Source organism: Ochotona princeps, chromosome 4, assembly GCF_030435755.1.
Source record: "Ochotona princeps isolate mOchPri1 chromosome 4, mOchPri1.hap1, whole genome shotgun sequence".
Lineage (NCBI taxonomy): Eukaryota > Metazoa > Chordata > Mammalia > Lagomorpha > Ochotonidae > Ochotona > Ochotona princeps.
The window spans coordinates 60,797,672-60,927,248 of NC_080835.1; the positions used below are offsets into that span (position 1 = coordinate 60,797,672).

The following is a 129,577-nucleotide window of genomic DNA, read 5'->3' on the forward strand; positions in this document are numbered from 1 at the left end:
GTCTTTGACCATAATTGGTGTGGAAAGCAGTTACTTCATTTTTCTTAGACCCATGATCTTCCTTTGTAAAATGAAGATAATGGGGTTAGCATTGTGGTGTAACAAGTAAAGCTGCTGCTGCGATGCTAGCATCCTATATAGGTACCAATTCCAATCCAGCTCCATGCTAATGGGAAAGCAGCAGAAAGTGACCCAAGTGCTTTGGCTCCTGAACCAATGTGGGAGACTCAGAAGTTCCTGACTCCTGGCTTCCAACCAAAGCCCAGCTCTGCCATTGCAGCCATCTGGAAATTGAACCAAACGATGGAGGATCTATGTCTTTATCTGTCTCTTTGTAATGATGCCTTTCAAGTAAATAGAAAAATAAATATCTAACCCCCAAAATGGAGGCAATGTCTTTCCTCTCACCTAGAGTTGTTGAAGGGCTTAAATGATAAATGGGAGTCAAATATTATGAGATCTGAAGAGTTTGATATAAGAGTTAAATGGAAAGATATCTCAGGTTTTGACGCCCATAATGACAGAACCTAGATATGGTTCTTCTTTTTATAACAACATGATTGGTGCCTAACAATTGGCATATGATTGCTACTATTTTTTTAAAGATTTATTTATTTTTATTGCAAATTAGATATACACAGAGGAGGAGAGACAGAGAGGAAGATCTCCCATCCAATGATTCACTCCCCAAGTGACCGCAACAGCCAGTGCTGCACTGATCTGAAGTCAGGAGCCAGGAACCTCCTCCAGGTCTCCCATGTGGGTGCAGGGTCCCAAGGCTTTGGGCCATCCTTTCCTGCTTTCCCAGGCCACAAGCAGGGAGCTGGATGGGAAGTGGAACTGCCAGGATTAGAACCGGCAATCCAAGGATCCCAGTGCGTGCACGGCAAGGACTTTAGCCACTAGGCCACTGTGCCCGGCCTGATTGCTATTTTTCAATGAAAAATGCTTTTACTAGCTTTTTCTACCCATCCTACAAACTCCAGTCCCAGTTTAACTTTTTTTTTTTTAAAGATTTATTTACTTTATTACAAAGTCAGATATACAGAGAGGAGGAGAGACAGAGAGGAAGATCCTCCGCCCGATGATTCACTCCCCAAGTGAGCCGCAACGGCCGGTGCGCGCCGATCCGAAGCCAGGATATTAAATTTTAGACTGTAGGATATCCACTCTATACATTGTAATAATGTGCTCTTTACAAGGTAAAGTGCAAATCTATTCCAAGGAACTAAATGAATTGCTTTTCATTTCCTTTCCAAGGTGAAAACCCAGGAAAAGACATTAAATTAAAATGGAGAAGATTGAGGTTGAACTCATTTAATACTAACATTATTGCTGTATGGGACCTCATCTTCCTTTCAGGGGTGCTATGGCTTGGATGTGGTTTACCCCATAGCAGTTGATATGTTAGAGGTTTGGTCCCCCATGCAGCAGCACTGGAACTTTCAAAGGGTGGGGTCTAGCACAAGGTAATAGGAGCACCACCTCCAAAGGGATTAATGTACGTCTCAAGGTATCTCAATTCATTCTTTGATAACTTGGTCCCTGAACCATTGTCACTTTCTGTCATGCCATGTGATCTCTCACTCTTGACCATGTTCTCCTCCTAATGTCACTTACTAGGTTGTGACAGTCAAGGGAGCCCTCACTGAAGGCTTAGTGGACACAGGCACCCAATCTTGGAAACTCTGTTAAGATGAGCTAAATAATATTATTTATTTAGCTTTTTTATTTGAAAATGATTGTTTCAGATATGAAATTAAAATAACAGAAAGCAGGCTTTCCTGTGTTGTAAGATAGTTTAACAGCATCCTTAGTTTGTAGTTACGACTACCAGAAGAGTCTGCAATATTGTCAAATGTCTCCAGGGAGGCAAAGTGCCCTCAGCACCACTGATCTAGCCTTAGACAGCAAACTTCTGCAGGCTTTTGTAGCATAAGAAAAAGAAACAAGAAATGGTAGACTTTTTAACCACATCTCTCTTAAAGATAAGGTAAATGAATATTTACTAGTAGATTCCATCACCTACCTTTCAAAGGTAGGTGGATTCAGCAGATTTTGGCACCATAGTAAAGTGAAATGTCAACTCTAAATGATATTCTGAAATAAGAATAATCTGATAGCGTTCTGATAAAGAGAGGAAGTCATTTATCAAATCTGTTGGATTTTCCAGACACAGAAAAACAAATACCACATGACCTCTCCCACATGTAGGAGCTAAAACAAAACACACACACACAAAACCAGCCTGCCAAGATGGCTCAGTGACTAAATATTCGCCTTGCATGTGCTGGGATCCCATATGGACACCAATTTGTGTTCTGGATGCTCCACTTCCCATCCAGCTCCCTGCTTGTGGTCTGGGAAAGCAGGAAAGGATGGACCCTGCACCAATGTGGAAGAAGCCCCTGGCTCCTGGCTTCTGACTGGCTCGGCTCCAGCTATTGTGGCCATTTGCGGATGAACCAGCAGACTAAAGATCTTTCTGTCTCTTTTTCTCTCTGTAAACCTGCCTTTCCAGTAAAAAATAAATAAATCTTAAAAAAAATCTGAACAGTGATTATTAAAGACTTGGAGAGGCAACAGGAATAGAGTTTGGATAATGGGTATACTAAATCTGAGTTTAATAGAAAGCATTAGTTTCTCTCATTATATGGCACAGTGGGCAACAATAGACCACAATAATCAATTTTTTCTTTTTTTCCAAAGATTCATTTTTTTTTTATTGGAAAAGCAGACCTAAAGGAAGAGTAACAGAGAGAGACCTTGACTTACTACTAAACATTCCCCCCTCCTATTCAGTCATCTACAGAGCACAGACACCTACCTGGAAAAAATGTTGGCTGAGAATGGCTTTATAAATGTTGTAAACTCTGCTTCTATATTAAGCCAATTTCCTTAGCTTTAGTAAAGTTATGACTTTCATCTACATCAAGGAGTATATAAGATGAATTCGATGAGATTTTTTGCAATATGTGTAGAGGAAACGAAACTTGTCGTATTACTCCCCCCCTTCTCAGGTTGTTCCTAGAAAATCCTGTGTGAGCTTTTCTGGACTGTTTGGTCCAGTTTTATCATCTACATAGTGTGAACCATTTGATTCACTATTTCTGCTAAAAGTTAAAAGCCAAATTTTCTTGGCCTCATCTTGCAGAAAAACACAAAACTCCATGGCAGCATTTTCCAGTAATCGTTTGGCAGAGCACTAGTTCCAGAAATCCTGGAAAAAGAGCTTAGGATCAAATAAGTGTGGAAATTATTACGATTTTTTAAAGAGTTAATTCACTTCAAAAGCAGAGTATTTTTTTCTCACTCTGTCACAACAGTCAGGACTGGGCCAAGCTGAAGTCAGGACCCAGTTTTACATCCCATGCAGGTAGTAGGTGCCCAGATACTTGGATCATCACCTGCTGCTTTCCATGCATATTAGCAGGTAGCTACATCCGAAGCAGAGCAGCTTGGACTTGATCTGACACTTTGACATGGAATGCTGGTATTGCAAGTGGCAGCTTAACTAACTTTGCCACAGCGCCAACCCCAAATGTTTCAGTCTTGTTGATTCACAATGAGAAATTTTGTAGTAAAGATAACCTAAGTTGTTAAAACTATACCCAAACACTTAAAATTTTTGTTTAATTGAAAAGCAGAGAGAAATAAGCAGAGATTGTACATCTACTGGTTTATGCCCTAAATGGCTGCAATAGCCTGAGACAGGCTGAAGCCCCGTGAGTGCAGGAGACCCACATACATGGGCTACTTCAGCTACCTTCCAATGTGCACATTAGCAGGAAACTGGAGTCAGAGCTGAGACTCGGAGTCAGAACTGAGCCGTGGATGTCCAAAGCAGCATCTTAACTACTGTGCCAAACATTTGCTTCTCAAATATTTCTTAACTCCTACTAGTGATTACATAACATCTGCTTCTATTTGGCCTTACTGGCATTCTGTGGAACTTATTTGATAAATACTATTTTATAGTTTGAATTCCTTCCACTTGTGCCATATTTAATGTATACTGCTAGATTACCTACATTTCAGAGCTAGAGGTAAAGGAATAATAATAAACATGTTGGACTGAATGAACTAGAAGAACCTTCCACACTAGGCCTGAATCTGAATTCTTGTTAAAAGTGTTAGCCATATTCACATGTTAACACATCCAGAGTTTTAGCACCCCAAGACCGCTTTCCAGCTGTGCTCTTGTCAACTTCTATCCTTTTACTGTTTTTTTAAAGATGTATTTATTTATTTATTTGAAACACTGAGTCACAGAGGTAAGAAAGATCTTCTTTCTCTAGAAGAGAAAGATCTTCCATCTACTGGTTCACTCCCTAGATGGCCTCAACGGCTAGAAATGAGATTATCTGAAATAGGAGCCAGGAGGTTCTTCTGGGTCTCCCATGTGGGGGCAGGGACCCAAGCACTTGGGCTATCTTCCACTGCTTTCCCAGTTCATTAGTATGGAGCTGAATTGGAAGTGGAGCACCCCGGACTCAAATAAGAGCCCCCATAGGTGTCCAGATGGTCACAACAGATAGAGGCTTAACGTACTATCCCTGGGTGATGGTCCTATCCTTCTATTTTAAAATTAGCAGTATCTGTTGGCACAAGTCCTTTCATGACCCCTTGGATGGCTGTTTTTTAGCCAGAATACCAAGCTAATCAAGCAGAAGACAGAGTTAAGTGCACTTACAGTTGAAGGTAAATCAAAAAGTCCAAGCTCCAGAGGTTGTGAGTATGAGGTGATACCCTTTTCCAAACTCCAAAGAAGGCAGATGACAAGAGATCCCAGGAGTGCACCAGAGCTGTGAATGATGCCTTGCTTTACAAACAGATCAGTAAAATTCAAGGCCTGTCTACCCAGAAATGTATTTATTCAATATGAATGTACAGAGAGCCTAGAGAGACCTGGCTGCAAGGACCCATGTCAGGTGCTTATTACTAGAAGAAATAAAGCATAGTCCTTGTCCCCTGAGAGGTCAGCTTTCCTAAAAAGAAGGTGAAAACATTCAAAATACTGTTTAGGGTCTGGGCGATGTATACCAAATTAGAGGTGGTCAGCATGTTTAAGGTCATGTTGCTGAAAACAGATAATCCCCAGGACATTGTAGCCAACCTGGTTCTATGAAAGATTTCTTTTAGGAAAGGTACTATTTCACAGGGAAGTCAAGCAGATTGATGCAGGTTTTAAAAGATGCTACAAAGCTTTCAAGTGAAAAAATATTGGAGGATGGTGTGAGGGATAAAATTTAGGCAGATGAATTCACATCTTAGAATGGTAAGAAGCTTGGCTTGGTTGAAGGGCAGGGTATAAGGAAAAGGAAAGGCAGTGTTAAAAATAAGAAATAAATTCAAAGGAGTAGATCCCAATTTAACCAAAGGCTATGTCAAGGCTAAAGTAGTGGGTTCGATCAGGGGAGATTTTTTTAGAAAAAGCCATGGAGGGGAATATATAATATCTACTCCTGTAGTATATTCTTCAAAGAATCATCACTCCCCAGACCATACTTTAATTATTGCTTAGCATGACTCTGCAGCCCAAATGGAGTTAGATACCATTATATCTAGCTGACAGCTGACTCCACTTGATTAATTCAAAAGTGTATAAACTCATCACGACAAAGCTGAACTAGTTATCAATCTTCCTGCCAAACTTCTCTTGTGAATGGTACCACCATCAACGCACCATCCAAGTGCACAAACCAGAAATCACCATCCATGACAGCAGTCCAACTCATGTCTCATCACCAAACTCTATTCTTATATTAGTACATCTTCTCAAACTCATGCATTTCTTCATTTCAACCACTGTAGTCAAAGCTTGTCTTACCTGGATCACAGCAACAGAAGTCTTTAACATTAATTTCTTCCCCCTGCAGTACACACTCCAATCTGTTGCCAAAGAGATCCTTATAAATGAATACCTGTTCATGTCACTCCCCTATTAAGGTCTATTAACAGTTTTCCATTCCTGATAATGATTCCTTATCATGCCCACTAGTCACATCTGCATGTTTATCTTCTATCATTTTATCTATGGTTCCCTGTCTCTCTCCCATTAATGCAATATTTTTTCTCAGTTCCATTCAATTCCCCTCTCCCTAGGATAGCTGCCATTCAACCACCATGTAGATCAAAAGCTAAAATGTCACATCTAAAAACAGCATCCTCGGAACTAGTATTGTGGATAAATGGATTAAGCTGCCATGATGCTAGTATCCCAGAAGGGTGTCTGATTGAGATTCAGCTGCTCCACTTCTGATTCTGTTAATGTACCTGGGAAAGCAGTGGAAGATGGCCCAACTGCTTGGATCTCTGCACCCACATGGAAAACCCATCAGAAGCTCTAGGATCCTGGCTTCATGCTAGAACAGCCCCTGCCATTGTGGCCATCTAGGGAGTGATCTCCTTCTCTCTCCCTGTCCCTCCCTCCAGCTCTGAAACTATGACTTTCAAATAAATAAAAATATATTTTTTTTAAAAAATAGCATTCTCTTATTCTCTCAAACTAACTCAGTTTCTAAGACTTAAAAATGTCTTAATCTAATAGCCCCAACTCCTCATAGTACTTATAATTGCACTAATTTACTACATAATTTGGCACTTCTTCCACTAGAATGCAAATCTTACAGCAACTGATACTGTGCTTACTTTTTTTTTCAGGCTATAGAACAATACCTTATGCCTAATAGATGCACTGTTAAATAAAAGTTCCATTCTCCAGTGTCATTTTGAACTGAGACAATGCATATTGACAGATAGCATCAAAAACAACAATTTACTTTTATCCTATACTATGTAAGTTGTTGACATTTAGCTGGACACCTATATTCTAAGAAATACTGTATGGCAGATATTGTGTGTTAAATTTCCCAGATTTCTCTCCTTCCATGCTAAGAACTGACTCTCTGTAACCATGTTTTTTAGTCCTGCTCTCCTCAAGCCAACTGACAGGTGTGGGCATGTAAGGCAGAGTGGCCTTGGGGGCTGAGGACACCATCCTGGAAAGTCATCATGGGCTCTTTAAGAGTGGAGAGGAGGAAGAAGGTCCTCAGTGACAGAATGAAGCAAATGGGCAGCAAAGCCTCAGGAACCATACTCAGATGGGCCAGGCAAGATAACAAGAGTAAGTTGAACTGAAGCAATAGATCCTATCTGAAGAATTTAAGTTCTGAATTCTTTCAACAAGTAGTTCTTAAAGTGTGATGTGCCAACATCAGCTGGGAACTTTTGTTTGAAATGCAACTTCCTAAGATCTACCCTGTGTTGCATTAGAAACGTTGGGGCTCAGCAAGCCTATTTCCACAAGCCCTCTGGGTAACTCACTGTAGATTTCTGGTCAAACTACCACATCTGACCTACAGAATTCAGCAGATTGGACTTTTTAATGACTTTCCAGATCCTAGTTCCATCCCCTCGTGATTCTTGGTTACTCGAGTTCTCAAGCTATTCTTGCCTGGTTTCAATACAATGCCTTTTGCTAACACTAGTTTTGTGGGACTTGCTGCTTGAATCCAAACAAAGGTAAAGCTACATCAGATTACCCAAAATGCTTGTTAAAGACAGCAAACAGAAATTCTGGATCCAAATCCAATTTCTCCTAAAACAAATTTGTTGAGCTCTCAACAAATTCTGTCTCTCTGGTCCACAAGCCACTACCTACCAAAGGATAATATCTGGCAGGATATCCGAGACTTCACCCTCTAATAATAAACTGGTTCAGACACTGCTGCATTCTTCTGGATAACTTTTTGGCTCCCCAGGTCCTCAACGAAAGTTCTTCACATTTCCTTGGTTCTACCCATTGACACAAGGCAGTGAAGGAACAAAATCAGAAAACAAAAGAGTTCAATTCCCTGTCTCTTTTCCCCAGTTAAACACACAGCGTATTCATTAGATATTTTACATATAAGACTCATTTAATATTCTAATTCTTTTTTAATTCAAAATTAAAGGTTAGCCTATCATAATTACATTAATTTCTATTGAGGTTGCTGTCTGTATAAAAGATACATTGAAAAAGGATGAAATTATACTTGCCCAAAACACTTTTGCTTGACAAATGGTTTCTTCAGCAAAATGAGATTTGTCCAAATAATCAACACGAATAAGTGTTTTAGAGATTTTAAGCAAGAAAACAAGCTTTCATGAAATATCCTAAAATAAGTAGCAAGAATACTAAACCTACAAACTTTGTCATTTTGTCATTTAATTGCCCAAATTAAAAACTAGTATTGTTTTGACCTTTAAATTTCCACCCCACTATAATGTTCTGTGATGTTGATGTGAAAATAGTGCCAAATGATTTGACAGATAACTCACTACAATAGTGACTTAAAGTCTCCAAAACATGAGCAACATTTTCTTGTGCCTTTCAGATGCCCGGGAAAGTCAAGGAAGGACTGTAGTCTCCCATCCAAGAAAGAATTTTATATGCACTTTAAAAAAAATACACGTGCTCTGGAATTGATTGAGTTCAACGTAGCTTTTACAAAGCAGAAAAAGTTCCCAAGGCAAAGTGAGCAGAAAACAAAATATATTGAGAGAAAATAAAAACAACAAAGCAGAAATCTTTCAAAAGAGTAGAAAGTGCTCGTCTCTCTGTGTGTGTCCCTGAAAGGTTTTGATCCTACTCTGTTTGTTATCCTAGCAAAGTTCCTCTGAAGAAAGGTCTCAGTGTAAGCTCTGCTTGAAAGAAGCCAACCCCCTTGGAAATGGGGACAGCTCAGCCATTTATTAATGTCAAATATGCAGCCTGCATGAATTAGTCAGCTTGTCTTTTGGAAGCCATACAGAAAGGTCCTCCTGCACCTGCCTCTTCTGAGTATCCTGACACTTCTGGCTTGAACAACAGCAGTAATTGCCATCAGAAAGTTAAAAAAAAAAAAAAAAAAAAGAAGAAGAAGAAGAAGAAGAAGAAAAGATAACCACATTCTACTTTCTAAATAGCTGAGCCATGAATCTTTAGAAAATGCTTACTAAAGTCTCACCAGTGATCACAAGCATTAAGCTTGTTTAGAAGTGAAAGGCAAAACAGAGTCATTTTTCCCAAATTGGCAGAATCTAATCAAATTACTACAAAACTCACCTTGGAAACAAAGGAAAATGGAGCAGAAGAAGGCCGGATTTCTTACTGGCAGTACCACAGTGGCAAATATACCAGAATAAGAAAAGCTGCCAAGTGGAAGACAGAAAATGAAAGAACTTTCTAAAAACAGCAAAGTTCAGTGCAGATGAATTCCCAACTGCGAGGGTGAGCTTCGTAACTATCACACTGGTATAAGGCCCAGCCTTTTTCTTTATTTATAGCACAATTCAAGATCAGTAAATTACATGAAAAAGAAATGGCACTCATTTCTGGGATTGGCATCAGACATCCTTCCTACCAGCTGCGATGACATCATTTCAATCTATCTTTTACTTTTCCTATTCATAGGACAGGGGTTGGGCACTTGCAGACAGGCAAAAGAGGTTTCAGCCTCAAATTCAAGGGGACATCCCTGCTCGTGGAGAAACAAAGTGGGCCCCTCCCACTTAGGAAAGGCTGTCAGGAAATCATCTCCATTGCGAAGGTCACTGGTGGTGTGGGGGAGGGCAGTCACAGAGGTCCTTCCTGGAGATGCCGCAAAAACAGTGGGGGCCTGGGAAATCGGTCTCTTCTATTGCAGCCCACTAAATCTAATGATAAAGAAGGGGCAGTAATTATACGTAGAAAACCAAAAATGAACAGGAATGTGGATGGAAGTGAACATACAAGCAAAAAACTGAAAATGATCAGACGTTGCTCAGTGTTGTCTTTGCAAACTGCCATAGAACTCTCGAATCCATCGCTTCATGTATTTAACTTCCGAGGTGCGGGCTAACAGGACAGACTTGGGATCGAATGCGTTGTTGGCTCGGAGATCTAGATGATGGGCTCCATTCAAGATGGTGATCGCAATCAGGGTGTCTGTGATGTCTTTGGTGACTCCACCTCCTGACCAGGGGTCTAGGTCACCATTGCTGCAAGTAAGGATAAGACAAAAAATTAAGGTTGCTAGTTTTTCATATCTACACTCAAATCAGATAGCAGAAGCAAACTACAGGCATAATACCTTAACTTATAAACTTATAACAAAGGGGATTCGATCTCAGGATGTGTCATATGGCAAGCATATGTCATATGCTTCAAACAGTTTTTATAATATTTCTGCAAAGAATATCTATCTATCTATCTATCTATCTATCTATCTATCTATCTATCTATCTATCTAACATCTATGCAAAGAAGACTGAAGTTGGTCCTCACCCCCCATGAATTAACCTAGACAGTACTTGGACTCGAAATTCAAAAGCCTGAAGTACCACCCAGCTTCATCACCCAAAAGCAAGTTATCTGACTCAGTTTCCTTACCTGTAAAATGAGATAACACTCTATATGATTGAATAACGACTACACTGTGGTGTATGTGAAAGAATTTCATTAACAAAGTGCCAGACACATGGAAGTCCCTTATTAATGCTGGCTTCCTTATTCCTAGGACCTAACTACCCAAAGCACTAAGGAAAAAAAAAGGAAACTCAGATTTTTGTTGTTGTTGTTCAATATGGTACAGGACTTTGGGAAACAGTGATGCAGAACTGAAAGACTATTCCTGGAATCTGGAATCAGATAATGTGGACATTATTAAAAAAAAAATCTTCATTTTACCTTAGCTTTAAAGTTAAGGTTATTAGCTTTGGCTGGTTCATATAACACATTTCAGAATAACAGGCTCAGTCACCGAAACAGATTATTTAATTTAGATGAGTTTTAAAAGGTGTAATCACAAGCAGCATCCATTTTTAACAGTTTTGTTGAGATAAAATGCACCCATTTAAAATGCACAACTTGGGGGGCTGACGCAACGGCTCAACTGGCTAGTCCCCCACCTCCAAATGCTGCATCCCATATGGGTGCCGGTTTGTGCCCCAGATGCTCCATTCCCTGTTTGTGGCCTAGGAAAGCACTCAAGGATAGCCCAAACCCTTGGGAACCTGCATCCGCATGGGAGACCCAGAAGAAGCTCCTGCCTCTTGCCTTCGGATCGGCTCAGCTTTGGCTGTTGTGGACATCCAACCAGTGGCATCATTTTCTTCAAGAAGGTTCTTGATTTTCATTTCTTCAGCTACACGTTAGTCAGTTAGTAGCATGTTATTTAACTTCGTGGTATTGTTAATTTCTTTTTTCTCCCTGATGTTGATTTTGTTTTGTGGTTCTTCATTTAAGGGGATGTATAGTAGCTGTGTAATGGAGACTGTCATATCTAGTAACATGTCATTTAACTTCATGGCATTGTAAATTTCCTCTTTTCTATTGTTGATTTTGTATAATGACTTTTCGTTTAAGGGGATGTACAGTAGCTGTGAAATGAGACTAACATCCAGATGTGAGGATGCAGTAGTATGCATTTCTGCTTCCAGACAAAGATGGACTTACAATGAGACTGTTCACTGTATCTTGACAATAGGATTCTGGACTCTCTGCCATTGTCCATGCCTGCAATGATGGACATACTGTGTATGAAGAACTATATGTTAGTAATGATACAGAGGAACTAGGTGGGGGGAGGGTATTGGGGAGGGGATAAGGGTATATGGAACTATAACATAAAATGATAATAATAATAATAAAATGTTAAAAAAATAAAATTAAAAAAATATATATATAGTTGATATTTTGACAGGGACTGCATTGCATCTATAGATCAGTCAGTTTGAGTAGTTCCACCTGTGGTGAATACTTACAATATTACGGTGCCTCTGCATCCAATTAAAGTCCATTTTAAGTTGGATTTTCTCACATTAACAAATGGGGTTCAATTACTCTTAGCAATTTCCAGCTTTATGCACCACTTTCCCAACCTTCCTCAAAGCTGTTGATCAAGACCCGGGCTTCTGCAACTGCTTCATAGTGACCATTTCTGCATGGCTCATCTAGATGCAGCTGCTTAACTGGCTCCTCCAAACATCACATACTGTAACAACTGTGCAGATAAGGCACAGTGAAAGCACAGATCAGTCATGGCAGGATCTCTTAGAACTGAGGCCTAAAGTGTTAATCCCACCAATTACATCTCTCTGCAGGAAACTTGAGTTGATGACATTCTATATCCAGTGAAGTCACAGAGTCACAAATTTCTCCATTTTCTTCTTCTGTCTGTACTTCCAGAGCTTTTGTATGTGGAGCATAAGTACTAAAAACTCTCACATGTTCACTTTGTGGTTGTGTTACTAAAGATTGGCCCACAATCTGATCCCTGATGACAAACCCACCTTAAAGGAATCCATGCCGGTGGATCCCCTATTGGTACTCTTCCATCTGGGTCTTTGTGGCTAATAGGGACAGTAACTATCAGCCAAGCTGAGAGAGACACTCAAAAGAGCTGAATTTCAAACACCATCTTTTGTTTATTATCTTTCCCAACACACGATCATGAGACATCTTTCCATTTAAAGAAGAGATTTTTTAATTTCTACCCACAATGTTTTATAGTTCTTAGTGAACAACTTGTATTTCTTTAGTTAAATTGATTCCCAAGTACTTTATTCTTGATGTTCCTTTATGCCAAATGTGTCCTTGTATTATTCAGTCTACACATGTATACAGTAGTGTATAGTCTATAATGCCTTTCACAGTTGGTCATTATTACAATTCTTTTATAGAGAAGAAAGCTAATGCCCAAAGAAGTTGTAAAAATGAGATGCATCTGAGATCCCAAGTCAGGCCTTACATCCTAGGCCAGTGTTTGATTTTATTATACTCAAGGGTACATGACTGGAAATCAACAGCAACACCCCCTTTAATGCATGTGTTCAGAGGAAGAACATCATGAGGTTTGAGGTTAGATACAGCTGGCTTCCAGGCCCAGGTTTACCTGTCCTCATGAAAAACTAAGATTTCTAAGAATAAAACTGGCATCAAAATGCCTGTCTGTAAATACATGGCTCATGACAAGAATCAGATTCTGTTTGTACATATGTGCCCATCACTTGGCAGATATGCACATGCCACTTGAAACTATTTACAGAATGTTTTTATGTGTGCTGACATTTATTTAATATGAAATCCACTTTTCCAGCATTATTTAGAAAATATTAGAAATAAATAAATCCTGAAATAAAAAGGTTACACTAACAGATATATGAAATTATTCTCATAATCTACATAATCAAGATAAATTCTCAGCTATACATATAATACAGATGACCACTAAATAATATTTTTAACCAGAACCTTTCCTCTGCACTTCAGAACCAAAATTCAACTCTTTACTAGACCCTTTTACTTGGAAGTCTCACGAGACATCTCAAACTCAGCAGGTCCAAAACTGAACCCCTGATAGTCCCTACTTTCCAACCAGCCCCTACCCTCCCATCATCTTCTCCATCTCTGTTAATGGCAAATTTATCCTTCTAGTGCCCATACAGAAAAGCTTGATGCTACTCCTCAATCTTCTCTCTGTTTAACACAATTTCACCTGACAAATCCTATCAACTGTATCTTCAAATATACCCAGAATCTGATCATTCTCACCACATCTGCTGCCATCACCCTGCTCCAACTCACCATTTTCTCTAACCCAAAATGCTGTAAGACCCTTTCAACTGAACTTTCTGGTTCTAGCCTAAGGTTAAATCTAGGAATAAAAGTACAGCCAAATGACCCTGTTAAAGTCTCAGTCAGACGTAATTTTTCCATTGAAAACACTATAAGGCTTTCCATCCCATTCAAAGCAATAAACGAAGTCCTGATTAGAACATGCAGGTCTGGGCCCTCTGTTGTCTCTGAGGTTTTAGCGCCTGTGATTCCCTCCCTCACTCAGTACTAGCCACACTAAACTCTTTATCTACCTGCGGAACATGCGGGGGACACTTAATCCTTCAAAACTTTTCCCTTGCCTGTCCACTTGCGGAGTACTCTTCCCCTTCTAGCCTCACGACTAGCTCCTTTACTTCTCCAGATCACTTTTCTTTAAAAAAAATATTATTTTTATTCAAAAGGCAAAGTTATACAGAGAGGAGAGAGAAAGGAAAAGAAAGAGAGAAATATACAGAGAAAGACTTGGTTCACTCCCCTTCTGGGCCAGGTGGAAGCCAGGAGCCAGGAGATCTTCCAAGTCTCCCACATGGGATCATGTGCCTTGAGTTATCCTCCAACACTTTCCCAGGCCATAAGGAGGGATCTGGATCAGAAGTGGAGCACCTGGGACATGAATTGGTGCCCATATGGAATACTGGCACTTGCACATGGAACATTAGTCAACTGAGCCATCATACTGAACTACCACCCCACCCCGTCCCAGATCACTTTTCAACAGACCTTAGTAGGATCTGTCTTGATCAATCTAAACATCAAACCCTCATCCCTCCTCTGGACACTTCCCAGCCCCTTTGCCAGGTTATCTTTTTCTCCTTAACATGTGTATACAAGTTAATAGGTGGTATTACATATTTCTCAAACTGGAACTCCACCAAGGGAAAGATATTCATTTTATTTCTTACTAAATCCTCAATTCTTACAACAAACATTTATTGAAAGAATGAATACAAAAAAAATGAATGCATACAAAATGTTAAGTCTCTAGTTGTCTATGACCTTATACTGGATCCCCAGCATAGAGATCTATAAATACATGTATGCAAGTTCATGGACATTGTACATGGAAAAGCAGAGCTGATACAAGTGACAAATTTAAGCACTAACTTATAATGACCTTCAGCTGTGTATAGTAATGAATGAACAATAAACCAAATCAGCATCTCTTTTAAGTTTTATATCCTTACTAAGTTGTACAATTCTGGGTAAAACATCTATGAGCCTTAACTTTCATGTATATTACAGGGGAAAAAAAGCATTTTCAAAAGAAAAATAATGCCCCTTCAGTGATATTGTGAGAGTCAAACTAAGTAATATACCTGGAAGTAAAGTATAAATTATAAAATATTGCACAAATAACAGAATTACAATTATTATTCTGTGAGCATGAGAAGTGTTGATACCTCTTAGAGGTAAATCAATCATGAAAACAGATGTGAAAGCATTTTCAAAAAAACTGGCCAGAATATAAATTTAATCAGAATTTTCCACATAAACTACCTGAATAAATCCAAACAATAAGTATGCATTTGAAATACAATATTAGAGGGCTGGCTTTGTGGTGCAGCTGGTTAAACTCTCAGTCTAACTATTCACTTTAACCCGCTGCATCACAACACAATCGCTTTTCACTTTTCTTTTATTGCCTTTTGAAGATTTATTTTATTTTTATTTGAAAGGCAGAAGTACAGAAAGGAGAGACAGAGAGCTCTTTCATCTGCTGGTTCACTCCCCAAAACTGGAGCTTGATGCAAAAGCCAGGAGCTTCATCCAGCTCTCCTAGATGGGTCCACAGACCCAAGCACTTGAGCCATCCTCTGCCTCTTTTCCCAGGCCATACGCAGAGAGCCGGATCAAAAGTAGAGCAGTCAGCGGCGATTGTCATATCTAGTAACATGTCATTTAACTTCAGGCATTGTAAATTTCTATTTGTTGATTTTGTATCACGACTTTTCATTTAAAGGGATGTAGAGTAGTTGTGTAATGGAGACTATCATATCTAGTAACATGTCATTTAACTTCATGGCATTGTAAATTTCCTCTTTTCTTTCTATTGTTGATTTTGAAACATGACTTTTCATTTAAGGGATGTACAGTAGCTGTGAAATGGAGACTAACATTCAGATGTGAGGATGTAGTGTGGTATGCATTTCTGCTTCCAGACAAAGATGGACTTACAATGAAACTGTTTACTATTTCTTGACAATAGGATTCTGGACTCTCTGCCATTGTCCAGGCCCGCAATGATGGACATATGACTGAGTATGAAGAACTATATGTTAGTAATGATATAGAGGAACTGGGGGGGAGGGAACTGGCGAGGGGATAAGGGAATACGAAACTGTACTATAAAACAATAATAATAATAATAAAATGAATTTAAAAAAAAAGAGCAGTCAGGTTATGAACCTTCACCCATCTGGGATGCCAGTGCCACAGGCAGGGGCTTAGTTCACCAGCCAAGGTGCCAGCTCCAAGAAATACAATTCTAAATTCTTTTCCATTATCACCATACTTCTCTTAAAAAAAAAAAAAAACAAAATCAATAGGGGAGCCAGTGTTGTGGCATAACTGATTAAGCCACTGTCTGCAGTTGCTGGCATTCTATATGGGAGCTGGTTCCAGTACAAGGTGCTGCACTTTGATCCAGCTTCCTCCTGATGCATCTGGGAAAGAAGTAGAAAATGGCCAGAGTGTTTGGACCCCATAAGAGTGACTCATATGAGGCTTCAGGCTCCTGCCTTTGGCCTGGCCCAGTCCCGGTTGTTGTGGCCATTTGTGTAGTGAACCAGCCATCAGGTGAAATATCCCTTTCTATCTTTCGCTCTCTCTCTCTGTAACTGACTTTTAAATAGATAAAACTTTTAAAAAATCAATTCAATTACAGTCAACCAACCACCTCAGCTATATGTTGGCAGTGAAAGACTGGGCAAACAGAGACTCTATGATCGACTATGTCAATCAGTGGATTCTGCAACGACCTCATCGTGCTTGGAGTGGCGAGATTGGCAGTGATTCATAACTGCTGAACTATCAAAACCACTTGAGTGAGACCTTTTGAGCATGCCCCACATCGGGGACCTGGGGTGGGTGGGAGACTGGGTGGGGCTTCTCCCTTAAAGTCTCCCTTTGCCTCAGATATATGAAGGAAACAATATGGAAATAATAGTCTTATCCATTTTCCTGTAGCCCTTGAAACTTTTTACCCTAATTAACTATGAAAGATTGTCAAAAATATAATGAAAACTGGGGAAAAATCAATTCAATTACAACTTAAGAACATAATTCTTTTAAAACACTATAAAGAGGTACTTTTTAAAAATATAATTAAGAACAAAAGGGATACTTTCCCTGCAAAGCATGAATGTTAGTTTGCAACTACCAGATAAATTTTTAAAGTAAGCTACACAAGGAAATAGATTTCCTTAAGTGAACAAACAGCCTTTATCGCTGTTAGAATTCAACAAGCCTGGTCCAGATAGAAAACTCTCCATTATTTGCAAAACAAAAAGGCTACCCCAACAGCCACATAATAAGCAAACTGCATTTGATTTAAAAGGTCATCTGAAACTTTCTAGTGACTTAGCAACAGTGTTTGGAGTTGCTGAGAGACCCAGGATGCACATGGCCTTGATTTTCTTGGTCCTGAACATGTGAAAACTAAACCAAGCATTGAGGAATCAACAAAACAACCCCCTCCCCCCAAAAAAAACTGGCTTTCCTGAGAGGTTCTTGATTCTTGAGTAAAATTCCCACCTTGCAGTCTCATTTATTCACTGACAATAATTAATCCTTCTAAGGAATTATGTTAAACTAATCAGTTCCACAGGGAATCCTTTTTGGACTTATATAGAAATAACTGAGATGACTGCTGGTAAAACAACATCTATACACAGGAGGAGGGGATAAAAGAACCAACAAACTCTGTAGGATTTCAAAAATAGGAGAAATGAGACTCTAACAGCTACTATTTATTAAAATTTGATCCATTCATCAGATGTTCACTAGAAACCTCCTCTGTGCTTGGCACTGAGGTCGACCCAGGGGATTCAGCAATGAATAAGATGAACAAAAACTTCTGCTTGTAAGGTGCTAATTTCCACGGGAATTTACTCCTTGAAATAAGCTTCTTGGTCATTATTTCTAAGTCAGATGAATTGACAATCTGCCAAAGACTACCCAGCTATTTTGGTGAAGAGGTAGGACAGTCCAAAGTTTATCTGACATCAGAGTTGAAGGTCTTCACTGGCAAAGCTCCAACAATTACAGATTGGATTTTACCAGAAAAGCACATTAGTGTAAGGCAACCTGAACAACAAGTTTCTATCTGGATGCCTGGACATTTTCTGGCACATCAACCAGAAATATTTTACAGTTGGTAACCACTGAGCACACAAAGCAGAAATACCCAAGGATATTCCTTTATTTTAGGCATGCGCTTTCTTCGTTAAAGGAGGATAATTTTGAATTTTTAAATATATTAAAATTGTTTATATTGCATTTTTCATATCTAGCAGTCTTCAAAAAAATCTCTTGCTGAGATCTTGGGGAAATTATAGTAATTATTTGCTCTCTTATCAGCTGACAATCCCAACGTTCAAGTCAAAACATGAAAATTTCAAAGTCATAGTCAGATACAATAGAAAATCTAGTTAGTGAACTCTGATGCAAACCAGGATCAAATCTGTAATTTCCTAAGAAGTAGCATAACAAAGAAAAACAAACAGGGGCTTTTTGTTCAGACAGGCCAAGGTTTTAATCATTAAAACAAAGTTGCATAGGCTTTGGCAAGGGACTGAATACAGCAACCTGTAATTTCCTCCTCGGTAATAAAGGAACTATTACCACTACTTCACAGGGTTGTTGTCAGGATTCAACTAAATAACTTATTTACAGCACATTCTGCAGTACTTATGGTAAAACAAAGCAAACACTCCACAAGTTCTGTACGAACACTGAAAATGTTTAATTATCATTAATAATCACAGTTAACAATAATAATACAAGTTGAGAACAAGACATAATGCTTAATGTTTGTACTGGTAAATGTTTTTAAAAATATTTTAATTTTATTGCTGTTGCGATTATAAGCCTCTAAGTACAACAATAACAGAGTATCATCCCAGTCAATTAAAAGCTCCAACATACCATCAGCAAAAATTTACATCATTATGGATTCAATTGACATAGTAATGAGTAACCAATATGTTAAAAGTAAATGCGAGTTCCTAGCCACCTTCTGTGACCACCTCATTGACATTTCAATTTTAGTTTATACACAACATATAATGATGTAAATTTTTGTTGATGGTATGTTGGAGCTTTTAATTGACTGGGAATGATACTCTGCTGGCTCTGTCTTCAGACCAGAAAGGGTATACCTAAGAAGCCATTGAACTTGACTGGACAATAAGATGCTGGACTCTATGTTTGGTATACGTTTGCAATGGGGGAATCTCAACTGAACTTGAGCTGTGGTTATGCAACAAGGTGGAGGAATCCACCATGGTGGGAGGGTTTGGGGAAGGGTGGGGAGAACCCAAATACCTATGAAACTGTGTCACATAATACAATGTAATTAATGAGTTAAAAATAATAAATAATTAAAAAAAAAGAAAATATATTTAACATACACCCAAATACAGTCAACTTGAACCAGTGCCAAAAAAAAAAAAAAGAATAATAGAGCATATAAAATTCTCTCATTTCAGCATCCTTTGTCTTTTACAAAGAATGGGAAACTATGACGGGTTATTACTGTTATTGTTCTGTTTTTGTTTTGAAAGGAAAGGAGACAAAAGAAACCTCCCATCCATTGTTTCACTCCCAAAATTGCTTGTACCAGCTAGGCCTGGGCCAAGCTGGAACCAGGAGCCTGGAATGCAGTCCAAGACTCCCAGGTGGGTGGCGGGGCCCTAATTATTTGAGCCATCACCACAGCCTCTGATTAGCTGAACGCTGGAATTGGAAACAGAGGTAGTGCTTGAACCCAGGCACTCTCATGTGTAATGCAGGTATTTCAACCAACCCCTACAGTGTATTCTATATTGTTTCACCGTCCAGTATTTTCCTGGTTGTGTTTTCTAAGGTAGTGAACAAATGTATGCATTGCATAGTTTCTCTTGGATCAGCAAAGACTCACCTAAAAATTATATTTGAGTGTGAACTGATGTTTTTGCCTCCATACAAGGTAGTGATCCAGGAGGGCCTTGGTCTCACACCCCATTGTTTAAAACATTCATCAGAAAACTCTTCCAAGTTCCACAAATGAAGTTCAAACATGTCATCAATACCATTAGTACAAAAGGGCATGACCATTTCTGTACAGGCCTAAAAAGAAAACCAAGAAAGGATCCAAAAAAAAAAAGTCACAAAGAGATTAAATAGTTTACCCAAGGTTATACAGCTAATTAATAGCAAAACGAGGGTTTTAATTCAAGCAATTTAGTTTCAGAACTACTTTAATACCACATAATTTTTTGTCACCTACCCATACAAAGGATTCACTGAAAAGTCACAGAAATTAGGACTATCTGGTTTTCTTTGTAAACTTCTTTATTTTATAGCATCACATTTAACCCTTACAACAACTCTGGAATATATTACTATTAGCCCCATTATATGAATGAAGGAACAGAAGCATAGAGGACCAAGTTAAACACTCCTTCTTGTATATATATTCCAATCAGAAAGCTTCCTTTATAAGATCGGTAAGTATCTAAACACTCCTTCTGATTTGTTTCCGCAAAAATGTTTCTTTTGTAAGACTTACCAAGATCTATTACAATATTAATTTAACTAGTTATCTTTCTCATCAGTGTATATTTGCAAATATACACTGTAAAAAATACACTGTAAAAAAAAAGATCACCTTTTATTTATTATTGATTGTATCTTTGAAGCCAAGAAAAGTGTCAGCCACATAGTGGGCACTCAAAATATATGAATGTATGTCAAAAAGTTTGTGGAAAAATGAAATTAAAAGATATTTGGTGTTGACTAAATACACAAGAGAAGATATAAAGAAATCTGTTTGGGTTCTTGCCATGTAAAATAACAGAGCCCAGAATTCTCTTCAGTGAAAGTGAGTAAAATCTTGGTTACTATCTATTACAGAACAATTTTTATCAGCGGAAAAAAACTTCACTTGGAGAAATTATAGATTCACACTTACCTGATAGCTCCAGCCCAGGGATCCGAGATTGCTGGTTGCTGTCTCTGAAATATTCAGGCATTTTGCCTGTCCTGAATAATTGTGATATACATTCAGAGCTTGGAAAATATTCTGTAGCAGCCGTGAATCGGATACATTGGGATCTTTCAAATACTGGCACACTACCTTTCATTTTTAAGAGATAAACAAAGAATCAGAATATAAATATGCAAGTGCTGTTTAATAACACAAAAAATGTTTTTGATCATTAAACACTTAAGCTTTTAAGTGTATCACGTAATAATTACTTCCCAGGTTACAGAAATAAATCAAAGTCACTTGTGTGGAATGCAAAGGCCCTTCCATCTACCATTCCAGGCTTCTCTTTGAAGCCTTTACTCCAGCCTGGTAAAGCCATTCCCTGCCAGACCAAGCACTTCCCTTCCACTTTACCCCTGGAATGCTTTCCCCATTCTCACTCTGCACCAATGCCTGGAAAAACCAATACTCGGTTCAAATATCATTCTCTTTTCTGAGGCCATTCTTGCCTGTTATCTCAAGTCAGGAAGAGCCAAATCACTCTCAACTTAAAGCCCCATTGTATTCTTCCTGTATCTGTTTATCCAAGTTCCTTGAATGCTCTGCTGTAGCATTTGCCTCCAGAACACTTCCCTTAGCACTCAGCAAGAATATCTAGGAACTAACTACTAAATGAATTAATAAAATTGTGTGAAGACACAAAATTTGAAAATCTTATGGAAAAACCATAAACTCAAAGGTCTGTGGTATGATAGGAAGCAGAACTCCCATCTATTTCTATCACTAGCATATAATCAGGACTTGGAAGTCTAGCTCTAAAAATCGCAGCAACACTTAGGGGTTATGAATGAAGGCTAAGACTAACTAAACAGGAGCACGGAACTTTATGAAGAAGAGAAATACTGTGTATCTTCATAAGGTCTGGGCTATATAGTAAATGGTATAATGTATGCATTTCACTGTAGAGTTTACCTCTACAAAAGAAGAATCAAATAAATGCTGAATTCTAGTTATTACATTAAAACAAATATATGAGTACAGGATGTCTGCAACATACTTTGGAATGTATTACAAATCTAATATTGCTTGCAGCACCGGCAACCCATATGAGCAGTGGTTCAAGTCCTAGTCACCTGATGGATTTCTAATCCCAGTCCCTGATAATGCGCCTTGGAAAACAAAAGATGCCCCCAAGTATGTGGGTCCCTACACTCTCCTGTGAGACCCAGATGAAGCTCCCGCCTCCTGGCTTCTAGTTTTGGCCTGGCCCAGCCCTTGCCATTGCTGCCATTCAGAAAATAAACTTGTGAACTCAAGATCTCTCTCTACCTCTGCCCTTCCCTCTCTCTGTGTATTTCTGATTTTCTAAATAATGAATGGATTAATTAAAATCTAAGATGGATTTAAGGATGGATAGAAGGATTGATAGATGAATGGATGCATGATAAGTTAAAATAGCAAAATATTATTTATAGAAGCTAGGTAGCAAATAAATTTTTTTTAAAAAAGAAGCTAGGTAGCTAGATTTTTATTATTCACTCTGCCTATTTTAACTTTTTCATAGGTTTATAATTTTTAATAACACAATACTTGGAGAAAAAAAAATCACAGGAAGAGGAACCAAAACTGATAAAGACAATAATGGCCATAGATTATTAAGCACTGGATTTACAACCTTAACATAATCTAAACTTCAAAAATTCCACTATATTGTCCACTATATTACAAAAGAAACTAGTTCTTAGGCTAAATCATTTTAGTCAGGTTACCTAGCAAGTAACTGGTAGAATACAGATTTTGTCTGCAGGTGTCTCTGGCTATGAGATACTCATCTTAATCATTATGTTAAAACGCATGGTATGCTAGTGGCAAAGAAAATAACACTAAGACTGCCTCCCAGTCAAGGCTTTGACATGAATCTAATGATCTTTTCCCTTCCCGTTTCATCGGAGGGGGGGAGGAACCAATATATATAAACACACATGATGTGAGTTCTGACCAAAATGAGAGAAACAAGTTCAGAGAAGCAGCCAGAGAAGAGGGACCCAGTTACCCCAGTTCTGTAAGAATTCTGAGCAGCAGCAATAACAAGACCTGGACCAGGGACATGCTCCCAGTCAAGAATGGAGGGCAAGGAGAAAGCAGCTAAGAAAGATGCCATAAGCAAACCAGCCCCATCACGGTTCTGCTTTGGGTCAGCTCTTAGCAACACATCCTTGGGAGAGGAAAGAGGAAACTTGAAGAAGCAAGAGGAAATTATTTACAGGGAAATTTCTATGATTCTCCTCAATTATATTTTTTACAACATTTTTATGGAATGTTAACTGGTACTTGTCAAGTAATTTTTAATAAGTGTTATGTTAGTAAACATGAGTAATTCTCTTGATGTCAAGACTTGTCTAAGTCTTTAACAAGTCCACCAGCAAAGTGACTCTCCAAAAGGAATACAGAGTGTACATCACTTCCCCAAGTTCTTAGAAATGCTAATTGCAAGAAAAAATTAAAAATTAAGATGTCCATATAATGGTATATGATTTGAAAATATGTGAAGTTATAAAAATAAAGTACAACAGGCTGTGTGACAGAAATGAAGAAGCAAAACCGGGCTACACAGAGAGCTTTACAAATTTGTCATGTGTAAAGCAATAAGGAAATGCAAGTTGAAGAAACTTAACAACCATACAGGGCTTTACTTATTTTGACAGCGCTTGATTACTCATGGTAAATTAAAAAAAAAAAAAAAACTACCATTTGCATTGCAGTTTTCTCAGAAAATTTCCCTAAGAAATACAGAATTCAGAGATCCTCAAGATAATACAGAAATCAAGAACAAGTCATGGTATCTATTAATATAATGTATCACTAGCACTTGGTGGGTATTCTTTCCTAACTCCAGACACCAACAGGTGACTCAGTTTTCTCAAAAGGCAGCACAAAACTATAGTAGATACACAAAAGGCAGAGATACATTCAAGCCCAGCATGGTAGATGAGGCAGGGTGACAATGCAAGCTGGGCAGGGGGCAGGGGAGGGGGAAGAACTGATGTGTAGTAAGTGGCCACAGACTCAGAAAGGAACACCAGCTAGCAAGTAAGTGTGACTCACATGCTGGCATCAGATCCCCTCTTACAGCTAGAACACTGGGCCTCTGTCAGCCAAAGAAAAGGAGTCCCCATGTATAGCCATCTCCGCAAAGAGCAGTTACTGTCACTCCTTGAAAGACACAAGCATGGCTGGAGACCGGCACCAGCTGACAGTGTTTGGATTTTGCCAGTCCCAGTTACACAAAAAGAACATCGTGATCAGAAATTTGCCCTGTGCGGTAGAAATTCCATGTCCAGATTCAAGCCATCTTCACTGTCCTCTGTAAGGTCAGATCACCTGTAGAGTCCACAGTCCAATTCTGAGCTCCACACCTTAAGAAGGTTGCTGATGCACATCAGAAAATCCAAAGGGAGCAATCCAGGTGGGGATATGGGACACTGAAGAACAATGGAAGCAGCCCTAAAGTTGGTCATTTATTTCATTCCCAACTTTTCACAAAAAGCTACAATGAATATCTTACAGTCAGATCTTTACAGACAGAGGTATTTCACAAAGTTTGTCCAAAAATGGAACTAAAAGGGAAGCTTATTTTTGGTGTAGTTTTGCTTGTTTTTTGTTTTGGAAGGCAGGAGAGCCAGAAAGACCTCTTATCCACTGGTTGATTCGCCCAAGTGCCTGTAACAACAGCAAGGGTGAGTCAGGGTGAAACTAGGAGGTGGCAACGACATCCAGGTCTCCTGTGTGGATGACAGGGACCCATTACTTGAGTCATTACCTGTTGACTCCCAGGATGCAGGAATCCAAGGGGATCAGGACTCAAGCCCTGGTCCGCAGATACAGGATTTGGCATCATAAGGGGTGTCCTAACTGGTGTGCTAAACACCTGTCCCAGATAAGTTTATTTCTCGGCAAGAAAAAATTTTTTAAATCGATGTATAGTTCTTTCATAACACATATTTTCACTGAATTTTTTGAAGAGCTATTTTATAACCTTAACTGTTTACTTGGGAGAAATTCAGAGAGATTACTGATTCAAAGGAAATAAATATCAAATTGCCTTATGGTAAAGAAGTACCTGTTTATAATTCACTAGTATGTCTAACAGGAGGCGTGAAAAATATCATTGGAATTTTTTTTAAAACATTTGCAAACTTATAATGGGAAAATTTTTTGAGTGGTTATAAAGTTCCTTTCTGAATCAAGATTCTGTAAGTTCAAATATCATCCTGCAGCCTATCAATTTGTATGTACTTCCCTAACAGTTTTGGTAATTACTGAATAAAACTAGCAAGACCTCAGCACTACTCCCATGCTTCTTCCAAAGCTTTAGGAGACATCTACACACTTTTATCAAAGATGTAGATACATAAAATATGTAAAAATTGAGCTCAATCATTATGAATTTACCATATTTACAAGTCAAACATAGTCAAATACTGGCAAATTTGGTTCAATCTGTGGTAATATTTCAACTCTGATAATCTGCAGATCTTGTTGAGGCAAAGCACTTGGCTTGTTGATTATTGTCACCCAAGACTGTGAACCAGTCAGATAAGGAAACAGTCCCTGAAAACCACCTCCATTCAAAACAGTCAACATCCAGGAACAGGATGGATAGGAATAGGATGGAGTTCATGGTTCCTGCCTTCAGCCTGGCCGGTATTAGCTGTTGTGACTAGAGAGTAAACCAGCAGACTGGAGTTCTCTCTCATTGTCTCTTCCTATTACTCTGCCTTTCAAATAAATACATAAATCCTCAAAATACGTATTACCCAGGAAGTCCTGTACCATTAGTTTCTACTTATTTTGGTGGACACTGGCAAACAGCTTCTTCTGAACACTTTCTACACAAGGACTATCATTCCTACTTATGCCATAAGTGCACTGGAATGAGAACCACTGGGACTGCTAGGGTCAACACAACTGAAATTCCTTGAGGCCAGGTATCTGCCCTATGATGGCCCAGGGAGCAATACGGAAGGACCATTTCCATTTCAGGGAGGAGAAAGCAAGCTCAGAGAACTCTGACTATAGATAACACATCAGAAAACTGTATAGAGATGCTAAACTCAGATTTTAACCATAGATTTCTGGCATAAAACATTGCAATGTAGTAGGCAAAGCCACCATCTGTGGCACCAGCATGAGAGTCCTGGCTACTCCACTTTCAATCCAGTTTCCTGCTAACGTGCCTGGGAACACAGTCCAAGTCCTTGGACATCTGTACCCACAGGAGAGACCCAAAGGAAGCTCGTGGCAGCTGGCTTCGGACAGGCCCAGCTCTAGCGTTTATAGATACTTGGTGAATGAACCAGTGGATGGAAGATAGCTGTGTCTCTCTGTTTCTCTACCTTTCAAAAAAATTTTTTTAAGTTTTTTAAAGTTTTCCTTCTCTTTCTTTTTCAAGATTTATTTTTTTTTAAAGATTTATTCATTTTATTACAGCCAGATATACAGAGAGGAGGAGAGACAGAGAGGAAGATCTTCCATCCGATGATTCACTCCCCAAGTGAGCTGCAAAGGCCGGCGCACGCCGATCCAAAGCCAGGAACCTGGAACCTCTTCCGGGTCTCCCACGTGGGTGCAGTGTCCCAATGCATTGGGCCGTCCTCAACTGCTTTCCCAGGCCACAAGCAGGGAGCTGGATGGGAAGTGGAGCTGCCGGGATGAGAACCGGTGCCCATATGGGATCCCGGGGCTTTCAAGGCGAGGACTTTAGCCGCTAGGCCACGCTGCCGGGCCCTGAGATTTATTTATTTTTATTGGTAATTCAGATATAGAGAGGAGGAGAGACAGAAAGGAAGATCTTGTGTCCACTGATTCACCCCGCAAGCAGCCACAATGGCCAGAGCCGCGTCAATCCAAAGCCAGGAGCCAGGGGCCAGGAGGCTCTTCCAGGTCTCCCACATGAGTGCAGGGTCCCAAGGCTTTGGGCCATCCTCGACTGCTTTCCCAGGCCACAAGCAGGGAGCTGGATGGGAAGAGGGACCACTGGGATGTGAATCAGTACCCACATGGGATACCGGCACATGCAAGACGAGGACCCTAACCACTAGGCTACTGCATTGGGCCCACGTTTTTCCTTCTCTCATAACATTATTATATTGTTATCTAACTAGTACCAATTTAGTGCTAACTATACATAAGAGCCTGTGAAATATAACAGTACTAATAAGCATTGTAACTGTTATCATCCCCATTTTGCAAATGAAGAAACAGCACAGAGAGGTTATGAAACTTGTCCAAAGTTACACGCCAAGCAGGTGGCACAGCTGAGATTCTAATGCAGCTTCCACTTAAAACACTACACTACATATTCTCAATGTTGAAAGCTAATGTGCAAGAAAAATTACAACACAAGCTGCCTAAGTATATCTGTCATCTTATGCTCATTCACTTTTTAAATAAATGTTCTGATTCTTACAATATCTTCCTATTTTTCTGTTTGTGTTAGGTAAAAAGTAAAAAGGTTTTGCAGCAATATAAAATCATAAAACATTTTTAAAATTGTATTTAAAAATTTATTTTATGTTTGTATTTTAAAACTATTTAAACTTTTGACTAACAAATAATATGTGCACATTTTTAGGGGTTATAGTGCAACATTTTAACACATATACACACAGCATATACTGGTCATACCAGGCCATTTATTTTTCTATTTCCTTATCTTTTCTTTGTGTTTGGAGTCAGTTGGAGTCTACCAAGCTCCATATGCAACAGTAAAAACAAAACAGTCAAGTAGCAGAGTAAATGAGGTTCAAGTATCAGTACTTGAAATGGACAGGCATAATTCGCTGTTTCTTTCAATAAAGGTAAACTTTCAGGAAACACTTAAAAAGAGCGTTAGAAAGTCTACTTCAGTAATTCTGGTTTAAAGGGAATTGAAACAGTGGAGACGGTGCAACATTCAGGCAACTTCAGTAACAATCTCATCAGATCTACACCCAAATATTTAGGCTCTGCCCTCTGACCCCAACATATATAAAAAAAACTAAAGACAATGATTTGTTTGAAAGTTTTAAGTGTTCCAACCTATGAGGATAAGCTTTTGAATAAAAGAAAGAAAAGTGGGAGGCAAGGAAAAAAGTTTTTTAAAAGATAGGTTAAAAAAAAAAGATCAATCTCCTTTCAGAGAGCATAGTCCATCCACATTAGAGAAAGGATTAAGCAGATACATTCAGCTTTTCTAACAGATTCTCTTTCTCTAAGACTTCAATACCCCTCTCACACTCACTCAGATAATCACATTAGTTTTGTCAGTAAAAGCTCCCTTTCATAGAATGCACCTAAACCGCTTAAACCACCCAGAGAGGTCGCATACATTATTAAACACCAAGACAAACGGAAGAGCTTTTCCAACTTATGTCTTACTATTTCACTCTAAACTTTCCGCATGCTCAGAAGGCTAAGCTAAAATATTTGATGGATGCTCAACTAAAAATAATGACTGCAAACTTAACAAACTACAGTATCCTTTACAACTGTTCTTTAAGCTGAAAGAGATGTAGCTGGGACAGTCAAATGACGAGTTTGCTTTCTCTTTTCTCGCCTTCCTTATATTTTACCAGCCAAGTCCATGATTATTTCTGCATGAATGTTGCAGCCTCTGTTAACAGTAAACAAAAGCAAATAGAGTCTGAGGGTGAAAAGCCCAAAGACAAATTAAAAAGAATGATACTTGAATTGACACGGAAAATGGCATTTAGTCGCTACCCATGGATCCTTCAGAACTGTATAAGATCCAGGCAGAATTGGAAATCACCTGCTTTTCTTCATAACCCAACTGTTACATATTATCTTACCATCCTAAGCCTGAGTTAGGGACGCAGCAAAGGACGGCTGTTTGTCAGCCCTTTAAAATGGAGGAAGTGTATCAGAGGGAGGAGGAATTTTGGGTAAATGGAACTATCCAAGTGAAAGAGTGATCCCCAACTGGGTAGTGTTCTAGGGATTAGGGGGTTGGGAGAACAGAGAGGGGGGTCAAGAAAGGAGACTCAGAAAGAAAGAACAGTGAAAGAAAGTGATCCAAAGCTAAAAGTTTGGGAGGGAAACACGTAGCAGAAAAATTCCGAAAATCAGATGGGACGAAATTGGGAACAGAGGTAAAGGAAGTTCCTCACTGAAGGGACAAGAGACAACAATGTTTGATTGAGTGAAAGCAGGAAACGGGATCACAGATACATTATACATAATCAAGAACTCCATAATATACTTTTATCATGAGAAAGGAGAACTTTGGTAATAAATAACTGAAAAAGGAACAACAAGAACTAATTCTGGGCAAAAGACAGAAACGGTAGGAGAAAGAGGCAGCTATCTTCCCTGAAAAATAAACTAATATTACATAAATATATATGCATAAAGACTAAAAGAAGAGTTGTGCTGATTCAAAAATAGAGAACACATTATCTGAATACTGGTCCAAATGCTTAGCAGAGCAAAGAAAAATTTTTTTTATTTACATGGAAGACTCAACAGCAATATCTCAAAAGGAATATTAAAGAAGTGGGGAGAAAATCAAAGTCAGCTGTCCTTCTCAATGTTCCAAATTTTGGTGGATCAAAAAGCTGAATTTCTGTGGTTCATTTTCTCAATCAGTCATCAAACTATAGCCCTCCGGCCAAATGCAGCCCACTGTCTACCTGCTTTTATAAATGAGGTATTATTGTACACAAACATCCTCGTTTGTTTATGTATCATCTATTATTATTTTCACACTGCAGCTGCATGGCTGAACAATTGTGACAGAGCCCATATGGACTACTAAACCTAAAACACAGCCCTTTACATGTATCATTTGCCAATCTCTGTTCTAAATAATGAGGGAATTCCCCATATGTTTTTATCATCTGACAACTCATCTGTTCTTCAAGTGGGAACGAAGATGCAAATGTAATCTCACTTTGGACAGAGTTAAATCCAACAGCTTTTTTTTTTTTTTGATAGTTGTTACACTGAGCAGTGATCCACTCAAATATTCAAACCAGTGTCCTCCTAATCCACCACAATGTGGCAGATCACAGGCTCTGAAGAAGGGTACACCCAAGTCCAAATCCCACTTCCACCACTTCTTAGCTGAGCTTTACATCCTTCTACATATACATGGCATTATACCACGTTTTCCCAAAGTGCTTTTCTGAGGATCAAATGAGATCACACATAACACAGTACTTTGTAGGAGCCAGCACAGTGGTGTAGTATGCTATTCCTTGGCCTGTTACACCAGCATCCCATATGGGGGCTGATCTAAGCCCTGTTGGCTCCATTTCTGATCCAGCCCCCTGTCTGTGCTATGGGAAAGCAGTGGAGGCTCACCCAAGTCCTTGAGCCCCTTCGCCCATGTGGGAGACCTGGAAGAAATTCCTGGTTCCTGGCTTCAAAGCCCAGTTTTGGCTGATGGAAGACCTCTCTGTGCCTTTCCATCTCCCTCTATAACTCTGCTTTTCCAATAAAAATAAATAAATCTTTAAAAAAAGAGAGAGTACTTAGTAAATAGTAAAACAATACCAAAGGACAAGGAAGTATTAGCACACAGACATTTATGGAAACTTATTTACATTTAACTTTTTCCTTATTATACTTGTCCCTCAGGATCCTGGACCCTCCATGGATATCAACATTCAAGGATACTCAAATTTATTATATAAGACAGCTTGCCCTTGGTATATATCCTGTGCATACTTTAGCATATATCCTTCACATAATTTGGTCTCCAGAATACTTTATAACACCTAATTTACATACGATGTAAATTTACATACATACTATGTAAACAAGAAACAAGAGAAGTCTGTATGTTTAGCATAGATTCTTTTTATTTTTTTTTTCAAATATTTTTTTGACCCCTGGCTAACTGAATCCATAGAGGTAGAGCCTACGTGGGACTGATGACATTTTGATTCACATTTTATTATGAGAGACGTACACTTTTTAAGAACTCTGTGTTGTCAAAAGTCCAAGTTAAATCAACGCATGCTTACTTACATCCTAAGGGCAAGACTGTCAATGGTTATTCTATCTTTACATGAAGACAAATAACTCTAGCGGAAAATATATTTGTTCCAATTTTGTTATTAAGGCTTTTTTTAGTATTCATTTATTTTTATGTGGAAGGCAGATTCACATGGAGGAAGAGAGACAGAGATCTTTCATCTGTTGCTTCATTCCCCAAGAGGCTGCAATGGCCGGAGCTAAGTCGATCTGCAGCCACAAGCCAGAAGCTTCTTCCAGATCTGTCACATGGGCACAGTGGCCCAAGTACTTGAGCCATCATTCACAGCTTTTCCAGGCCATTAGTAGGGAGCAGAATTAGAATGGAGCAGACAGGACATGAATAGGCACACATAGGAGCAGCGGCTTAACGTGCTATGCCATGATGCTGGCCCCTAGTTGCTGGTCTTAAGCAAAATGTCTATTTAATCATGTTCAGTACCTATTCTAGCTAGAGAATTAATTTTAGTCTTGATCTAACCATCAAGTTGGCCAACTTTTGCTTTTAAAACTAAGAGGAAAATTCCTTTTTTTTTAAGACTTTTTTTTTTTTGCATCATAGGACCAGGATAATGGCTGCTCAAAGATCTAGACTACACACACACACACACACACACACACACACACATACACACATATATATGAAAAAGTTAGATAATATGCTCAAGGTCAAACGACCAGAAATCAGCAGAACCCAGGGCTGCAGGGTAGATTTGATTAACTCCATAGATTTTCCCTGTATATCTGGGGTTTTCTCTTGATGCTGGAAGTCAGAGAATGCTACGAAAACAACAGAAGTGTGTTATTTAAAATGATGAGATAACATTCTCCTGTTACCTTGATGGGCCATGCGGGCAAAGGCTGTAAAAAGTCAGATGCATAAGGATAATCCACCATTGCCAGATTCACCCAGGATTCAGAAATCCATTCTTTCAAATGTGGGATGTCTTGATAAGTTAATGGACCACATAAGTGAAGGGCTTTGGTAAGCCACTGCAAACCATGGCCTGGAAACAGAATCACAACATTGACATATAGAAGGTGTTAGTCTAAAGAAGGTTTTACAGATATTTATTGCTTACTTAGCATTACAGAAAACTCAGTTTTCTATACCACTCCTCCAAGAATGTATTTACAACATTCAATAATATATTTTCAGAGCAAATGGATAACCCCATGATAGACAAGTTGCCTTTCTTCATTGAGCATGTCAGGATTAGTACTCTGGAATTTCCTCCTTTCTAAATACTACTGAAATAAATAAACGTGAACACTACAGAATGAGAATGCATAAACAATAGCTAAACAAAAGAAATGATGCATCTAACAACATAAAGCGACAGCTAGAAAACACATTTTATGCAATTTGAGCTACTGAAACATTCAAAACAAGCAGAACCAATCTCTTGTTCTAGAATTAAGGATAGTGGTTAGCTGAGGAGGTGTAGGTGTAGGTATAGCGACAGAAAGGGATGAGAGGGAATTTTAAGATGCTGATGGCATTGATGTGGGTCTCACTTGGCACTCACTTTGAAAATGCACCAAGCTATATGTTTTGATTTATGTGCTTTTCTGCATAAGCTAACCTGTAAAATACAAGTGTATCAATTTTTACACTTAAAATGAAAGGTTAGAATTCACACAATTCCATTTTCTTAATTAAAGCTTACTTGTGTTTGAGATGCGATCAATGACACCCCAAGACCTGCGGATGCTCTCTGGACAACCTGGGTTACTTTTCCGAAAATCTGTAGTTACGATCTTCATAAATTCCCCACAAGACACCAAATCCTCAAACTGCCAGATAGGGGCAGAAGCTGCAAGAGCTCTGGACAGGTAGAGGAAATAAGAAATAAAAACATATAACTCATCTAATTCCAGTTTTTTGTTTGTTTTTAAAGATTTATTTCACTTTTTTATTGAAAAGTCAGATACACAGAGAGAAGGAGAGACAGAGAGGATCTTCCATTCGTTAAATCACTCCCCAAGTGGCCTCACGGGCCGGAGCTGAACCAATCCAAAGCCAGGAGGCTGGAGTCTCTTCCGGGTCTCCCACATGGGTGCAGGGGCCCAAGTGCTGGAAAAGGCCACAAACAGGGAGCTGGATGGGAAGCAGGGCTGCTGGGATTAGAACTGGAGCCCATATGGCATCCCGGCATGTTCAAGGCGAGTACTTTAGTCACTAGACCACTGCGCTGGGCCCTAATTCTAGTTTTAACACAGCTGTTAATAGGACAGGAACTAGCAACCTTAGTACAATAAATAGGAGTAAAACAAACCTCTAAGTTTGCCTTGACAGTCACTAAGACACATTCAATTCAACATAAATGCACTCACCCAACTACCACATGAGGGTACTTCATCCTGAACCAGGCTGCAAGCATGCCACCATAAGAGCCCCCAATGGCAATGACAGGTTGATTTTCAGCTCCCGGTATTGTTCTTTTCAAGTGTTTGATTAACTCTGCAAAATCAGCCAGAGCTTGTTCTGATGTTAGAAAATTCAAGTATCTGGAATCCTAAAGAAAATAACAAAGAATCTGAGTAAAAATATGCACAAAATAGCAACATAGGCATAGCACAGTTCAAGAAAAGACTCACCGTCAGCTAGGCTGTTCTGCAAAAAGAATTTCTGGCAATTGAGCTAAAATGCTCTAAATAATTTCTATGTTGGTACATACAACTTACCAAAAATTATTTTAAATTTGTGGAAGAACAGTATGTGTTCTGCATTCAAATGTGATTTTTTAAAAATAATTTTTACCATGGACTATGTTGAAGTTGTAGAACTAACAGAAACAAAAGTCAGATAATAATATGTAATAGCAAACATGATAGAATATAAAATGGAACTTCACAGGTAACTGTTACAACTTCTGTTTCAAAACTTGTCACATTTAAAATGGCTACCATATAGGTTCTTGATCTTTTGGTTAAAATCATGTGTAAAACGTCTATCATGTAGGCAAAGATAAATTAGATTCAATGGATAGATGAGATGAGGCTCATCAGTAAAAATAAAATGCATCCTTTCTCACCACAAAAATTAAATATTGTGATAGTTTTCTCAACAACTGAAACATACTATGATAATTGGGGGGAAATATTTTCAAGCACTGCATGGAAAAGAGGTAATAAAAGACTGCATCCTGACAAGGAAAAGTCACAAACTGAGATCCATAATGGTCTAATTTTCTGCCTGCAGAGTTTTCCTACTGCAGTGTAAGAAGGGGAAACTCAACGAGAGCTCTGCCCAACTGAGACGGCTAGCCAAGTATTGCTAAAATACACCTGCAATTGTTGACATGTCTTTCTTTGAAGGTGAAAGCTAATTCTGCTCCCTGGGACTTCAACCAGAGTTAGGGACTAATTCTAAAGCGCAGACTGTGGCAAAAGTGAAGAACTGTAACTACCAAGGTAAGGTCCCAAGAAGGCTCTGCAGCTTCCATCTTGCTCCCCAGGACTGCCAAAATTGAGGGAAGTTAGCTGCCATGTCATGAACCCAACAGTAGGCCTTTCAAGAAGCCCCGGAGGCGAGTGAAGCCTCTTCACCAACACGCAGCCCCAGCTCATCATCGCTAGCAAGGGATCCTCCAGGTGCAGGGAAAGGGTCTTCCAGCCGCAGCCAAGCCTTCAGACGACCGCAGTACCAACGGACACTCTCATGAGATCCACCAAAGCAGAAGCATTCATTCAGCCACACCATTCCTAAGTTCTCACCTCTCCACCAAAAGACTGATTCAATAAATACTTGGTGTAGTTTTAAGCTAGTAAGCTTTGAGATCATTTGTCACACAGCAATAGGTAGCTAAGGCAGCCATAACTCTGGCAGGCCAATCTTTTCAAACCTTGTTTGCCTCTCACCACTCTGACTCCTTCAGCCACATAACTACATCACAGGTTCTCATTCCTCTTCCAAATGGACCTCACCTACTCCCTCAGCCACCACCTCCTCCCAGATGCATGTTTAGACTTCCAACCTAGTCTCATACTGTCACTATTCTTTATTTTCAATTTTTATGGCATGATAGACAGTTCATTACAAAGTTTTTCTAATCTTTACATAATATCTGTAAAATCCCTCATGCTATTGACAATTCTGCAAACAAATGAAGAGAAAGAAACATATCAAAAAGAGCCCTCAGCTCTATTCTGCTAACAAGAGGATCAATCCCAGGGACTCTGTAGAGGGTTGTGTTCTTTATTATCACTACTACTATTATTATTATTAAATATCTATTTATTTTATTTTTATTGCAGAGAGATGGAGAGACAGAAAGATCTTCCATCCACTGGTTCATTCCCCAAATAGTTAAAACAGCCAGAGCTGAGCGGATCCAAAGCCAGGAGCCTAGAGCCTCTTGCAGGTCTCCCACGTGAGTGCAAGGTCCCGTGTTTGGACCGTCCTCTACCGTTCTCCCAGGCCATTAACAAGGAGCTAGAAGGGAAGTGGAGTAGCTAGGACAGGAACCGGCACTCACATGGAATCCCAGTGTGTGCAAGCTGAGGATTTAGCCGCTGAGCCATCTCGCCAGGCCCGAAGACTATGTTCCTACCTGAAACAAGCTGGTGCCTTCCCACAGGTTCCAGGACCTATCAACTCCCTGAACCAGATATTTATACATAAAACAAGAGAGCTTCCCATACAGCAAAACAGATACCTGCAAATTTTTCTGTTTTCCATTTACAATACATGGACATTCTTAAAATTTATAATACGAGACATCAGAATAAAAATTAAAGCACATTTGAAAGCAACAACCTGGGGCTGGCATCTGGTGTGGCATGCTAATTCTCTGCCTATGGTGACATGCATCTGTTCAAGCTCCAGCTGCCCTGCTTCTAATCCAGCCAGTGGCCTGGGAAAGCAGTGGAGGATGGTCCAAGTCCTTGGGCCCCTGCACCCATGTGGGAGACAATCAGAAGAAGCTCTTAGATCAGCCCAGCACTGGACTTTGCAGTCACTTGGCATGTGGATCAGCAGATGGAAGGTCTCTCTGTCTCTCCCTCTTTCTGTGTAAGTCTCACTTTCAACCAGCATAAATAAATCTTTAAGAAAAAAAAAAACAGCAGCCTGGAAAATTACCAAATTTATTTTTCTTACTGAGAGTTCTCCAAAAGCATGGTATGTGTATGCTGGTGGAATGTAAAATAATAATATTACGCTGCATACAAATACTCTTTAAGATTTATGTATTTACTTTCTTATTAAAAGGCAGAGTTACAGAGAGATCTACCAATTGTTCATTGGAACAGAACAATTAGACATACAGAGATCTTCTATCTGCTGGTTTATTCCCCAAATGATGACATCAATCAGAGGAGTCAGGCCAAAACCAGCATCCTGGAACTCCATCCAGGTCTCCCATAAGTGTGGGAGGGGCCCAAGGACTGCCTTCCATTGCCTTGGCAGGCACCTTAGCAGGAAGCTGCTAGGGGAATAACCCAAGGGATGAAACATCTCTCTCTCTCTCATTGGGGAATGACCCAAGGGAGATCTCTCTCTCTCAATCTCTCCCTCTTATCCACTACCCTTTCTTTCTTCCTCCGCTATGCCGCTTTTCAAATAAATAAAATAAATCCTTTTTAAAAGTCTCAACATGTTCAAACTATATATAAAAATTGCAAATTATTCAGATTTCAAGCAAGTTAAAGCTATTTTTCAATGGGATATACAATTATAAAGTGCTCTAAGCTTGAAAAGAAAAAGAAAACACTGTGACATCCAAGAGTAAAAAGTGTACTTACCTTGAATGAGTTGGCACCAAAGGGTAGAGATTCCCCATAGTAGCGATGCTCAGCAAATACCAACATAGCTTTCAGCTCCTCAGCCACATCCCACATGAACCCCTAGGAAGAGTCCACAAACTCACAGTTAAAATTACGATTCCAACTCTGGACCTTTCAGCAAACCACATGAAAATGAAACAGAAATTAAATTGAAGCGAAAAGAGCTCTCTGAAAAATTACATGTTCCCTGTTGTACAGATAAGTGGTATAACTGCTGTTTCAGTGCTGAATATCACTCTCATTCTGATTCAGAGAGAAAAATTAAAAATAAACCCAAGTTATTCGTCTATGGTCATCCGGACACTTCTTATTCTCACAATCTAGCCCTAAAATCAATATGATCACTAAACAATCTTCAGTGGAAGTTGCTGCCTGCAATCCTGACATCAAGGTGAGCGTGACTTTAAGTCCTGGCTGCTCCGTCTCCAACCCAGCTCCCTGCTAATGCATCAGGAAAAGCAGCTGCAAATGGTCCACTGCTTGAGCCCCTGAGACCCAAGCAGGAGACCCATGCAGGAGATCCACGTAGGTGATCCACGCAGGAGATCCACACAGGAGATCACATAGGAGACCCACGCAGGCGACCCACTCAGGAGACCTACGCAGGAGAACCACACAGGAGATCCACGCAGGAGACTCACTCAGGAGGCCCACACAGGAGACCACACAGGAAACCCACGCAGGAGATCCACGCAGGAGACCATGCAGGAGATCCACGCAGGAAACCCACACAGGAGATCACATAGGAGACCCACTCAGGAGACCTACACAGGAGAACCACACAGGAGATCCACGCAGGAGACTCACTCAGGAAACCCACACAGGAGATACGAGACCCACGCAGGAGACTCACACAGGAGTCCACACAGGAGACCCACGCAGGAGACCCACGTAGGAGACCCACGCAGGATACCCACTCAGGAGATCCACGCAGGAGATCCATACAGGAGACCCACACAGGAGATCCACACAGGAGACCCATGCAGAAGCCCACACAGGAGACACAGGCTCCTGGCTTTAGACTGGCCCAGCCCTGTCTACTACAACCATTTGAAGTACAAACAAGTGGATGGGATATCTCTCTTTCTGTAACTATCAAATATGTGAAAAACATTTTTTTAAATCATCAAATTCCATGGTGAGCTAAATATTCTCAAAAAAGGCCAAAGATGGGCCCAGCGGCGTGGCCTAGTGGCTAAAGTCCTCACCTTGAACGCCCCGGGATCCCACATGGGCACCGGTTCTAATCCCAGCAGCTCCACTTCCCATCCAGCTCCCTGCTTGTGGCCTGGGAAAGCAGTTGAGGACGGCCCAATGCATTGGGACACTGCACCCGCATGGGAGACCCGGAAGAGGTTCCAGGTTCCCGGCTTCGGGTCGGCGCAGCACCGGCCGTTGCAGCTCACTTGGGGAGTGAATCATCGGACAGAAGATCTTCCTCTCTGTCTCTCCTCCTCTCTGTATATCTGACTTTGTAATAAAATAAATAAATCTTAAAAAAAAAAAGGCCAAAGATGTCTACATTAACTTTCCACTCAGAGGCAATTACAGCATTCGAGAAAATAGTACAAATAAATATGCTAAATAAATTTCTCAGGACTATAAATCTTTGTAATAAATGAATAGTAGGTAACAATGCCTAATGTTAACAGAGTGCTTATAATGTATCAAGCACTATTTTAAAACACATCATATGTGTTGATTCAATTAATTAAAACTTCAAACAAGCAAAGAAACAGGCACCTAAAGATATGAACCGCAAAATGTTTTTGCTCACTCAGTCTAGAAGAGGTATACATACATGTGAAGATAGGGAACCTAACCTGACATCCACAATGCTTTCAGTAACCCCTACTTTCCCTTTTAGGCACCTATGGGTGTCCTGACATTATCCACAAACCCTACAACACTCAGTTCAGTGTGCCCTCCCTCTGCTTGTCCCACCCGGCAGGGCTGATCACTCCCTCCTGAGTATCACCGTGCAATGCAGAGGTCTCTATTACTCAATACTGCAACATCTGCTTCCAAGTGCATCTCTCCCCACCTGCTTTCAGTGTCCAAGGGCGAGGACCATCCATCACCATACCTAATTCCCTCTAACTGTCTCTTCACACAAGCCTTGAGTCCTACCGTGTTGCCCATCAGAAGAGTGGGACCTAGTGGAGACAGACCCTCCTTCCTGCCCATAATAAAGAACAGGAGCTGGGCAAGCCACCAGGCAGACGTCATCCTTGACTCTGACACAGAAGGGCAGTCACACAGGGAAGAGAGAAATGACAAGGCAGCTTCTTTCATTTCACAGAATAACAGCACAGGAACTGAGGGAAAGGAAGTCCTGATTTCATACGGCATTGATCTCTAGCACCTCTTTTCTTCGGGAATTATCTTGTCTTCAACCATCACAGGCAGACTCTTAACATTTCAAAACATCAGAGATGAGGAATGCGATAACAAAACTGGACTCATATTTTTACTTTCAAATCAGTAAAGCTCAGCAATTACTGAGCTGTCCTGAACGCAAGGCACTGAGCTGGACAGCAGTGCTGGAGACAGTATGATTCATTCCCCACTCGAAGGCAATTCACTGACTAGCTTTCTGACAGAGAGTTGATACTTATTAGTTACCACATTGATAGTCAGAAGAGAACTTTTCTTTTCATATGTCCATCTGAATCTAGTAGATTTGAATATTATTATTATAAAAGGGAAAAGAAAATGCATAGGTAAGCTGCACTATTATTAAGCCTCACCAAAAAAAAAAAAAAAAAAACCAGGAAAAACAAACCAAAACACAGCTACAACTTTTCCTTTACCCATCCTGAGAGTTATATCTGTATATTTTTTCCTATTCAAGTAGGTTTTCTTTAGGTTTCTTTCATTTATTCACTTAATAAGTCTTTACTAAAACTTACATAACATCTACTAATTGTCTTGGACTCTAAGAATACAATACGGAACAAACATAAAAATTCCTCTTCTGTGTTTCAAAACATCACTCATCAAAACAAACTACATGCACAATATTATTCTATATCCGCTGCATCACCTGTTCTTGCTCACTCAAAAACAGTCTAAGATTAAACGTTTTAATTCAATCTGCTAAAAATAGTATTTCATTTTTTCATTGGTAATTTATTATTACCTGCATCCATCCTTTTGTTAACTGCCCATTCATGTACTTCTGCTGTTTCTCTATTATTTGCAAATCTATATATTTTTTATTTTTAAAACAAACTTTACAATTTAAAATGGTAATATTTGATTAGAGACCACGAAACATTTTATTACAGTTTATCATTATAAAAGACAAATTGCTTGATTCCTGGAATGTCACAAATTTGCACATACCGTATTATTGCAAAACCAGACGATGTCACCTTCATTACCAGTGTAAAAGAGTATCACTCCACCATCTTGCCTCCAGTGTTTGTCAGCTACTAAGTACCGCTGCTTAAAAGTTTTCATGAATGTAAACCCAAAGTGGTCAACCTAGAACAAAAGGAAGACATATTTCAAAGGAAAAATAAATAAGAGCAAACTAAAAGTAACCAATTCCTTTAAAATCTGCCTATGTAACAAAAATCATGAAAAGAAATACTAAAGATTATTTGGCTGTATTATGAACAATAATACTGCTATTGTTATTTTTAAATTATTTTCTTTATATTATAAGATAAAGTAGTTTGTTACCAGTAGTCAAGATTGTCAGAATAAAAGAAAACATATAATTATAAAATCAGGGAGCCATTTCAAAATACAAAAATATTAAAATTGGAATACAAATTTTAAAAGAAATATGAACTTGCTATTTTTTTCTCATTGGTTTTTTTTTTAACTAATTTCAATTGGTAAAAATTGTACCTGTTTGGAAACGGTCAGCGGGGATGCACCTATAACTCACTGGGTGGGACACAAAGATTAGTTACTCCTCACTGGGGTATTGAAGATTTCTCTGCACACCCCTCCTATAACTGTTCACCTAAACTGTTGACATATGTCTTGTTATAGAGTTAGACTACCCAAAAAACAGCCAGGTTCAGAGAAACCATGCTTCAATGCTATAAACTGCTAAATGCTAAAACTAAAATAGACATGAGACAGCTGAATGGCAATCTATAGCCATTTTAAGGTGTATAGAACACGGTTGAATATAAACCAAAGTTGAAATGTCTATGAAGAAATCACAGGTTGTGGTTGAGAACCTGCATTTTCCTATTAACATATTGGTTAATCAATACCATATCAATTAATGCCATAAGTTGTAATTGGTTGTAAATATTATGTTGGGGCTTTTAATTGATTGGGATGATACTCTGCCGGCTCTACCTTCAGACCAGAGATGGTCTCACCAAGAAACTATTGAACTTACCAGGACAATAAGATGCTGGACTGTATGCTTGGTAGATACCTTCAATGAAAGAATCTCAACTGAATTTGAACTATGGAAATGCAATAAGGTGGAGCAATCCACCGTGGGGGGAGGGTTTGGGGAAGGGTGGGGGGAATCCCAGTGCATATAAAAATGTGCCACATAATGCAATGTAATTAATAAAAAACAAACAAAAAATAAATAAATCGGGTCCGGCAGCGTGGCCTAGCGGCTAAAGTCCTCGCCTTGAAAGCCCCGGGACCCCATATGGGCGCCGGTTCTAATCCCAGCAGCTCCACTTCCCATCCAGCTCCCTGCTTGTGGCCTGGGAAAGCAGTTGAGGACGGCTCAATGCATTGGGACCCTGCACCCACGTGGGAGACCCAGAAGAGGTTCCTGGTTCCCGGCATCGGATCGGAGCGTACCGGCCCGTTGCGGCTCACTTGGGGAGTGAATCATCGGATGGAAGATCTTCCTCTCTGTCTCTTCTCCTCTGTGTATATCCAGCTTTCCAATAACAATAAAATCTTTAAAAAAAAAAATAAATAAAATAAATAAATAAATCTTAAGAAAAAAATTGTACCTATTTGTATTTATAGTCTAAAACATGATGTTTTGAAATCTGTGTTGTGCATAGCTAATTATTAATATAAACATTACCTCGTACACTTATCATATGATTAGAACACTTAAAATCTACTCTCAGCAATTTTTCATTATACAGCACATTCTATCATTTTTTCTTTCCTTTTTTGAAGTTTGATTTTATTTTTATTGGAAGGTAGAATATACAGAGAGGAGGAGAGACAGAGAGGAAGACTGTCCATTCGTTAATTCACTCCCCAAGCAGCCACAATGGCCAGAGCTGCATCAATCCGAAGCCAGGAGCCAGGATCCTCTTCCAGGTCTCCCATGTGGGTACAGGGTCCTAAGGCTTTGGGCTGTGCTTGATTGCTTTCCCAGGCCACAAGCAGGGAGCTGGATGGGAAGTGGTTCCACCAGGATTAGATCTGGTGCCAATACGGGATCCAGGCACGTGCAAGGTAAGGACTTTAGCGCTAGGTTACTGCGCCAGGCCCCATTCTATCGTTGTTGTTGGTTTTTTTTTTTTTTTTTTTTGAACTACGGATATCCCTTACTATATGAATTTTCATGTAGCAAACTTTCAGTATCAAAATAGAACTAAATAGACCACAGGATAAGTCTATAAAGATTGCCATCCCCAGTAAAACAGCATTCTAAGTACAAAGAGTTTGCTGTCTAATATAGTTTCCACTAAAAGAAAAAGAAGACAAGGACTGTTTACTGAAGTTAACTGGTTGACACTTGGGACAAGGAAACTACAAGATAAGTCTACAAATCTTACAATGACAAGAAGCAAGGAAGCACTCAAAAACTAAGAGTTATTTTTGGCAGACACAGAAGGCAACTACCAAGGACTGTCATTGGTTAATATTTTAATAAATTGAACACAAAAAGAATAATGATTATAATTAATTAAAACACTCATTTAATGAAAATCCATTAACCCATTAGAAACAGCCAAAAGAGGAAAGCAGGAAAAATTCATTTGTTACTCTTAAGATGTCCATTACACCAACTGCTTGCTTTGAAATGGAAGTCAGAAAGTAAAGAGCTCAACAGTTAACCAGCCTTTCCAACAGAAATTTTATCTCACATTGGCAAGTAGTTGCAGATGATCAAGAAGTCTGCTTAGCTAAGTGTCAACTAATGTAGAAAGAACGACAGACATGGAAACGTGGCTTTGCAAAGTATTAAAAGCATAAGGAGAACGGGTAAACGGAAAATGAACATCCCATAAAAGTCATCCCTTAAAGAATGCTCTCCTGTCACAAAGGAAAAAACACACAGGATGGGTCAGGCTGCCAGAGCCTTCACATGAAGCATTCACCAACAGCATCCTGCTTGATGCGGCAGCTAGGGACTGTGCGCGCTTCAGGGGCTACAACAGGAGACACACATCATCTCTGATGTATTCTTGCTAAAAACAGTCAACTCATGTCATTATTATTATTATTATTAGAAAGTCTGATAAACAGAGAGGAGAGACAGAGAGGAAGATCTTCTGTCCCCTGGTTTACACTCCAAGTGGCCGCAAAGGCCAGAGCTGAGCTGTGCCGAAGCCAACAGCCAGGAGCCTCTTTCAGGTCTCCCACGCAGGTGCAGGGTCCCAAGGCCTTGGGCTGTCCTTGACTGCTTTTTCAGGTCATAAGCAGGGAGCTGGATGGGAAGTGGGGCCGCAGGGATATGAACCAGCACCCATATGGGATTCCAGCATGTGCAAGGAAAAGACTTCAGCCACTAGGCTACCACACCAGGCCCTCAACTCATGTCTTAATCTGTCCTCTAAACCTTATTTCCTATTTTCAGGAAATGTGAAAGATGGAAAAACAAGTGGGAGACACTCTAAAGAAAAATGCTAAGACAAATGTGAAGTCAGACAAGTTTCACAAGGCAAAAATACTAATTCCAGTTACAAATTTTATACAAGATACAGATGACAACCTAGGAACAACTCGGTTAACCTAGGATTAATTTTAACATACACTATGGAATAGATGACATTAATGGCTTGTTAGTTTTCTTGGGAGTGACTGTATTATTTTGAGCACATGAGAAAATGTTTCTATATGACAAGTGTATTTTGAAGGATATAGGTATAGAACACCATGCTATAATTAACTTGAAAATACTTCAGCATAAACAAAGTAAATTAAAGCAGGAAAAGTTGATCTATACTGAGGGAAGATACAATATACAGGACACACAGACCTTGCAAAGATGGAAAAAATGTCAAAAAATTAGAATCACAATTTTAAGCTGAAGATGAATTTTAAGTATATTTTAGGAAATTTTTTAATGCATTGAGCTTTTCTAACTTGCCATTAAAATACGATTGCGCATCCTGTACCACGGTAAGATGTATGTGCAATACTATCTGAATTTACAAAGTTACTCCACTATGCAGAGCCCCCACTGAGCGATTAGGATGAAAGGACGGAATTCCTCAGGGTTCTGAACCAACAACAGGGCAAATGCAGTGTCAGGTCTGCAGCCGACTTAGGCTGCTTCCATGGCTGTTAGGGTGTCTACACAGCAGGCCTTGGTTCTTACTGAAACCAGACCCTGCAACACTTCCCCAGACCATTTTGGGACAGATGGGATGCCCTGCACCCAGTTCCATATGCATTCTCTCTCTCACACACACAGACACACACACATGTGAATTTATACTCCACCCACCACAGGTCCCAAAATGAAGCCTCTTAATACTGTACCAAACTGTTTCCTGATATCAATGATCACCACCACAGGTGACCTGAAAAAATAAAGACTGTATACTTTTGAGGAAATGGAACAAATATATAATAATGATGTCCTATGTGCTATGAACCCCTTCCATTATATATATATATAATATATATAATATATAATATATATATATATATATATATATATATATATGTAATCATGCAATCATTCAACAGGTATCTATGGAATTCTGGCTCTGGCCAAGTACTAAGCTAAGCAATGGGATAAGGAGTTGGCTGTGCCCTAACTTCTATATTTGCCTTAAACTAATTCAACTACACCCGCTCAGCCTAAAATCAAAACAGAACAAGAGAAAATGATGATGACCGATAAGATAGGAAGATGATTCAACATGTTTCCCTTCAGTTAGCATCATGCTGCTCCAGGGAAGGTCCCCTGACCAGGGCCATGGCATCAGCTGGGAACATGCTAGAACTAAGGTCCTTCTGACTGAATCCCGGACCTACCAGATCAGAAAATCGGGGGCAAAACCCAGTCCCTCCACTTTGGCAAGCCATCCAAGTGATTCTATTGTAACTCAAGTTTTGAGAACTACTCAGTTACAAGAAGCACTGAAACAAGACAGGTATCTGCCATTTCTTCTCCTGACCTAGACTTTGGAATACCGTGAACACTGTAAACCTGCTAATACGCTGAATAAGATTCTTTGTGTTTAAAGTTTCCAATTACCACTCAAGATAGCCTTAGTGTACAGCTCAACTGTGTCCTGCAAAGAGCAACAGGAGAAACCCGGATCTGCTCCAACAAAGGAGGAAAGTCTATGCTGCACTCACAGAAGTTCTAGCACATGGTTGTCTAACAAGATGCCTTCTTCCTATGGAATTTTCAACAGTAAGTTTACCATAGTGATTTTCAGCATGCCCACTGACATAACAAACTTGCCTTTTTACAAAAGAAACAATGATTAAACTTTTAAAAGCAACCCATAAGGAAATACACCTTAACAACTCAGTCTAAAAGCTTCAAACTTGAAAACACGGATTTCTGTTTACAAAATGTCACTTGAAATAGTAAATGGTGGGCCCCGTGCAGTAGCTGAGCAGCTGAAATCCTCACCTTGCACACTCCAGGATCCAATATGGGCGCCGGTTCTAATCCCGGGACCCCACTTCCCATCCAGCTCCCTGGTTGTGGCCTGGGAAAGCAGTTGAGGATGGCCCGGCGCCTTGGGACCCTGCGCCTGCGTGGGAGACCCTGAAGAGGCTTCGGATCGTTGCAGCTCCAGCCATTGCAGCTGCTTGGAGCTGCTTGAACTACTGGAAGATCTTCCTCTCTCTCTCTCTCTCTCCTCCTCTCTGTATATCTGACTTTTCAATTAAAAAAAATTTTTTTTAATCCTTACATAGTAAGTGGTAAAAAGTCTGGTTAGAGCAAAAACTTTCAACAAAAATTACAAGGGCTGCAAAAACTTCAGCACCGCAGGGAGTCCACCTGACCATGTGCATTCATACCCAGGCGCTTCTGCTCCTGACAGTCAAGCTGAATGTCATGACTGGGAAAGCCCAAGAATTCTGATTCACTACGAAGGTAGTAGGATTGGATTTCACAGAGTTGAATTTGAATCTCTATCCAGGCAGTCACTTAATCACTCTTAGCCATGGCATTTTCCTATTTAAAGTAAAGATAATTAAACATAACTTAAAGGATTAGGGGTTGGTGTTGTGGCACAGTAGGTTAAGTCGCTTTTTGCAATTCCAGCCTCTTCTCTAAATGCTGGTTTGAACTCTGGCTGCCCCATTGCCTGATCCAGCTTCCTGCTAATGTGCTTGGAAAAGCAACAGAAGATGATCCAAGTACTTGGACCCCTACCATCCTTGTGGGAGAACAGAATGAAGTTCCTGGTTCCTGGCTTCAGTCTGGTCCAGACCCAGAAGTTCTAACCACTTGGTATGTAAACCAACAGATGGAAGATTCTCTCTCCTTCTCTACACTTTCTCTTTCCTCATGTGTGTGTAACTATGCCAAATACAGTTTTTAAAGTATTGCTATATGGATAGACAAAATGTGTCCACAGTACCCAGCGGAGTTCCTGACACGCGAACGCTCCACCAATGTTAGCGTTCCTCCCTGGACCATTCGCATCAAGAACCCTCTGCATTAAGAACTTCTACAAAGAGATGCTGAAGCTCCTCCCAGAATTTCAGGAAGTACCCTTAGCACATCAAAGTCCTGTTTCTCAGTGATTCACTTAAATGTTAAATAGCTAGAAACATGCAGTGAAATCTCCTGGGTACAACATGAATTTACAACACTTTCTTGTCTCCCCCCGCCCCCCAACCCCGGCCCCATCAGAGCAAAGGCCAGCAACCTCCCGTAACGCCACCGGAATCCGTTTTCAACACCTAATGGGCAGGCACACTGCCCTCTGCTGTTGAGAAGTGAGAATACATCTCACTTGCAGCTGTGGGTTCCCGCACAGAGATTTTACAAATCACAACGTGAAAAGGCAACAAAGGCCTAAGAAACCATTTGATCTGTGTCGCTCAACTTAAGAAACCAGCTCAAAGAGGTCAGATCACTTAGCCTCCACCAACAGCCAGAGGGAGAGCTGCTCATTTTCACAATTTAGTTTTCGTGAAACTGAAACAAATAATAGTGATGTAAAATCAAACAATGCAAGCATAGCTTCAAAAAAGAAAACTCAGAGGCCCGGCACAGTAGCTTAGTGGCTGAAGTCCTTGCCTTGCATGCCCCAGGTTCTCATATGGGTGCCAGTTTGTGTCCCAGCTGCTCCACTTCCCTTCTAGATCCCTGCCTATGTGACCTGGGAAAGCAGTGGAGGACGGCCCAAAGCCTTGGGACCCTGCACCCGTGTGGGAGACCTGGAAGAAACTCCTGGCTCCTGGCTTCAGATTGGGTCATCGCTAGCCATTGCATCTACTTGAGGATTGAACCAGCGAATGGAAGATCTTTCTGCCTCTCCTCCTCTCTGTAAATCTGACTTTCCAATAAAAATAAATAAATCTTTTTTTTTTAAAAAAAGGAGGAAACTCATGTCTAATTATGCATAGCAGTTCACTCTAGCATGCAGCCCAGGATCATTTTAAGACGTCTCGGGTGCCTCTTCAATAGGAGGCGGGGAAATGAATCTGTAAGAATGGTAGGCAAGAAAAACCAAAGAGCACAACCCTTTAAATAAAGCATATGTGGCAAATAAATAAATAATTTGTACTTTAAAACCATTCAAGAATGTAAGATTTCCTTCCAGAAAAAAAAAGTGGAACGTGACAACTGTGAGCAACAGTTCAAGTGTCCCCCCTGTGGGCGGGAGTGTTGCTGAGTAACACAGAGCATCCCCTGTGCACGCCTGGCACTGTGCTGCCGTTTCAAGCGGGCCACCCTGCCAGTCATCAACCTCACACCAAACGAACTGAGGCTGACAGATGGGATAACCTGCCCAAGCTGACATTAACCCACAAGTAGCAATCAGGGCCAGGGCTTAAGATGTTACCTAAGACACTCGCATGCACATTGGAATGCTTGCGTTGGAGTCCCAGCTCCACTTCCAACCCAGTCTCCCGCTCAGGCACCCTGGGAGGCAGCGGGTGATGCCTCCAGGACCTGAGTGCCTGCTGCACACCTGGGAGACCCACACTGAGTTCCTGGCTCCTGGCTTTGGCCTGCCTGTCCCCTGGCTGTTTTGGGGGGATATGGGGGAAAGAAATAGCAAAGAGAAGATAGTGTTTCTGCCTTTTTTTTTTAAAGATTTTTTTTTTTTTATTGGAAAGTCAGATAGAGAAAAAGATGTTCTATCCACTGTTTTACTCCAAGCAGCCCCAGTAATGAAGCTGAGCCAATCTGAAGCCAGGAGCTAGGAGCTTCTTCCAAGTCTGCCACGTGGGCGCAGGGTCCCAAGGCTTTGGGCCATCCTTGACTGCCTTCCCAGGCCACAAGCAGGGAGCTGGATGGGAAGTGAAGCAGTCGGTATATGAACCGGCACCCGTATGTGATCCTGGGCATGCAAAGCGAGGATTTTTACCCACTAGCCTACCATCCAGGCCCATCTTTGCCTTTCTAAAAAATAAATATATTTAAAAAAATAAAAGCAGAAGCAAAATGTAACTCTTTTCACTTGTTATTAACATATGCCCAATCTCGCTTCCAACAAACTCAGATATAACCTTCTAGTCTTTTCATTATGACATGCTGCTGCAAAAAAGATAAACTATGAACTTCAACTTGCAGCAGGGGATTCAGGGCTCTCAGCTCTGCATCTGTAAAATGAAAGACACAACCCCAGTCTTTCACCAAGAGTTGCACAACAGAACATATGGCATTCTGGTCTTTTCACTGACCCAACTCAATAATTATACCAATCCTACTGTTTTAAACTCATTTTATCAGGCTGCTGAGAAAAAGCAAAGTCACACTGACTCTTTGTTTTAGAAGCCTCAGTATACAGCTTGTTTTATTAAGGCACCGAGATATATAGTGTAGCGAACTGAAATCTTACTGCAGAAATCAAAGGCAGACTGAGACACACAAAGAACACACAAACGGATCCCTGCCTCTAATAAGCCGAAGCATCCTAAAACAGGGCCTCTGCCTTCTGCTCTCACCTGGAGATGCTGACGGAAAAGACCTTCTTCTCCCTCTTGGTGTGTGTGTGTCCTATATTGATCTGGAGGCCGTGGCATTGATCACACTCGGTTAGTTTTTACATGGAAACTGACCATCTTCTTTGGCAAACCTGATATCCACTGAAGGGGAGGACACTTTCTTGTTGAAAGCACAGGGGTTCTCCAAGAAACCAAAACCTGGAAGGAAGTGGGGGGATCTGGGCAGGCCCTGGGTCTAGGTTGGAGAAGGATGGATGACTAGGGCTGGGAGCCTACTGCATCATAGGGAATCCCAGGTAAGTGGGCAAAGCTGCCTCTTAGGGGTAAGGTCCTTGACTGGGGCTGACTCCTTGTTTATTTCCACCTGTGTATGCCCTGGCCTTTCAAAATTCCTGCTTCTCTGTTCTCTCTGTACTCATCTGTATGATGAGGATGGCAGAAATAGAGACTACCGGGCTTGGCAGTGTGGCCTAGTGGCTAAGGTCCTTGCCTTGATCCCATATGGCTGCTGGTTCTAATCCCGGCAGCTCCACTTCCTCTCTGTCTCTCCTCCTCTCAGTATATCTGACTTTGTAATAAAAATAAAATAAATCTTTAAAAAAAAAAAAAAAAGAAGAATCTTTTAAAAAAAAAAAAGAAATAGAGACTACCTCTGACTTAAAGAATTAAACTCTTACCCTTGCTAATAGTGCTGTGGAAGGAAAGGAAACAGTTACAAGTCCTTACAAGAGGAAGTGAGTCTAGACAACAGGAAACATCTTCCCCTCCCACAGGGATACCCTCTGCATTGGCAATCTTTGAGGGCCTAGCTTCCAGAAGGTTCCTCAGAGGCATTCGTCTGGAGAACTCACCATCTCAGGCAACAAGACACTGCATCCTCACACTCCCTCCCAGCGGCACGAACCAGCAGAGAGCCCTGCAGCCCTTCCTTCTGTACCGCTTCTGCTAACGCTCCTCTAAGCTGAAAAAGGAGTCTCTTGGAAGAGTATTCATTGAAGGAGGAAAATGGTAAAGGGGGGAGAGAAAAGAAGTGATATGGGATAATCCATCCTCGAAAAAGTCTGGCAAGTCAACCCCCAATTCTCCTAAGTTGTTAGTCTAAAAGGCAGAAACAACAGCTACCACAACACCTATCTTGTACAAGGCACAGACTTTATATAAAAACAAAGTGAATTCAGTTCAGTGGTTCCTCATATTCTGTGTATGAGCTCTGGCTATTAATGTCAAAACGATTGTAAATGGAAAAAGGCAAAAAAAATTATAATGGGTATATTTTTATTTTAACAGCCAATGTTTAAAATAAGCTACTATAAATTTAATAATGGCAATAAATTGATATCACAACAGCACCTAATTAATTTTGTGGGAAAAACTGTATGTGTTTGTAGAAAAATGGATTCAAATATCCTCTGCAAAAACTCTGCAGGGCTGTTACTTTTCTGTCCCCTGATCAAGGACTGTGGGGCCATGAGGGGAATCTCACCCTAAATTCCAAAATGCCAAAAATCAAAATACTCCCAGTCTACAGCTAGCACAGAATGGAGATATCCTGGCCCAGAAAAACCTACATCGTTCCAGTAAATCAAGAAACAACATGTGGGTCCGGCGCGGTGGCCTAGCGGCTAAAACCCTCGCCTTGAACGCACCAGGATCCTATATGGGCACTGGTTATAATCCCGGCAGCTCCACTTCCCATCCAGCTCCCTGCTTATGGCCTGGGAAAGCAGTCGAGGACGGCCCAAAGATTTGGGACCCTGCATCCGTGTGGGAGACCTAGAGGAAGTTCCTGGCACCTGGCTTCGGATCGGCACAGCACTGGCCGTTGCGGTCACTTGGGGAGTGAATCAACGGACGGAGGATCTTCCTCTCTGTGTATCCGACTTTCCAATAAAAATGAATAAATCTTAAGAAAAAAAAGAAACAACATGTTTTGTCAACCAATCATAAAGTGTTTCATCTAAAAAGATTCTGGTAGCATCTGTTGGCCAATAGTTTGGTAAGAGCACCACAAGATAAATAATTCAGGATGGCTTTGTACCACAAAACTCACCTGGTCACAGTTAAGTTCTCAAACCAGAGACAAAGCGGCACTGCAATTATCCAACGTACACTGTAGGGAATGTTACACCATCAGAGGGCGCCATTGCATAAGTAGTCAAGTGGGAGTTTTCTACTAGACTCAAAACTTGAGGACAGAAAGGCAATACAAATCTCAGGATGAAGCTCTTGTAGAAGACGACACACAGACACCAATTATTTTAAACCTGGCTGTCCTAAATAAAGATATATCTGTATTCACAGTTTAAATACGGTGATCATCTCCCTTTTTAAAATACAACATTTAGGTGGGGCTCGGCAGCGTGGCCTAGTGGCTAAGGTCCTCGCCTTGATCCCATATGGCTGCTGGTTCTAATCCCAGCAGCTCCACTTCCTCTCTATCTCTCCTCCTCTCAGTACATCTGACTTTGTAATAAAAATAAAATAAATCTTTAACAACAACAAAAAAATACAACATTTAGGGCACAGCGCAGTAGCCTAGAGGCTAGAAGTCCTTGCTTTGCACGCGCCAGGATCCCACGTGCCAATTAGTATCCTAGAGGCCCTGCTTCCCATCCAGCTCCCTGCTTGTGGCCTGGGAAAGCAGTCGAGGACGGCCCAAAGATTTGGGACCCTGCACCCTCGTGGGAGACCCGAAGGAGGATCTGGGCTCTGGGCTTCAGTTCGACGCAGCACTGGCCGTTGTGGCTACTTGGGAAGTGAATCAACGGACGGAAGCTATTTCTCTCTGTCTCTCCTCCTCTTTGTATATGTCTGCCTTTGCAACAAAAATAAATAAATCTTAGGGGAAAAAAAAGAGGATGTAGGAACTATGGAGTTGAGATGGCACATTTGCCTATACACATAATAACTTAAAGATTCATAAACTTTGAAATTTGATTTGGGATACAATTTTCTATATTTTATCTCTATTTTACTATCTATATTGCTGTATTTAAATTATTTATTGTACTAAATCATATCAATATTGTATTTTTTTCATTAAAAATATTTGTTGGGGCCAGCACTGTGCACACAGGTTAAGCCCCAGCCTTCAGTGCTGGCATCCCACATAGGCACTAGTGTGAATGCCAGTTCTCCCACTTCCGATTCAGCTAACTGCTAATGTGCCTGGCAAAGCAACAGAATATGTCTCAAATCCTTGAGCTCTGGACCCACATGGAAGAGCTGGAAGAAGCTTCTGGCTCTTGGTCTCAGATCAGCTCAGCTTTGGCCATTGCAGCCACTTGGGGAGTGAGCCAATGGATGGATCTCTCTCTATCTCTCTCTGCTGTTCTTCTGTCTCTGTAAATATGCCTTCCAAATAAAAACAAATATAATTTTTAAATGTTAATATAATGGCAGGTATTAAGGAAAGAACTAAGATGAAATTTCATCTTTCAGTCCTGAATCTGACAGGGGATGGATAGTCACACAGCAGATGGTTAATTAAGTTCTATAGACAGGTGCTATGCAAACTCAGAAGCCAAAGTTGCATCCTGCCTGAGGGCTAGCTACACCAAGGAGGTGTCAGCCGAACAGAATTAACTGGAGTTCCTGCAAGTACAAGAGAGCTAGAAGGACATTTCAAGCAAATGGGGCGACACCATGAGCAAAGATATGGATGAACTGCATGCAGCCAGCATAAACTCAGGAATCACTGCTCCATGGCAGGAGGTCCACGGCTCAGGCAGTTAGAAGATCGGAGAAGAGACTCATTTGACTATCATCAGATTCTGATAAAAAATTTTTTCTAAAAAGAGAAACCTAAATGAAACCTGAGCCTGTTTATCTAACCCAACAGTAGAGGAAATAAGTCAACCAGAAATAGACTTACTGAAGCCTAGATTTCTGTTTGTTTTATCTGCTGCTGAGTCCCCTGTGCCTAGAATAATGCCTAAACTGGAATAGAAAATCAATATATAGAAAAAGGATGCATGCCCACATAAAGGCTTTGCAATCTGTGTAAGAACGCACCCTGCATGATTCCAGATCCAGCGCAATGAAAAAGGAGAGCCAAGTTTCCAAAATCAGGTTTGTGCATGTTCACTTCACAGTGTGGGTCTGTCCTGGCTTTGGAAGAGTTGCAGAACACGGTGCCTGGATATGCCACTTGCCCAGTGACAGATCACGTTCCTGACAGTAAGCCCAAGCCCAAAACCTAATGCCAAGTTAAAAGTTCAATTGCCGTAGGCCACTGAGGCAGCAGGAACCACATGCCCTGACCTGTGGGGAGAAATAGGGAGACAAATACTTAGAAGACAGAAAGAAGGCCAGCATCCCACTCTGTTGGGATGAGAGGGCAGACGTTCTATTCAGGGTTTTACCAAAATATATTACCTAAACTATGTTTGCAACAGGTTGACACTCAAATGCTTTTAAGGCTGAAAAGGGCTTTAAAGCTATGGTCCACAGCCAGGATTTCACGTGAATAACAGCTTCTGATATAGTGAAGTGTCTCACTTGGCAGCATAATGATGGGAACCCAATGTACATTTCCCCAGCAAAAGTTTCATGAAGAAACAATTAGGTAAGTTTAGGTGCTGCTGAAGCAGCAGTCCAATGAGGCTATTGTTTTAAAGAGAACAGAGGCAGGCACAGAAAGAATACTGGTCATGATGCAGAAGCACACAAAAGGACCGACCCCCGAAGACAAGGGAAGCAAAGTAGGAGTCGTGCAGCTGCAAGCCTCGGAACACCACCCATCCCCAACAACTTCCGGAAGACTGTAGAGAAGCAGGGGAAACGTCTTCCCTCCAAGCCCCCAAGGAGAAGCCACTCCAGCTGAAACCCCGGCTGGGATTTCCAGCCTCTAAAACTCAGGGGGTGTGCTAGGGTTGTACGAAGCATAGCAATTGTGGGACTTAGAGTTATCCCAAAATCTTGACACAGAAGGAGAGGGGACGATGGAGACGAACCCTACAAGAGCCAGTCAAGAAAAGAATTGTAGCAAGAATGAACAGAAAATGCAGACGCCAAAGCTGGAAAGGGCTTGCCTGGCATGTTGCAGGAGCGAAACCAGAGTGTCGGCAGTGTGGTGAATGGGATGGTAGGGTGCCTGAGCGGTTGGGAGAGCAGACAGGGTAAGGCAGGGAGTTTTGCTTCATTTTTTTTAAGATTTGTTTATTTTTATTGCAAAGTCAGATATACAGAGAAGAGGAGAGACAGAGAGTAAGATCTTCCATCCAATGATTCACTCCCCAAGTGACCACAACCACTGGAGCTGTGCTGATCCGAAGCCAGGAGCCGGGAACTTCTTCCCAAGGCTTTAGGCTGTCCTTGACTGCTTTCCCAGGCCACAAGCAGGGAGCTGGATGCGAACTGGAGACGCTGAGATATGAACCGGCTCCCATATGGGATACCAGCGCATCCAAGACAAGGACTTCTAGCCACTAGGTCACTGTGCCAGACCCAAGAATTTTACTTTAAAGGGCCGTGGGAAGTCTTTGAGTCTTTAGAATTAATCTGGTCTGTTTGTTTCTTAAAGATTTACTTATTTATTTGAAAAACAGAGTTAGAGGGAGAGACAGAAAGAGAGAGAGAGGGAGAAATGTTCTATCTGCTGGTTTACTCCTCAAATGGCTACCACAGCCTGGGTTAAGGCAGGACAAAGCCAAGAGCTTGGAATGTCACCTCATCTGTGTCTCACACATGGGTGTCAAGCACCCAAGAACAGGGCCACCTTGCTCTGCTTTCCCAGACACATTAGTAGGGAGATCGGTCGGAAGTGGGCTATCTGGGACTTGAACCAACACATTACAGGTAGATGCTTAATCTGCAGCACAGCATGGATCCCTCATATCTGTTTTCTTACTTTCTCTTTTTTTTGGGGGGGGGTGTTTGTTTGTTTATTTTAATTTATCTTGGGCTTGGCGAGATGGGTTAATTGCTAAATCCTCACCTTGCACATGGAGGGATCCATATGGGCACCAGTTTGTGTCCCAGCAGCTCCACTTCCCATCCAGCTCCCTGCTTGTGGCCTAGAAAGCTGTAAAGGACAGGCCAAAGCCTTGGAACCCTACACTTGTGTGGGAAACCTGGAAGAGGCTCCTGGATCCTGGCTTTGGGTCAGTTAGTGCTAGCCTTTATGGCCACTTGTGGAGTGAATCAGAAAATGGAAGATCTTTCTGTCTCCCCTTCTTTCTGTAATTCTACCTTTCCAGATAAGGTTTACCTATTTTTAATTATGTTATTTTTATTACTTTTATCCTTTTAAAAATTTTTTTATTTTTTATTGGAACGGCAGATTTGCAAAGAGAAGGAGAGATAGAAAGATCTTCCATCTGCTGGTTCACTCCCCAAGTGCGCACAAAGACCAGCACTGAGCCAATACAAAGGCAGAAGTCTTCCCATGGTCTCCCATGTAAGTCAGGGTCCCAAGGCTTTGGGCCGTCCTCAACTTCTTTCCCAGGCCACAAGTAGGAAGCTGGATGGGAAGTGTAGCAGTCAGGACACAAACCAGCACCCATATGGGATCGTGACACTTGCAATGGGGAAGATTAGACAAATGAGTAATCGTGCCAGGCCCTTAGACCTGTTTTCAAAAGATCATTTTAGCTGGTCAGTGAAAGGCACCAGAAGAAAATTTTTTTAAAAAAGAAGAGTAAACAGGTAGCTACTGAAAGCTCCATGTATATGATAACTATTAGACTAAGCCAGCTTTCAATCATATGCCTCTCAAGTTGATGCATATACAATGTATATAATATATACATGCCATAACATATGGAAAAACAACCACAGTGGAAGAAATCCCAGTGCATGACACAGCAGCATTCATTTAACAGCACTTGACAAAAGAGGGGCAGTTGCAATCGCCACCATCACCCGTGTACCAATTGCACTGATCCTGACTTGAGGCCGCTAAATAGAGCCCCAGTAAACCAGTGAAAGATGTCCAAGGCTCCTCCTAGCGTTCGGTGGCAGTTAACAAAGCATGTTCTGCTTCTACCTTTAAAGACTGAGTTATTCCCATTTGAAAGGCAGATTTTACAGAGGAAAGCAGAAGAGAGAGATCTTCCACCTACTATTTCACTCAGCCAGAGCTGAGCTGATCCAAAGCCAGGAGTCAGGAGTTTCTTCCGTATCTCCTACATGGGTGCAGGGGTCCAAGGAATTGGGCCATCCTACGCTGCTATCCCAGGCCATATGCAGCCATGACACAATCTGGCGCCTATATGGGATGCTGGAGCCACAGGGCAAAGGATTAGCTGGCTGCACCAAGCACCAACTCCTCCCACCTTTTTTCCTCAAAAAAAAAAAAAAAAAAAAAAAAAAAGCTATTTCAAGAAACTGCTAGAAGGCAATGACCCACTCATTTTCAGGCTTCTTGGGCTGAACTGGTGAGACAAAACACACCAGGAGCCACAATCTTCACTTGGTGACTTCTGAGGAATTACTTTTTTTTTTTTTTAAAGGAAAAGCACATACAAGGATAATAGGAACATTGTATAATAATGCTAAACCACAACTCTTCCTCCTTCTTAGAGGATCTTCTGTGACTCACACTGTGAAAATTACTGCAACAGAAAACCCACGTTCTGTTTTTAGCGATGGCTTTAAAATGAGTCACAATCAGCCTTCCATATCTACAGTTCCACATCCACAAATCCAAAGAACTTTAGTTAGAAAATATTTTTTTAAAAAAATTACATTTGTCCTGAACATGTAGGTAATTATTTTTCTTGTCATTATTCCCTGAACAATTCAATACAAATATATATACAACAGTTACATTGTATTAGGTGTTACAAATGAACTAAGAATAAAATTTAACCTGTATGGAAGACTATACGTAGTTTATATGCAAATACTCTGCTATTATGTATATGGGATTTGAAGCATCTTTGGATTCTGGTATCAAGGGGGTTGCTGGAACCATCCTCATAGATACAAAAGCACCACTATACTTTTATTACATTGAAAACATATGGTTTAAAGGCATTTTAAGAAGATTTATTTATTTAAAAGGCAGAAAGACAAAGTTTCATTGCTGTTTCATCCCCTCAAATGCCTACAACAGCCAGGTCTTGGCCAGGACAAAGCTAATAGGTTGGAATTCCATCTGGGTCTCCCAGGTGATACCAGGGACCCAAATACTTATGCCACCATACACTGCATTTACAGGGTGTCAGACAGAAAGCAGAGGAGTGAGGTCTCAAACCAACACTCTGAAGTGGGCTGGGGCATCCCACACAATTGCTTAGTGTACTATACCACAACACCTGTCTCTTTGAAGCATTCTGGAAAAGCAATGTTATGAAATCCACACATGGACAGAATCCACAAAATGAAACAACAGAGGAGAGTAATGCCTAAGCTTTTTCCTTTGGGAAACTCCAACATCACATTTTTAGTTCTGAAGTCACTATATAATGGCCTCCAGGGACTCCTTATCATCACCATAAAAATATACTCTACAAACTACTCATTGTTTAGAGTATTAATCCTGTCTAAATGATAATGTTGCTGTAAAAAAGATAAAGGAAGGGAAAAGGATATCCGCAGCTGAAAGCAAGAAGCTCAGAACAATAGCAGCAAGTTCAAATGCAGCCAAGTTGCTTCCGCTGATTACTTTCAGGTGCGTTTGCCACTCTGTCACCAGCTTATATAACTGCCCAGAGCTAATATGACATTCGGCAGTCATGTTCATTCATTTACCAAGTATGGTTTTGTGGTTTTTTTTTTAATTTATATGTATTTATTTGAGAGACACAGAGATGGAGCTTCCATCTGATAGTTACTCCCCAAATGCCCGCAGTAGCTCAAACTGGACACTGGCCAAAGCTGAGGGCCAGGAGAACTCGATCCAGGGCTCCTAAGCGGTGGCAAGATCCCAATTACTTGATCCATCATCACTGCCACCGTGTCAGCATTGGCAGAAAACGAATCAGGATTAGGCCTGGAAACTGAAGCCAGATATTCCAATGTAGGATGAAGGCCTTTTAACCCACATCTTACCCACTAGACTAAACGCCCACCCCACAAGTTATGTTGAGTGCCTCCGATGGGATAAGTGCTAGAAATGCAGCAGTGAACAAACTAGACATGTCCCTTGCCTTCACAGCGCTTACAGTGAGGGACAGACTGCAGACAAGCAAACACACAAAATAATACTTACAGGTTGTAATCATACAGGTTTTATTCTGGTAAAGAATAACAGGACAGACTTACTTTTTTTTTTTTTTCCGCAGACTTACTTTTAAGAAGGTGACCAGCAACGGGATCTCTAATCCCCATAGGTCTCAACTATGTGAAAAATTTCAGGGCATCAATATGATACCATTTCTTCCCTGAAGCATTCAGGGAATTCAAATGTTCTAGAGCTTGTTTTCATTGTTTGGTGCTGTTTGTTTCTTTGTTTGACAGAGTTACAGAGAGAAGGGGAGATACCCTCTATCTCCTGGTTGACTCCCCAAATGGCTACAACAGCAGGAGCAGTAGCCTGGAGATTCTTCCAGGCCTCCCACATGGATGCAGGGAACCCAACAAATTTGGGGGCCATCTTCTGCTGCTTTCCCAGGCACACTAGCAGGAGCTGGGTTGGACGTGTGGCAGCTGGGATTTACAAGGCACCTATAAGAAATGCTAGCATCACTAGGGGATAGCTTTACCTGCTATACCATGCTTGTTCTAAAGCTTTTTAAATGTCATTCCCATGGTAGTTGATACATGCAAGCTGACTTTTTTTTTTTTTAGATTTTTTTTTTTTATTATTATTATTGTTGGAAAGCCGGATATACAGAGAGGAGGAGAGACAGAGAGGAAGCTCTTCCATCCGATGATTCACTCCCCAAGGGAGCCGCAACGGGCCGGTACACGCCGATCTGATGCCGGGAACCAGGAACCTCTTCCGGGTCTCCCACGCGGATGCAGTGTCCCAATGCATTGGGCCGTCCTTGACTGCTTTCCCAGGCCACAAGCAGGGAGCTGGATGGGAAGTGGAGCTGCCGGGATTAGAACCAGCGCCCATATGGGATCCCGGGGCATTCAAGGCGAGGACTTTAGCCGCTAGGCCATGCCGCTGGGCCCAAGCTGACTTTTTTTAAAGAGATTTATTTGGAAAGGCAAAGAAAGATATCTTCCATCTGCTGGTTCACTCCCCAAGTGACCATAACAACCTTGGTCTGGCCAGGCCAAAGCCAGGAGTCAGAAGCTTCATGCAAGTCTTTCAAGTTAGTGCAGGGGCCAAGGATGTGGGGCATCTTCTGCTGCTTTCCCAGAGAGCAGAATCATACGTGGAGCATCTGGGACTCACACTGGTGCACATATGGGATGCCAGTGTTATACATGGCAGCTTAACCTTTTACACCACAGGGCTGCCAAGTCTTACAACTGCTATATTACTGGAAACTCCAAGACTAAAAGAACACTAGATAATAAAAGAATTTGTTGGCCATGAGTGTTGTTTCCATCTGCCACTGTAAGTATTGTGAGGACTGCACAAGGGGAATACATACGCACTGTTCTTTAAAGAAATTCTAAAGTGGAGAGAATGGTGTTTTCCAGGCATTCGTCCCATTTCCCCCTTTTTTGCTATCTCTAAATAATCACAGCCTAAATTATGATGTGCCTGGGCCTCTGTCCACCAATATCAATACTGAGTTGGACTGGGGAGAGGGAGCAGCATGATGTGACACCAGAAGGCTAAGTGACCCAGGCTGGATTGGTTAACTCTGATCTGGCCCCTTGGGGCTCTTACTTCCTATAAGAAGTATGCGAAGTTCAGGGAGTATGAATAGAAACTACTCATATAAAATAAAACTTCATAATAATAAAACTTATTGAATTAAAATCCAAAAACTGAAACTTGGTGGGGCGGAAGAGGTGACTACGACTGACCCTGATTCTCCTCAACAGGGGCAAGGTCCTCTCCACACCCCACCCGCTACCTCCTGAAAGCCTATGTGTGCCTGGCTATACTGGACACAGGATAGAAGGTGTTCCCTTTGCTCTCAAGGGGAAGGTAACAAGAAGGAAAGGAAGTATTTTTACATAAGAAATGCACATTTGGGGTGGGCACTGTGGCACAGCCAGTGAAGCTGCTGCTTGCAACATCAGCATCCCATAGCAGAGTGCCAGTTTGAGTGCCCTGCTCCTCTGCTTATGATCCCTCTTCCTAAGGCAGCGAAGAATGTCTCAAGTGTTTGGGCCTCTATCGCCCGTTTGGGAGACTCAGATGGAATTCCAGGCTCCTGGCTATGGCCTAAGCCAGCCCTGGGAGTTGTCTTTCGAGTAGATGAAAATCAATAATAATAAAAACACCTAGAAACAGAAATACACATTTATGAATTACACTAAGCACAAGGTGTCTGTTAGGATAGCAAAGAGGAGATACAACCCAAGCAATCAACAGTACGGTTTACGGGGAACACAAACTCAAAAAATGGGCTGTCTGTCCTGGGACACTGCCCACCTCTTCCAGTCATGCCTTCTGCCATCTACATTGTTCTTACTTCATATTTCAGAGATGCTCTGATCACAGTATACTTGCTCAGGTCTCTGGGCTACTATACACGAATCTCCTCCTGCCTGAATTGCCTCCCTCCTTCACATCGACACAAAAACTCCCAGGTCATCCTCCAAGTGTTCACTCAAAGAGTATCCCTCCCACAGTTTTCTAGGACAACACTGGGCCTAAGGGAGACCACTCCTTCACCTCTGATCTTTTAACAGCAGCCAGTACAGCAGCCTCTGTGCTGTGTAGTCACTATTCAGAAGGCTGACTTGGCACAGTGAGAAGAGCCCCACGTTGAAATGAAAGACCGCCCCTAACCAGCTAAATGACTTGCGGCAAACTTTTCACATCCCTGCATTTCAGCTGCTTCATATATAAAAGGAGCTACACTAAAATATTTCTTACAGGGTTCCAAGGATTTAACATAGTGTAGGTACATTACCTGACCAAACCGCAAAAGGTACAAAACCGCAAAAGTTTTCAAAAGCTTTCAAACTATAGCAAATATCTAACAATTACTACTCATCAAAAATATGTATACTGTGCTATCAAAAAAAACACACACAGAAGTATATTACAACCGTACATTTATTTTTGCGTTAGCATGTAATCCCAGAACCTAAAAACAGTTTATTGATACACTTTCCCCAGGTACATTTCTGTTCTCATTAATGCAATAAAAAATAATACAAGGTAGTCTTTAAATGAAAGCTCTTCACACACACCCAAACAAAAAACAAACAAACAAAACATTAACACCAAGGTTCATTTCACTTAAAAAAAAAATCCAGAAAGTAACACAGGACATTCTGAGGCAAACTGGCTCAAGCAGTCACCACTTACTCTGGCACATGCCTGCTGTTCAAAGCCATGATCCTGGCAGCCCACACGAAGATGAGCACTACAGTTTGCAGGTGATGGTGTTTTCACCCCTCAGCCTTGTCTCTCCTGGAGCTCCACATTTTCAAAATTGTCTTTTATAATCGCCCACAAAATACATGATTACTGAAGGAAAAATCTGTTGGCAGTTTGCTGCTTCACTGTCCCTGTTAGAAACAGTGTTGAAGTCAGAAAACCTCAATAAGCCCCGCTATTACACAAGCCCTGCTATTACAAACCAAATAAAAACTAGGCAAGAAAACAAGAGAGAGAATAAATAAAAGCCTACGGAAAACTCGAGGGGAGGGAATGAAAGCACATGATTCCACTCCCTTCTGGGGGGAAGGAAAAAAAAAAACCTTTGCAAGGAAGAGTTTGTTTTAAAAAGATTTATTCATTTTTACTGGAAAGACAGATTTACAGAGAGGAGACAAGGAGAAACATCTTCTGTCCACTGGTTCACTCCCCAAGTGGTGGCATGGCCAGAACTGAGCTGATTCAAAGCCAGGAGCCAGGAGCCTCTTTTGGATCTCCCAAGTCTCCCCAGGCCTTGGGCCATCCTCTACTGCTTTCCAGGGCCACAAGCAGGAAGCAGAATGGGAAATGGAGCAGCCAGGACACGAACTGGCACCCATATGAGATCTTGGTGCATGCAAGGCAAAGATTTAGCCACTGAGCCATCACACTGGGCTGCAGAATAGTTCAATTATTATAAGGGGGAAAAATCTATACACTGCTAAGAACTATCTAGATTGCTTTCACTACGCTATGTGACTTTCCTTCCCTTGAACTCTGGTGCTGTACACTTCCCTTGCAATACTTTACATTCACCATATAGTAAAGACTTTTGTTTCTAGGCATTACCATTACAAAAGAAATATTCATCTTTGTAAGGCTGCAATAAAATGTTCCATTAGTAGTCATGGCCAGCACTTTTTAAAACAAAGTTGCACACTGTTAGCAACTAAGCTACAGAATTTTAAATTATTTCTAACAAAAAGATCCTTCTCCTTCTCTTTTCTCCTTCTCCTTCTTCTTTTTTAATCTAAGAAGCCCAGGGCCAGTATTGTTGTACAAAGGATTAAGACTCCCCTTGATGCCGCTCCCTGCAGTGTGGCGGCTGTGGGGGGTGCCCCTACCAGGTTGGACCCAATGCTGGGGACTCATGCCAAAGACACTGCCGCAAGGCAGTGAACGAGTCCTCGGCCTCCCCCAGGCGAACTCTGGGGTTTTTTAAGATATGTTTGCTGCCTAGGGACACCCATGACTAAGGCCAGTTTTAGTGTAGGTGAGAAGTGAATTTTGGGTGATTACCAGTGACAGGGTCATGGAAGTTTTAGGCATGCGTGGGGACTGAGACTTGGTGGCTTGGAGGGAAATATTCAGAAGACAATTTGGGTTAGACAGATTCACTAGCCCAATTAGGAATACAGAGATGGGCTGTTAGCATAGAACATCACTGATCGCCACACACCAGCCCACACCAATGCTATGGATGGGGGCCTCTTTGGCACTGTTGGGTACCATTACCCAACTGTGTGGTGAAGTGGTGGAGTGGTCACATTCGGCAGGGTCAAGACTCTCTCCAGCACGTGAGAGAACTTGGTCTGGGGGTGGACTCTATGGGGTTGTGTGGGCCCAACCCTGTGGAAATACAAGTCCCACTGGTTAGCTCGCAAGCGGGGGTTGGGATGGACTAAGCTAGGTGTGACCATGCCACCTGCCATCACTCACGGGTATAGGAATCCACAACAGTCAGGGTAGGCCAAGGCAGCAACACCTGAATGTGCAGCCTTTAACAGGATGTGGGGTGGGCCAGGCTGCCACTGGAAGGGGACAGAATAGGCAGGGCTGAACAAACCTTAACTCACAAGAAATAACAGAAATCAGGTTGCAGCACAGGTCATGCCAAGTAGGTCCTTGCACCTACTGATCTGCGTGAGACAGGGACGCTAAGCCACAGCATCTCAGGGGTCAGGACAAGTGAGGGGCTCTGCCAAGTTGAATCAGAGCAACCACTGGCCTTCACGTGATCTAAGGCTGGGAATAGGCCTGGTTGGGCAGATAAGGGGATACTCTAGCTGGGTTGAGTTTCCCACCAATGAGCACATGGGCTGGAATTGGGGCTGCATTCTGATCAGGATATGATTGTAATCTCACTTGGCACAAGTGTGGACTGGGAATGCAAGCACCAAGCCGGGCCAGATTCCAACACCAACTGGAGCTCTGCAGGACCAGGGGAAATGTGTGACAGACTAGGCTAGGTCTCAGCCCTTACTGAACCATGTGTGAGCTGTATGGGGGTATGGAAGAGCCATGGCTGGGTTGAAACACTCAACAGTAAGAACCAGATTGGGTTGAAGAACAGTCAAGAAATGCCACTGTTCCTGCTAGGACAGGAGGTGAACTGAGCAGGGCTGGCTCATGGACCCACTGGTATGCGCGAAATCTGGCACTGGGAGAGTTTCTGATGGAGGAGCCTAGGCAACTCCTCTGGCAGGACACAGTCCCTGCAGGTAAGCACAAGAAATACAATAGGAAACAGCCCAGAATAGGCTATGGAAATTATCCCACCGGCACACACATGGCATGGATTGGGGGCAGACCAGGCTGAACCTGTTCACATCAACCGCTGGTGAGTCCAAGTGCCAGAACAGAGTGTGGGTCGAGCCAGGTTTGGTTGCAACACATACTAGTACACATTAAAGAATGCCAAGGTGAGATGAGCAGTACCAGATGTGGTTGCAGCACCCAAACAGCACATGTGATAATCAGGGGGAGGAGGCAAAGCCGACAGGGGAATGTGGGTTCCCCTGCTAGACAACTACTTCCATTGGAAAGCGTGAGTCGGGATGGGGGCAGATCAGAATAGGCAGGGCTGTTACACCTGTGGGCCTCATGTGGGCTAGATAAGGGAAGGGCCACGGTGGGCTGACTGTTCCGACTGGTGCAAGCAAAAATTAGAGTGGGTGAGGGTTGGTTGGGCTAGCTGCAGCATCAGCTGGCAGAGGCTGGCACTGGGAGCTAATTCTGTCAAGTCAAATGCCAGAACTACCTGGAGAGTGCACAATCTGGGAATGGGTGTGGCCTAGAAGGGAAATAATGGGCACCTCCCTCGGGGCTACCACTCTCACTGGACAGCTCGAACACCAGGACAGGGGCAGGGGTGGCTGGACAGAAGGGCACCTGCCAGTAGGTGTGTGAGCTGGATAGTAGGTTGGTTGGGTTGAGCTGGGCTTCAAAGACATGTATGAGAGCTGAATGGGGTGTGGGACAGACTGGACAAGCCTGTGCTGCATACTGGCAAGCATGGGAACCAGTGTAGGGGGCAGAACTGGGTGGGGGGGGTTATGGGGATTCGCCCCAACTAGGCTGCAGCTCCAACCAGTTTGCGTGAGGACCGAGTATGAAGTGGACAGGATCGAGCTGGACTACAACACCCATTGGTTCACAAGGAAGACAGGGCTGGAAACAGAACGAACCCAGCAATCCCAACGACCAGCATGTGCTTAAGCTGATAGGTGTGACGGACGGTGTTGGACTCTGTACTTGCAAACTCGCGCAAGAATCAGGCCTGGGATCATCTCAGATGAAGTTTCTTTGGAGATCCTTCCAACTGAACTGCTGATCTTAGAACCCCAACCATGAAGAGACTGTCAGCCAGTGGACTCTGAATAGGTTTCATTGAGATTGGAACTGAGAGATTGGCAGCAATCCAGAACTGATGAACTATCAAAATTGTTTGAGCAGGACCCTCGGAGCGCACCTCCCGTTGGGGATATGGGATGGGTGGGAGGCTGGGTGGGGCTTTTCCCTTTGTTTCTCCCCTGACCCCAGATACAGGGGAAAATGATAATATCAGTGTGGAAACAATGGTATTACCCACTTTCACCCTGTAGCCCTTGACCCTTTGTACCCTAATAAACTAAGTAAGATTAAAAAAAAAAAGACTCCACTTGAGGGTCCTACCATTTGGTACAGAAAGTTAGCCACCGCCTTCAACATGGACATCCCCAGTGGGTTAGCTCGAGTCCTGACTGCTGTGCTTCCAATCCAGCTGCCTGCTAATGCATCTGGCAAAGCAGGAGAAAACAGCCCATGTACTTGAGCTTCATCTGCATAGGAGATCTGGATGGAGTTCCAAGTTCATGGATTTTGCCCAGTCCAGTCAGAGCCATTAAGGCCATTTGTGGAGTGTGCCTGTAAATTAAAAAACCTGTGTGTGCATGTGTGTGATGGAAAAATCTGTGCATATGTTGGAAAATCTGTATGTATGTCACTTCGCATTTTAAATATATAAATCTTTTTAAAAAAACTAAATGGCCTAAACCTTATAACTTTCACATATAATAGTTAAAGGACATGCATGCTCTCTACTTGAGGCAACTATCCATTAAATCGCAGACCATGATAGAACTACAGCTCAGTCAGTTGCAGAGTATAATTAACAGCCATAGACAATAAGTACGAGTGGAGCTGTGAGAAGGATAGCTTGTGCTATGTCGGCTTGGTTGGGAAGGTTTTTATTAGCAGGCGGAGTTTAAGCAGAGCACACATTACGACCTGGATTTCAAGAGAGGAGGAGGAAAAAACCCTGATGCCAAGTGGCACAGACTGAAACTGGAATATCAGAGAACAGAGAGGTTATTGTAATAGGAAAATTAGGAAGGAATCATGGAAAGCTCTTAATTAATTAGATTTGACTGTGGATGTGAAGGTGAAGGAATCAGATGATTCCAAAATTTACTATCCTGGGTGACCAGGAGAACAATACTGTTAACAGTAATGGGAGTGGGAGTAGCAACTCAGGCTTAATCCACAGTGCCACAGGAGCACTGGCTCAAGTCTCTACTGCTTACTTTCCACTCAGCTCTCTGCTAATGCACCTGGGAAGGCAGCAGAAGGCAGCCCAAGTGCTTTGGCCCCTGCTGTGCGGGAATTCCAGAAGGAGTTCCAGGCTCCTGGCTTCAGTCTGACCCAGCCCTGGCCATTTTAGTCACGTAAGAAGTGAATTAATACCTGCTAGATCTCTCTCTCCCTCTCTCTTTTTTTCTCTCTCGTTCACTCTTTATCTTTCTCTCTCTGCCTTCAAAATAATTTTTAAATGAGAAAAATCAGAGGAGTTTTAAAAAGGAATGTAGTGTTTTAACATTACTTCTGAGCTGTGCAGAGGTATCCATAGCTAGGACACTAAGCAGTACAAGTACTCTCCCATTCTTTAGGTATCCCCTCTGGGAGGACCAATGCTAATACTCAGCCAACTGTTAGCACAGTTAAATACTCCCGTCCTAGTTGGCAAAGAACTATTTGAACACCTTCAATAATGTGCACTCCCCCATGCACACGTAAACACCACTCCTAGTCTATTGTCCCCTCCCTTTGTAGATCTGCAGGCCTGAAGTACTGACCCACAGCATTGCAGAAGGCCTGCACTCTGACCAGCTTCTGCTCAGACGAGGCAGTGTATGCATTAGGCAGCAGTCAAGTTGGAATTTTACAATAAAATGCACACCATTCACAAGATCAGCAAGAGTTGCCTGCATTTGTCAGATGCGTGTAAATAGGGATGAACCCTGGTGCAGAAGCAAATCTCTCAGATCCACAAATGAGCAAGACTCAAGACTGCTATCCTCAAAGATATCAGAAAAGTGAGCATAGAGCTCAGTGGTTAAATGTCGATTAGGAAACCCACATCCTGTTCAAAATGCGGGCCTGGTTCAAAATCCAGCTCTGCTTGCGATTAAAACATCCTGCTAAAATACTAAATCACACACAGCAGGTGATAGCTCAAGAACTTGGTCCTTACTACTCCTGTGGGACACCTGGACTGAGTTCTGGGCTCCTGGTTTCAGCAAATCCCAGTCATGATTGTTGAGGCTATTTGGAAAATAAAACACAAGATGGAAGATCTCTCTCTTTCTCTCTCTCTCTCCCTTTTTTAAAAAAAATATATATTTGAGAAGCAATGCATGAGAGCCTTTCAAGTAAAGTTAAACTAAATAGATTTTTTTTTTTTCAAGACAGGAGAGGTCACAAAATCTCCAGTAAATACAAGCTTCCTTCTCTTTTAAGGTGGTCACATTTTAGAAATTAAACTAGTCAAAAAGACAAACAAAAGGCTGTTTTAGTTTGCACTGACTATACTGGTCATTGTCATTGAAAGCCAATTGTTCAAGGAAAAGGAAGGATTCAATGCCAAGGAGAAGGCAGCCAAGGATTCTGCGTTTTCAAACTGTTTTGTGAGCTGTTGCTTCAAAGGAAGAAGTAATCAGTGCTGAGGAAGCGGCTCAGTGTCTGCAGTGTGACCCAGAGTTCAAATGTCATTCAAAATAAGAAGTCACTGAGAAACGATAACAACGACTTCCTTACTTTCCCATCTGCTGAATCAAGAGCCATTGTTTAGGTTGCACTTGCTTGTTTTAATTAGGTTATAAAATCACAGTGATGTTGGATAAACACAGCCATCTGGAAAACTGATAAAAATATCAATGGCCTCAAGACTTAACACACACACACACACACACACCCCACCACCACCATCACACTAATTCAATGTCAAGCAAGGGCATCTCAAAAACTTCTTTGTCCTCTTGAAGACCTCAAATGTTCTGCAATGCAGTTGGAAGAAAACAGAAGCTGCAGACAGGCCTAAGTTTGAACATGAACAAGTGACTCCATGTCTTTGAGATTCTTCATCTGTAAAATGGAAAAAAAAAAAAAAAAAAACAATGCCCCTTCTGCAACAATTTAGGATTTACGGGTCTTACGAGGGACAACACATGTGTGCAAGTGTCCAGCAAGACCCGCAGGAAGTGGCGCTTGGGTCTCTGTCATTCACACAGGAGAATCGGATGGACTTGCAGGTTTCTGGCTTTGGTCTGACCTAGCCCCAGCTGTTTGGGGTGCTTTGGGGAGTGAATCAGTGAATGGACGATCTCTCTGCACCTGGCTCTCCCTCTCTGCCTTTTGCATAAGTTTGAAAATAAAAAGTGGTTAAAGAGACAAGCATTAAATTTTCAGATAGTACTAATATTCCAAAAGTCATAGTTAAACATGAAATGGATCTTTAGACTTTTGAAGAACACATTTTACCCAGATATAGTTAATGGTGCTTGACTCTAGTGTGTCAGGGTTGGGGGCAGTGGCAGGCAGACTTTCAAAAGTAGAATACAAGTGGAAACATGCAAGTAACTCCACAGGTCCAAGGGACTAGTCCATGCAGCGTGAATTAAACAGTTATACAAACTCTTCTTATTTGAGCCAAATTCTGTACCAGACAGTTGAGGAAGCACAAAATGGAGGATTCGCTTATGGAATTAGGGTAACAATATTGAGTACCAAACTTAAGGAGGCCAAGTCTTACAGTAATGATTACATTCCTGCTTCATCAAGTTAATCTCATTTCTCCCTCCAGAAAGTACGTTTTTAGTGATCATTTATGGAACTCTCTTACTTTTACTCTGAATGCATAGAGCTATCCACAGCTCATAGAAAGTTTCATCTCAGGGCCTGGAACAGTGGCCTAGTGGCTAAAGTCCTTGTCTTGCAACGGCCAGGATTTTATTTTATTTGAGAAATTATTTTATTTGAAAGGCAGAACAAAAATGAGAGAAAAGCAAGGGAAGATATGGGCCTGGTGTGGTAGCCTCGTGGCTAAAGTCCTCGCCTTACATGCCCCAGGATCCATTATAGGTGCTGGTTCTAATCCCAGTGGCCCCACTTCCCTTTCAGTTCCCCGCTTGTGGTGTGGGAAAGCAGTTGAGGACGACCCAAAGCTTTGGAACCCTGCACTCGCATGGGAGACCCAAAGGAAGCTCCTGGTTCCTGGCTTTGGATAGGGGCAGCTCTGGCCATTGTGGCCACTTGAGGAGTGAATCATTGCACGGATAATCTTCTCTCTGTCTCTCCTCCTCTCTTATATATCTGACTTTTCAATAAAAAGAAATAAATCTTTAAAAAAAAGAAGAAGGAAAATATTTTCTATCTGCTGGTTTAATCTCCAAATGACCACAATGTCTCAGACTTGGTGGCAGGTCTCAGACATAGGTGGCAGGGACCCAAGCACTTGGAACATTCTCTGCCAACCACATTAGCAAGGAGTTTGATAGGAAGCAGAGCAGATGAAAGTTCCAACAGGTCTTCTTAATGATTTATTTATCCTGTGAAGGTTGTAATAATTGTCAGGGTTACCCAAAGGAGAAGATGATGGTTATATCCAAAATGGCTGCAGTCACATTGACTCAAATCCTTACCACCCTCTCGGTTTCCCCTTCCCCCAACATCCACATTTCTTTAAGAATAATCGCAATAACTATTTTAGATAGTATTTACTGAACACTTACTTTGTGCCAAGCAACACTGTAAGTGCTTTACATGTATTAGCACATTAGTTCTCACAACAACCTGGCCAGGTCTTGGTACTTCTATCTGTAATATATAGATGAGTAATGTAAGACACAGAATATTATAAATACTACTCTAGTCTATCTTTTGATATTTCTGTTTGGAGGTTCTATAAATTTGACTCAAATCAGGTTTATCTGATGAAGTGATTTGGTCTTATTTTCTTGTGGTGGCACACTATCATTTAAATAATATTTATTGGGGCTGATGCTGTGACAAAGTAGATAGAGCTGCTGCCTGTGACACTGGAGTCCCATATGGGCACTGTTTTGTGTCCCAGCTGCTTGCTCCATTTCTCACCCAATTTTCTGTTAATGGCTGGGAAAAGCAGTGAAAGATGGCCTAACTGCTTGGGCCCCTGCCACCCATGTGGGAGATCCAGATAAAGATCCTGCCTGGCTCCCTGCTTCTGACTAGAGCCAGTCCTGGCCATTGTGGCCATCTGGAAAGTGATGGCTCAACTTGCTAAACCTCTGCCAGCAAGCACCAACATCCTACATGGGCACTGGCTCCTGTCCTGCTGCTCCAGACAAAGAGATAAACCTCAAATTAATTATAAGTAGTAATGATTGCATTGAAAGAAAATGGGCAGGGTGGTACGTGAAAATATGGGGTGCAGGAGGTGGCAAAGTCTTTACATCCTCCCTCTGAGGAAGGTTTCTCCAAAGGACATTGGACCTGGTAGGCAGCAGAAAGCATGATAGCACCCAATGTTTAGCATGTTAGCTATTTTTGGTTCTTCTCCCTACATTCCTTGCAATTACCTAGATGAGTTCTTCCCTAGAGTACAAACGTGATTTTCCTTAGCTCCTACCACTGTCTCCCCTGACTACTGGGAGTGTGTATTCCACCCAACTCCCCTGCCCCTGCGCTGTGGCTCCTGAGGGTCATCCATTCACTCACCCTTCCTTTCCATTCACTCTTCTACTTATACCCTGTAATGACTGCTTATTGTTTGCTTAAGAAAAGAATCCTGTAGCATTCCAAACCTTTCCCTTCGTGACCCTAACTCACCTTTCTAGTTGGTTAATCTGTTCTCTACACTTGGCCTTTCCTTTCCTGTCTCTGTATCAGCCCACATTGTTTCCCTTGTCTGGAATGCCTCTCTTGTATGGCCTTCCTCCCTTTATCACTTTCATGTTTAAGTGCCATCTCAGACACTGCCTCCTTCAGGAGTCATTTCTTTTTTTTTTTTTTTTTCTGTTTTGTTTCCAAGATTTGTTTATTTTTATTTGTAAGGCAGATTTGCAGAGAGACCTTCCATCCACTGGTTCATTCTCCAAATGGTCTCAAAGGCCAGAGCTGAGCTAATCCAGAGGCAGGAACCAGGAGCTTCCTCCAGGTGTCCCACATGGGTGTAGGAGCCCAAGGACTTGAGCTATCCTCTGTTGCTTTCCCAAGGTATAAAAAGGGAACTGGATCAAAAGTGGGGAGCTCGCACATGAACCTGCACCCATGTGGAATGCTGACACTGCAGCCAGAAGATTAGCTTGTTGAGCCACTGCATTAGTTTGGAGCCATTTCTTTCTCTTTTTTTCTTTAAATTAACTAATTTTTTCTTTTTCCATATATACTGAGATTCCCCCCAAACTCCCAACCCCGACAGATTTTCCCCGTTTTACTACAATGGTATAGTCCTTCATAAGGAATCATAATTCCATCAGTTTGGAGCCATTTCTTAATCTGAAGATTGAGATGCATCAGAGTTTGCTGTATACTTTGTTAATGCTTGTTCTAGCCTTGTGTGATAATTTTTTTTCAAGCCTAGGCAGGGTGTGTATGAGTGTGTGGAAACCTGAACCTAGGCTGCCTTGCAGGCTTTTGGAGAAGAAGGTTGTGTATTAGAGGAAAAAAAAATTTTAAGTTTTTTTTTTCTCCCAATTTGGTGACATCAAAGCTGTAGCTGGAAGTTTGTGTTAATTCTTTTCTTGGAGCAGTGTATCTACACAGAAAGGGTTACTGGGAAAGAAAGTTGCCTTTTCTGTTTTGCGTTTTTCACCCTTTCCCTGTTGTTTTGTGTGTGAGAAGGGTGAAGATAAAGACATTTAAAAAAAAAGTCCCTTAGTCTCCTTAAAGGCAGCTTTTTGACAGCTGTATGCCACCTTTATTTATTAGCTGAAATAAACTTCTTAGAATTCTGCTTTTTATCTGAAGACACAAGGCAATTAAATGTGTCTATTTGAATTAAAAGAATTGTTGGGGACAGTGTTGAGGTGTAGCAAGCTAAGATGCTGCTTGCAATGCTGGCATCCCATATTGGAGTGCCAGTCTGAGTCTTGGTTGCTCTGCTTCTAACCTAATTCCCTGCTGATATGCCTGGCAGAGTGGGAGAAGATGGCTCAAATACTCAAGCCCTTGCACCCACATGAGAGACCCAAAGGGAGCTCTGGGCTTTGGCATGGACCAGCCCCGCCCACTGTAAGCATTTGGAAAGTGAACCAGTGAACCAGTGTGTCCGCAGATCTCTGTCTCCGCAACTCCCCCCTACCCCTTTCAACCAATAAATAAATCTCACCTTATTTTACTTGTAAGATATCTTCTGTCTACTGGTTCACTGCCCCAAAGGCTTGCAGCATCTGAGGCTGGATCAATCTGAAGCCAGGCCCATGAAACTCAATCCACACCTCCCAGATTGTTGAATCTGCATCTGCTGCCCCTGTGGGTACACACTGGCAGGAAGTGAAACAGCCAGGACGGGATGCTACACTTGATCTTAGCCAAAAGGCCAAGAAGCGATTAACAGCTAGGACTGGAACCAGGCACTCTGATGAGAGATGCAGATGTCCCAAGCAGTGACTTAACCTTCGTGCTAGATGCCTGCCCCCTTTGTCTGAGAATCCTGACTTCCTACTATATGCACATTAATTAGTTCTAGCTACCAGGAAATGCACGGATGGAAAGAAGCAGCTGCTTTGTCTTTGTCAGGCCCACACTGCCTGCCTGTACTGCACAGACTGGCCCGCCTGTGTTAGGAAAAAGCAAGTTTGTTCAACTTGGATGTTGTTAGTAAAGTTTCTTCTTGCATATTCTGGTCTTCAAGGGCCTTTAACTTGAAATCATCAGCATACCAGCGTGTCATATTTGGGGGTCCAATTCCCTAGGCTCCTTCAAACGTGATGACGTATCACTCTTATAGCAAATGTAATAGCTGATGCAATAAAGCAGCACAGTCATGCACTCACGCATGTTTACTGAGCTCTTTTTATGTGCTCTACAATGGATTAATTGTTAGGGATAAGTAGAAACCAAGGATTCTGAGATAAAACTTTCTCTTTTCTTAAAATAAATCTTTCTCTTTTTCTTAAGTTTTTTTTTTTTTGAAAGTCAGATATAGAGAGGGAAACAGAGGAAGATCTTCTGTCTGATGAATCACTCCTCAAGCGGCTGCAACGGCCGGAGCTGAGCCGATCTGAAGCCAGGAACCAGGAGCCAGGAGCCTCCTCCGGGTCTCCCACATGGGTACGGAGTCCCAAGGCTTTGGGCCATCCTCAACTGCTTTCCCAGGCCACAAGCAGGGAACTGGATGGGAAGTGGGGCCACTGGGATTAGAACCAGCACCGATAAGGGATCCTGGGGCATGTAAGGTGAGGACTTTAGCCACGAGGCTACCACACCAGGCCCATATCTTCCTTTGCTTCTCTCTCACTTTTGTTCTGCCTTTCAAATGAAATAATCAAAAATATATAAATATATAACAAGATCCTGGAAAATCTCTTATGCCTGGAATGTTAATGCTTCTTGAAAAAGTCCAGGAACAGTTAGGTTAGCCACAAGCTAACTTAATATATAAGTCTCTTTACTATAGACCCGGAGCACAGGGATCCATTGTAACTGTCCCTAACTACACCTATCCCTAAAAACATAAAATTAAAATAAAATAAATAAAATAAGTAAAATAAAATAATATAAAACAAAATAAAATATAAAAAATAAAATAAACTACAACTTAAGTAATCTTAGATTTATTTCTTAGCCCTTCCATCTTTGGTGGATGGTTTTCATACACAAGCTTTTCTGAAACAAAGACGGCAACTATGGATTGGAAATGATTTGCAAAGTAGTTCTAAAGGAAAACATGAAAGCAAGTTATTCGCAGCAGGTAGCAAAAGGAATTAAATCAGATAGACATGAGGGCTCAAGGAGGTGGGAAAAACACATTATCTGGTTCTATTTAAGCAACGTTAATAATTTTTCTTCCATTTTACACACAGACATAAATTCTCCTTAGAAATCTTCCATTTATAAACAAAATTAGTGACACAGGGAAAAAGACATAGAGGAGAGAGAGAGAGATCAGGAGAGAAACATCTTCACTCACTGGTTAGCTCCCCAAATGCCCATAGCAGCCAGGACCATCCGGATCTCCCACATGAGATGGAGAGATCCTAGTACTTGGGTCATTATCCATCGTCTTCCCAAGCACATTACCAGAAAGTTGGGCAGGAGGCAAAGTAGCCAGAACTTGCAGACTTTGATATGGTATGCATGTGTGACACGGCTAAGTTCGTTGCTGAACATGCATTATGCTATTTGGAACCTCAGCCTCTCAAACTGTGAACTAAATAAACCGATTGGCTTTATAAACTACCCAGCTGCAGGGATTCTGTTTTAGTACCTGAAAACAGACTAATACAATATTGCATATGAACTTTTCCTTTTTTTAGCTTTTCTCCTTTCATCAGAATGTAAGAACATTATTTCCACCTTCTCAGATATATTCATTTTTAATGACTAATGATATTCTATTTCATAGATATATACCACAAATTATTTACAACCTGGGGTTGAAAAGCAAAGAGACTTTCAAATATTCTGGATGTCTCCTTTAAGAAACATTATTTTATTTAAAAAACAAAGTGACAGAGAGGAAGATACAGAGATCTGCTGATTCATTCCCCAAACGGCCACAATGGCCAGGAGTCTGTAACTATCCAGCTCTCCCACATGGGTGGCAAAGTAATCGAGCCATGTGCCCCTGCCTTCCCTTGAGCATTAGAAGGCAGCTGGATCAGAAGTGCTGCAGCTGGTACTCGAAGCAGTGTTCTAACATGAAATGACAGCTACATAGGGAGTAGCTTAACCCACTGCAGCACAACAGCAGCCCCAGATGTTTTCTTCTTTGATCTGACTTAGTTTTACCTCTAAAACTATGTCTTGGATTTTTTTTTTGGACAGACTGGATGAATGTGGAATATAAACAGATGCAGAGACACACCAGTTTGATTATTACTGTGAAGACACAGGGGCATCAAGTTGTCAATGAAAGATCACAGAGCCTGGAAGCCACAGATTAAAATCTGACTCATAGTATTGTCATTGTCCCTAAATGGCTTGTTTGCAACACAACCTGTATAAACTGCAATTAAACCATCTATTTCAAAAAGTGATCCAGGGGCAGGCTTTTGACTGAGTAATAGAGATGATGGTCAAGATGGCCACACCCCACATCAGTGTGCCTGAGGTCAATTTCCAGCTTTGACTCCTCATTCTGGCTTACTGCTGGTGCAGACCTAGCAGGCAGCATCAGTGGTTCAAGTAATTGGATTCCACACAAAATAAATGGAAGCCCGGGCTGAGTTCCCAGCTTCTGGCTGACAGAAGCTCAGGAGTGAACCAATGGACATGATATTTCTCTCTCCCACCCTCTCAAATAATTTTAAATTTTAAGTGATTGTACTCATGAAAAATAGATATGTAAAAGACTTCAGCATAGTACTCGTGCAGAATAATCAATAAATGTTCATTCACTGCTCATAAGTAATAACTGGGATGACTAGATGTTTCCTAAACTGTAAACTATAAATAATTTTTTAATTCTCTAATCACATATTCTAAGTATATAATACAAATTATCATTGTAGGTTTCTCCTTCTTTGTGAATAATAACACAATAGTTACCAAAACATACTTAAGATTTTTTTCTATATAAATCTTGATACAACTTTCCCTTTATTGTAAAAGACAAAATAATTATTTTGACTGAATGATGGCATGAGTAAATAAGTTTTTTATCATGTGCTTTAATGTATGTAAAGCAGGTTGGTTAACTACTATGATAAATAAGAAAATACTCAACAAAACTGCCTCACTTCAGGGATACTATATGAAGCCATCTATAAGTCACAATCATATGAATATGAAAGCATTAAAAAAATGCCAGTGTTTTCTGCTTTTCAGATACAGGTTTTGAGTATGTCATATTTGTAGTCAACAAGTGCAATTTGGGGTCCTTTAGTCAACTCCGCTTCCCTAGGATCTAGCCCAGAGCCTGACATACAAAAGGTACTGGATAAACACTGAGAAGGTGGGTGGATGGGTGGGTAGTGACTGAGTGTGTTAGTCATTAGTGCTGTCTCTCCTTCTAGCTATTCCAAAGTCAATACTTCTTATTTCCCCACCCTGTGGTTAGGTGCAATCATTTAATTGGTTGTGAGGGAAGTGATATGTTTCAGTCTAGACACAGGCAATGATATGTGGTCTCCCATGTAATTTTTCCATGGCTACAGTGATCTTTACAGTTTATATTGAGAGAAAGGTTACATCAAATCTTTGTGAGTCTCTGCTCACTTCCCTGGAAATATAGAAAAGTCATAAATTTTGGTTAGGTTAAGTTATTACAATTTTGGATTTTTGTTAAAGCAGCATAACCTAGCTACTCCAAGTAGTACAATACGCAGGTTGATAACATACATCTTATTTTCTTCTTAAAGATTTACTTTTCTATTTGAAAGACAGAATAACAGAGGGAGAGACACACACAGGGAGAAAGCTTGCATCTGCTGGATCATTCCCCAAATGGCTACAGCAGCCAGGTTTGGGTTAGGTCAAACACAGGAGCCAGGAGTTCCATCCACCCGGTAAATATTTGTCTTCCACACAGGTGGCAAACATCCAAATAATTGAGCCATCTTCTGCTGTCTTCCCCAGCATATTAGCATGAAGCTGAGTTGGAAGCAGAGCAACTGGAAAGCAGACCTGCGCTTTGACACGAGATGTTGGCATCATATACGGCAGTTTAACCTGTTGCTCAAGTTGACCCCTGACATTCATTTTATTTTTTTAAAAAGGTCTATTTCTTTTTATTAGAAAGGCAGATTTACAGAGAAGGAGACAAGAGACAAAGATCTTTCATCTGCTGGTTCACTCCCCAAGTGGCCACAATGGCTGGAGCTGAGCTGATCCAAAGCCAGGATCCAGGAGCCTCTTCCTGGTCTCCCACATGGGTGCAGGGTCCTAAGGCTTTGGGCTGTCCTTGACTCTTCCCCAGGTCACAAGCAGAGGGCTGGATGGGAAGCAGAGCAGCTGAGATACAAATCAGCACCCGTATGGGATGCTAGTGCATGCAAGAGGAGGATTTAGCCACTAGGCCATAGCACTAGGCCCTGACATTCATTTTAGAACTAAAAACTCATCAGAGTTCATTTTCAGAAAAACAAAACAGTATGGGTAAGTGGTAACACCTGTACATATAATTTCTCTGTATGGGAATAAATGAATGAAAATCCACTAAGTACTTAGCATAGTACCGATAGCAATAAAATTTTAGATACATGGTAGCAGATTATTATCATTATTAATGCATTAGACACAAGCTACATATTTAGTCTCTCTCACCCACCTCTTTTTATTCATTTTCATTTTTTCACGAATTATAATTCAAGATACATCTATTAAGAATACCATGCAGACACTGTCATGCAACACTCAGGAATCAAGACAAAACATTCTTTCCAGTTTGTCTCCTTCCTTCCTAAATTTCCTACAACCAAGAAACCCTCATTTTTTAAAAAGGTGGGTAAAGTATTTATTTATTTGAAAGGCAGAGGTACAGCAAGAGATAAGAAGAAAAAGATATTTTCCATCTACTTCTTTACTCCACAAACAGCCACAGTGGCTAGGATTTGGTGAGACCAAAGCTAGGAACCAAGAACTTTTTCTAGGTCTCCCACATGGGTGTATGGGCCCAAGGACTGGGGTCATCTTCTGCTACTCTCCCAGGAGCATTACCACTGAGCTGGATTGGAAGTGAGACAGTCAGAACTTCAACCAGCAGTCATAATGTCAATATTGCATGCCAATATTGCAGGCAGTGTCTTAACTGGCTGCACCACAACCAAGCAAACTTTAAAATCACAAACATAAATTCAATGCTAAGGGAAATGAGCCAATCCCAAAAGGTTAAATACCACATGTTTGCCTTAATTTAAGATGATATGATGTTATGTATAACATGCTATGTTATGTATGTTATATGTTGTGTATAAACTAAAATTGAAATGTCAATGAAGAAGTCACAGGATGTGGTTAAGAACTTGCATTCTTGGGCCCGGCGGCGTGGCCTAGCGGCTAAAGTCCTCGCCTTGAACGGGCCTGGATCCCACATGGGCGCCAGTTCTAATCCCGGCAGCTCCACTTCCCATCCAGCTCCCTGTTTGTGGCCTGGGAAAGCAGTCGAGGACGGCCCAAAGCCTTGAGACCCTGCACCCGCATGGGAGACCTGGAAGAGGTTCCTGGTTCCCGGCATCGGATTGGCATGCACCGGCCCGTTGCGGCTCACTTGGGGAGTGAATCATCGGACGGAAGATCTTCCTCTCTGTCTCTCCTCCTCTCTCTGTATATCTGACTTTGTAATAAAAATAAATCTTTATTTTTTAACATATTGGTTACTCAATACTATGTCAATTAATTCCATAATGATGTAAATTTTTGCTGATGGTATGTTGGAGCTTTTAATTGATTGGGATGATACTCTGTTGGCTCTGCCTTCAGACCAGAGAGGGTATACCTAAGAAGCCATTGAACTTGACTGGACAATAAGATGCTGGACTCTATGTTTGGTATATGCTTGCAATGGGGGAATTTCAACTGAACTTGAACTGTGGTTATGCAACAAGGTGGAGGAGTCCACCATGGTGGGAGGGTTTGGGGAGAGGTGGGGAGAATCCAAGTACCTATGAAACTGTGTCACATAATACAATGTAATTAATGAATAAAAAAAATAAATTAAAAAAATTCAAAAAAAAATTCAGTGCTGTAATGTCGCAAGTATTGTTTCAGTAGAAGAGGTTTCTTTTAACTTTAAAATGTTTTATATGATAAGCATCTGTTCCTTATTCATAATCAAGATGGAAAAAATATTTGAATCCAATTCACCAACAGCAATTAATATTAGAATAACAAACAGAAGTTGTGTGCACATCTTCATTGTTCTAACCTAATGCAGTGCGCAGTGGACAGAAAGCACTCAGTGAACAGCTTAGGGTATACCTCAGATCAGCAGTGACTATTCTCTTATCTTACAAATAACTGCAAGACTTAGAGTGCAACAGCTTGCGCGAGATCATGCCTCAAGTTAATGGCAGGGCTGATACTAAAATGGGAACTTTAAAAAATGTTTTAAGTGTCCAAATTCTCTAAAGCACAATGTTCCTGCAAAATGCTGACAAAAGGATATAACAAACCAGCAAAAATCCCAAAGTTAATTTTTATTAAAATTACATTTTAGCAGTAGCTGGCTGGTCAAACATTAAATGCTTGCCTATAGGATAATATTATCAAGAAGAGAAGAAATTCCCTAAAACCTAAACACATACATTCATCACCAAAATTTCCTGCAAAGCTCAAAAGAGCATAGGGGTGGGGCGGAGAAAAACAGAAGCAGTTTCCTCTGCTTCTTTTTATGTGCTAGAATTTTATGCAAAATAAAATAATTTCAGGCAAGGAAAGGATTAACTCCTAAACCATAGGTCCATTAAATTATATCCCCTAGAAAAAAAGATACATGAGTGTAATTAATGTAACAGAAAAATGTTTCCACATTTTTATGTTTTCTAGAATAACTATATCGTATAATAAGGAATAGTTTAAATATTTTATTCCATGTGGAGAGGGCATAAATTAAGGCATCAAAAAACTACAAAATAAAAATACTATTATCAGTTGGTACTGTGCTAACACACAAACCTGTGAGATGGACAGTATAATTATTTCCATTTTGCTGCTTATGAAGAGGAGCCTGCTGCAGAATAGTTTTTCAAATTTCTTTTTTTTTTTAAGATGTATTTATTTTTATTGGAAAGGCATATATACAGAGAGGAGGAGAGACAGAGAGGAAGATCTTCCGTCCGATGATTCACTCCCCAAGCGGCTGCAACAGCCAGAGCTGAGCTGATCCTAAGCCAGGAGCCAGGAGCCTCTTCCAGGTCTCCCACATGGGTACAGGGTCCTAAGGCTTTGGGCCATCCTCTACTGCTTTCCCAGGCCACAAGCAGGGAGCTGGATGGGAAATGGGGCCACTGGGATTAGAACTGGCAGCCATGGGCCCGGCGGTGTAGCCTAGCTGCTAAAGTCCTGTCTTCAATGCCCAGGGATCCCATATGGGCGCCGGTTCTAATCCCGGCAGCTCCATTTCCCATCCAGCTCCCTGCCTGTGGCCTGGGAAAGCAGTCGAGGACAGCCCAAAGGTTTGGGACCCTACACCCGCGTGGGAGACCTGGAAGAGGTTCCTGGTTCCCGGCATCGGATTGGCGCGCACCGACCCGTTGCGGCTCACTTGGGGAGTGAATCATCGGACGGAAGATCTTCCTCTCTGTCTCTCCTCCTCTTTGTATATCCGGGTTTCCAATAATAATAAAATCTTTAAAAAAAAAAAAAAAAGAACTGGCAGCCATATGGGATCCCAATGCGCATGTAAGGCGAGAAATTCAGCTGCTAGGCTACTGCACTGGTCCCTAATTTTTCAAATTTCTCAAGAAACCTCGGGAAAAAAGGAAAAATTCATGTTCAAACTTTTCTTGCCTCTCAAGGTTATCTTCCTAGCTACTGCTGTCTTGAAGCTCTTTCAACTTCCTTGGTCCCCAGCCTCCAAGACTCCCTAACAGATCTTGAGCTTATTAAACCTGCAGTTATATAAGACAATTCCCAAAGATAGATTTTATTGGTTGCTTCTCTAAAAAATCCTAACATAGCAGATACTGTACTCTATTCCACCAGTCCAAATACGATGGCTAAGAGAACCCATTTTCGTTCCCTTACTGCATCACAGAGTAAAATGACCTCACAGCTCACATTCCAGCCTAAAGGCATTGGGTGGGAAAGGAATGGAAGAGAACGAAACACTGTCATCCCAAGAGAGGCACCCCAGGAGATTCTTTACGACCCTGGCATCACACACATTCCCACAGCCTTGATGTGCCTGTGCAATGTGGGTGCCTTCTCTCTCTAGTCTCATTCAACTTATTTCTGGTAATAGAAACACAACATTCCCATTAAATCAAAAGTTGAAGATTTTGAAAAGGAAGAAAAGTTACTTGCAGAGAGAAAAGCTTTAAAAACAATACAAAATGTTGTGCCACTTCAATGATAGTAGCCTTCGCCTTGTTTGGGCTCTCTTCAGATAGCCATTCACCCCCTTAAGGACGAATCATCATGTTTTATATTTTTTATAGGCTCTTCCAGGTATACTATAGAATAACTTTCTGGCTAAAGGAACACATTCAAATTATAAATATACAGAATGAAAAAATGACAAACTACATCTTGCTAAGGAAATAAAGTTTTCACAGAAGTATCACCTCAGCTGGGACAGAAGTATAAGCTTAACCAGCAGGGCAGAGGGATGGTATTTCAGATAGCATTTCCCACCCAGTAAAATGCACAGGAGTGCCTTCTGTGTTGTCAAAAGTGTAGGTGTGTAGTGTAGGGATGAGGAATTTGGCAGGATATAAAGCTAGAAAGTATTTATTTTTTTATTAGAAACACACATTTATAGAGAGAACAGACAGAGACAAAGATCTTCCATTCACTCCCCAAATGACCAAACAGCCCGAGCTGAGCTGATCCGAGCCAGAAGCCATGAGACTCTGACTCTCCCAGGTAGGTGCAGGGATCCCAAGGCTTTGGGTCATCCTCTACTGCTTTCCCAACTGGGACACAAACCAGAGCCCATATGGGATGCTGGTGCTTGCACGTAGAAGAGTTGACTTTTGGATAATAACCATTTAAACTGGAATGAAGTGGTATCTCATTGTTTTCAAAGTAATTTTTATTTTCATTTTTATTAGTATAAAGAAAAGATTCAATGCAGTTCATAGATTGAATTCTGAGAATATAACATTTCTCTTCATCTCTCTCTCCCTCTTTCTTTCTTTTTGTTCATCTCTGTTTCCCTCCTTTGCCTCCTTACAAAGGATTACTTGAATAAGAAAGGGACAAGGCCCTAGGTGAATCCCTTTTATAAGACCACTCCATAACATCATGTCCTTTATGCACATTCAAGGATAGCTGGCACTAGACTGGTCCTCTGGGTGGATAGACAAATCATTAAAGTTTAGGAGCTAGGGACCTGGGATAATGGCTTTATTGGCTAATCCTCCCCTTTAAGTGCTAACATCTCAAATGAACGCCAGTTTGTATCACAGCTGTTCCACTTCCCATCCAGCTCCCTGCTTGGGGCCTAGGAAAGCAGAGGAGGATAGTACAAAGCCTCAGGACCCTGCACCTAATAGAGACCTGGAAAACACTCCTGGCTTTGGATTGGCTCAACTCCAGCTGCTGCAGCCATATAGGAGTGAACCAGACAAGAGAAGATCTCTGTTTCTCTTTCTTTTTATAAATCTGCCTTTCCAATAAAAATAAGTAAATCTAAAAAGGTAAGAAGAGAAAAAAAAAAAAAACTTCAGAGGTCAATGTCATGGCACAGTATGCTAAGCCTCCACCTGCAAGTGCTATCCCGTAAGGGTGCTGATTCACTCCCGAAAGCTCCACTTCCAATCCTCCTTCCTGCTGACAGCTAGGGAAAGCAGCAAAGATGGCCCAAGTCTTTGGGCCCTTCCAGCTGTGCAGGAGACACAGAAGATGCTGGCTTCTGGTTCCTGACTGGCTCAGCTCTGGCTATTGGAGCCATGTGGGTATGAACCAGCAAAATAGAAGAACTGTCTCTCCTCTTCTTTCTGTAACTCTGCCTTTTAAATAAAAGCAAATAAATCTTTTTTTAAAAAAAAAATCATTACATACATACATATCATTCCTAGGCCTTTTGGCTAAGATCAAATGTAAAAAAATCATTATGAAGTATGATAAAAATTAAACATTAGTTAAGAACTGGGCTTTATGTTCATTTTATTTTTAAAAGGCATAAAAATAATTGTTTGAGTTGACAGTTAATTCCAACTAAACTCTATCCAGAAGGTGCCAATTACTCTAAGTATGCAACAAATATAAGTGGATGTTTTTCCAAAAGAAAGGAAGGAAAAAAGAAAGGTAGGTAGGAAGGAAGGAAGAGAAAGAAAGGAAAAAAGAAAAAGAAAGTAAGAAAAAAACTTGGAACTGATACAAGGAAAAGTATTATGATACTACACACATGTTGCAGAATCTGCATCCTAAAACATAAACCAAATATCAGTGGGCAAGCGGTGGCTGCATAAAGCCAAGCAGATTTTGCAAATCACCAAAAATGGGAAAAGTACTAGCCTGGAACTATATTTCTAAAGAGTGGACAACAAACTGCCACATGTCAAAGGAGTATAAATTAAGAAAATGTTCCCATCCATCCTTCCATGTCTCCCTTTTTCTGATGATAACTCTTTTTTTTTTTTATCAATTCCTACAGGTATTTCTCAGATATCGTATTCAAATATCCTTGCCAATGTCATTTCAGCAATTCAGATTCAGAAAATAGTTCTATACATAATCTCACTATGTAAAAACAGTGAAATGGGGCCAAAAGGGTATTGGGGGAACCAATGTGGTCTCCACTTCAGCCCCTGACCCAGATCTCCTAAGAAAGTTCTCCAAAACGTCCTTAATTTTCCTCAGTGAAGTATAAAACACATCAGTTCTTGGCCCAATCTTTTAATTTACAAATCAGAAAACTGTCCTAGACTGTTCAAGAAAAACTTCTGTTTCCTTGGTATTTCTGCTGAAACTGAAGTGTTTTCTCTTCCTCATAAACTCATACTGAAACTTTCTGGTTAAGAATTATTTCTTACAAGTTATTCTATAAACTCATGTAATCCATCCCAAATTCTCATCAACAGCTCACATGTCTATACCACGCATTTAAGAAAGTGAAGCCTTATACTCTATTAGGGACAATGCTGTTATTTCACTCTCCAACCTTCTCCCAGCAGATCAAGACAGGCTCAGGGTTGGGTCTCCATCTGCCCCAGGTCATAGAGCTGGCAGGGAGGAATCCTGGCTTATCTGATTTCTAGATCCAAGACTCCAGACTCAGAACCTTGCACTCTTTCCCAAATTTTTGCCTGTCTTTATGCAGGCTCCCAGAAATGCAGAATGGTAAGGGTTTCCTGTCATTTCACACAGAAAGTACTTTCCACTCAGATTTGGGGAACCTGGACGACAGCAAAGCACTAAGGTCTCCAGCCTTTCTTAATTCTTACAGTCAAGTTATTAAAGAGGCAAACAATTTGGTATAGCCATTAATTCACAGCTTGAGGTGCCAAAGCCCATATCAGAGTACCTGGCTTGAGCCTCAGCTAGTCTATTTCTATCCAGCTTCCTGCTAATATGGAACCTTGGAGACAGCAGATTGATGGTTTAAATACTTGCATCCTTGGCACTCATGTGAGAGACCTGGATGGAGTTCCTGGCTCCTGGCTTCAGCCTGGACAGGCCCTTGGCAGAAGGCCTTTGGGGGGTAAACCAGAAGATGGGACTGAAAAAGCCCTTAAAGTGCTGCAACCGTGAGCTAACCTTAAATTGACACACTGAAGTGTTTTACACTGAAGAAACATTCTATAATACCTAACAGGTAAAGATAAAATTTATATCTAGGGACTGTTTGGGGCAAAGAATGTCTGTCACCACAGACTATGGGACAGAGAAGGCCAGACTAGGGGCCAGAGGTGGCCTTCAACAATTTGAATTTCGGGAAAAACCAAGGAAATTTAGACTAGGGCTGGAGGAATGGAGATGACTCAATTGCAGATGAGACCCAACCAAGAGGCAGGACTGATACAAAATTACCGGTAATGGCAGGTGAAATTTTAAACACCACCAGGATGTGGAGCCACCAATGGGAAAGTGTGACATGTCCTGGGCATTACAGTGTCTCAATGCGGGTAGGCTGCGGTGCCTGGGCTCATAATGCGTGAGCACGACTCCGGGCGGGCGGTCGAGCCCGGGACAGTGAACCTCCCTCCTCTTTCCCCGGTTCTTACCTTCTGTTCGAAGTAGAGAACTGAGTAGTTGTTGGCTACAGCGGGGCGGGACGTGGGGTTGGCTGGCAAATGTAAGCTGCCAAGAGTTCTTAGGACTGGCCGGGGGATGATGGCAGCCGCGGGGGCCAGAAAAGCCACGAGCAGGAACAAGAGGTATCCTAGGTCCATGGCTCAGGCTGCCGGCTGCAGTGTGGGAGGAAGACAGGCAGAAGCAAGCCGTCCAAACCCCGGCACGGCCCACTGCTCCGCCCGCCGCACATAGGCTCCTCCCCCGAGAAAGCCGGAGTCAGCAAACCCTCCAAACCACGCCGCCCCTCCACTGTCTCAGAGCGCACCTTCCCAGAGGTTACGGCCGAGCCTAACCTCCGCCGTACCGCACACCTCGCCGCCGTATCCCAGCCTGGTCTACAGCGCCCGGCAAGAAAAGTTAAGACCAAAGTCACAGAACCTCACTTTATCAACCCCATCTTTGCTCTCACTGCCAAACCCTATCCTGGGCACCCCAAGTTCCTGGCCGCACTCCCCGCGCTAGGCAAAGTCCTCGTGTTAATAATGATAGCTACCTTGACCATTTAATGACGGTCTCCCTACCTGCTTGCCTCTCACTAAGTATGACGGCAAACACACACACCACGTCACGCAATCCAACCACCTGTGCTCCTGTCTCACTCACAGATGCGGAAACGGGCCCAGAGAGGTGCGAGGATAGGAGCGGGTCATGCAGAGCGGAAAGGGGAGCACAGCTCGGCAGCTCAGAGCAGCCGGCCACCATGATGTCACCCCGCTGTGGTACTGTGTCCGCGGATCCCCGAGGCTCGTGCTGCCCGCCCCTGATGGAGGTCGCTCCGAGCCCACGGTGTCCGAATCCTGCCCAGCCCGGCTCCCTTCTTCCAGCGACGCCCCCTTTCCGCTCCTGGAACCCGGTCACTCCTCGCCTCCCTCTGCCAGCATCTCGTCATGCCCTCACGCCAGGACAGCGCCCTCTCCCGTCCTCCCGACTCCGCCAACCCTATTCAATGGCTTCCAGTCACCCGCCCCAGGCCGCCCCTGGCTCTCCACGCCCAGCCGCCTCGGCACCGCCCTGGGCCGGAAGGAACCACCCTCGGCCACGCCTCCTCCGCGGAGGGACACAAATGGTCGCCGAGAGCTCTTCCAGCAGCCTCTTCGGATTGGCTCCGAGGAGGCGCGGCCCGTGCGTCACCTCCGGCGCAGGGGTAGGCGGGAGGTTTGACGGCACTGGCCGGGCGAGTTGAGGCGTCTGGCGGCTCTGCGTCGAGGGGCGACACCTGGCCTGGCCCCTCCGCACCACTCCCAGTCCTGTGCCTCAGGTAAGGAGCTGGGAGGGAGGCGTCAGGGGAGAGCAGAGACCGGAGGCTGCTAGTGAGCGCCATACGTTATTGTGTGACTCCGAGCGCTGGGGTCGGCGGTGTTTTTTCCCCCAGGGTTTCGTTTCTGTGTAAATGAGCGGGCAGGATTTTGAGGAGTGAAAGGCTCTATCCTTGTATTCGAGGAGCGGCTCTGTTGCAGTCCCTCGTCTAACGTTTCTTGACCGAGGCTGACCGTGGCGGTGGGCTTGCAGAACCGGAAATGTGGAAAAGACGCGACGCTGGCTGACAGGCCGGAGAGTGCAGATTGAGGCTGGGGTGTGTTATCACAGGATGACACCAGGCTGAGCCTGGGAAGTTCCCCGACTCCTTCCTCAGCTCCCATCCAGCCTCGTGAGGCGCACACACCCATCCCTGGCCAGCCCAGTGGCTGACACAGCTGGGAAAGAGCCCCTGCTTTCCAACCCAGGCTCCACACTGCCCGACCCAGGAAGTACAGAGCTAACCAGGCACTTAAAACCTTTCAAGCCTATCTGCCCTCCTGGTTAATACGGCCCACCATGGCTCTTCCTTATCTGGCCTTTGCCTGCCCTTCCAGCTCCACCTAGGCTTGGGCCATATGAAACGCCTTGCGAGTTCTTTAAATGTACTACCTTCCTTCCTCCCTCCCTCAGACCTTTTCTAGGCCTTTCCGCAAGCTGGATTTTATTATTATTACACTGGCAGAAAATTAGGATCTAGTCCTCTGAATCCTCGTGTACTTTTAGCGTTTACTTTTATTTAAAAGGCAAAGTAACAGAGAGAAGAGAGATCTTCCATGTGCTGGTTCACTCCCCAAATGGCTCCAACAGCCAAAGCTGGGCCATAGGAAGACAGGAGCCAGGATCTTCTTCCGTGTCTCCCACATGGGTACAGGGGCCCAAGAAGTTGGGCCCAACTCCACTGCTTTCCCAGCCCACCAGCAGGGAGCTAGATCAAAGATGAAGCTACCAGGACTCAAACTGGCACCCGTGTGGGATGCCAGCGCTACTCTCACAGGCTTAGCATGTTATGCTGTAGCACCCACCACTTAAACCCAAATTTTCTCACCCTTTCCTTAGGTATCAGTTTTTTTTTAAAGTGAGGCAGACTATCCTTCCCCCTGTAAGACTGCAGGGTCTGGCGCAGTAGCTTAGTGGCTAAAGTCCTCATCTTGCATGCGCTGGAATCCCATATGGGTACTGGTTCATGTCCCGGCAGCTCCACTTCCCATCCAGCTCCCTGCTTGTGGCCTGGGAAAGCAGGAGAGGACGGCCTAAAGCTTTGGGACCCTGCACCCGTGTGTGAAACATGAAAGTGGCTCCTGGCTACGGATCAGCACAGCTCTGGCCAGTGTGGCCACTTGGGCAGTGATCCAGTGGAGGAATATCTTTCTGTCTCTGCTTATTTCTGTAAATCTGACTTTCCAATAAAAATAAATAAATTTTAAACGAGAGAGACTGGATAGCAGAGCATTCAGTAATTCATTCTGTAGATACTCCTCTGTGCCAAAGGATACAATGGTAAATAAAAAGTTTTCTGACCTAATGGAAGTTTCCTACTATGGATGGATTTAAGGAAAATAATAAGATTAGATTGGTCTGGAAAGTCCTCTGTGACAAATTGGTACTTAAATGGAGGACTGAAACTTGAGAATTATGAGGTCATGCCAAAGAGAAAGGGACAACTTTGCAAAAACCCAGCAAGGAAAGCAGTTACATCTTCACATTAAGGAACTGCAGATTGGACCTGGCATCATGACCTAGCGGCTAAAGCTCTTGCCTTGAACGCACCAGGATCACATAGTGGCACGGGATCTAATCCCGGCAGCTCCACTTCCCATCCAGCTCCCTGCTTATGGCCTGGGAAAGCAATCGAGGATGGCCCAAAGCCTTGGGACCCTGCACCCGCATGGGAGACCCAGCATCGGATCTGGGCTCCTAGCTTCAGATCAGCGCAGCACCGGCTGTTGCAGTCGCTTGGGGAATAAATCAGATGAAAGATCTTCCTCTCTGTACATCTGACTTGTAATAAAAATAAATAAATCTTTAAAAAAAAAAAGAACTGCAGACTGGCATGGTTGATCCATTTTTGCAAAAGATGGTGTTAATCAGCAGACACAGGCAAGCACCTGATCTTGCTGTTCAGAGGCAATGCACAGCAGAAGCAGGGATGGTGGGAGTTTGGATTAAGGAGATGGTAGAATATATGGGGAAATTACTGTTCATTTCTGATATGCTAAGAGAATTGAGTGTTTAGTGATGGATGTGATGTAACACTTGAAGGACAAAGGAATAAGGGAGGACTGCTGGTTGAAAGTAGTGCCGTTTCCTTAATGGAGGAAGCTGCAGGGAAGGAAGTTTTAGAAGTAAAAATTTAGATTTTATGATTAGTTAACCTTGAGTTGCTGAGATGGCCAAGTACAGTTGGCTGTCGGGTAAGCGATTGATGTAAGAAGCTGGAGCTTCGTGTGCTGTTCGTACCTTTGTGTCTCTTCATTGATAGTTATCCATTGTCTGAATCAATAGGTTATGAATTCTTTGAAGACAAAAACATGTCTCTCTGTTTCTATACCACTGTTGTATCTTCAGCACTGTCATAGATACCCCATAAAATAGTGGGATAAATCGGACAAACCATTATACTCAGTAAGGTTTCCCTGCCGTAACAGTATGGTTCACCTGTGTCTTTTCACTAGAGACTTTCTTGTTTATAAAGAGTCTTTTTAAAAAGAATTATTTACTTTTATTTGAGTTACAGAAAGAGAGATCTTCCATCCACTGGTTCAGTATCCAAATGGCTGCAAAGGCCAGAGCTGAGCTGATCTAGGAGTCAGGAACTTCTTCTGGATATCCCACATGGGTACAGGGGCCCAAACACTAGGGCTATCTTTCACTGCTTTCCTATATACAGTAGAAGGGAAGTGAAGGAGCCAAGAAATTGTACTCACATGGGATGCTGGCACTGCATTCAGGAGCATAACATGCTATGCTACAGCATCAGCCCCAAGGAGTCTTAACATTCATTATATAATATGAAGAAACTAGGCATAGATTTAATAATAATAATAATAAACTCTGTACCAAAATAAGCTTATATCATTTTTTCATAAATATTTTACATACCATCATATTTAATTTTCAGTCACCTGCCTGCCTCTCTTTTAAAGAAATTATATGTTACTGTCGTTAATTATTTCTCAGGTAATTGTTATGAATGTTTCTGAAAATAAAATAGACATATATCAAATATTTCAGACATGCCAGGAGAGTTTTGTTAAGATTTCTTTCTTTATTTGAAAGGCAGAGTTATAGGGAGAAAGAGAATGGACACAATGACTAGGGCTGGGCCTATGCACAGCCCGGAGCCAGGAGCTTCTTCAGGGTCTCCCACTTGGAAAAAGTAATTAGACAAGGAGTAGGACCATCTTCCACTACTTTCCCAGGTGCATTAGCAGGGAGCTGGATTGGAAGTGGAGCAGCTGGGACTTGAACTGGTGACCACATCACTGTAGCTTAACGTGCTACAACATGGCGCCATCCAATGCCAAGAGATTGTTAACTTGCAAGTCGACAGCCCCCAAAGATAACACGATGGGAATTTAATACTTTATCTGTGGAATAGACCATTTTATTGATTTCCAGTATTAGTGAAGTCTTTTGAGCCTCTTTGAATTTCATTGAGCTTTTTCAAAGCCACAGAAAAGAGTGCTCAGAGACTTACAAATAACTCTTAGCCATGACTGCATGAAATGAAACCTTACTCAGAATATGTCAAGAAAGGGAAAGTTTGGAAAAGTGGTTGAGAATGTTGAATTCATTTAGAAATTTTGAATACTGGTTTGTTTCTCTAAATTCTAAACATCTGCAACTTTTTTGTTTGTCTAGATAGCACTTATATCCCTGAAGAGGGGAAGGAAAACACACTAGGGATTTAGATTTGTGATCAGTAATAAAACCACATATTTTTTTGGTGATGGAAATGAAAATAATAATAATTGATATTTCAGAATTTAGGAAGAAAAACTGAGTAACTAGTTTGGTGGGAGGGGAGAGGAACTAGAAGAAGGAAGAAAGCATTTACTGTAACAGTTGTGGCTTGCTGCATGAATTTAGGGAGATGAGAATGCAGAATTGAAAAGTACACTTCTTGACTCTGCTGTGCAGTGACGAAGAGAACATTAGGATCCCTAGCAGAGTTTGTTGTTTATTGTTCTTAAATTTTTTTTTTTTAATTTGAAAGAGTAACAAAGAGAGATCTTCCATAAGCTGGTTCACTCCCAAAATGGCCAGACCAGCTGGAGCTGGGCCCATCTAAAGCCAGGAGCCAAGAGCTTCCTCTGGGTCTCCCACTAAGGTGCAGGGTTTCAACATTTGGGCCATCCCTTGCCGCCTTCCTAGGCCATAAGCTGGAAGCTGGATTGGAAGCAGTGCAGCTGGGAAAAGAACTGGAATCTACATGGGTTGTCAGCGCTACAGGTAGACACTTAGGCTACTACGCCACGGCACTGGCTCACAGAGTTTTTTAGTTTTTTAGTTTTGGTATTAAGAAATCTCAGACTAAAAATCATAATTAGACATATATATGCCCTTGGAGGAGATTATTAAGATTAAGGAAATAGTTCAAAAACCCATCATTCCCATAGCTGAATCCTTTTGGCCTATAAAATAGGATTTAGGAAAACTGACAACACAAAGTTGACATTTTCTTCTTGTAGCATATAAACATGTTGGGGAGGAATAAAGAAAAGGAGAAGTTAGTCATACTGTTTTTTTCCCTCATGTCATTAGAACTGGGGAGTAGTTTTTTTTTTTTTAAAGGGATAATTTCCCCCTTTGGATACAATTGTAAAACACAACCAGATTTTCAAGTGTGAGGCTTGAACAAATAGTAATGTCAACACAAGACATGAGTTTCACATCTGATTTCATTTGCTTCATAACCTTTAATTGGTTGATTGATTTGTCTGAGTGAGACAATGATGTAAAATTTGCACGTTTGTAAAACAGAAAAATGATGAACTTCATTGAATTATGAACTTTAAGATAGGACTCACATCTTACACTTTCCCATCTGCATATGCCAGTTCCTACTAAATACTTATTTGAATTTTTTTCTCCAGGAGCTGATGCTCAATAATTATTCTGGGTTTTCTAATCCAGTCCAAACGAGAAAATAAGGTGTATTGACCTGTATGAGACCTGTATGAGAATGCTTGTGAGAATGATTTTTCAGAGTATTAGTGTGCTTTCCATAAGGAGAGGTTATGCTAACGATACAATAAACTTAAGACAGAAATGATCCTGGGCTTTGGGATTTACCTGAAACTGCTGGTCACACTGCTGTGCATCTGTCAGTCTCAGTGGCTAAGCCAGTGTTTTTTTGTTTTTTTTTGTTTGTTTGTTTGTTTTGTTTTTGACGAAGTCAGATTATACAGAGAGGAGAGACAGAGAGGAAGATCTTCCATCTGATGATTCACTCCCCAAGTGAGCCGCAACAGCCAGTGCGCGCCGATCCGAAGCCGGGAACCTAAAACCTCTTCCAGGTCTCCCACAGGGGTCCAGGGTCCCAAGGCTTTGGGCTGTCCTCAACTGCTTTCACAAGCAAGGAGCTGGATGGGAAGTGGAGCTGCCGGGATTAGAACCGGCACCCATATGGGATCCCGGCGCATGCAAGGCGAGGACTTTAGCTGCTAGGCCACGCTGCCGGGCTCGCTAAGCCAGTGGTTTTCAAGGGTAGGTGAGTTATGTGGCCATGACCTGGGAAGTTGGCAGTCTTCATCCCAGATTGATTGGATCCAACTGCACAGGAGCGGTCCAGCCATAGATGTTATCGAGTATGATTTTGATGCACACTCCAGCCTGAGAACTGTTTGACTAGCGTGGAGATGGAATACAGCTTCTATGAGGGTACTAAAGCAAGTTCATAGGAAGCGGGATTAAAAGGTAAGGTTATTGGGGTAGAAAAATTTTGAAATCTGTGTATATGAAGAATCTATAATCATGGAAAATTCATGTTATGAATAAGCTAAGCATGGATTTCAAGATGGTTTTGCACCAAAATAAACTCATCTTTTAATTCTCTTTTTCTTGAGGAACTTTTGAAATTCCTTAATATCTCATCCCCCTGACAAAACCACCTCTAGAGTGAAAAGAATCAGGAATTAGCCTCATTCCATTAAAGTTGATTCACTTAATGATCCTTTTCCACACCGCTTTCTGTTCATACTTTGGCTTACCATATATTTATACCCCTGCCCTTGCCAAAAAAAACTTTTATACATATGGGCTTCTAATTAATCCCTTCTGTGACATTATTTTTTAATTATGTCTTTTTAAAAATTATTTAATAACAGAACTTATATCTACTGATTGACCCTCCAAATGGCTGTAAATTCCAGTGCTGTGTGAGGCCAAGACTAGGAGCCAGGAGTTCTAGGGTTCCCATGTGGGTGGCAGGGGCACAGGCATTTGGGCTGTTTCCACTGCCTTATCCAGGCCATTAGCAGGGAACTGGATTGAAAGTGGAGCAGCCCGAACTCAAACCTGCGCTCAAATGGGATGCCAGTACTGATCCTATGTTTTGTATTTTTTAATCTGTGATAAGTTAGTAAAGTTTCTTTGGATGATTTTACTTCATATGATTTGACTGAAAAAAGAAAAAAAAACTATCCAGAATATCCCATTTTAATCTAGAAATGTATTAGAATGCGTCCAGTTAGACACCACATTATTTCAGTAGGCCAGTCTGTCAGAGCCTGACCTAAGCAATCCTTGGACCTTCAAAACAGAAGCAACTGAGGCCCCATGTAATTCCTGTCCATCTTCCCTAACATTTAGATTTTCTCCTACTTTCCATCAAATATTCCGATTTCTGCTCTCATGTATGACAGACCAAGAGGAGCTGACATTTTCTCAGTATATTATAGCTAAGTCCCTTCCCATATTTTTATTATAGTAATAAATCTATGAAAATGATACATTTAGAAAGAAAGTTCAAATATGTAAAGAAAATAAAAATACCTTTTAATACCACCACTGAGAAAAAACACTTTTTTTTGTTGTGAAGATTTGTTTATCCTTTTCGGAAATTCAGATATACAAAGAGGAAGATCTTCTGTCCATTGATTCACTCCCCAAGTGGCCGCAAAGGTCAGAGCTAAGCCAATCTGAAGCCAGGAGTCAGGAACCTCCTCCAGGTCTCCCACGCGGGTGCAGGGTCCCAAAGGTTTGGGCCGTCCTCAACTGCTTTCCCAGGCCACAGCAGAGAGCTGGATGGGAAGCAGGGCCGCTGGGATATAAACTGGTACCCATAAGGGATTTAGCGTGTTCAAGGTGAGGACTTCAGCTATTAGACTATCGTGCCAGGCCCAAAATACTTTTTCTTAAAGAAATTATATATTTTCCTATCTTAATTCTATTCTCATCTCCCTAAAGAAAAGCTATATTATGCTGCTTATTTCATTTACTCATGGTATTATGTACATTTTCTTTACAGAATTTACCATAAATTGTGGTTTGCCTTTTGTGATTATCTATTTAAGGCCTGTCTCTTGCGTTAGATCTTGTCAGTTTGCCTATCATTTATAATATTCCCAGCACTTTATTTACAGATAAATAAATATACTGATTTTTTTTTTTTTTAAGATTTTTCTGTTTGAAAGAAATCTTCCATCTGCTGATTCACTTTCCAAATGGCCACAATGGCTGAAGCTGGACTAGTACAAAGCCAGGAGCCAGGAATTTCTTCAAGTCTCCCACAGTGATTTAGGGACCCAAACATTGGACCATCTCCATGGCTTTTGTAGGCATGTTAGCAGGGAGCTAGATCAGAAGGAGAGCAGTTGGGACTCAGATTGTCACCACAGCAGGTGACCTAACCCTCAGCACTGACTCCAATATACTGATAGTTATTATGTAGTTTGTTCCAGTTTGTTCCTGTAGGTCATCATATTTGCCTAATTCTGATAGTTTTTCCTCATGCATCACTCAGTATTCCATCATAGATCATCCATACTGCAAGTTAGGCAGTAAACGGAGAAGCCAAGGTTAGTTGGCAGGGTGCGTGAAGGAACTTTGAAAACAGCAGAGAGCATATCTAACAGTGATAGTTTGAAGATCTTATATCCCACTGGATGGAAAATGGGAATTATTTTTGCCATTTGCTGGAGTTCATCAGATGAAGCACAAATGGTAAAAGTACTGTATTAATCTTATTTCAATTCTCTATCGCTGTTATAGTTCTTAGCTTACTTACTTGATCCACTAGGGGGCAATAAACCCTTAAATAAAGACAGTATAACCTTACTTCCTTATACATGTGTCATTTGCTGCATAGTTAAGTTTTTAATGTGTTGGTGTGCTATCTGCCTAATTACTGTATAATTATGCATTAAACTTTTTAGACCCAAGGTTCTTTTTATTTTTTTCACTCCATGGCACTTTGTACAGTGTCCAGTCTAGTTACAGGTTTAATCCGTTGACTTTAGTAACAGTTGTATGAAGGATATGACTTGGTGAATGCACATATGTTTTTTTGTAGAATATAAAATCCTATTTTAGTGCCCTAAATAAAAGTGTTTAACCACAATATGACTATAATTAGGAAAAATGTTAGAAATGAGAAAAAATGCAAGTATTGAGTAAAATAAATATCGAATCAGGTACTTCACAGTAAACTACTAGATGTGTACTCCTTATGCAATCAGAGGATGAGCTTATCATTGGTGGAATTGTGTTTTATCCAGTGATGCAGCAAAACTGGTTGAAGAGAGAAAGTCTGGAAAATCTTGACAAGGTTTCAGAGCTGAGCTTGGTGTCATGGATATGAAGAGGTAGTCCTGAGAATTTATTGTGGTTTCAAAAAAGACTTTTTTTAAGTTGTTGGGTTTGTTTTGTTTCTGATTTGAAAGGCAAATTTTGCAGAGAGGAGGACAGAAAGAAAGGTCTTCCTCCTGCTGCTGTTATACCCCCACCCACATTGGCCACAATGGACAGATCCTAGCCAGGAGCTTCTAGGTCTCCCAAGTAGGTGCAGGGACCAAGGGACTTGAGCCATCATCTACTGCTTTCCCAGCCCATAAGTAGGGAGCTGGATCAAAAATAAAGCATCTGGGACATGGACTGGCCACACATAAATCCTGCCTTTTAAATAAACAAATTAGTGTTCTTAAAAAAACTCTAAAAATGTGCGTACTGAAATTAATAAAACAATTTTTTAGCTAAAACAAAAGATGTTTTCCACCAATTTAGGCTCTTTGAATGATTCATGTAAGTTTATGTGATGGCCTCCCTATTAATGGTAAACACCAGATTATATCTTTAAAAAGGAGAAAGCTAGGTCTCTCCAACATTGTCCATGCCTGCAGTGTCAGGATACACTTCAATAGCGGAATGATGGACTTAGGACTGTTCATGAAGGACCACTCATTGTAATACTAAAGGGGAAGCCAATTGGGGAGGGAGGCAGGAAATCCCAGAGCCTTTGGAACTGTATCATAAAATAATAATTAAAGAAAGAGAGACGGAGAGAGCTAAGTGGCATCTTTACAGAATTACTGAGATTGAGCATTTATTCAGAAATAATATTTGTTTTACCCATTCTTAAGTCTTATTTTCTTTCTAGTAATAATTTTAATTAAGCAGAAAAGAAAGGTAATTTTCCAATACTTTGACACTTAACAAACTTAACTTTGAAAGTGAAACAAGACAGCTATTATTTAAGATTGGTTAACTGGTTTTCCTAAGAAATTAATGTAGGGGTGGAAATTTGACTCAGCAATTAAAATAAAGCATATTCCATGTCCTAATTCAAGTCTCCGCTCAGCTTCCTGCTAATGTACACCCCGGGAAAGCAGCAGATGAGGGCTCAAGAAGCTGGGTGTCACATGAAGTCCCAGGCCAAGTTCCTGGCTCCTGGCTCCTGGCTTTGGCCTATAGTGCTACACGTTGGCTGTTGCAGACATTTATGGAGTGGGCCAATTCTTGGTACATGCCTCTCTGTCTCTATATATTCATGATTTTCAAAACAAATAAACTCAAAAGTAACTGTAACTAAAAAGTAACTCTAAAAAGTTGCTGTAGCACCAGAATCATATATGGGTGCCAGTTCTAGCTCCAGTTGCTGCACTTCTGATCCAGTTCCCTGCCTATGGCCTAGGAAAACAGTGGAGGATGGTTCAAGTCCTTGGGTCCCTGCACACACATAGGAAACCCAGAAAAAGCTCCTGGCTTACAGCTTTGAATCAGTTCAGCTTTGGCTGCTGCAGCCCTCTGGGGAGTGAACCAGCAAATGGAAGATCTCTCTTTGTCTCTGTAAAAGTAGATAAATCTTTTAAAGGAAAATAGCCTTTTAGTTTTTAAATAAATGGGTATGTACATACAATTAAAGACTTATCATTTATCCCAATGATTATTTTTATTTTGCAGGCCACAGTGTGAATGCATGAATAGAAGAAGAAAATTTCTTCTTGCCTCAGTACTTGCTCTGCAGAATTCAAGTTTTATATATCCATCATGTCCAAAGTGCTTCTCTCGAATAATCCTAGATTCCAAGAGGTAAAGAGGGTAAAGCTTATAGGCCTAAGAAAGGAAATACGAGTGTATGCTGTAGATTTCTTGTGGATCCAAGGGTAATAGAGACTAAATTTACTATATCAGAATATGAGGTTCTCACAGGAATCCTCAAGGATTTGTTCTATAAATCTGAGAATAAAATTGGCTGATAATTCTCCATTATAAGGGGGGAATTTTTGCCAAGTCTCCTAACTACCTGCCTCAGAGAAGAAAAATAACTTCTCAGACCAACCTGTTAAAAACAAAAAAGTAACCTACTTCTCAGATCTCTGGAAATAACGTGGGAGGTTTTTTGTTTGTTGTTTGTTCGTATTTGCATGATAGCCAAATTGTTTTTTACTGTAAGCAAACTCTTTGAAAATAGGTAATACATTATATAGAATGAAAATCCCTCATCTGAAGTGCTTGGATCTAGAAGTGTTTCAGGTTTCAAGAGTTTTTGGAATTTTTATTTGACCTTTGTTTTTAAGTATCAGTCTTTCTACATCTCTATTAATCTAATCCTTTCCTCTTTCTTAAAAAAAGGTTTTATTTATTGAAAGAGAGGTCTCCCAAAGTGTTGATTTACTCTAGAAAATGCTGCAAAATCAGAGCTGACTCCAAAAGCAGGAGTCAGGAGCTTCTTCTTCTGGCTCTTTCATTTAGGTGCAGTGTCCCAAGTACTTGGGCCATTACTTGCTGATTTTCTAGGCACATTGACAGAAGTGACAGCCAGGATTGAGCCCAATCCCATGTGGCATGCGGTGCATTAATTTCATCATGGCACTGGCCTTGGATTATGGAAATTTTGCATAGACTTTACTAGTAGACCACCCCTACCCCAAAATTCAAAGCTTTTAAACATCATGTTAGTACTGAAAATGTTCAGCTTGGTGAGCCTTTTGAATGTTGTGTTCTGAGATTAAGGGCACTCAGTCCATAGCAGTCTCTATGTAGCATCTCAGAACTGCTTGACACATAGTTTATGATCATGCTCACAGGTAGGCCAAGTATATCTGAGAGTGTAGGATCCTCTGGTCTTTCTAGAGTAGAAGTGAGTTCAGTTCCTCAAGAACACCTTTTCTCTGTCTAGAGGATAAGGCAAAAGTGCATCATAGTAGTAAGGAAAAGTAGTATGCAATATTCCTTGCATTGTTTTTTTGTTCACTTAACATTGAACAGAAAACCAAAAAGGGTCACTTCTCACTCACATTTACTCTTAAATTATCTTTGAAGTATTTACTACTTTGTTAAAGCACTTCATTGAAGATTTATTTGTAGGCTCAGAAAGATCCTGTTTGTATTACTTATCATTAAATTCTTGGCATCCAGCCTGATGCTTAGTTCATACCAAACGTTCAACAAATGTTTGCTGAATTAATGACTAAATGACACTATGATGTCACATTTATTCATTTTTCAGGTTCTTGATTATCATTTGTCACAAGTAAAAACCATGAACCATGTATTTGTTTTCATCAGGATCTATTCTTAGAAGCACTAAGAGTGGAACGATTTCAGGCTTCAGAGCACACAATAGGATTACAGATAGGCTCTGGCATTTACTAATAGGAGTTAGAGCATGATATGCTTAACTTCTGTAAAACTCTTTTAAAAAATGGGACAACAAGGGCTGGTACAGTGGCTCAGTTGGCTAATCCTCTGCCTGCAAGCACTGGCATCCCATATGAGCTCTGGTTTGAGTACTGGCTACTCCACTTCCATCCAGCCTCCTGCTTATGGCCTGGCAAAGCAGTAAAGGATGGTTCAAAACCTTGGGACCTACAGGCATGTGATAGACCTGGAAAGAGCTCCTGGCTTTGGGTCAGCTCAGCTCCAGCCATTTTAGCCATCTGAGGAATGAACCCACAGAGGGGAGATCTTTCTCTTTGTCTCTCCTCTGCCTTTCTAATATAAGCAAATCTAAATAAATAAATCTAAAGATAATAATAAAGTGGAGCTGTCCCCACAATATGGGATAATTAGAGTTAATACACAGAAATCTAGTACAATTTATAACGCAGGTATTAGGATTTCTAAAATGATACCTTGTGTCACTTTTACAGATTATTTTAAGTATACTTTGCCATTTGCAGTGTATCATGGTGATTAAAAATATTAATTCTCAGGAACCAGATGACCTAGGTTCAAATTCTAACTTTATCATTTATAACCTTGAACAAGTGACTTAAATTATCTGAACTTAACACTCTTAGGGTTTTTAAAAAGGCTCAGATATGTTAATATACATCATATATGTTTATCCATGTATATGTGTGTATGTAAAACACTTCTCTGATAGGCATATTAATGTCTGTAGTAAGTGGTTATATTTTTAAAACTTCCTTCCTAACTGTTTCTTTTAAAGGTAATCATCAAAAATTTAGGTTGAACAGCATTGCTATCTTGATATCTCTTTAGATTGTTATGCTAATAGATAATATTAATGAGTGTTTATTATATGATAGGCACTAGGATAGGAATTTGTGGACATCATACTCTTTAATACAAATTGCTCCATGAAGTTGATGTTGCTGTTAATGCCTACCCTCCAAGGGGACAACCAAAGTTTAGAAAAATTATATAAAACTAGTCAGGGGCAGAAACATGGGTAAGCCTCAGTAATATGCCTGCTGTCTGCCCTCATCATCATTGTGCAGGATTTATATTTAGAATGGCACTCCCTCCTTCCCAGAGCTGGAAATTCCCTGGGAAAGGAGCTCTGTTTGGACCATCTGAAAAGCATGTAAAACCCAAAGTCTGTGGAAACATAATCCATGAAAAAGAATCTATTCTCTGCATTTATGTGTCACATTGGCAAAAAAAAACCCACACAGATCAAATACTTTTGTGTCTTTTCTTGTTTTGTTTTTGTTTTTTGTTGTTCTTATTTTGGGGTTTTTTGTTTGTTTTTGTTTCCTTGCAATCAACCAACTTAGGAAACAAACTCTTCACTTTCATTTCCCCACTGCTGTTACTCAGCAAATTAATGACAGTAGAGTCCACACTATAATCTTTGCAGAAGATCTTAGAGATACTGAAAAACAGACTGTTCTCAACTCTAAATCCTTAGTGTCAGTAGCCATAATAGCTGCGTTGTGATTCATGAAATCAGCTTGTTAACTTCCAAGGTTAGTGCAGTGGAGGTTTCCCTAAGATGTTGTACAGCCTATGACTCCATGCTTCTGCAAGAAAATAAAGATTTATAAGACTAAAGTGACATTGCTACACAATAGATATGGCTCTGAAGTTCCCAACTTAGTTTCAACAAGATACCCATTTCATCCTTTTGGGGCTCCATGTTAGTTAGAGTTCTTTTGAGAAGGGGTTCCATGATACAAAGATACAGACATAGAAATATTTTAAAAATCTACATAACCAGGGCTCTGCGGCGTGGCCTAGTGGCTAAAGTCCTCCCCTTGAACGACCCTGGATCCCATATGGGCACCAGTTCTAATCCTGGCAGCTCCACTTCCCATCCAATTCCCTGTTTGTGCCCTGGGAAAGCAGTTGAGGACGGCCCAAAGCCTTGGGACCCTGCACCCGCGTGGGAGACCTAGAACAAGCTTCTGGCTCCTGGCTTCAGATCTGCACAGCACTAGCCTTTGCACTCACTTGGGGAGTGAATCATCAGATGGAAGATCTTCCTCTCTGTCTCTCCTCCTCTCTGTATATCTGACTTGTAATAAAAATAAATAAATCTTTTTAAAAAAAACTACATAACCAGAGTTATAAATGTAAATGTAAGGTTAGTTTTATAGTTATGTATAGGCATATGTGTGTACATCCCCCAAAGTTATGAGCAAGGCACAAGCCTTAAGAGCCATCCACTAAGTCCAAACACATGCATGATGTCCTAAGTGACTTCATAGATCTGTGGTCCATTTAGTCTAGAAATCCATCGCCAACACCATTACTAGTGTTGCTATTAATGAATTACTGTTGAATTTCTATTCTTATTAAAGTGAGAATCATAGTTCACAAATTTTTCATCCACCCAAAAAGATTGTAAACTTACACAAGTGAAACTGAATTTACGCATAGAAATCATTACTTTCTTCTTGAAGGGAAAGTATCATGAGGCCTTAGAGGGTTTTTTTTTTAATGTTTTTAATTATTGTGTGTGTGTGCATTCAGTTTAATCCAGCTCTGTAAATTTGAAAGGTACTTGGTATAGTCACCAGTTCTGAATATCTTGGAATCTTGGTAGCGGTTAGTTTATATGAATCTTCCATTTCCCAAATATGTTAAATATTGTGTGATACAGTCATGTAAAAATTTTTCTGAGGGAGAGTAAGGTTGTTGCTTTTATCTGACTTAAGCAGTTTTCAGACTGGGAAAAAAAAAAACACTAAGACTGATTTCACCCATTTCTTCTTCTGGGTTAAATATAAACTGAAATATGAGTGAATGTAACATGGTATTTTCATTGGAATCAAACAAAACTTGTAGCAAATTCCAGCTACTGCATACAGATCCTTTTAGAGGTTCCTTGAACCTAAACCTGTTTATGAAATGAGTCTAAAACACTATTTACCTTTTTTACTCTCACTCTCATATATTCTTCAGTTGAACATTTTCTAAATAAACAAGAAATATAGGTAGAAATTGCCCATAAAAACAAATGCACTTATGTAGTCTCAGTACTCTTAAAGAGTATAAAAGATTCTGAAACCAGGACTGGATTGTAGCATAGCAAGTTAGACCTCCACTTGTGACAGTGGCATCCCTTTGTGGGCGCTGCTCCACATCCAGGCCGCCTCCTTGCTAATATGCCTGAGAAAGCAGCAGAAGGTTGCCCAGGTGTGTGGGCTGCTATACACATGTGGAGACCATTAGCAGGGAGCTGGATCAGAAGCAGAACGGCTGTGATACAAACATTCATAGGGGATGTTGGCATTACTGGCAGTGTGTTTACTTGCTGAACCACAGTGCCTGCCTATTTGCTAACACCTTGCGAATTCAGTCTGCCTTCAGTCCCCTAAAGGCTTAAAAGAAACTATGTAACTAAATATCCTCATTATACATGTATGATTTGTATAAGTATATATAATTTACTGTGTGTGCATGCATAAGTACAGTTAGGTCTATTTTTAAGGTTATTATTGAATTTTTTTAAAAGATTTGTTTATTAAAAGGGTTACAGGAGGAGGGAAGGAAAGAGAAAGAGGTCTTCCATCCACCAGCTTCCCTCAAGTGGCTGCCATGATTAGAGCAAAGCCAGGCAGAGGCCAAGAGCCAAGAACTGCTTCCCTGTCTTTGTGGGTATCAGGTGCCAAGCATCTCTACTGCTTTTACCAGGCCATTACTGGGAAACTGGATTGGAAGAGGAATAACAGGGACACAAACTGGTGCTAAAATGGAATGCCAGCATTGCAAGTGGCAGCTTTATACACTATACCACAACACTGGCTTCAGGCTATCATTGATGCTGCTTTTGTAAGATAATTCCTTATTAACCATATGATTTCTATAGTTAGCAGAATATATGAATTATGAAAGAATTTCAGGCTAAAAGCCCAAAGCTTATATTTGGGTCATAAATTCACTGACTTTGTAATCCTGAGACAAAAATTAAATTAGATACTTTGTCTTTTCTAAGATTTTCTATGAATTCTACAGTAGACATGAATGTATTATTAATTCATACCCTCCAGAAAAGATTGTAGCATATATTGATATAGAAAACAGTTCATTATACCACGTGTTTTATTCCCTAATGAGTCAATTATATTCATTTCACACCCAGACTTCAGCATAAACTCCAGCAGATTTGGATAAGTTTATGTTGACTGGTTGGTACAGATCTGTCCTCAGTGTGTGGGGAAAAAAAAAAATGGCACAGATCTAGTGATATTGAATCTAACATCTTAAATGAAGGAGTAACCTTGAAAAACCTCACTGTGATCCCCCTTGGGGACGGCTATTGTGGTATTTACTTATTTATTTTGAAAGACACAGACACAAAGCCAGAAATTGCTATTCACTGGTTTCTTTCCCAAATGCTTGTATCAACCAGGGCAGAGCAGGCCAAAGCAGGGAAGCAGGAATTCAGTACTTGCCTGCCTCAGGGGGGACTGAGCCATCACCTGCTGCTTCCCAGAGTGCACCTCAGCATGAGCTGGAGTCAGGAAGGAGCCCTGGAATGAACCCCAGCATTCTGACAAATGATACAGGCATCCCAAGCAGCATCTTTTTTTTTTTTTTTTTTTTTTTTGAAGATTTATTTTTTTTTTTTTTATTGGAAAGTCAGATATACAGAGAGGAGGAGAGACAGAGAGGAAGATCTTCCATCTGATGATTCACTCCCCAAGTGAGCCGCAACGGGCCGGTACGCGCTGATCCAAAGCCGGGAACCAGGAACCTCTTCCAGGTCTCCCATGCGGGTACAGGGTCCCAAATCCTTGGGCCGTCCTCAACTGCTTTCCCAGGCCACAAGCAGGGAGCTGGATGGGAAGTGGAGGTGCCAGGATTAGAACCAGCACCCATATGGGATCCAGAGGCGTTCAAGGTGAGGACTTTAGCCACTAGGCCACGCCGCAGGGCCCCCAAGCAGCATCTTAAGCATTATGCCAAATGGCTACCGCTCAGCCTTCTTTTATATTATTTTCTATTTGTATTTTGCAAATAGAAAGATCATTATCAACATGAAGAAAAACACTTTGTGTTAACCAGTACCATAAAAGTTTTTTTAAAGATTTATCTTATTTTTATTGCAAAGTCAGATATAGAGAAGTGACAGAGAGGAAGATCTTCCATCTGATGATTCACTCCCCAAGTGACTTCAAAGGCTGGTGCTGTGCCAATCCGAAGCCAGGAGCCAGGAGCTTGTTCCCGGTCTCCCACAGGGGTGCAGGGTCCCAAGGCTTAGGGCCATCCACTACTGCTTTCCCAGGCCACAAGCAGGGCGCTGGATGGGAAGTGGGGCAGCCAGGATTAGAACCGGCGTCCATATGGGACCCCAGTGCGTTCAAGGCAAGAACTTTAGCCACTGGGCCACCATGCCTGACTCTTCCATAAAATGTTTAAACTGGTTATTTTGCTAAACTAAGAACATGAAAAATCAAATTAGAGTTTTAAAAGTGCTACTAGAAAAGAAGGGATTACTGAGAAGAGTTAGTTGTCATGTAGTGATGAGAGAGAAGGAGAATAACATGATTTGGTAAGATAGGCACTATACTCTTCATTTTGTCTTATGTCAGCGACAGCCCTGGACTTTATAGACAAGGAATTTAGAAACTATCTAGACAACTAATACATGACAGTAGACTTACATTGAAGCGTGTTTTCTGAGTAGAAATCCTTTGGGTACATCAGCTGTTGCTGTAACACAAAGTGAAATTGCATGCTTTTTTGCATGTCACTATTATAATTTGATAAGTTCTCATTATGTTGCAATGAATTACAGTAATTTTTATAATAGTAAGAAAATAACATGTATTTACCATTTTTTGTTATCTACCTTTCCTGCCTCGCTCGCTCACTGTTTCTCTCTTTTCCACACACAGAATTTTTGTTCAGTCCTCTTATGACTTTAGAATGCTTTTCTATCTTAGTTTTACTCCTCACCATGGTGTTGAGGATTTTCCTGCACACCCCCCCCCCAAAAAAAAAAAATGTTCTGCACCTAAAATGTTGACATATATCTTGTTAGAGTTACAAGCCAGTCTGGATTATCCTAAAATCTGCCAAGATCAGCAAAATTTTACTTCAACACAACAACTGGCTAAATACTAAGATGAAATGGACACGAAACAGCTGAATGGTGCCTTATGGCCATTTTAAGGTATAGAGCAGCCGGTCCTGTATATGAACTAAATTGAAATGTCAATGAGCTAATCATAGGTTGTGGCTAGGACTTGTTTTCCTTTTTTTTTTTTTTTTTTTTTTTTTTATTTATTTTTTTTCTTTTTAACATACTGGTTACTCAAAACCATGTCAACTCCATAACATTGCAAATTGCTGTTGATGTTATACTGGGACTCTTAATTGACTGTGATGATATTCTGCCAGCTCAAACTTCAGACCAGAAAAGGTCTCCCCAAGAAACTGTTCAACCAATCTGGACAATAAGTAGCTGGACTCTATGCTTGGTATATGTTTGCAATGAAAGAATCTTGATTGAATTTGAACTGTAATACTGCATCAAGGTGGAGGAACCCACCGGGGGGAGGGGAGGAGGAGGGAGGGGGGGATACCCAGAGCCTATGAAACTGTCACATAATGCAAAATAATTAACAATAAAAAAAAAAAAAAAAAAAAAAAAAACCCCAAAAAAAAAAAGAATGCTTTTCTATCTCAATTTATCACTGCTTAATTTAAATTAGTAAAGTCAGCAGTTTTGAATGGAAAAAATTTTTAAAGCTCATTATGCAATATTTTAAGAAAAATGCATTGTGGAGAAATGTTTGTACATAAAATATTTTCAACTTTTCTAATTTGTTTTCATATAAAAAATTTACTGTATATCTACACTTTTTTTCCTTACTTTTCCAGGTCTAAGTGTCCGAAGTGTGGTTCTACTGACAAAGCTGAAAATGCTAATTACAGATATAAACTTTCCTTAAAAGTTACAGAATCAAACAAATTGTTTATCATTACTGTATTTGGAAGCTGCTTAGATGCATTTTTTGGGCTTACTGCTACTGATTTGCACAGGTAAGAATATTTAAAGCATTTTTCCCTCTGGCTGCTCTTCTAATATACCAATAGAAGTTGAAAATAGATGTTCCTAGGCATCAGGTTGGCTCCTTTCACCAACAGGCTTGCTTTCTCTCTCTGACTTTCTGGCTTTCTCTCTCTGCCTCTCCAATAAATAAATCTATCTTCTGGAATAGATCATTAAGTAAGAAACAGATATTTATTCCATGAATACATACTGTGATGATGTTAAACCAGGCTTTTTTTGTTTTTAACAACTAATGATAACATTAGATTGCAAAACTCTAATACAAAGTAGAGAAATTAAAAAATTAAGAAAATAAAGTCATTTCATAATGAAGGATGATCTAAGGTTAGCATTCAAGTGGCTAAAGTTTCCGAGGCAGGATGAACTGAGAACATTTGTACATCAGAAGTTGAAATTTTTTCATCTGCATTGCAACTTCATCTGCATCATTTGACCCATTAAGGTGTTCTTGAGGATCTGTATGAGCAATTGAAGCCTTCCTTCCCCTTCAGTCTTTGTCCTCCACCCTTGAACACTTGGCAGAAGTTGTACATCCTTAAGAACAACCTGGCTTGAAGAAAGAGAGTGAAGAGACTGAAGCCACATTACCAGGGAAAAGAATTCCCTCTTCAGTGAGGTGGAGGGCTAGACAGATGTTTTGCCATTGTTCCCACTACTACTTCAGTTTGTTTTGGAATGGCTGGGCCTGTTGATTAGACAAGCATTTATTTTATTCCCATTGATGGTCTGGTTCTTTGTTGGAGCAGAGCAAGATTTATTTGTTTGATCTTTCAATGCTATGGAAAACTTCAAGGAACAAAATGCCTGCCTCGTAGTTATTTTCCCCTTTTCTCTATGTAACTGAAAAAGTTCATGAGGAATTTTCAAACACTGTATCTTCTCCCTTCACAGCAAAATAAAATTTCAAAGCTTATCCCGTCACATTTTTTATCTTATTTCCAATCAAGGTATATTCAGGATCCTAGTAGAATACCGGAAATATTGGACAGCAACACAACACAAAACCTATTAACTAAAGCAGTTGAAACTTGCTTTGTTGGACAAAGACTTATTTTCGGAGTGACGGTAATTACAAATAGTTTTCTTTTTAGTATTGTGTTATTTCTGTTGTAATTAAAATGATTTAAATTTTCCAAGTAATTTTTATGAGTTACATAAATGAGAAGACTTGTAAAAACTCTTTAAAAAAAAGCTTTTTAAGCTGTGTAAAAATAGTCTACAGGAAATCTGTTAAAATACCATGTGTGGCAACTTCCTCTTTCAAAAGTCAGAGTAGCCAAGTTCAGATGCTTGTAGAAGTTTGAAAATATAAATTTCTTATAAATTCAGAAGCGTGAGATAGTTGATTTTGATACTAGGTGTTTGCTTAACTACAAATTTTGTTCATGTTCTACCATTCATTTCTGCCATCTATAAAAGGGAATGCAAGGAACTATACTGATGGTAAAGTGAATATTCATAAGAATGTTAAGACTAAATGAAGAAAGATGGTCTTATATAATTAAAAAAGTAACTGTAGAACAAGTTAAAAGAATGTACTGACTCTAAAGCTACAATAATTTTCTGTCTCATGTATTAAAGAGAAAAATGTCCACACTGGAATCAGAGTTTCAAAGGGGGGCGGGGAGGAGTATAGAGTACTCCACCACTAAAAGGTAAGAAAAAGACAAAATGAAGGCAAAACCAAGAGCTACAGGGGTACTTTCTCTCTCCCCAACCCCCTTTCTCACACACACATACTATACACACTCACTCACTCACTTTGTCTGCCTCTCCCATTAATAAAGGGGAACATTTCTTTAAATTCGAAAGTTTATGGAAGCTACTGAGAAATACAGTTTATTTATTAACTAGTTACTAAGCATCATGCAGTTACCCATGTTAACTGCTGAACAATAATTCACATTTTTATTCTTATAAATGACAAAACCAAGCTCAAAGGAGCCAGCATTATAATATGACAGGTCAAGCCACCACATGTCATACAAGCAGCTCATATCTCAGTGCTGATTCATGCCCTGCTGCTCTGCTTCCATTCTAGCTTCCTGCAATGCATCTGTGAAAGCATTAAGTCCTTGCAGCCTGTGTGGGAGGCCAGCAGGGGTTCCTGACTCCTGGCTTTCCCTTCCTTGCCCAGACCTGGCTATTGCAGCCAAGGGAGTGAATCAGTGGATGGAATCAGTCTCTTCTAATCTTTCTCTGCTACTTTCTGTGTGATACTCTACCTTTCAAATAAATAAATGAATCTTTTTTAAAATGTCAGGAATATTAAATAACTTTTGCAAAGCCCACGAATACTAATAAATTCTGGAACTGGAATTTATTGGCAGATCTCTTAAATATGCTACTCTGCCTAAAACACTACAGGAAATGAAATTTGAGAATGTGAATTTTAATTGTATCAGTTTTGGCCCTTTTTTGTTATAAGACTTATTTTGTTTTTATTTGAAAGGCAAATTTTACACAGAGAGGAGAGATAAAGGGAGAATGTCTTCCTTCCTCTGTTTCACTCCCCAAATGGTTGCAACAGCCAGAGCTGAGCTATTCCAGGCCTGGAAGGAAGGAGCTGCTTCCTGGTCTCCCACATGGATGCAGAGTCCCAAAGACTCTGGCCATCCTCTGCTGCTTTCCCAGGCTGGATCGGAAGTGGAGAAGCTGGGATTTGAACCTATGAACTGGCACCCATATGGGATGCTGGTACCACAGTAGGGGATTAGCCTGCTTTGTGATTGTTGCAGCCTTTAACCTTTTAATCTATTCAAGATATACGTCTAAAGGGGGGAAAAAAATTATTTAACTCATTTCTTTCACAGAAATTTGGAACCCAACTTGGACAAGGTTCAGATTCCAGTAACTCTCTGCAGCAGTGCTGTGATCACAAAAGAGAAACTAAAGAACTTGTAGCTTGCCAGGTTGTTCTACCAGACCCACGTGTGGCAGGGTTCACTGTCATTGACTACTTTCATCAGCTTTTGCAGACTTTGAATTTCAGGAAACTTCATGGTATCTCCCTATCACCTAACAGCGACTTGTTTACTTTGGATCATTCAGATAGTGAGTTCAGCAGCATACATGGTTCTGACAGCACTTGCTTTTTCAGATCCTGTGACAAAGAAAAGTTGTCAAGATTCTGGCCGCTATCACTTGAACTCACTTTCATTGGTTCACAACAAACAGACAGTAATGATCTTTCAGCTTTAGAACAGAGCAAAGTTATTGGCACTCTTCACCAGAATGAAAACTGTTTCTCTTCTGCAGAGGCCACAGATTCCAAAAGCTGCCATGATCCCAGTCAGGGTTCGTGGAGCCTTGTTTCACATATGGATAAAAACAGTATAGCAGAAAAGTTGGATGTCAAATACAGCTTCCAAACTGATCAGTTGAGTGGACTACACAGCAGCCATCATGATATTGGACTTACTGACTCTAATTTCTTCCCTTTGAACTTGCAAGAGCCTCCAAAGTCAAATGATAGAGAATCTATCCACAGTGTAATAGAGATAAAAAACAGTTACACCGAGTGTGAAATACCATGTTACCAACTTAATCCTGATATCCTCATTAACCTTCAAGAGAGATCTGTGTATTCACCATCACCCTTCAAACTTGAAGAGATAGCTAGTGATTCCCAGAATTGTGACTCCGAGATTTGGGATAATCTGCCACTTTCTGAAAGCCTGAACAAATTTTTAGCAATTGTTGAAAGTGAGACTGCTGTAACCCAGACAGATGCCTCTCTTAGGAAACATAATGCAGATGGCATCAATGAATTACATGCAGACCACAGCAGGTTATCTGTAGTGCCTCAAAGAACTACTGGAACCTTGCACACACCACCTATAGCTTTAAGATCATCACAAGCAACAGTCATCACAAATTCTAGCAAAGATAACTTCCTTTCCAACTGTGAAGCAGATCCAAGTCCTAATGTTCAAAAGCAGTCGCAACCAGATAGCACTGCAGAAGCAGTTTCTAAAACCAGTTTTGGAAGAAATACTTCACGTTTTTTTCTACAAAATCCTTACCAGTCAGGTTTTCTTTCTGCAAAAGATTCAGAAACAACACTTAAGAAGACTCGTCGGGATGAAATGTTATGTAGGCCCAATACTTCAGAGAGTGAGCATTCTTATCTAAGTATTGAATATTTGAATGGATGTGAAGGAAAGTCACTTTCAGAAATGAATGAGAAGTTGACAGCATTGTATTCTAGGAAGTATTATGATGTTTCTGATCTTTGCAAAGTAGACCATAAACAATCTTATAGGTGGCCAGAAAATGAAGGTGACAGTTTTACAGTATGTAGGAAACTTACGTATTCTTTAGAAATTCCTTGCAGTAGTCCAAATACAAGTACACATATACTAAAAGATATCCCTTATGGACATATCAGTGATGACTTATCACAGAACTGTTCTGCTGGCCACGAAGGTGTCTACAACACTTCTGCTGAGCTCTTTGATGATATCGATAAAGAAATAAGTGTTGCAGTGAAAATGACCAAAAATTCACAGGATGTTTTATTACATTTGGGAACATCTTTGGCAGAAAGACATCAAGTAGAGCCTGATTTTTCAGTGAAGGCACTTTCTGAAAACTGCAGCCAACCTTCACAGAAATTATCCATGCAAAATGCATCTGCCTGCAGGCATCCAAGAACATGCTCCCCTCCACCTAACTTCCAGTCAGACTCCGAAAAGGATTTTGAAGACAGTCAAGACTTTGTTCCATGTTCACAGTCAACTCCAGTTGCAGGGTTTCAGCAAACAAGAATTTATGGAATAAGGAAAGCTTTCCAAAAAATCCCAGCTTTTTATTCAGATCTTGATGCTAACAAGGGAAAAACTAGAATTTCTTTTAAAAATGATAAGCTGAAAGCCACCCCAGGCAGTCCACAAAATATAAAAACAACCATCCAGAAATCTAGAAATCCTGGTACATCTAGTATTGCACAACCAGAGATTTTTAACCACTGTCCTATTGCTGAGAGCCCTGAAGCTGATAGTGATGAATGGGTCCCCCCTACCACAAAAAAAGTATTTGTTTCTGACATGCTTGGATTCCAAGTCATGAGTCTACAGAAACGCTTTGCTGCACAGAATTCCCCTGATCAAAGAGAATTACCAAGAAAGAAAACTAAATATGCCAAAGAAAGAACTGATGAGTGTTTAATGAAGAAGTTAAATCTAAAGAATATGTTTACAGCAGTTACAAAACAGACAACTCCTAAATACAACTGTAAAAGTTCAGACCAGATCTCCAAAGAATTAAATCTTGGGCTTAATTCTTCTTCAGAAGTCAAACATTACTATCCATTTTCAGAAAATTGCCTGTCTTCTGCACCTGAAAATAAATATGCTTGGTCGCCTGAATTATTTTCATAAAAGATCTCCTGAACCCAGTATCTTAACTTAAATGAAGATAAATCTTCCAGAAACTTGCCTCTAGTGGCATGGAAAGCATCCTTTGCATTTTGAACACTTGAGGAAAAGCAAATAGAAAGTGTTTTAAGTGCTGTTGTGTCTTCAAAAATGTAAAGCCATATACCTCCCAAGACACTATGATTTAGAGTTTGTGCACTTTATATTGTTGAGTGAACTTTAGTAGCATTGTTAATTTTGCCTTTTAAAGATTGTTAAAATCACATGTACATCCAGAAATAAAGCCTTTGCAAACCAAAATGTGCTTTTCTCAGTCAGTTAAGAATAGAAAATGACAAGCCAGCACAATAGCCTAGTGGCTAAATCCTCGCCTTGTATGCACCAGGATCCCATATGGGTGCCAGTTCTTGTCTGGGCTGTTCCACTTCCCATCCAGATCCCCAAGATCACTGGTGTAAAATTTCAGTCTGATAGGTAAAACAGATGCAAGCAATTTCAAGACAGTATAGTACGGGCCCGGCGGCGTGGCCTAGTGGCTAAAGTCCTCGCCTTGAATGCCCCGGGATCCCATATGGGCGCCAGTTCTAATCCTGGCAGCTCCACTTCCCATCCAGCTCCCTGCTTGTGGCCTGGGAAAGCAGTCGAGGACGGCCCAATGCATTGGGACACTGCACCCGCATGGGAGACCCAGAAGAGGTTCCTGGTTCCCAGCTTCGGATCGGCACGTGCACTGGCCGTTGCGGCTCACTTGGGGAGTGAATCATCAGATGGAAGATCTTCCTCTCTGTCTCTCCTTCTCTCTGTATATCTGACTTTGTAATAAAATAAATAAATCTTTAAAAAAAAAAAAAGACAGTATAGTAGAAAGGGTAGTGTAGCAAATTAAGCCAGTACTTGTGACATTAACATCCCATATAATAGCACCAGTTTAAGTTTTTGCTACTTCACTTTTGATGCAACTCCTGCCTGGAAAAACAGCAGAAGATACATCTCTGTGTCTCTCTGCAAGTAAAGTGCTTTCTTAAAAGTACAGAAAATGTAGCAATACAAGTTTAATGGGGATGTCATACATGTTGCTATCGAAACAGAAGCAGTTAACCCAGTACTATTTACTATTTAGAAGTTGATATGTTAATTGTATTTACTAAGTTTTGATTGAATGCCTCCTACGTGCCAGGCGCTGTGCTTGGAACTATAAATCAAAGGCAAGACCTCCTTCCCCCAAACTCTTAGTCTGGTAATCAAACAATGCTAATCAGAAAAAAATGAAGAATAATTCCCACACACTAAGTCACAACAGCATTGTAGCTGCACCCTGTGAAATACTTGTTATATCCCTTGTTTGCTTCCTTTGCCATTCCCCAAAGCAGCTATTCCAAATCTTCACTCTCCTTATGTCACCAGCCCACTGCTGCTCTTCACCTCCTGCTTAGTGGAATTTGTTGAAATCACTGGTATTCCCTCTGTTTCCCACACTCGCACCTACTCACTTTCCTGTATCTACTCACAACTTTTAGACTCAGAAAATGATGCATAGCTTAGTGTTATTCCTTTTATTTGGGGTTTTTGACTTATTGTACACCCATCTTTGAAGTCTTGTAAGCAGTATCCCCTCATATTTCTTCTTTTGGCAGTGCTAGATATTTCCCCTTCCCTAACTTTTTATTTTGAGAGCTTGAAAAAAATAGTGCAGTGACATAACATTTTGTTCAGTCATTCTAATCAGTTCGACTTGTCTGCTTGGCTTGTTTTCTTATATAAACATTTTGGGGTTTTGCTAAACCACTTAAAGGTTGCTACAGATGGGACATTTCACTGAAATACTTCCCTACGAATCATTATAAAAAGATTTTCTTCTGAATGGCCACAATATCATTTGCACACCAAAGAAAAACAGTAGTATTGAAATACTGTTTAATATTCAGCCCATATTTAAAATTTTCTATTTCTCCTCAATTTATAATTATTGATGTTATTTAATAAGTATTTCATTAAGGTTTGCCCTCTGTTGTTGGTTGTATCCTTTGTTTCAAAAACTTCTTGTCTTATTTTCTGTAACATTAACTTCATGAAAACACCAAACCACCAGGGCTGGTACTGTGGCATAGTTTAAACCTTGGACTGCAGTGTTGGCATCCCATATGGGCGCTGGTTCTTGTCATGGTCACTCTGCTTCTCATACAGCTCTCTGTTAATGTGCCTGGAAGCATCAGAAGATGGCCTGGATCTTTGGCCTTCTGTACCTGCATGGGTAGACTCAGAAGAAGCTCTAGGCTCCTGGCTTCAGAACAGCCATGTTCTAGCCATGACAGCTATTTGGGGAATGAAGCAGCAAATGGAAGATTCTGTGTAAATGTTTTTCAAATAAATAACACCTTTTTAAAAAATGAAATCACTACTTAGTTCTAGAGTACAACATTCTGCATTTGTATGTTTGCTGCATTAGTGTCAGGATATTCCTTTCCTTTGACTCATTTCATCTAGATTAGAGCTTAAGACATTTGAGTTTTTGGCAGTAATACTTTATGATGTGTATTTTTGTATTACACAGAAAAATATCAATTTGTCCCATTATCTGTGAAACTAAGATTACTTGGTTAATGTATCTAATTTCCATTGTACACTTAGGCTTTTTTTTTTTTTAACATTTATTTGGAAGTGAAGTTTACAGACAGGAAGAGAAAAATCTTCCATCCACTGGTACACTCCCCCAGATGTCTACAACAGCCAGAGCCAGGCTGGGCCAAATACAGGAACTGGGAGTTTCTTCCAGGTCTCCCATGTGGGTGCAAAGGCCTAAATACTTGGTTATGTTCTGCTTTCCCAGGCATATTAGCAGGGAGGTGGATCAGAGCGGAGCAGCCAGGACTCAAAACTAGCATCCATATAGATGCCAACATTGTAGGTAGTGGCTTTACCTGGTTACACTGCATTCACCCCTTTGCTTTCCTTTATAACAGTAAAGAAGGCTGACTGGGCTTTTACCCTAGCAATTAAAACACCGGTTAGGATGCCTGTATCTCATATCTGATCCTGATATGAATCCTAATTCCATCTTCTGGCTAACACAGGTCCTAGGAAGGCAGTGATGATGGGCCAAGTTGTTAGATTCTAGTACTATATTTGAAAGTGCTGGGTTGAGTTCTTGTAGGTCTTTAGAGACTGAATCAGCAGATGGGAGTGCTCTGTGCCTCAATCATTTTTAAAAATAAAAGCATAAGGGTGAAAAGAAGAGCAAGTGACACCCTTCAGGTCAAGTTCTACAGAAAGCAACAAGCAGTGAGGCACACATTGACAGTTAACAATCCTTAGGTGTTATGTGAAGAGCTCCTGCAAGGACAAATGAAATATGTCACTTCTTACACAATGACCACTCAACTAACATTCCCAGGACATCTACCCTCCAACCGCCTTCAGCCCACAAGGCTGCCATCTCTCCTCAATCGACCATCTCCATTCCTAACACTAACAACTGGCAACAAGGAAAGCTACCTTCTTACCTCTCCACACTGACACATCTCTACCAACCCTCCTTCCCTTCCACCCTCACCCTCTCCCTATCAGAGGCCCATGTGGGCCTGCAATCCCCATCTCTTTTTCTTTTTTTTATTGTATTTTTGTTGACAATCTTTACATAGTTAACTACGGTTAAAAAAAAAAAAAAGGTTCAGGGGTTTAAGGAAGTGGGTAATAGTATTATGTCCATATTGTTTCCATCATGTATCTGAGGTAAAGGGGGATATTGACGGAGAAGCCCCACCCAGTTTCCCACCCTCCCCAAGTCCCGGATGTGGGGCATGCTCTGAGATCCTTGCTCAAATGGTTTTAATAGTTCTCCAGTTACGAATCGCTGCCAGTTTCACTCGATGAGGTCGTCCACTGATTGACACAGTCCATCATAGAGTCTTCATTTGCCCAGTATTTCACTGCCAACATATAGCTCAGGTGGTTGATTGACTTGCTCTGTCCTCTGTCTTTTCTTGGCTAGGGTTCTGAGTCCAGCAGTTCGATTGGGGAGATCTCCAAAGAAACTTTGAGGTATTCCCAGACCAGATTCTTGTATGTTCTAGCAAGCACAGGGCCCGGCACAGTCCGTCCCCACGATCAGCTGGTGGTTTCAATTACTGAGTTGGTTCTGTTTTCAGTCCTGATTTCCACTGGAACCAATGGGTGTTGCAGTCCAGCCTGGCCCTGCCCAGCACACACTCGGCCCTTGCATCAACCAGTGAGAGCTGCAGCCTAGTCGGGGCGACCCACAATAACCCCCACCAGGCCCGCCCCCTACCCTGGTTTGCCAGTATGTGTGGCAGACTAGTCCAGTCTGTCCCACATCCTATTTGGCTCTTGTACTTGTCAGTGGGTATTAAAGCTTAGTTCCATCTAACCAGCTCAACTCTCCAGCCCTCACGGATGTTGTTGAGTGCCTCTCTGTCTAGCCACCCCAGCCCCCGTCTAAGTTTTCATGCCCTCCTGCGGGAGTATGACCCAAGAGGAAGGAACCCACTATTTCCCTCCCAGGTCTCTCTCACTCCCAGTTTATGCACTCTTCGGGTGGTTCTGTAATTTGACTTGACAGAATTAGTCCCCAGTGCCAGCTTCTGCCAGTTGATGCTGTGGCTAAGCCCAAACATCCCTCACCCACTCTAATTTATGCTTGCACCAGCAGGAATAATCAGCCCAGCCTGGCTTTTCCCTGATCTAGTCCACGTGCAACGCACAGGTGTTGCAGCCTTGCTTAGTCTGGTCTGTCCCCATCCCAGCCCAAGCTCTCCAGTGGGAGTAACTGTCTGGCGAGGGGACCAGCCCCTTAGTCCGCCGCACCAGCTCTGCCCCTCCCTTCCTGGATCTCGCGTGTGCTGGTTGGGTGCTGCAGTCAAATCCAGTACAGGCAACCTGGCCCTAGCGTTCCATAGTGTGCACTGGTTTTGTCGTGACCAGTCCCGGCTCAACCCACACTCTGTTCTGGTGTTCGGAGTTACCAGTGCATGATATGAACTGATTCAGCCTGGTCTGCCCCTGACCCATGCCAAATGTATGCCAGTGGGAAACTTTCCATGGCCTATTCTGGGCTGTTTCCTATCATGCTTCTTGCACTTACCTGCAGGGACTGTGTCCTGCCAGAGGAGTTGCCCAGGCTCCTCCATCAGAACCTCTCCCAATGCCAGATTTTGCGCATACCAGAGGGTCCTTGAGCCAGCCCTATTCAGTTCGCCTCATGTCCTAGCAGGAACAGTGGCTTTTCCTGGCTTGCTTTCACCCCGTTCTGGTTCTTGTTGTTGGATGTTTCAGCCCAGCCATGGCTCGTCCATACCCACATACAGCTCACACATGGCTCAGTATGGGGTTGAGACCCAGCCTAGTCAGTCCCACATCCACCCTGGTTCTCCAGGACACCAGATGATGTTGGGGTCTGGCCTAGCCTGGTGCATCCAATCCCAGTCCACACTAGTGCCTCGGGAGATTGTAACTGTTTCCTAGATAGAACGCAACCCCATTCCAGCACACGTGCCCCTTGGTGGGAACCTCAACCCAGTTAAGGTGTCCCCTTAGCTCCCTAACTGGGCCTGTTCCTAGCCATAGATCATGCGCCTGCCAGTGGTTGCTCTGACTCAGCTTGTCTCAGTCCCTCACTTGTCCTGGCCTCTGCCTTAGACAGTGTGGCTTAGTGTCCTTGACTCAAGTAGACCAGTAGGTGCAAGAGCATGGCTCGGCATGACCCGTGCTCCATGCTGGTTTCTAGTTTTGCTAGTAGGCTAAGGTTTGCTCAGTCCTGCCCAGTACATTCTGTTCTGTTACCAGTTTCTTCAAAGGAAGAGTTACCACCATTGGGAATGTTAAGGATTGACTGAGATCCCAGAAACACAGTAGGATCAACCTGAAGCTACCTAAGCAGCGATTCAGACAACCAATACCTCAGAGCTCCAAGGCCGGGCGGCTAGCAGGCAGAATCTGGCACCACATGGTGCACTGGCCACCCTGGGTGAGGCCGAGGACTCATTCACTGTCTTGCGGCAGTGTCTTTGGCGTGAGCCCCCAGCATTGGGTCCGACCCGGCAGGGGCACCCCCCACAGCCACCACACTGTGAGGAACGGCACTTGCCCCCAAACCCAAGGCCTGAACCCCTCCCAAACTCACCCAGTCGCCAGATATTAGCAGCTGGGTGGAGCTAGGAATTTTAACCCAGTTCCCAAGTTCCCTCATGGCGCACTTACCCTGAAGAAAGAGCTCTCTTGGGTCCTGGGGGAGGCCAAGGACTCGTTCACTGCCTGTGGCAGTGTCTTTGGCGTGAGCCCCCAGCATTAGGTCCCACCCGGCAGGGGCACCCCCCACAGCCACCACACTGTGAGGAGCGGCACTTGCCCCCAAACCTAAGGCCCCAACCCCTCCCAAACTCACACAGCCGCCAGATATTAATTAGCAGCTGGGTGGAGCTAGGAATTTTAACCCAGTTCCCAAGTTCCCTCATGGTGCACTTACCCTGAGGAAAGAGCTCTCGGGCCCTGGGGGAGGCCAAGGACTCTTCACTGCCTTGCTGCAGTGTCTTTGGCGTGAGCCCCCAGCATTGGGTCCGACCCGGCAGGGGCACCCCCCACAGCCACTACACTGTGAGGAGCGGCACTTGCCCCCAAACCCAAGGCCCGAACCCCAATCCCCATCTCTTTACCTCTGTAAGGTAAGTAAATGTTTTAAAATAAAGCATAGCCACCTGCCAGCATTGGCAAATGAATTTTTTCTTCCATCACTATGGACTCAATCTTTACTTTCCAGTGATTTGTACCTTTGTTTTTTTAAACCCAAGATTTACTCCTTGTAAGTACCCTGCTAGTTGACTTGTTAATCAACCTCTTCTGAAAAAATTTAGTAGTCAACTTTCAGCTCAGTCAATATTTAACCTGCAATCTGTGGAACCACAGTAGCTACAGTATCAGTGAGTTTTTACTGAAATCCAGTGGATTTGTTACTCCTTATTTAATCTCTGAACTTCCTATATTTCTAAGATACCACTCTCATGGCTTCGGCTTCTCCATTTCTGTTCTTCAGTCAAGGCTACTTGTATTTTTACAAGGCCTTTATAGAAACAATTGTAAATAAGATTCATGTACCAGTGCAAAATAGAAAGTGGTATATTGATGAAGATTTAGGATAATGGGTGGGTGTATATTTACTATTTAATCACTGTGTGCAGTCTTAATACACGAGTACCATGTTTTCTTCAGGACTAAGAAATAACTTCTTTTTGACAAAAATGCCATTTTTGGGTAATTTCATGTTACCCACTGCAGTAACAGTGGCAATACTGTTAGTAACAATAGTGCCATGAATTTTTCTGAACTTGTTTGTATTAAATCTTACCATAGATCTTGCCTTAGTATTCATTCAGCAAATTATTAAGTTCCAGATTGTACCTGGAATTGTGCTACGTTTAAGATGACTATGCCCTCTTGTTAAAGAGAATGAAACAGTCATCGTTCCTTTGTATCCAGCTGCCAACTTGCAAACCTGACAACAAGCATATATCTTTACCATAAAAGTGAAAACACGATTCATACCAGGAAACTGCAGGTCAAACAACTCATGTGATTCAACAGAGAATTTTAAGAGAAGAAAGGGATGGAGGAGGAACAATGTTAAATTAAAAAACAAATGAAGAAACTTTTGATGGGCAGGATTGAGCTCCCTGTTTTGAGATGCACACTTCAGGAACTCCCATCTCACTGCAAGTAGAAACCAAAGTCCTGTGACATCAACCAGGGTCTATGATCTGTGCACAACTCAGACATCATCGGCCCTGTTCTCTTCATTGATTTTGTCTCAGCCATTCTAGAATCCTTGATGCTCCTGAAATTCCAGGAAGTCTTTTGTCTTAAGGCCTTTACATGCCCCAGTCCCTCTGCTGAGATTTGCACATGCATCCCTTCCCTTACGCCATATAAGCCTATTTTCAAATGACACATTATTAGTGGGGCATTTTGATCACCTTAGTAAAACAGCAATACTGCACCATCACTATCTCTTTTCACCCTGGTTTACTTCTCCTTATTACTTTTTTTTTTAAGATTTAATTCTATTGGAAAGGCAGATTTACAGATGAAGTGGAGTCAGCGAGAAAGATCTTCCATTCACTAGTTTAGTTTCCAAATGGCTACAATAGCCAGAGCTGAGCTGATCCCAAGTTCAGAGCCAGGAGCTTCTTCCAGGTCTCTCATGTGGGTGCAGTGTCCCAAGGCTTTAGGTCACCCTGCACTGCTTTCTCAAGCCAGAAGCAGGGAGCTGGATGGGAAGTGGAGCAGCCAGGACATGAACTGGCACCCATATTGGATGGTGGCACTAATGGGTAAAGAACCAATGGAACTATTGCACGGGCTTCTCTCTTTATTGTATCAACACTTGACATGATACCTAGTTCTCTACTCCTACCCTGTTGTGTGCAAATCCTTGAGAATATATATATGATTGTGTTCACTGCTATCAGCTCAGGGGCTAAAACACTGCTTGGCACATAGTAACTAATAAATGGAGACAAACATGTCAATCCTCACTTTGGAAATGAGGAAGCTGAATAAAAATCGGTTAAATAACTTGCTCAAAGTAGCAAGATATTCTCGCTTAAATTTTCTTACACTCTTCATTCCTCTTGCCCAGAATGCTTTTTAAATGCCAAGCATTTATCTTATAATGTTTTAGAAAGAGCTCTCTAGATGTTTATTTTCCCTCAAAATGTGTGTACTTTCTACTTTTAACTATTCAGAGCACTTCAGCTTACAATGAAGATTACATTTGACTATCAACATTGTAGAATGTTAGGCCTCAAACAGTTCTTGTGGATTCATCTCTAAAATCAAGGCATGAAGACTGATTTCTGCAAGTTTATTTTGATTTAGAGTTGAAAATATAACTATTCTCTGGGAACCTGAATAATCTGAAAAGTTAACTAGGATGTCTTACTTTATTCACACTTGGTTTCTTGTAAGTAATGAAAATAAGACATTTCAGTTCCTTAAATGTGTTATGGTTCTTAAAATATTCAGATCTGAGCACCTAGTTGGAGGCACACCCATGTGACTGAGGTTCAAATATAGCTCCAGGTTTCATCTTTTGGGTGCAGATGTGTCTGGGGTATGTAAATAACAAGTAGAGCTATAGTCTTCCTGTCAGCACATACAGACTAATTGATTTAATTAATGAAAGTAGTCCTCAGGTTTTTTAAAATAATGATTTCTAATTTGCCAGAGATTTAGGTATTTTCTATATTATATGCTAAAATCAGAAAAAAATACATATTTAAGCATTTAGATATTTGAAGGATAGGCCCCATTCCTGCCATGTTTTCAAATTATCTCTAACGACATATATCATTTAAAAATGTAATTAAGGGCCCAGTGTGATAGCACAGTGGTTAAGATTCTCACCTTGAAAGCCCTGGGATCCCATATGGGGACCGGTTCTAATCCTGGCAGCTCCACTTCCCATCCAGCTCCATGCTTGTGACCTGGGAAGGCAGTCAAGGACAGCCCAGAGCTTTGGGACCCTGCACCTGTGTGGGAGACCCGGATAGAGGTTGCTGGCTCCTGGCTTCAGATTGGCACAGCGCCAGCCGTTGCAGCCGCTTGGGGAGTGAATCATCAGATGGAAGATTTTCCTCTGTGTCTCTCCTCCTCTCTGTACATTTGCCTTTCCAATAAAAATAAATGTCTTTAAAATTTTAAAAAATGCAATAGTTTTGAAATTTTCTGTTTAGCTAATACAAAAAAAAAAAAAAGTCTGCTGCATAATGGCTCAAGTAGCTAATCCTCTCCTTGCAACCACTAGGATCCCATATGGGTGCCGGTTCATGTCCGAGCTGCTCCATTTCCCATCCAGCTCCCCTGCTTGTGGCTTGAGAAAGCAGCATAGAATGGCCCAAGGCATTGGAACCCTGCACCCACATGGGAGACCCAGAGGGAGCTCAGCTCTGGTCATCACACAACTATTTGGAGACTAAATCAGTGGATGAAAGATCTTTCTCTCCTTTTCTCTGTAGATATGCATTCCCCCCCCCCCCAAAAAAATAAAGCGATCTTTTAAAGAAAAGAAACATGTAAAGTGAATCTATTTGTCTAAATTCCCTTAGTGGATAAACAAAAGGAGGTCAAAGTTTTTCTCTAGCTGAAAGAATTTACCTCCCAGTCTTGGCTGGTTATAACTTTTAGGTCATATTAGAGTCATACAATATTACTAATAGCTCTTTCGGATCTGTAAGATTAAAGTTTCGTGTGGTTCAAACTAATAGTAATAATAGGATGCTTTAAAACCACAACATGTGCAAGTTCAGAAGAGAAATATTTGCAAACACATTCTTTTAATGAAGGTGATAAAGTAGCAAAGTTTAGAGTCTCAAACAAACTGCAAAGAAGCTTGGCCAATAACAGAAAATTATAGGAATGATTCTGCAAACTCCAACACTTTATAAATGCTGGATGAAACAGATAATGCTTGTCTACATTCAATAATTTGTCTACATTCAATAATTAACACCATGCCAAGGCTCCAAGATCATAGATTTGATTCCTTTGTCATCTTGTTAATTCTGACATCTTTCATAATCTATTATACTTGCCTTTAGTCCAAGATATTCATCTCTCAAATCAATATCCCAAGTTTGATGGTAAGGAGCAAGGGCTAGGGTAGAGATAATTTAAGAAAAAGTGGAAAACCATGATTTCTGCAGTGCAAATAGAGGGTATAAAAAAAGCAGATTCCTGCACATCCCCAATAGCATATACACAATAATGGCAAATAAATGAGGACGTGAATGATGAATAAAATATCTTACTACTGCTATGAGTCAATAGACTCATTGCCTAGCAGGATAACAAATTACATGCCACATCTAAAGAATTTGTATAGCGTCCGTTAGAAGAGACTGTAAAGATGTCTAATCTGGTGCCCATGGTTTGTATTTGGGAAAACTAAGGCTTTGAATGATAAATCCAAGATTACAGTGATTGGGATCTGAATTTACAGATTCTCAGTGTGAAAAATGATATTAGCATTTTTGACTTCTGTGAGTTTCAGTGTAATACTGCTTTCCGGATGCCAAGACAAAGTACCTTTTTCAACAGTAGAAATAATTGACATATAAGTTTCACATCCTGAATATAGCACAGCAGTCTTAGCATTACAACTGGAGCATGTCTTGAAGATTATTTCGTGTAGCCTGTTATTACATGGAGGAGAAAACTGTGGTGCAAAATGTGAAGTGTTTTGTCCGAGTTCAGTCAGTTAAAGCATCAGCACTCATACATGATCTCTGGACACAGGGCACAGTGTACCTTATGCTGAAGGACTTCCATATACTTAAAGCGTATTTGCTTTTTACAGACTTTGATGTCACATGATCCTCCAAATGTGGGTAACAGGAAACGTTTATTTATGTACAAGGACATGGGAAAGCAATTTCCATTCAGCTTTTTTAAAAAAATTGTTACAAGTAAAAAGTCCTTTTTAATACATTCATCCTTTGCACACAAAATACATTCTTTTTACTTTTACTAAGTTTGAAATTAGTTCTTAATAAAAACGTAAGCTACAATGGATAGTCAGGCAGTTTGGCAATTTGACAATCTTTGCTCAAGAAGGAAAATCCAAACTTTAGAATATACTCAGTATATAAAAGAAATTGCATATTAAAAATGCTCCTTCATTAAATCCTAAAAGATTGGAATTGTGAATTTCTCTCCAGCATGATGTACAGCTGTCCTTAAAATAATGTAGAGGACTTAAGAAATCCCCAGTGATGACAACTCAGTTTCCACAAGATTGAAGCAATCTTCATGAAATTGATTATCATATCTAAATGACAAGCTCATAGAAAAACTCGAATATATTGAGATGTTGCATTATTTAGGAGTCTACTAATTGATCAATTGAACTAAAATCATAAGTTACATTCTCCAAATAGGATTTTAAATCAACACAATGACATAGTTTGTTAGACTAATCACTTTTTAGAGGGATGTAAATATGCTTCCACAAAAGCTTTTTACATAAAAGTACATAGCAGCATTATTTATCATAGCCGAAAAGCAGAAACAACCCAAGTGCCCATCAACTGATGGACAAATAAAATGCGGTACATACAATGAGATATTACTTCACCATGAAAAGAATGATCAGTTCATGCTACAGCATGGTTGAGTCTTGAAAACATGATATTTAAGAAAAGCTAGACACAAAGGCCACATACTGTCATATTCTGTGACTTTATTAGGATGAAACAGCCAGGACAGGCAAATCCATAGAGTCAGAAACTATATTAGTAATTGTCAGATGCTGGGAAGGACAGGTGAGGGGTGACTGCTAATGCAGATGAGGATTTTTGTTTTGTTTTGGGTTTTTTTTTTTAAATTGAGGAAAAGTTGTGCAGTTAAATATTGGTGATACTGAATGATGTAGTGAATATACTAAAATGAATTTTGTACATAGGGTGAATTATATGCTATGTGAATTATATCTTAATTATAAAGAGAAATGTAACATTATTTAAAAATATTTTCAAGTTTCTGTCCCCTTTGTATCCCTAGTTTTTGAATGTTCAGAATTTACATACAATCACCTTTCTTTATGAACACATAAAATATAGTGTCCTGTTAATAACTGCATATTAACATTTTAAATCAAGTATTATACTTACGATGAAGGTGATAGTAATTTTATATATTTATGTATACAGATTTTACTGAGATCCTATGCTTAAAACCAATAACCAAATATTAAGAACTGAATTTGTAAAACTTAGTGATTAACCTGTTTGTAAAAGCTACATGTTATATTTTTAAAAACCCATGTTTTAATGAAGAGATAGGAAAAGGGAAGAAAATCAAGAATTCTTTAAATCTTTAAGTCTTCATAAAGCAGTTTTCCTAAATATTTTAACTAGCTGTGGAAAAGATCCCCAGAATTACATGTGTTGCATTTTGTTTTATCCCTACACTAAAATCATGCATTAAGGTGTGTGCAACAATATATATGAGACACACTTCTTCCCTTTATGTTATCAAAAATCTCAGCATTATCTGAAATTTTGAGCAGAGTGTCTTTTTGCTGACAACTCATGCACTAATATGAATACATTTTTTAACCCCGTTATCAAACATCAGAGGAACTCTAATCATCTGGTATTCCAGAAGACACTTCAGTGAGAAGAAATCAGAAACCACCATTCCAGTCATTTGAAATTTTCTACAACAGGGACATGAAAGCCCCAATGGACCTAACAGGGCTAAGAGGATTTTCAAAAAGTTAATTGACATTCATTGTCAAATAGCGTATAAGAAAGTTATACTAGCATTCTGCATTTGAATAGAACAAGAGAATATTTATATCTAATGATTACATTCCAGGAAGCAATATGTGTAGCAGCTATTTTCAGAGGGCTTGTCAAGTTTTACTACTATTTTTTAATCCAGGCATAACTGTGTAACCTCATCCAAAAACTGTACCACTCAACCAACTAGCAACAAATTATCTTAAAAAGCCAGATTCATGTCTTTTGTTATTCTGTATGTGACTTTACCTGATGTTTTGTTTATTAGGCATTTGGTACTGCAATGTTTATTTCAAAATTTAGTGCACATGTACAAAGTAAAGGAAACCCTTTAGGTTATATAATTATGCTCATCAAATAAGGTCAAAAACAAAATAAAATTCCTAAAGCAGATCATAAACTTAAAATTCACAATTGCATTTTCACAAAGGGAAGAAATAAGAGCCACACAAACAGAATCATCCCTCCAAAGCTCACTTTGTTATCAAATATATGTTAGAACTAAAAGAAAAACTTATGTAAATTGAAGTTAATCAATACTAAACTTAAGAGCTAAATCTGACTCTAATAAAAAGCTAAGAATTAATACCTATTCTAATGTTTACAAAGAGAATATCATCTCCTTAATTAGCTTTTACTGATTTTTTTCAATTATGCAAAAGGCAAATAAAAGTACACTGGGGCCAATGCAATAGCTCAACTGGCTAAATCCTCCACCTTCAGGTGCCAGCATCCCATAAGGGTGCCAATTCATGTTCCAGCTGCTCCACTTTCTATTCAGCTCCTTGCTTATGTCCTGGGAAAGCAGTGAAGGATGGTCCAAAGCCTTGGGACCCTGTACCCACTTGGGAGACCCAGAGGAAGCTCCTGTCTCCTGGCTTCGTTCAGATCAGCTCAGCTCTGGCCATTGCAGCCACATGGGGAGTGAACAAGCAGATGGAGGATCTTTCTCTCTATATCTCCTTCTCTCTGTAAATCTGTTTTTCCAAGAAAAAAAAATATTAGAAAAACAAAAAAAGAAATAGTAAACATGGCCCCATAGAAATAAAAGACACCAATCCTTTTAAAAAATATATGGAGAATGGCTTCAGGAAGAAACAGATTCAAATTACATTGTTAGATTATGTTTCCTGATAATGAGGAGTTTGCAGCCCTAGAATTGCCTAGCAGGAGAGAATACTTTTCCTGAAGTATGTAAAAAAAAAATTTTTTTTTAATGGAGGGATGACAGCAATGCCTAAAGGCAGATCAAATAAATGAGTTTCTTTTAAGGAACCTTTCAGAAATGAAGCTCTTTTATGTTAATCCAGGGAAGTTTCTTTTTTTTCCCCCCCCCTTAATAGTCTTTGCCTACATCAGACTATTCAAAACCTGTTCTTAACTAAGAAAAACTAACATTTGAACTTAACTGTACTTTCAATCTGTCTCATGTCATTTTCACAATATTCCTGACAAACCTCACAGATGAGAAAACTGATCTTCAAAATCTGGTGCTTAGCTGGAAGTCACACTGGCACATGTGGACTCCTGTATCCTACACTAGTATCCCTCTCAGCATGGTCAATCACCACACGCCAAGAATTTCACCAGAAACTAGTGTGCAACATCTCGAAAACTTCTGTTTTAAATCAATGCAATAGTGAAATTTTTTGACTCTCGCACAAAGTGGTAGCCCACATCCGTGCTCAGATCTTTCATCCAAAGAAGTCTCCTTCTCCTTCCAAAAAAAAAAAAAACTCACCAAACTCAAGTATGTTTCCATAATGATTTGAGACCATTTTCTTATCAAAAGAAAAAAAATCTATCAGTCCAACAAGGTGTAAGTTATTTTGCTGGCAGAATCATTGAGTCATATGCTTTATTAACAAAAAGTCTTATATAAATAATCTTTAATTTTCAAATCAAGCAGCTGTGTTCTGCTGCATTCCATATGAAGCAATTTGGCCTCCCTTGCTTTAAACTTTTCTCAAGAGAATCAGATCAACGAACCAAATGACCCACCAGCCCCTTCCTACAGGAAATGCAAATACTGATGTTAGTCTCATTTGTGAGGTATTTACTGGCAGACTCTGCTCTACTAAGAAGGCCAATTCTAAAATCCCACAGACACTGATTATTCATTCAACACTGGGGACTATGCTTAGTGACAAAAGAATAATTTCCATGATTTCATATAATTTCTACTAAATACTTTTTTTTTTTTTTTACTACATAGCTTTTTAACTCAGGAACCAATTTGTGGTTCAACAGAACATTAATGAGTGGACTGACAGAGGCCATCCTTAGCCCAAGGCTTGTTACTTTGCTTAACACTTAACTATCTTTTTCCCTGGGTGATGGGATATACTTGTAGCAAAAGAGCAAAGCTTTCTTTCTTCTTCTTTTTTAATACCCTTAGCTGTGAAGCAACAGGTATTTAACTAAGCATAGTATGAAAGTATCTCTATATGAAATTTTAAGGTAACTGACCATCAGGTTCAAATTTCTAGCCAGTGCTTCAGTTCTCGTTACATCATTTTTTTTTTTTTTACTAAGTTCTACCCAACCTCTGCTTGACAGAAGCTGTTATCTGAGGAAGCACCTTCCGTGTTGAATCAACTTTTTGAGAAAGTTCTGTCTGTGTGGAGTCCAAACCTTTAGCCCCCATGGTCCCTATCCAATAGGTCTCCTTCCAACCACAGTATCTTGTTGCAATGCATTAATCTTTTCCAGAATAATTCTCCCCAAAATCTCTTAAACATTCTTCAGATACCTTAAATTCTAGATTCCTTCACCATGCTTGTTATGCCTCTGTTTTTAGAAATTAAGTATGGTTCTCAGAAATGAATATAACATTCCAATATCACAGAACTTAAGAAGATGAAATGCCACCTCCCTTATTATCACAGTACCATATTAAAATTAGTGGTTTGAAAGGATGATAATTTCTTATGTAATATGAAAAAATTACTAGTGTGAAAAAAGGAAAGACAGATTTCTTGCCAAACACAAATTAACTCATGTCATAAAATCTGAAATAAGAAAGAAGACACATTCTTTCCTTCTCCAAAAATTAACATTTTACCAAACTGCTCATGTGGAATTCTTTTTGTCAGAAGAATAAGATGCAAACGTATTCTCACTGCTTTTTATTCTCTAAGTCTGCATTTTTACAGTAAAATCAAAACACATTTGTCAGGACTATGGTTGGAAAAAAATAAGCAACCAGCTACAGTTAAAATAACAATGGAAAATTCTAGACAAAATAAATGGTAATTCCTAGAAGAGCTCTTCCAGTGGCATAAACAGAATTGTCCAAGACTAAGAAACAGAAAAATGTCTATCTTTAAGGCCATTGGTTTAACAAATGAAAAAAAGAGATAGTTTCTTTTTCTGGTTATGAAAAAAAAAAGTTTTCACATTGCTATGTCCTGGCTTATCGAAAAGATCTTTCACGTGAATCAGAAGAACAATTCAAAATCATTTACAACTGATGTTTATTCAGAGTAAATTATTAACTGAATTCTGGGATTGGGCTGGAAGAGTTGTGAGATAATTTAAAGGGTAAACAAAACAAGTCACTTACATAAATCTGGGAGTGATCACTGTGTCTTAGAACACAAGAGAAACAATTTTCTGAATACCTTCAGTCCTCTTTTGAATCTATAACCCTACCCATATCCAGTTCTGGTCATTGGTTTCTACCTTTCTTTAAAAAATCAGATTCTAAATCATTATTTAACATGTTGTCAATTCAATCAATTTCAATGTCATGTTTGGTTGTCTTCTTGCCACTTTTCTCGGAGAGATGCTAACATCAAATAACTACAAGATAGCAGCAAAGAAAGGCCAGGAAAAGCCAATGGTATAATTTAAGTAATCCGTGGAATAGATAATTAGCCCTGTATAATAAAAAACTAATTGCTAATATTATTCAATAAATACAATCAAGGCATATAAAGGAGTAAAAAGCTTTGCATATGCAATGGAGAAAGCACAAGATTGAGGATATCGTTCACAGAAAGCCATAATAAAATATATTTAATATCAACAAACTATGCAATTTGCAGATTTTCCCAAGACTGGTTCCACAACAATAAGTATCAAGCATTTTCATTGGGAACTGAAAAACAATCCTGCCATATATTTATGAACTATTAAGAGGAGAAAAATAGCACAGCAATAACGGAAGAAGACATGGACTCGGGTAGTCTTATTAGTATCACCAAGCCAAACTAAGTTGTAATAACACAATTCGTTGTCAATAAATCACAATTCATGTTAAATCTATACAGAGTTCATCTTAGTAAATATTACCAAGACATACGAAGTACTAAAAAACCAGAAATTTTTGGCTCCTAGCCTGTGTTGAGATGACTTCATTTAACTAGTGTTTTCTTTCAAGTTTTATGTGACAGACTTTGCATATAGCCAAAAAAAAGCCCCTCTCAGCACTAATTTATTCATTCACTAATATCCATTGTATTTACAATATGCCAAGGAATTATTCTGAAATGTGAGACAATCAGTGGACAAGTGTCCATAAGGCCTAGTCTAGAATTCATACAGCTAGAGAGGAAAAGGAAGGAAGGAAAGAAAGAAGGAAGGAAAGAAGGAAAGAAGGAAAAATTAACTCTGACATTCTCTTATATCCCTCCTGGAAAGAACTGAGTGGGTGAAATAAGCTTAGAAAGGATAGGAGGGAAGGACCAAGGGCAGATCCCTCCAATCCCCTCCTCTGGTTATTAACAGACAGAGGAAAGCTAAACCCCAGAGAATAAATTTCATGTTACAATTATGGCCCTAGAAGTTGGTATTTTGCAACTAAAGCAACTTTATTTTAACATACCTGCTGCTGTAAGACAAAGTTGGGTCATCCATTGTGGCCTAAGAAAGCAATAGAGGATGGCCCAAAACTTTGGAACCCTGCACCCATGTAGGAGACATGAAAGAAGCTCCTGACACCTGGCTGTGGACTGGCTCATATCTGGCCGTTGTGGCCACTTGTGGAGTGAAGCAGCAGGTTGAAGATTTTCCTCTCTGTCTCTTCTCCTCTCTGTAAATCTGACTTTCCAATAAAAATTAATAAATCTTTAAAAAAAGAAAAATTGAATCATCATATGCTAGAAACATTAAGTTTTTCTCCTAAATGAAAACTAATAAACTTAGGGACATTTCTTCACATTTTAAAAGGAAGTTTGCCTATTTTGAATAACTTATTTTCTGAATACCATTAGTTGCTCAAGAAATGAAGAAGATGGAGAGGAAAGGAACGTACAATGCATTTTTTGTTTTGTTTTATTTTGTTTATTTCCTTTAGGGACAGATCCTAAGAAAAGACAATTCAGGGACCAGCACAATGGCATACCTCTGCCTCTGAGGCTGGTATCCCATATCTGATCCAGCTCCCTGCTTATAGCCTGGGAAACCAAGTTCTTGAGCCCTTGCACCCA

General features: G+C 40.9%; 2 protein-coding genes across 6 annotated transcripts; one reads left to right on the forward strand and one right to left on the reverse strand.

Moving 5' to 3' along the window:
* Window positions 1-9,280: 9,280 nt before the first annotated feature.
* PRCP (prolylcarboxypeptidase) lies at window positions 9,281-85,911 on the reverse strand. 5 transcript variants are annotated; one of them, XM_058663663.1, is made up of 12 exons: window positions 85,549-85,833; window positions 85,211-85,275; window positions 84,876-85,058; window positions 39,987-40,127; window positions 36,597-36,698; window positions 33,186-33,367; window positions 32,519-32,676; window positions 31,686-31,855; window positions 20,793-20,957; window positions 19,761-19,948; window positions 9,755-10,002; window positions 9,281-9,678 (listed from the first exon to the last, which is right to left on the reverse strand). In XM_058663663.1, the coding sequence occupies exons 3-11, from the start codon at window positions 85,041-85,043 to the stop codon at window positions 9,786-9,788; spliced, it is 1,491 nt and encodes a 496-aa protein (XP_058519646.1). In that variant the 5' UTR covers window positions 85,044-85,058; window positions 85,211-85,275; window positions 85,549-85,833; the 3' UTR covers window positions 9,281-9,678; window positions 9,755-9,785. The 5 variants fall into 5 exon arrangements, with proteins under 5 accessions (XP_058519646.1, XP_058519644.1, XP_058519643.1 ...); XM_058663661.1 differs by lacking the exon at window positions 85,549-85,833 and adding an exon at window positions 85,843-85,911 and having other exon boundaries at window positions 9,281-10,002; XM_058663660.1 differs by having other exon boundaries at window positions 9,281-10,002.
* Window positions 85,912-94,774: 8,863 nt separating this feature from the next.
* On the forward strand, window positions 94,775-111,132 carry DDIAS (DNA damage induced apoptosis suppressor). The gene is made up of 5 exons (XM_004590025.4): window positions 94,775-95,051; window positions 96,646-96,774; window positions 105,268-105,429; window positions 106,408-106,525; window positions 108,274-111,132. The coding sequence occupies exons 1-5, from the start codon at window positions 95,038-95,040 to the stop codon at window positions 110,839-110,841; spliced, it is 2,991 nt and encodes a 996-aa protein (XP_004590082.2). The 5' UTR covers window positions 94,775-95,037; the 3' UTR covers window positions 110,842-111,132.
* The last annotated feature ends 18,445 nt before the right edge of the window (window positions 111,133-129,577 follow it).

Excerpts from the sequence above, each read along its gene's own strand:
- PRCP (XM_058663661.1), bottom strand. The coding sequence starts at position 85,043 with ATGGACCTAGGATACCTCTTGTTCCTGCTCGTGGCTTTTCTGGCCCCC. Across the intron at positions 36,699-39,986 it reads TCTGGTTTTGCAATAATACG|GGGTTCATGTGGGATGTGGC; the intron begins GTATGTGCAAAT and ends GACTCTTCCTAG. Across the intron at positions 32,677-33,185 it reads TACCCTCATGTGGTAGTTGG|AGCTCTTGCAGCTTCTGCCC; the intron begins GTGAGTGCATTT and ends CTACCTGTCCAG.
- DDIAS (XM_004590025.4), top strand. Across the intron at positions 96,775-105,267 it reads ATAATCCTAGATTCCAAGAG|GTCTAAGTGTCCGAAGTGTG; the intron begins GTAAAGAGGGTA and ends TTACTTTTCCAG. Across the intron at positions 106,526-108,273 it reads GACTTATTTTCGGAGTGACG|AAATTTGGAACCCAACTTGG; the intron begins GTAATTACAAAT and ends TTTCTTTCACAG.